Source organism: Oreochromis niloticus, linkage group LG3 (genome assembly GCF_001858045.2).
Source record: "Oreochromis niloticus isolate F11D_XX linkage group LG3, O_niloticus_UMD_NMBU, whole genome shotgun sequence".
NCBI lineage: Eukaryota > Metazoa > Chordata > Actinopteri > Cichliformes > Cichlidae > Oreochromis > Oreochromis niloticus.
In genome coordinates this window covers 28,652,936-28,797,114 of record NC_031967.2, presented here as the reverse complement: position 1 = coordinate 28,797,114, position 144,179 = coordinate 28,652,936, and the positions used below count along the sequence as shown (strand labels likewise).

General features: G+C 39.3%; 3 protein-coding genes and 3 long non-coding RNA genes across 6 annotated transcripts; 4 read left to right on the top strand and 2 right to left on the bottom strand.

Annotated features, from left to right (window-relative positions):
- The first annotated feature begins 19,765 nt into the window (after window positions 1–19,765).
- LOC109198672 (uncharacterized) lies at window positions 19,766–24,131 on the top strand. The gene is made up of 3 exons (XR_002059355.1): window positions 19,766–19,784; window positions 23,388–23,524; window positions 23,984–24,131. It is a non-coding gene; the product is annotated as an uncharacterized LOC109198672 (long non-coding RNA).
- Window positions 24,132–24,654: 523 nt separating this feature from the next.
- On the top strand, window positions 24,655–25,957 carry LOC109198657 (golgin subfamily A member 6-like protein 6). Its single transcript, XM_019354034.2, has 2 exons — window positions 24,655–25,332; window positions 25,385–25,957. Exons 1-2 carry the CDS (start codon window positions 24,655–24,657, stop codon window positions 25,748–25,750), a joined length of 1,044 nt encoding a protein of 347 aa, XP_019209579.1. The 3' UTR covers window positions 25,751–25,957.
- A 14,231-nt stretch (window positions 25,958–40,188) lies between these two features.
- LOC109198678 (sterile alpha motif domain-containing protein 9-like) lies at window positions 40,189–61,689 on the bottom strand. Its single transcript, XM_019354084.1, has 3 exons — window positions 61,611–61,689; window positions 40,836–43,343; window positions 40,189–40,300 (listed from the first exon to the last, which is right to left on the bottom strand). Exons 2-3 carry the CDS (start codon window positions 41,656–41,658, stop codon window positions 40,296–40,298), a joined length of 828 nt encoding a protein of 275 aa, XP_019209629.1. The 5' UTR covers window positions 41,659–43,343; window positions 61,611–61,689; the 3' UTR covers window positions 40,189–40,295.
- On the top strand, window positions 53,590–60,319 carry LOC109198679 (uncharacterized). Its single transcript, XR_003215002.1, has 4 exons — window positions 53,590–53,812; window positions 55,588–55,620; window positions 59,604–59,763; window positions 59,980–60,319. It is a non-coding gene; the product is annotated as an uncharacterized LOC109198679 (long non-coding RNA).
- Window positions 61,690–73,582: 11,893 nt separating the features above from the next.
- On the bottom strand, window positions 73,583–122,165 carry pea15 (proliferation and apoptosis adaptor protein 15). The gene is made up of 4 exons (XM_003454773.5): window positions 121,761–122,165; window positions 75,955–76,129; window positions 75,680–75,835; window positions 73,583–73,798 (listed from the first exon to the last, which is right to left on the bottom strand). Exons 2-4 carry the CDS (start codon window positions 76,124–76,126, stop codon window positions 73,734–73,736), a joined length of 393 nt encoding a protein of 130 aa, XP_003454821.1. The 5' UTR covers window positions 76,127–76,129; window positions 121,761–122,165; the 3' UTR covers window positions 73,583–73,733.
- A 2,256-nt stretch (window positions 122,166–124,421) lies between these two features.
- LOC112842943 (uncharacterized) lies at window positions 124,422–131,055 on the top strand. The gene is made up of 3 exons (XR_003215018.1): window positions 124,422–124,506; window positions 125,562–125,624; window positions 129,861–131,055. It is a non-coding gene; the product is annotated as an uncharacterized LOC112842943 (long non-coding RNA).
- Window positions 131,056–144,179: the final 13,124 nt, after the last annotated feature.

Below are 144,179 nucleotides of genomic sequence, written 5' to 3'. Positions count from 1 at the left end.
TCGTCTCGCAGCTTCTCCCCACACACACATAACTGAAAAATAAACACACCAACATTTATGGCTCACGAAATATACATCTATCAAAATTCAGTCATTTACTATACATCCACACTAATATATTCAAACTGTATTTACACTCTCGTGATAAGCAAAACCAGCCTCTTATATACAGGCATTTAGCAAAAAGCTCAATACTCTCGAAAACTGAAACCACCCTCTCTGCGCGTCTCCGCTGCTCATTTGCATTTACACACACCATCAGTGCACATCCGGCTGTGCATTACTGGCACAGAGACTGATCTTACTCATAGATCTCATATTTTATATTACAGACGTCTTTAACTACAACTGCACAGATTTTTTAGGCCTTTTCAACTCCTATGTAATTTCGATAATATAACATAACGGCTCCAACCGATCAGTCCCAGACTTTTTGTGCTCAATTCACCAGGGCGGTCCCAGACTGTCCTGTCCAGATTTCTAAACCTAACTTAATTTGCCAGCATACCCAATAAGCGCAAAAATAGGAGACTCTAACTCCTAGCAATTTTGAAGATTCCCCAGTCCTTCCCGGCTCGTCGTGCCGTACTAACCCTACTCTTCAGGGTAGGTCAAGGATAAACGTCTTTATCCAGGAGGGAGCGTTACCTCCGAGAAAATGCGCTTCTTAACAGACGCCGCTGTCGTCTGTTAAGGGTCCGAAATTGAGGATGAGAGTAAAACAATCATGGTCCAGAAAAGCCGTTCAAACAATTGATTTTAATGAATGCACGCAGCGTGGAGAGGTGCAAACTGCAGAACAGTTGTACATCTCTGCCCAAAATACACTCTAGATTGCTTTTATAACATCAGGGTATTGTAACGCCCCTTCTTGCGTTTACAAGCACATAATTTGCAGGTACAGAACATTCATGTATTTTAAGAATTAAATGCAAACACAGAGGTTCCTCTTTCTGGCATCCTCTTAAGAATATGGTGATGATCTAAGGCCTTTGAGGTCACCATGGACTGGACATCCTTACGTCACCTGTAACTAAGCAAACTCAAATGCAACAAGAAGCTGAATACATTCAGGCCTTCACTCAGCCACTATTTTTACTGTAACAATATACTCAGCATATGAGTTATGATATATATATATATGTTTAACTCAATCATTTTAAAGTAGTTATAACTGCACCTGTAATAAACATGTTAATATTTGATTATAATAACCCCTATAATATAAATTATAACATAATGCCAGCAACTTCAATAAACACTTTGATGAAATGATAATTAATGCAATGATAAGATGATGGTTATGTAAAATAATCCCTGTAATTCCACAATTCCCTCTCTTGACGTCTTCCAAAGACGTCACTACACCATTCCCAGGTCCACTACCTTCGCTCTGACCCTTTCTAGCCGCCCCCTGACTCAGCAAATCAGACAACCTCATGTCCTCTAGATGGTCCAGCAATAAAACACCAGCTCCCACTTGAAAACACTTCATGGTTAAGTGGTCTCTGCTCCTTTTCTGGGTCCCTCTCTAGTGGAAATCTTCTCCTGTAAGGGATAAAAACAAACAACCTCTCTCTGCAACACCTTACTAACCTACTGTGTTCATCTCAGGTTCCTGTCATTATTCAAAGTTGGTTCCCAATATCATATCAGGCAAAATCACAAACCCTACTGCCACGTCTGCTTTGTTAAGCTCTTCAGTTAGACTCTGTACCGGTTTGCCAATCTGTGTGTACATGCCTCTACCCTTTTAATGTCTAAATGCACATCTGGATGTATGTGCACTTGTATGTCTATCTGCATCTATGAGTCAGTGGTTTTTCAGAATGTTTCCTGACTATTAACTCCTGATATTGGCGGGACTTTCAGGGTTGGCCAACCTCTTAGGTTTGGCCTTTTACACTTTTACTAAAGAAATTTTAACAGAGCCCAAAGAGATTTTTATTTTGCTCCTGTGCTTGACAGGTTAAGCGAAGTTGTTTTTTGTTTTGTTTTGAAATTTTCCCTTCTGTGTGTGTGTGTGTGTACATAAGTAAGAATATAATAATCAACATAAGATCCCTGGTTTGCAAATGATTTTCTGCCCCCGCTGCAGGGCAACATCATGTGGTGGTGAGTCTATGTTAGCTAGTTTAATGCAAATATGTAACAGTTGCTTCATTGCATGGGCCACTCAGAGTTGCACCGTTTCAAAGTATGTGGAGATTTCAATATACATTTCTTGGCTAATTATTTATTTATTTTTCTATATTTTGAAACTATTGAAGTGCCATTTAGAATAACTATGAAAATCCCCATATGTACATATATATATCAATATCAAGGGCATATCTACACTTAAACACACACTCAACCATTTCTCCTTCACTTGTTTAAAATACTCGTCCAGTCTCAGCACACACCAACAGCAGATCTCTTCATGAGACGATCTTCAGGTGCATTTTCTAACTTGGTCCTCCTGACTTCAGTTCTTGTTTTTCTACATTTTTTCTATGGAAATCAACCCACTTTTTCACAGTTTAAACATAGTTTACTCACATTTCTAGCCTGATTGTTTCCCAATAAAAGTGAAATCAAACATTGCATTTGATTTTACTTATGTATTATCATATTCTGGGCTCTATCCAGTATATTAACTTTCTTCAATCTCAATACTCTCTATGTGTGTGAGCAACGCTTTTAGTCTTATTAAACACAACCCAAGTAAAATGCACACCATCCCCATGTCAGCCTAAATCTCCGCTAAAAAGCACACTTCAAAGTTTTCTATCTGGATTTATGCCTCCTTTGGCTTCAAGCATATACATAACATGCAAAGGTTACTGTTAATGCCAGTTAAACAAGTTTCCATTATCTACGACATTTTATTTCACCCGGCTCACCTTCACACATTTCCTATTCACTTATTGCATATTTATCTTTAACACCTTTTACCTCAGGAGTTGCTAAGCAGAAACAAAGCAACCTGTGGTCCACCTTTACCCTGTAAAATAAACCCCTGTCATGATTGTGTCTGTAAGCATGTTTTGCATTCATTCATTACACTCCACGCCATTCCTACAAGTTAGGAGCTGTAAAGTTGAAAGCTACATCAAGTCCAGGCCTTTGGCCTGGCCTATATTTAAATCATGTGTGTTTGTAAGCGTGCATGCAATTCACCTGCTATGTTCTCATCATCCCTCAACATGTATCACCTGGACACTCTCACCAGTGAAGCTTAAAACCTGTTTGGACGGAACATCAACTCTAAACAAGCACAGTTATGCATTGTGTATAAAATTAACTCAACCTCATGCTAACCTACATAAGTACCTGTCTTAAGAGAGACCTCTGCACAGCTCAGACGCCAATTGCAAGAGCTCTCTAACATTAGAATCATCAACTGTGACTTATATAGTGTTATTTCGGTACTTTACACTTCACACATTTTTGAACGTTGTTTATATGGGGAGTTCCTCTTTTTGTGTCTATATTTATTAATATGCCTTGTGCACTAAAGCTTCCTGTTTTTCAGTCTGGCTGAGCACTCGTTTGTGAGTATAAACTGGCCTCTACAAGCCTTCATTAGCAGATACACATTATAAATGCTTCATCTATACAGAGAAAAACCCAATAATCCACATTTCACTATTTTGTTCTTTGGTTCAGATTTGGATTCTGTATTGTTCTTTATTTATTATTATTTATCTTCAGATTGTTTTTTGCTAGTCTTGGTTTGTTGTTGTCTGTTTGGGAGCTGACATAGTCTCTATAAATGAACTTCTTTTGGTGGAGTAGCATCAGGAGAGAAGCTCCAGAGAGGCATCTTCCATGTTAAACACTAAAATATAACAAAAGAGATCTTCTCAACGTGTTGTATATTTTTAATATTTCCTTATTATTTTGTCATAAAATAAATCAACCAAATAACTTACGCTGTGTGACAGCACCTTGCGTTTACGCCGGGCTGTGAGCTGCCCTGAAGCTACACCCCCTTTTACCCCATTTAATTTCTCAATCTTAGTTTAACTATTCCTGACCTTCTCCTTCTCTCATCTGATCATCTCAAGCACGTCCTGTACCAAATTTGCTTCCTCTTTTCAAGCCCCACATTTAATTACAAGCTCAAACATATTTGCCCTATATTGCTGTCTCGACGTGTTTCCTGTCAACTTAACAGAGTTATTCTCAGAACTCAGAGCTGAGGTTCCCCTTTTCTAAATCTGTATGTTCTACAAGAGAGCAAGTCGGTAAACAAGTTTATCATCACAAAGGTTATTAGGTAAAGGTCACGTAGACATTTGCTTAGTAACCCTAAAAGAACACATTTCATGTAGCTAATCGCATATATTAACACCCCCCTTTTTGTGACACATCTCATGTGTTACAAACTCAAAATCCTTCACTCAGGTTAGGCAATTAAAAGAAAAGTTTAGTCCTATCCCATTATGTATAAATGCTCCGGAGCCTCAAACCTGTATTTAAGGAATGAAATCAAATTACTCATCATGTCAAATCCTTTCTTGGCTCCATCCACAGCCTGCATCCTTGAAACGTCCTAGAAACAAAAACCTGTGTGTTAACCAGAACATCACCTTTTATACTCAGTTTTCCACTTATGATCCAACCTGTGTTATAACAGAAAAGTTAAAACAGAACAATTATCAGTCATGTGTCCAACCTTAGTCCAGTCTTTTGTCAGTGTCCAGTCGGTCCAACCTATGGTCTGCCTGGTCCGTCCAGTCACCATCCATTTACACACATTCACTCACACGCATTCACACATGATATTTTTTGCTGATACTGCAGCCTTCTGCGCACGTCATCAGATGCTCCACATCAGCAAAATGAGCGCAATCATTTATTTTATCTCGTTTTCCTTTTTAGGAAAATAGTTCTCTATACTTTTGACTGGATTGACTCGCTGCAATCCTTACTTGGTAATTTGTCCGCGCCGTCAGTTCACTCTCTTCCAGGCCTGCTTAGAGCAAAAAATGAAAAAAGAGAGCTGATTATTAGCTCATCAAAGTACAAAACAAAATCACCTGACAGGTTTTTTCTAAGTGTACTGTTATATTAACTATGGGCCCTTTTAGACATGTCCATGTTTATCAAAACTCCCTCTATTAAAATGAAAACAACAGCCCCACAAAATTTCAAACAATCTTAAATTTCACCCATTCAACTCACTGAAAACCTTGTCCAAACTGCACCGTTTTACACACAACAATGGTCCCCTTTACAACAATGTATCTTCACCATACTTAGATTCAGCCTAAAATATAAACACGTTATAACAATGTGTCAACACTAAATTATAAATTTCCTGTCCAAATCTGCACCTCTGAACAGTCCACTTTGCTTCCTTTCCTCAAGGCCTCAATCACACACACACAGCAAGCTCCTCTGTCATCACTCACTCGAGCTAATTTGCATAGTGACTCACAGCTCAACAGCCAACTTGACAAGAGAAATACATGTTTAAACTTATCATATTATTCAATTATTTTCATTTTCTTTCTATACTAATCACTTACTTTGATCAATCAGTGCAAAAGCACTCCTAAGTCACCCTTTTAAAAACTGCTTTAATAGTTTTCTTGTGTTTTTCCATCTATTTTAAATCTTTCCATCAATTTTATTAACCATTCACACCATTCTCTCACTCATACAAGCAGCAAGCAGATCTTCATTGCATATGCTTATGTTCTTAGCCAGGTTTTAAATCAATATCTCTATGCATTAAGCTTTGATTAGACAAGCTTCATGAGCTTGTCTTTGTACGGTTAATACATTTTCTGTTTGTGTGTGGTATTTTGCATCTATGGCTTCGCAGTCTGTCAGACACCTTTCCAATTCTCCAGTTAAGCAGTCAGTTTTCTTTTTCCCCGAATTACTAACCCTCTGTTTTGATTTCCCACCTTAAATAAAGCACTCCTAGTCTTCAGCCAGGAGCTAGGGCCTGTTTTCCAGGTTCATGGACACATGATTCTGTGAACAATTCAACCAGAAACTTGCCTTAACTTATCCAGTGATGTTAACTTCTACCTTTCTTCCGACTGCTGCTGTGGAAAGTTGGTACGGTTCTGCTTTACCCCTGAAAATAACAAAACTAAGACATTTTCATTATTACCACAAGTACTTAAATGACCCATTTCTCTGTCTCTAGTCAGAAATACCAATTATGCCATGCATGTAAGCGTGTTCTTCCTTGCATTTTACATTAATTGAGTGTAAGCTGCTTCTTCATTAAATTAATTCATTGAGTTTCTCATTGCATTTCTATGTATTCATGTTAATGTACACTACGTGTAAGCTGTTTCTTCATTGCATCCTATATATTCATATTTAATTTATGCATTTCACCACTGAGCTTTAGATTCAAACTATCTCACTACTGATTCATTTCAAAAATAATCTCACATGTAACAATTTGTATGTGTGTTTTCTATTCATTAAGGTAATGACAATTATTTTCTTTCATTATTCTTACCTTTTCTAATGTTTACCTCTTTGTTATGCTGTAGTGGACATCCCTAAACAATTCATGAGTTCAGGTTTCAATTTTCAATCCAATTATATCCTATATTCTCACAGTCAAACTCGTCCAGCTTCATCTCTCACTGGTCCCTCTCTGCACAATGTCCTGTTCGGGCTCCAAAGCTCCAGCAAACACAGTCTCAACTCAGCTGCTGTCTTCTTCTCTGTTCCTTTACAGTCTTTCTTTCAAATTAAGTCCCAGCATGGCAAAATATCACTCAATGTCCAGTGCTCTTCCACAATTCTTTATCCCACTGTTCAACTGCCCAGCCTGTATTTTCACAGTACATCTTGCATTACTCTTACATGCTGCTGCTGGTCGTCAGTCGTCATCAGTGTTAATGGATCAGTGGCACTGTCGTTTGCCTGCTGTATTCAAGTCCACGATGTTCTATCGGTCTTCATCAGGCGATTGACTGTCCTTTGAACTTCTTCTCCGCTTCAGGGACAAAGTGAGAGATCAAGCCGCACAATTTCGAGCCAAAGCCTGGCTTATTTTCTCCCAATTCTATTAATCTGCTCTTCTGCTGCTGAACTCAAGGTTCCAAAGTTGAGAGACGCCCACCTGTATTGACACACTAGAGCATACAATTAGTATTATATTCATTTTTATCTTAAAACCTCGATTTGCTTCATCTTCTTAGAATTTAACTCTGTCTATTTCTCTGGGTGCTCCCCTGACATCATCAGTCACACACACACCTTCCTCTTACACACACAGCAGCACAGTATTTCCTGTTTCTCTTTCCTGTTTCTACAAATTAATCAAACACTTGTTTTTTCATATTTACAGTCTACAAACCCTCTTTTAGTTTTACTAAGTCTTGGTCTAAAAACAATACACCTTCCTTTCATACACACTTTTAAATAGAGCTCTTTCAAACATAAAAATAAACTCAACCTCTCATACCATCCCATACAAGAAAAAACTGAAACCTCTCATCGTCTCACACACAGCTTCTCACCACACACACATAACTGAAAAATAAAACACACCAGCCTTTATGGCTCAAAATATATACATCTATCAAAATTCAGTCACTTACTATACATCCACTACAGCAACTCAAAACTTTATTTATAACCCTCTAATAAACATAAATGGTGTCTTAAACACACGCATTCAACAATGTTTGCAGCAGTACTTGTGAAACCAACTGTGGTTTAAGCAGTTCACAGCTTCTTAATTTGCATTTTATTGCCTTCTAGGACATTCTAGTCTCTAATTCCTCTGTTTTCATGTTATCTCCGTTTTACACACACAAACACACACTCCCCCTAAAAACCCACAAAAAACTATCCCTAAAAACACACACAAGAGCCCTTAAGAAACTTCATTCATTTATTTATTATTATTTTAAACCCTTAAGATGTTGTACTGTGTTTCCTCTGTGCCCGTTGCAACCTATATTAACATAAAGCCAAAATGTAAACAAGTCTGTCAAATCTAACTACTTATATATCATCGGACTAAAGGAAAAACCACTTACAATCTTCTAAAGTTCTCCTTTGCCCAACAAACATCAAATGACTTACACCTATATGTATCACTCAAAGTCCACAATACATTAGGAACCCCAAATTTAACTGTGTATATTATCTCAAACTGAAACAAAACCCATCTAAAAATTCTAAAACATCTTACTTGAACACACCAAAAGAGACATCACTTACAGACATCTCTATTACTGAAATTATTTCAAAGTCAATTTCAGTTTTCAGACCCCAAATAACGGTCCTAAGTATCAACAGTTTATATATATCCCATCTTAAAACCCAGCAAACAGTGATACAGTCATGGCAAGAAATAAAAACTTTACTTACAATATTGTAATAAACAAAACCAGTGTCTTAAACACAGCCATTCAGCAAGGTGTCACAGTCTCTATCTAAACTTCCTAAAAGTCTAGAGACCTTGCAGCTGCCTTATTTGCATTTTCACACACACACACACAGTCTAAAAATAATACCAGCCTGACTCACAGACTCAGACAAGTCTCTTAATATATTCACACAGACGTCTTTATAATTACAACTGCAGTATTAGGCCTGACATTTTAAAACCTACACAATTTAGACAATTTTAAATTAACCCTCCAAGGGACAAACTCCCTGAGTTTTTTGTGATCAATTAACCAGTCTCGGCCCCGGACCGTGGTCACATATCTAATGCCCTAACACAATTTAAGAGCGTCAACCAACTCAACCCCTGCCGAAAAGCTCTATTTTGGGGCATTTCACATCCCAGGCTTCCCCGAAGTTTTAAGTTAAAGTTACACGCCCGAAACCCGGTTTCTACTGACCAAAAAAGTGCAAACCACCGTCCCGGACGGTAAACTGACCCAGTCAGTGGCTATTTTGGAGTGTCGTAGTTCTCCACACTTGCCAAGTGAACTATCCCTCCCCGAGGAAGATGTCGATCGTCACCGACAAATTGGAAGCGTCACCTTCCGACAAAAATGCACTTGTTAGACTCCCAGAGTCCCGCTCTATACAATTTAATTATTTTGAAGACACCCCAAAACTCACAAACCCACCATATCGGTGTCCAAGCCCGGCTTTATAATCAATTGAGACGTTAATGTCACAAACTTCACCAATTACCTGTCACACTACATTCTCTTTATTCTAAATCCTCTGGGACTTTAACCCGGTACCTTTAGTGAGACTCTAACTCACTTTTACTCTTTTTCTTATTCCTTTGGGACTTTAACCCGGTACCTTTAGTGAGACTCTAACTCACTTTTACTTATAACTTATCATTACTTCAACTTCAACTTCTCATGAGATTTTCACCAAAATCAAAAGAGACATTTACCAGTAATTTCAGTGAGTAGACTTTAATTTCTCATGTCCAATCTGGCACATTTTGGAAATAATTCAACAGGTAGTGCCTTACCTTTGAATAAGCCGGCTTATGTCCACTCACTTCGACCACTGACTCGTGTCTGCTCGTTCGAGCGCCTCGGACCCTCTCGGTCTCAATCTCCAAGTGTCTCTCCCCTCAACCCAGGCCAATGCACCAAATGTTAAGGGTCCGAAATTGAGGATGAGAGTAAAACAATCATGGTCCAGAAAAGCCGTTCAAACAATTGATTTTAATGAATGCACGCAGCGTGGAGAGGTGCAAACTGCAGAACAGTTGTACATCTCTGCCCAAAATACACTCTAGATTGCTTTTATAACATCAGGGTATTGTAACGCCCCTTCTTGCGTTTACAAGCACATAATTTGCAGGTACAGAACATTCATGTATTTTAAGAATTAAATGCAAACACAGAGGTTCCTCTTTCTGGCATCCTCTTAAGAATATGGTGATGATCTAAGGCCTTTGAGGTCACCATGGACTGGACATCCTTACGTCACCTGTAACTAAGCAAACTCAAATGCAACAAGAAGCTGAATACATTCAGGCCTTCACTCAGCCACTATTTTTACTGTAACAATATACTCAGCATATGAGTTATGATATATATATATATGTTTAACTCAATCATTTTAAAGTAGTTATAACTGCACCTGTAATAAACATGTTAATATTTGATTATAATAACCCCTATAATATAAATTATAACATAATGCCAGCAACTTCAATAAACACTTTGATGAAATGATAATTAATGCAATGATAAGATGATGGTTATGTAAAATAATCCCTGTAATTCCACACGTCCTAGAAAAATTTAGAATAATTTGAAACAACAATCTACACCCAACACAGGATTAAGATTGAGGCAGATCTCCCGTTGTGGACATAGGGGACTCTAACCCACAAAAATGACCATCACACGTAGACCAGATGACCAACGGGACTTGAACCCACACAATGACCAAATTCCCTATCTTTCTAAGAGTTCACTTAGCAGTCCAACTGCTTTAATTCTCTTTTCATTCCTTTATTCTCATTACTCAGTACTGTCACTTATACTTCCTTATCATTACTTCAACCAGTAAACTTTATGAAAACTTCACCAAAATTAAAAAAACAGACATTCACCAGTAATTTTCAGTGAGTAGACTTTAATTTGACATGTCCAATCTAGCACATTTTGGAAAATTCAACAGGTATGTGCCTTACCTTTGTTTTTAAGCCGGCTTGTCTCTCACTTCAGACCACTGACTCCTATCTGCCCATCCAATCACCACAGACCCTGGATCTCTCCATCTACACCAAAATTCCCCTCTCTCACCGGACCGAGCCCCCAAATGTTAGGGTTCAATGTTGAGAGAAGAATCCATAAATAACCACAGATCCAGTCCGGTGTGCAATTAGACAGTATTTTAATAAACACATGTGTGAGTTCAACAACCCAATCAGTGTTGAACTGTCATTATCATATTCAGACAACTGTTTTATGGGGTTAAGAATTGTACAGCCCCCTTTCCTGTTGGTAGGCAGATTTAAACAAAGCATACGTCAGCCTAAACCACAACGACTTTTAACATAGAACATCATCTTCGTGTCGACGGCTGATGCTTCCTGTCTCCATCCTCGCTGTCGCTCGTCTGGTGCACTTCCTCTAAGTACGTCGACACACTTCTGCATTTCTGCCCTACCAAAATAGATCTACCATGGTGTGTATGTGTGCGTGCGTACACGTGCGAGGGCGCGTGCATGCTGTGTACTGCGTACGTGTCATGACCTCTCACTATTTGTCTCTCTGTATGTGTGTCTCGTCTATCTGTGGGTGCACAGTTTCACTTCTGCAAAAGCATGGCTTGCAGACGCATTTCCTGTCTCATTTTGGCACAGAGTGTATTTTCCTGTCTCTGTCCTCTACACAGAGATCATAAAAGCATTAATAACATTTAAATTATAGATTCAACTCAACCATTTAAAATGGTTCTTCTTTGGACCTGTAATAAAGGCTAATATAATACCAATATATTTGAACATCTGAATGCATCTAGGAAAGCAACATCACTATTAACATGAAACGGTAATGAAATGGTAATGATGATTATAAAAATAGCAGCAAATAATAGCAGTAAAATATTTCCTGACAAAAGCAAAACCTAAAGGTGACCTAAACTGGGAATGACTAACCAAGGCCAAACCGAGGCCAAAACAGAGGCACAGGAGTCCAATGACATAATTCAGGGGGCCGACCGTGCGAACGGCAACGGCGGCGACGGGCAAACAGTTATGGGGGCCAACCATGCGGACGACAATGGCGTGGAAACAGTTCTGGGGGCCGACCGTGCGGACAGCAAAGGTGGCGACGCAGACGAAGCCAATCCGGAGGTCACCCACGACGGTGATGACGTCCGGCTGGTGGCCCAGAAAGTGGCCGGCAATGCTGGGGTATGGGATGTACCTTGGCCACCGGTGCAACGACCGCAGGGCCGGGCGAAGCCGAAGCAAAGGCTGGACCAGACGAAGGCGAAGCAGAGGCAGAGGCTGGACCAGGCGAAGCTGGACCAGGGGAAGCAGACGCTGAAGGCGGAGCTGGACCAGGCGAAGCAGAAGCTGAAGGCGAGGCTGGGCCAGACGAAGCTGATGAAGCTGATGCAGAGGCTGGGCCAGGCGACAGCGAAGCTGAAGCTGGGCCAGGCGACGGCGAGGGTGAAGCTGAAGCTGGACCAGGCGAAGGCGAGGGTGAAGCTGAAGCTGGACCAGGCGACGGCGAGGGTGAAGCTGAAGCTGGACCAGGCGACGCGGATGAAGCTGCGGCTGCTGCAGGCGGCGTGGATGAGGCTGCGGCTGCTGCAGGCGGCATGGATGAAGCTGGTGGTGGAGCAGCTGGTGGCTGGACGGGCCCCTCGGGCCCTCCGGCGAAGACAGACGAAGGCCGGACGGGCCCCACGGACCCTCCGGCTAAGACAGGCGAAGACTGGACAGGTCCCTCGGACCCTGCGGCTGAGGAGGCATTAGACTGGAGCGGTTCCCCTGAACCCCCAGGGCCCTGAACTGCTACAGGGGCCTGAACAGGAGACTCAACTGCTACTGCTGCTGCAGACTGAACTATAGGAGACACTGCAGACTGAACTATAGGAGACGCTGTGGCTGGCTGCTGGGCAGCTGACTGAGCTGAAGGTGGTACTGGTTGTAGCGAATGAGAGGTAAAAACACTGATCGGCGGAGGCGCAGGCTCAACTACAACAGTTTGTGTGACACTAGTAACGGGCATAGAGACTGCAGGTGACAAAGAGTTCACAGTTTTTAAGCTAACAGCTTCAGTCAATATAATTCCCGGCCCAGAAGTAGCAGAGAGGGGACAGTCATTGGGAAGCAGAGCACGGCCCCGGAATAAACAGTCTCAAAACCAGCGGGCACCGAGGCCCCTGGCACACACGGGGCTGAACCAGCAGGCACGCAGGTCTCTGGCAGGGATGAAACAAAACCAGTAGGTGCACAGGCCTCTGGCAGGGACGGAACAAAACCAGCAGGCGCACGGCTCTCTGGCAGGGACGGAACAAAACCAGCAGGCGCACGGCTCTCTGGCAGGGACGGAACAAAACCAGCAGGCGCACGGGCCTCTGGCAAACACAGAGCAGACTACAGCTGGGCAGAACACTTACTCTGCTCAGGCAGCGACAGCCGGGTGCAGTCCTTAGCTGGGTTCTTAGCCTCCAGGGGTCCAGAGTGGGCTGAGGGCTGTAACTCAGTCTCTGGGTAGGCCCTGGAGTGAGTAACTATCTCTAAAGCAGCTAAGGTGTCAGGAGATACAGTCTTATTAGCAACAGTTGTAGGTAGGTGAGCCAGGGAAAACACCATTATCCTCATCGGCTGCGCAGAAAACGGCCCCTGAATAAACTGTCGCTAAGTCTTTTCCACTCACCACAGCCGGCATATCTGAAGTCCCAACAACCAGCTGTGGGGTGACGCGCCGGGGGCGCAGTCGTTGCTTTCTGCTCGAAGTCAGCTCCGACGGGCCGGGTAACTCCACATCCGGTGGTGCGGGCCGCACATCCTCAGTTAAGCTGAGCACGCGAGCGGTAGCGGCTGGGTGAAGGTGGGGCTCGTTCGCAATGAACTTCTGAACGAGCCGGTGAAGTGAAGTGAGCAACCAGGGGAGACCGGAGACTAGATGCTATAGCTTGGCGCAGTTCTCTCCTCTCATAATTCAGCCAAAGGTTGATCAGTTTCTCCACGGAGTAAACAATATCACCGCGAAGCTCCTCGGAAGACTCCAGTGCCGCTGGATCCATGGTGGCTAGTCCGTACTGTCGTGTGATGGGTGTGAGACAGGATCCAGATGCAGGCACTGGCTTGGAAGTGAGTGAGTTTTATTTAACACAGGTGGCACAAACAGAAATACGGCAAGCAAAGCAAAACCTGAAGGTGACCTAAACTGGGAATGACTAACCAAACGAACCTGAAGGGAAGACTCCGGGAGAAAACGCAGGGAAGAAACACAGATGGATTAGCAACTAACATAAGTGAACACACACTATAAATACACAGAAGGGAACGAGGAAACTACACACAGGCGGGAGGCACAGCTGATTGTGACTGACAAGACGAGGCAGGGGAAACGCAAACTGAACACACTGGCATAAGACAGATCTTCACAATAAAACAGGAAACTCAAAACACACGCGAAGACACAGACTCAGAGACGCGGGCTTTACACAGAGGGGATACACAGGTAGGGATGACACAGAACAGGGGGAGCACGGACTTAGCACTGGGAGGTCAAATAACAAAACCTAAAAATCACAACTCAGGAAGTGCCACGAAACTAGGGAGCTAGAAACACTAGGACAGGAACCCAAAACACAAGCAGTCACAAACCATTATGAAATCAAAAGTACAAAGTACAAAAACCAAAAACACTGGGTCACCGACCCAGGACCATAACAAGGTGCATTGATAGATAGATAGATCACAGTTGCTACAGGTTTAAGATACAAACCGCTTAGTTGTTGCCATTTGATTGACTGATTATACATGTGTAGCACAGGACCCCCCCACACACTGTTTATGCTTAGACTGTCCTTTATTGAGCAATAATGCTTCCTTTCTGCAGTTTTTCGGCACCCACCTCAGATGCAGCCACTCCGACTCTCTCCCAGCATCATCTGCTCCTTTTCACTGCGAACACACATAAGACACATCTCCCTCATTAAAACAGTCCTGTACACCTGTTCCCTCCCCGCCTCCGTGCCGCTTAGAGAGCTCACTGTGTCACCCCTCCTCTGCAACAGGCCAGAAAACCATGCCACCATGAAAACTTGCTTTGAAAAGGTGTACTTAACAAAGTAGCCAGTAAGAGATCTTTAGTGTGCTTTAAAAGTAGTTACATGTTGGAAATGTCATAGGTTCATGTAAAAAAAAAAAGGTTAATTTTTACTTCCATTGACAGAGGACACTGAAAGTGACCAATTTGGTTTCCACAAGCCAAACTTTATGTGATATCAAATCAGAGGAGAGCCTTTCACGGACATGTGAAAAGCTCTCATCAAATGAAGCTGGCTGGTTCACAGTGCTAATCTTTTTTTAGCATTATAAATCATTTTGAAGAATATTTGGCCCAATGTCAAACTGACATAAGTTAGATTCACAGGATCATCAAACATTTTCACTGTCTCCTGCAATACTGAATATGTACCATGGCTTCCTTCTTACAGATTCTAAACAAAACTGCATTAAAAAATAAAGAAAAAACCCCCCGAAAAATGATAACTCATCCTACTGAAAACACAAACTTTTCCTTATTAAAACAAATTATCTATAAAGTTAAAAAAGACAGCAGCACAATACAGCAAGAGTGAAAATAAACCTTCTCTAATGTATCAAACAAATGCAAGACAAACATAAGTAGAGGGGAGAGCATCGTGGGGAAGTTGACAGAAAGAATGTTGTTAAAATAGCAGACAGAGAGCATGCTTCCACCATCCACCAGTCAGACAAGCCACAGTAACAGGAACAGTTAAATGATTAACTTAATTCATGACAGGAAACAAAACCAAAATGACTTATTGTAATCATTGATCTTCTTTTCTTACAGGGGCAGAAGAATGAGAGAGACAAGAACGAGAAAGACAAGAACGAAAGAGTCAACAGTCTTGTTCTCTCTGCTAGTCACTTGGGGGCAGGACAACTTCTTGCTCCAGTCTAATGGGTCCATTGGAAGAGAATTGTAATTGTTCTGCCTTTTGTTACATGCCGCTCATGTGATATACCAATCAGGTGAAACTGGATAATCTTCCACACCACACCTGGTGATGTCTCATGGCACACTTGTGTGGTTGGGAAACACTGATTTAAACTATCCCATTGGTGTCTTTAAATAATTGATATTCTCTATATAACAATCAATCAGGATTTTATTTACAAGATGCTTAATTCCACAGATCCTCCTTGTTACCGACCAATATGTTTTATGTAGCTATACACAACAAGAAAATATAACAAACTGCCATTTAGGGAATATTTGTTTTATATATTTTAATGGTGTTGGTAATGATAAAACAATAAAATATCTTTAAAATCTTAGTTTTCTTTTCTTTTTTAAATTGGAATAAATCCACACTGTAATGAAACCAGCTGTACATTGTCTCCTTTAGAACATTAGAACATAAATCATAATATAGAAAAAATACCAAAATACATCACAGCATCACAGTTGCTACAGATTTATGATACAAACCACGTAGTTGCTGCCATGTGATTGACTGATTATACTTGCTTTGAACAGGTGTACTTAACAAATTAGCCAGTAAGAGCTGTTTAGCGTGCTCTAAAAGTAGTTACATGTTTAAAATGTCATAGGTTCATGTAAAAAAAAAGAAAAAAAAGGTTAATGTTTTACTTCCATTGACAGAGGACACTGATTTGAATCTTCAGGTACCTGGACAATAAAAGACTCTGCAACATACCTCTGCAGTCCTTCATCATAAAGTAAGACGAGAAACATGTGGTGAGGATCTGTAATGGCTCTGGCAGGCATTTTTGAGAAAATCTATGCATCAGTACTTCACCCTTTCAAATGTATCATGTTAAAGTGAACGCAAGCAGCTGTAGAGTTATAAAAATTACAAGAAACACAAAAAATGTAAAAGTGGCTTGTGACAAAGTTCGAAATCAGTGTTGTGCTGTTTACTTTGAAAAATATGTGGGACGAAAGCCATCAAAGAAATGCTGTCATGGTTACGTTTTTTTTTCTTTTTTTACTTGCATAAAAAATCTTTTTGTGTGTTTTTGTTTTTTTTGCTACATTATATTTTATCATGTGTTATATTTCTTTGCTTATTTCACTCGATGCTTATAGCATTCAGTGAGAAAAGGAATAATATGACGATATTCCACATGTACAAGGAACAGTTATATTTCTTCTAAATGCATATTGAGCTGCAGTGTATTTGCAGAAAAAAATGCATGAAAACTCTTTATGATACCATCATAAATAAGACAATGTATTATATAAACAGTTTTCATGAAAATTGCAAGCTTTGTTGTGATGATCTCTGTTTTTATTTGTCTGTCTTTTGCATACTGTCCAGTAAATATTGTAGGCTATATGCGAAAATTAAAACTGTTACTCTCTTTAGAGGTCTACATAGTTTTTAGTCTCTTCATTTTATGGCAGCTATTGTGAATACATGAAAATAATTATTAGAATGTAATGTTTTAAATTTGCTTAGATGAGAGGGTCCAGCAGTAGATCAGATGAATAGGAAAGGATTTGTCTGTGTGTTTCAGTTTGGCTTAGCTGTAGGCCTGAGAGTGTGTGTAATTGTTTAGAGAGAAAGGAATTTATTGACACTGGGGGTCTGCTGTCATAAAAGGAGACAGGAAGCTACAGTTGGGGTTGCTGATGCTGATGCTTGTACCTTTAATAAAAGTTCATAATTGCCATAACTTGGACCAGTGGATGCAGAGTGGGGGTCTCAGTGTTTGTAACATGTTAACTCTGTTTTCTATGTTGTGTAGAGGAATTTGGTGTAGCTTGGGTGAGGAGATTACTTTTATGACCCCCAGGAAGTCACGTACACAGAGACACACACACATAGTGTTTTGACTGTTACGACACACCCACACCTACATGCACACTCACTCACGTGCACACACATAGACACACGGGTACGGGCACACACAGGCACTCACGTGCTCGTGCATACACACAGACACAGAGTTTGCAGCACACCATGGGGGTTTTATGATGGGGTCACTTCTACAAAACTGTGTTTCACAGACAAAGGGTGGAAGATCTGCAGAGGGACACCGGCCTGGCACGTCTCCCCTTCTAGAAGATGCATGCTTAAATGAAGATGAATAAAGATGAATAACGGTTTTGTGAAATGACTACTGAGTTCCGGTGCCATCTCTGGATGCCCGAGGAATAAAAAGAACTGGGGTAAAACTGATTTCTAACACTATACAGCTTGGTTCTGAGGTGTTTCTGCTCGCCCTGATTAATTGTAATTGTTCTGCCTTTTGTTACATGCCGCTCATGTGATATACCAATCAGGTGAAACTGGATAATCTTCCACACCACACCTGGTGATGTCTCATTTTTTTGGGGGGGGTTCTGAGGTGTTTCTGCTCGCCCTGATTAGCCAAAAAACTGTTAGCATCACTTTGGTTATCCTGCTTTTTTGTTATACAGTCTATTTTGGAATTTATTGGATTGTAGTTGGTTTCTTTAAGGATTTCTACATTTGTGCAAATTTGGATTCCAACATAAATAAAAGGTCAAATTTAGATGTATGTATTCTAGTCAAGAGTGCTCTTGCAGGCAGCGGTAAAGAAACACAACTTGTGCTTGGGAGCAAAGGTCTGTAAAAGAATAGATGGAAAATAGTTTTATTTGTACAAAAACATATGAACCGCAGACACATATCAGACATGTACTTGCACTCTCAATCATAGCTGGTGATCAGTTATTTGTTTTTCTTGTCATTTGAGTCAACCCCTTTGACTGAGAGCAATTATGTTTAGTTTTCAGAAAACTGATATTAGTTTTTAAAGAAAAATGTCCTTAAAGTTCCACTAAGATATTGTTACTCACCTCACCTTTCTAATCTTCTAGCTGTAAAACTCACTCTAAAGGTGAAACAGGAAATCCTGTTCTTGAAGAGGAATTATTAAAGAATCAAATATTATTACTAACTGTCATATACACACAATATTGACTGGCTACTAGTATTACTACTTCTTCCTCTCCTATCTAACATGTTACTCATGGGAAGAAAAAACTGCTTTCATTGTTGTCGTTGTTTTTGTTTCCTGTAAAGACAAATATTGAATGCTGATTGTCTGTTCTTGGTATCCTGTTTGGCGCGCACTGGATAGATGCTTTTAACAGTGTACAGTATATAGTATATAGCAATATATATATATATACATATATATATATATATATATATAACAGCAACAGCAGCTTCTTACATTTGACAGAGCATACAGCCACTGAAGATGGTAAAACATTCATTTTGACAAAGGTGCTTACATACACCGGATCCCCTCTCTGCTACAGGTGCACACCATTCACAAAGTTGTTGGCCAAATAAGGATTTGGCCAACAACACAATTAAGGATTATATCTCGTCATCTACATTATAAACCTCTCAGAGAATTGGAACTGGCAGAAGATCATTATAAATCCAGAAAGGTGTAGCCATATAGTTGCCCAGTGTGCATCTTAATGTCTACAGTGTTCTCAGTGACTATTTTTACACAGTGTCACACACGGCACACTTTTGCGTTCAATGTTTCATTGTACCAGAGAACGTGACCATCCTGTCATGCTCCAAAAATGAGGAGTGTCTGCACACCAAGCTTTACCTGTTTAACGACCTTCTCTCATGTGACAAAAAAGAATTTAGCTTCAGATTCCACAGAGTGACTCACTAAATGCGTCAGGTATGCTCAGTGGCCATTGAATAGCTTTGATTGATGTCATCTAATTTTCCCTTCTCATAAGTACCAGTAGAGTAAAAGTTAAAAACATATTAAGAGCGAATTCACAAGCAGCAAATACAATGAGTTTATTTCTGCTACATGCAGCTTGTGGTACAGGTTATGATGACTCTTATTTGCTGTTAGTCTTTAAATGTATACAATGTATGTAAATGCACAGCTGAATGGCTACTTTTTAAATGTGACTTTTTACATGTTTTCTGTATTGCGGCTTTTCTTTTAATGATGTTTCCAAAAGACACGAGTATTTTAGAGAAATTTACTGCAGCTCTACCTTTGAGAATTGAAAAGTTTCAGGTTTGACTGAAATGAAACTGAAACAACTGACGATACATTTAAAAAGATGCGAAGAAAGGTGTCAGGTCACAGTGGAGCATCGACATCAGGAGCAAAGGTAGGCTGCTGGGTTGTTGCTATCTTTAATTCATTTTTTTGCTGTTTAAATATATAAATATATTATAAAAATGTAATTATAAACAGTTCCTGACTTATTTTTTTCACTAGTAAAATATAGTGACTTAGAGGTTTAAATTTGGGCATTTTACAGGAGACTGAATAAAAATAGCAATGAATCTTAACATATTAAAACTTGGAGTTTCATTTAAGACAAGACTTTCTAGGATATTGACCATTGATTCATAAAACAGAACAAAGAAAGGTCGGATAAATCAGCAGCTTTTCAAACATCCCATTAATTGCTCGTTAACTCACTTTTATTTCTGAATAAACTAAATAATTGATAATAAATATATAGAAATTCATTTTAAACTGTGAGGTAAAGACTCTAGAGATAATCTCGAGAAAACCTCCAGTATCACAAAATCACTCATTTGTAAGCACTATTGCAATGGTGGGAAAGAAAAGCCCCCTTTTCACAGGAAGAAATCTCCAGCAGAACCAGTCCTCCAGCCGACTGCCTCAACCAGTTGGAGAGGTGAGGAGAAAAAGAAAAGAACATCGAAAGTGAGAATAGGACAGGACAAAACACAGGCTGCAAAAGAAAAGACAAGTGAATGACACGCTGCAGTGGTATATATGTGTTTAAGACTCAAACAAGGAAAAAAAATCCTTGTGTCTTGGGCTTTGATTAGATGTTATATAAAGTTGTGTAAATTGAAATATGTAACTTTAGATTGTATGTCTAGTCTTTCACAAGTTGTAGAACAACAAGTTGTTGTCATTGATCCTGACTCATCCAGGTTGTAGGGTGTGCACAGCCATGTATGAACTATGTGTAGGTGTGTAGAGATATAAACTTAATTTAAATAAAAGAAAATCTAAGAATATCCACAGTCAAACTCTGAAAATAGATCATGCAAATACTGTGAGTATAGTGTGTGTTGGGTCTGCGCTTCCACAGCCCCTGCTGGTTTAGACTTATTCCCATTAATGAAGCAAGGAAGGAAGGCGAACAGCTTTAACCGGTTTTTCACATGATAGCAAGGGAAGGATCTCAGAGCAGCCCTGCTACCCTCGGTCTCAGACTACTTCGAAGAAAGAGCTTCCCCTGCATTTTTTTATTCTGTGACTTAGTTTACACAAACACTTATTGTAATGAGTGTTTGTGTTTAATGACAAAATTTTACAATTTGACTCCAACAGTGTGTTTTAGAACTGTAATGATTCATTCAGTATCTAAAATAACTTAACTGAAAAACAAATTCGGCATATATGCTTTAATAAATATTATATACAGCTTGTGGGGCTGACAGAATGGGCTCACACGCAGACTCAGGAAATCTGTGTACAAAGTTTATTAGACACAAAAACACCAGGTGAGCTATAAACACAGGTATGTGGGTCAGGGGCCCATAATGAGCTCCCTTCTTCTCCTGCTCTCTGCGGGCAGGGGAAGAAGACAAGACACTCCACGTTCGCTAAACACAGGTTCCACAACGAACAATCCACACAAGGTCCACTCCGACAAACTCGCAACAATCCAAAAAACATGGGGGAAGGCTTCAGAAAGATCTAGTCACAGGGAAATGAGAGTTAGCAAAAGGCAAAAAACACAAGGAAAAGCTAGGCGACTCTGAGAACTACTAACAGCAGACTATAATGGTCCAGCAAAGAAGAACACTGAGACGCCATCTTAAATAGTCACTGGAAAGTCATCAGCCAACGAGCTTCGGGTGTGGAGGATCACAGGTGTGTGGGCCAAGGGTGGGACACCGTAATGAGCTCTGCGCAGGCAGGGAGGAGACAGGGAGAGAGCAAAGAAGGGAGTGAGTGAGAGTGAGAGAGCAGAGATATAAACAGCAAAACATGCAGCCACACAGAGTCAGCTGGGAGGACACAGAGACCATGACATAGCTAAATGTTGCTACTTCAAGTTAATTAGGATAACTATAAAATGACCAGTTATTTTACTAGTTATTGTTTTTACTTTTATTTTACTAGTTTTTTTTTGTTTGTTTATTACTGTAAACTTTATAAAAGTATATTCTTACTGACACAGAACTCTGCTTTTTAACTTCCTGTTTTCATCTGGCTCTGTGTGCAGGACTGTAGCATATAATCTGTACCACTAGAGAGTGCCTAATCATTGTCCAAAAACCAGCAGTACAACTAATTTAGAGATTTAAACTCTAACATTCCACCATAGTTCTAATTTTTTTAAAAAGAAAAAAAATAATTATTTCTGAAAACTCAAAATTCCCCAGAAGATTGTCAACTTGAATCTAAGCTTTATCAATAAAGTGGAACAAGAAAATAGCGAGTAAATGTTAGGGTTCAATGTTGAGAGAAGAATCCATAAATAACCACAGATCCGGTCCAGTGTGCAATTAGACGGCATTTTAATGAATACACATATGCGGAGCCAATACTGTTCAGATTCAGTATTGGACTGACTACAATCGTCAGCACAAAGACTTTTATAGGGTTGAAACAACAAAGCCCCCTCTTTTGCAAAACCAAACAAAGTACAGCTTACGTCACTTAAACCACAAAATGTTCCGTGAACTTTAACATAGTTTTAAAGAACATTGTCTTCAGGTCGGTGCTTCCCCTCAGCTCGTCTTCGCTGTCGCTTCCCTCTGTTGCACTTCCTCTAAGTACGTCGGCACAATTCTTCACTTCTGCCTTACCAAAATAGATCTACCATGGTGTGTATGTGTGTGTGCGTACACATGCGAGGGCGCGTGCGTGCTGTGTACTGTGTACGTGTCATGACCTCTCTCACTATTTGTCTGTCTGTACGTGCAGAGTTTGCATCTGCTTTCTGAACCTTAGTTGACCTCAACTTAAGCAACCAACCAGGCTAAGGCCATCCTGTGTGTAATGATCTTGACTTATATGTGAAATATATAAACAACTGTTTCAATCTACCACAACTGCTTAAGGCTTAATCCGCAATAAATGCATACTAAACACCCTTGCACTTAAACTCTGGCTTCAGTTTCACTTCTGCAAAAGTATGCTCTGCAGACGCGTTTCGTTTCCTGTCTCATTTTGGCACAGAGTGTATTTTCCTGTCTCTGCCCTTCTACACAGAAACCCTGAGATCATAGAAGCATTAAAAACATTTACAACTATTGATTCAACTCAACCGTTTAAAGTGGTTCTTTCTTGGACCTGTAATACAGGCTAATATAATACCAATATATTTGAACATCTGAATGCATCTAGGAAAGCAACATCCCTATTAACATGAAATGGTAATGATGATTATAAAAATAGCAGCAAATAATAGCAGGAAAATATTTCTCCCCTTCACAGGGTTAAAATGTTAAATGTTATGTTTTTTGTCTTATAGTATGATAAGGCCGGTGTGCAGACAATGTCTGTATGTTAATTTTTTTTTATTAAATTAGTTTTCAATCACCCTCATGGGTGGATAACAGATTACTTATTTTATTCTTTATCCACGAAGATCGAAAAAATAATGCAGAATGGAAAATAATATACTGTAAATCAAAATCTACTGATCACATTTTCTGGGTTGTGTATGTATTTTTACCACCAGTTGACTTCTTGCTTGTTTGCACCTTATCAGTTCCCTACAGATACTCAACCTATCCAATATGTTGCATTGTCCCGCTTGTGGCTGGTCAAAACAAACAAGTTACCAAGGCTTGAGAATTCACCAAGGAAAGAAGGGTTGTACACCAAAGGGAATGAGGATCCCTGAAAGTAAGCAATTCCGTTTTCATATGCTGAACTATATGGGATCGCTAATCAGAGGAGAGCCTTCCACAGACATGTGGAAAGCTCTCATCAAATAATGCTAGCTACAATAGTGATTATGTACCATGACTTTCTTCTTATAGTTTCAAAACAAAACTTTATATATAAAAAATGTGAAAACACACATTTTTCCTTATTAAAATAAATCAAACAGAAAAAGAGCAGCACAATAAAGCAAAAGTGAAAATAAATGTTATCTAATGTATCAAACAAAAGCAAGACAAATATGAAGATATACTTGTTAAAAGAGCAGACAGAGAGCATGCTTCCAACACCAGGCTTCACCCCACCATCAACCAGTCAGACAACCCACAGTAACAGGAACAGTTAGATGATTAACTTAATTCATGACAGGAAACAAAAACAACATGAAGTATTGTAATCATTGATCTTCTTTTCTTACAGGAGTATATTACGCAGTGACACACATGATGGAATTGGAACATGAACGAGAGATCCAACAAATGAGACAAGAACGAGAGAGAGAACGAGAGAGAGAACGAGAGAGAGAACGAGAGAGAGAACAAGAGAGACAAGAACGAGAGAGAGAACGAGAGAGAGAACGAGAGAGAGAAGAACGAGAGAGAGAACGAGAGAGAGAACGAGAGAGAGAACGAGAGAGAGAACGAGAGAGAGAACGAGAGAGAGAACGAGAGAGACAAGAACGAGAGAGAGAACGAGAGAGAGAACAAGAGAGAGAACGAGAGAGAGAACGAGAGAGACAAGAACGAGAGAGAGAACGAGAGAGACAAGAACGAGAGAGAGAACGAGAGAGAGAACGAGAGAGAGAACAAATGAGAGCAGAACAAGAGATTGAAGAAATGAAAAAAAAACTAAAGAGTCAAGAACAAGAGATGGAAGAAATGAGAGAAAAACAAGAGAGACAAACAGAAATGATAAAACAAATGAAACAAGAACAAGAGAGACAAAAACAAAAGAGACAACAAAGTGAGAGAGAAGAACCAGAGAGAGAAAAACAAGAGTTGGGACAAATGAGAGAAGAACCAGATAGAGAAAAAGAAGAGATGGAACAAATGGGAGATGAAACAGAGAGAGATGAACAAAATATGGGACGAATGGGAGAAGAACCAGAGAGAGAAAAGGAAGAGATGGAACACATGAGAGAAGAACCAGAGAGAGAAAAGCAAGAGATGGAACACATGAGAGAAGAACCAGAGAGAGAAAAAAAAGAGTTGGGACAGATGAGAGAAGAACCAGAGAGAGAAAAACAAGAGTTGGGACAGATGAGAGAAGAACCAGAGAGAGAAAAAGAAGAGATGGAACAAATGGGAGAAGAACCAGAGAGAGAAAAAGAAGAGATGGAACAAATGGGAGAAGAACCAGAGAGAGAAAAAGAAGAGATGGAACAAATGGGAGAAGAACCAGAGAGAGAAAAAGAAGAGATGGAACAAATGGGAGATGAAACAGAGAGAGATGAACAAAATATGGGACGAATGGGAGAAGAACCAGAGAGAGAAAAGGAAGAGATGGAACACATGAGAGAAGAACCAGAGAGAGAAAAACAAGAGTTGGGACAAATGAGAGAAGAACCAGATAGAGAAAAAGAAGAGATGGAACAAATGGGAGATGAAACAGAGAGAGATGAACAAAATATGGGACGAATGGGAGAAGAACCAGAGAGAGAAAAGGAAGAGATGGAACACATGAGAGAAGAACCAGAGAGAGAAAAAAAAGAGTTGGGACAGATGAGAGAAGAACCAGAGAGAGAAAAACAAGAGTTGGGACAGATGAGAGAAGAACCAGAGAGAGAAAAAGAAGAGATGGAACAAATGGGAGAAGAACCAGAGAGAGAAAAAGAAGAGATGGAACAAATGGGAGAAGAACCAGAGAGAGAAAAAGAAGAGATGGAACAAATGGGAGAAGAACCAGAGAGAGAAAAAGAAGAGATGGAACAAATGGGAGAAGAACCAGAGAGAGAAAAAGAAGAGATGGAACAAATGGGAGAAGAACCAGAGAGAGAAAAAGAAGAGATGGAACAAATGGGAGAAGAACCAGAGAGAGAAAAAGAAGAGATGGAACAAATGGGAGAAGAACCAGAGAGAGAAAAAGAAGAGATGGAACAAATGGGAGATGAAACAGAGAGAGATGAACAAAATATGGGACGAATGGGAGAAGAACCAGAGAGAGAAAAGCAAGAGATGGAACACATGAGAGAAGAACCAGAGAGAGAAAAGCAAGAGATGGAACACATGAGAGAAGAACCAGATAGAGAAAAACAAGAGTTGGGACAGATGAGAGAAGAACCAGAGAGAGAAAAAGAAGAGATGGAACAAATGGGAGAAGAACCAGAGAGAGAAAAAGAAGAGATGGAACAAATGGGAGAAGAACCAGAGAGAGAAAAAGAAGAGATGGAACAAATGGGAGAAGAACCAGAGAGAGAAAAAGAAGAGATGGAACAAATGGGAGAAGAACCAGAGAGAGAAAAAGAAGAGATGGAACAAATGGGAGAAGAACCAGATAGAGGAAAAACAAGAGTTGGGACAAATGGGAGAAGAACCAGATAGAGAAAAACAAGAGTTGGGACAAATGAGAGAAGAACCAGAGCGAGAAAAACAAGAGATGGAACACATGAGAGAAGAACCAGAGAGAGAAAAACAAGAGTTGGGACAAATGGGAGATGAAACAGAGAGAGAAGAATGAGAGAGTCAACCGTCTTGTTCTCTCTTCTAGTCACTTGGAGGTGTTGGGTCTGTGTTTCCACAAGCCCCGCTGGTTCTGAAACTTATTCTCGTTAATGACAAAAACAAGACGGATATCTTTTACTTGCTAGCAAGGGAGGCCCCAGCCGGTGTCTCAGACCGCAAAATGACCTCAACGACGGCCTCCGCTTGCTGCCTTTTATTGGGAAAACAGTTCACACAATACACATCACAGCAAAGCACCTCCCACGTAAACCCCCCCAAATGGTTCTAAGACAAGGCACTATGTGTGTGCATGTGTAAACATCCTACTGCTGACCAAAAGGGTCATAAAAGCAGGAAGCAACATCACAAGAAACAAATTTTCCAGAGAGGATGTTTCTGCAATAAAAGCTTCTCCAGCCAGTGGTCAGAGACAAAGGAATGTCTTGATCCTATAGATTAAACTCAGACCTTACAAATTTAAGAAGCATAATGACAACATTCAACAATTAGACTTAACAGGAGGCAGGACAACTTCTTGCTGGAATTAAGTGGGTTCATTGGAAGGTTTGATTGAAATTGTTTTGTCTTTCATTACACGCTGCCTATGTGAAATACCAATCAGGTAAAACTCGATAATCTTCCACGCCACACTTATGTGGTTGGGAAACACTGACTTAAACTATCTCACTGGTGCTTTTAAAGAATTGAAATTGTCTATATAGCAATCAATCAGGATTTGGCTTACAGGATGTTTAACTCCACAGATCCTTCTTGTTACTCCACACGTCTGTTAAAAAAATTGTCTTAATGGGTAGTTTAGATACTATAAACTGAGGCTGACTTCCTTCTATGTGTGCTATTTGTGGTTTCTACTCTTCTACATAAGTCACTTAAAGTATTGTAATTAGAGTCTATGACCAATATTTTTATGTAGATATACACAAAAGAAAATCTAAAAAACTACCATTTAGGGAATATTTGTTCCATATATTTTCACGGTGTTGGTAATGATAAAACAATAAAATATCTTTAAAATCTTATTTGTTTTGTTTTGTTTTTTAATTTTAATAAATCCACACCTTAATGAACGCAACTGTACATTGACTCCTTTTCTCTTCCTTCAGCCCTAGGAGCAACAAATCTAGCTTCATGCCTATTTTTTTAATGTACGACTAAACTACCTTTTTTTTTTTTTTGCCTGTCCCGTTTGGTTCTTTTGCCATCAGAATTATTGTCTAAAGGTGAAGAAAGATGCCCAATGGATTTACTTTACCAAATACAGCCTTGCCGTAATGGTCTATTTGATTCACCTTTTATTGTTTATTTTATCTTTATTTTCATTTGCTAGATACGGGACAGACTTGAATGAGGAAAAGAAAGGGAGAAAGAAAGAGGGAAAGAAAATGAACAGCGGAGAAGAGGGACGGGGATAAAGGGCAAAAAAACAAAAACCAACAAAATAAGCAGACAAAAAATACATATATCAATCACCTGGATCACCTGTTGAGAAAGAAAAAAGAAAACAAGCAGAAGAAGACGAGAGCAATAGAATAAACAACATCATGATGATCTATGGGAATATAACAGTAAATACTAAATGTTAAACATTATTGTGCAGCACGTAAGATCGACAGCGCACAGTGTGCTTTAAGGTAGGAGCCAAAAAGGGTGTAGTTTGTGTGTGTGATCACCCGTGTGTACACCTGTGAGCATGGACGCGCTTGTTTTTAAAAGGTTCCTTCATGTAATGATCTGCTAGAGGGTGTGGGGGGCCACTGCCCCGTCCTCCAGGGCATGAAGCAGGTATGGAGGAGATCAAAACTTCAGACATCCAGAGGCCCTCAGAACACAAGAGACCAAGGAAGACCAACAGAGGGGCAGCCGCGCCACTATCCCAGAAAGACCTGAGGAGAGTCCCAGATGAGGGGTCACTCAGCAGCCGCGGCGCATAAGCCAGGGGGGGTTGCAGTGACGTACCCGGGAGCTCCGCCGGCAGCCAGCTGCGCCAGAGTGACCGAGCCCCAGGCCGAGAGGCCGAGGGCACCCCACCCCCAAAGTGGCCTGAGCGAGCCCCAGGTTCCAGGCCCCGATAAGCAGCCACCAAGGAGTGAGCCGGTGTGTACCTGGACGCCCATCCCTGGACACAAAGACCCACCAACGCACCGATGCCTGAGAGCGTCTGCCACTGGCAGGGGAAGTGGTGGGGGGAGATAGGCCTCCATACTTTGGAGGGCCTGAGATGTCCCCAGAGAGGTGGTGTCTGATACCCAACCTGACATATGGACACAGACATACAGGTTCACACAGATACAAACATCCATTCCCACCCTCATGCTCTCATAAGCAATTACTCAACACTCACTCAACGTGGTGACAGACATAAAGAGACACTGTACACAGAATCACACTCCCCAAGCGTACTTTAAGCTAAGTACTAGGTACCCTTGCCCCTGGAGGGGGAAACTGCACCCAGACGATCGGTGATGGCCAAAAGAGGAAACCCAACACGATAACAGACTATAACCACATGAAGGTATGTGAATGTGTGTACAATTTTACACCAGTGCTACAATGTTTTCTGATGTGTGCTATACAGGCCTATAGAAAAAAACATATACTCATGACTCTCTCTCTGCTTTTACAGTGTGGTGTAGACGTGTTGGACCAAATGACACGGATGTATTCCGTAAGATCAGGTGGCCGGTAGCGGTTTTCTACAATATGCTGGACCTGGCGGCAGTGAATGCCTACATTTTGTACAAGGCATGTACAGGGTGGACAGGCAAAAGAAGATTGTTTCTGAGTCTTCTAGCTCAGCAACTTCGTTGCCGATTCATGCAGCACAAGGAAATATTAGCACAGAGGCAGGGATGATGGACACTGGGTCTGCAAACGCTGTAAAGTTTGAAACACTTTGAAATAAAACAGACTTGTGTACCCATATATTGTGAATGTGTGTCTTTTGTATGTAGGTTGTAACACAGAGGTTTGACCTGCCTTGGATCTGAGTAAACAAATGCCAATGTAGCACAAACACACACACACACACACACACACACACACACAGACACACACACACACACACAGACACACAGACACACACACACACACACACACACACACAGCAAATCTGCATTTATTTGTCCTACAAGTGGAAAATCTGCATTGTCATTGCAAAAAAGTGTATCAAATCTATGTGTGTGTGCATGTATATATCCATCCATATTCTTCCTTTAGTAGAATTAAAGAGGGTCTGTAGACTATAAATACAAAGAAAAAACAAAGAGTTCGATTAGTCTGCAGGAACGTCAATATGGCTCTGTGTGCTTGTGGTGTGTGGGACAGTAACTACATGCCCATAAAAGAAGCTGACTGTGTCAAGAAAGCACACAGAGAGACAAACAGACGAGTTAAACTCTAGGCAGATGAAGAGACTGAATGCCTTAAAAAAAGTAATAAAATGATATTAATTACATGTTTTAGTGTGTCAATACAGGTGGACTCTCCTCAACCTGAAAACATGAGAATAGTGGCAAAAGGATAGATTAACAGAATTGGGATGAAAACAGGCCAGTCTTTGGCTAAAATTTTATAGCTTGACCTCTCACTTTGTCCCCACCCTGAGAAGAAGCTCAAAGGACAGTTAATCTCATAATGAAGACCGACAGAACATAGTGGACTTGAAGAATTAACAGCAGGCAAAAGACTGACTGATGACTCCAGAAGCAGAATGAAAGAAACCACGTGATACAACATGCACGGGGAAACTGCAGGCTGGTAAGAACAGTGTGACATGACTGTTTGAAGGCACTGAATGTGATATTTTGCCAGGCTGGGACTTAACTTAAAAGAAAAATACTGAAAAGATCAAAACAGAGAAGAAACAGACTGTGTTTGCTGGAGCTTTGAAGGCCACACAAGGACACTGTGAAGAAAGGGACAAGGACCGGTGAGAGGTGAAGCCAGGACAAGTTCGAGTGTTAGAATACAGGATATGATTGGATTGAAATTGAAGCCGGAACTCATGATGGTTTAAGGATGTCCACGAGATCACAACAAAGAGGTAAACAAAAAGAAAAGGTAAAAATAACGAAAGAAAATAACTGACAATTATATTAATGAATAGACAACACCAGTGTTGGTCAAGTTACTTGAAAAAAGTAATCAGTTACTAATTACTGATTACTTCCCCGAAAAAGTAATCCCGTTACTTTACTGATTACTTATTTTCAAAAGTAATTAATTACTTAGTTACTTAGTTACTTAGTTACTTTTTAAAAAGACGATTTACAACCTGAATAGGTGATAAAGCGATAGATCTTTCAGCCCAATTCTACTTTTTCTGCATAATCCATCATACAAAATGTAATCAAATGGAAAAGTCTCTTTTTAAAACTTGTTTTATTAGTTTTAATCTTTTAACATTATGCATCAAGCAAAAACTTAATTATATGCAACATTCTCTGACTGGAAGAAATTTGTTTAACAATTAAACCTATTTTCTGCACATTCCAGCACATAAAATAAAATATTTTTTTGTGTTTACACTCACTCTTTCAAATAGATGAAAGTAAAACACAGCAGAAAATAAATAAAATCAAAGACTAGCGGTCCTGTTGCTCTGTTTTCACCTGTAAAGCAGGACTGGGGTAGGCGGAGGTTTACCCTGGTGCAGGTGTGCCGCAGCGGTCAGTGGAAGAATCCGCGAGTTTCTCTGTGAGTTTCATATTACGTCGTAGTACACTCGCTGCTTGCTTGGAAGTTTAGGGGGTTTTTTCGCTGTAAAAAGAAGTTTTCTTCCCACGCACAATGGACACTAATGTTTTTGTCACTTTTTATGGAATCAAACTCAAAGTAAGGTCAGTACTTCCACGCTTTGAACGCTGCATGCTCATACTCTCTCCCACACTCGATATATTATGATCTGCACACAGCTGTTGTCACGAACGTCGCACTCGCTTACGTCACTGTCATGAGACATTCTCGCAAAAAATCACGGTTTTAGTAACGCAGTAACGCAGCGTTCCTACGGGAAAGTAACGGTAATCTAATTACCGTTTTTGCAATAGTAATCCCTTACATTACTCGTTACTTGAAAAAAGTAATCAGATTACAGTAACGCGTTACGCGTTACTGCCCATCTCTGGACAACACACACACAGATTGTTACATGTGAAATTATTTTTGGAAAGAATCAGAAGTGAGATAGTTTGAATTTAGAACTCAGTGAAAAGATGCATGAATTAAACCTTATTGTAACAAACACTTGCAATGAAGAAAGCAGCTTACACTCAATTAACATGAACGCAAGGAAGAACACGCTTATATTTATACACTTGTACACATGACATAATGGGTATTTCTGAACAGAGAGAGAGAAACGGGTCGTTTAAGCACCAGCTAATAATGAAAATGTCTCAGTTGTGTTATTTTCAGAGGCAAAGTAGACCTGGATCAGTTTTCCACATGCAGCTGTTTGTGAGCTCAGTTTTTTCCTCACACTTCTGCTTTGTTTCTGGCAGCAGTTTTTCTTTTTCTGTCCTGACTCATGTGTATAAAGCCTTGATGCCATAGGCAATTTGTTTTTGTTGTTGGTTGTTTGTTTTGTTGGCTTGAAAAACAATTTTTTGATAGAGAGAGATATTATACCCCTTATGTCAAACTGAGTGATTTATGGCCCCCAATAAAATGTTATGACCCTAGGAAGTAATAAAGTAATAAAGGAAGTAATAAAAATATGATATTCATACAAATATGATATTCATAAAAGTATGATTTTCATAAAAATTATGATATTCATCCAAAATATGCTAGTTCATAGCTTATTGCTTTTTCTTCCCCCCAAAAATAAATTATTTGATTATTTAGAACATTTCTATATTAAATAGCATTCTTTTATTTTTAAGCTATTAAAAAAGTTTTTACTTTTTTATGCTTAAAAAATCTGGTGGTGGGTCAGCGCGTGACCTTCTAATACTCACTGCACTCTTAAGGTCAGTGTAACACTAGATCACTTCAATGTCTCAAATAGCAAGAGTAACACATAATCTTATCTATTAAAGAGCCGAAAGGTCTTGACAAACATAATAAAGTAGATTGACAATGAAACAACGACACCTGCCACTTGTAACATCAAGTAAGAACTATGCACTTTACAAAAATTAGAGACTAGCAGAATATGAGACAAAACATCCCACTGACAGACCGACTGACTCAAAAGGCAATAACACACAGGCAACTCACAGAGCCCAACAATTAACTGAGAAACACATCAATTTAAATGTTCACATTTCCCTCCATGTGGTAATGGATCCAAACTAGATAACTGGAGGTTCATATTTAATTTGGAGGTTAATAATAAGTTAAAGGTATGACACTACTTCAATGTGCAAATCCTTTCATGTGTAAATCCTTTCATGTCAGCTTGAACTGTTAGAAAGCCAAACCAAAACCATAGGAAGCTTTCTAAGCTGTAAGTTAGACCTTTACCCACAGTGAAGCAGGAAACCACTCGAATACAATTATATTAGAATTAAAATGCTTCAGTGCTTCTCCTCCATTGTCTGCTACTACAAAACACACATGCCTAGAGATAAGGATTGTTCAGGACGAACATCATGAAAGGTTGCTCAAAGTCACATCACAATTTCAAGTTCATTCACTCCAGCAGTTTGCAACTGAATCAAGTTGGCACTTTTACCTAAGATGGGAACATTTTTATGCAAGAAATGTAAACTTTATTTTTCTCAAGGAAAGCAAAAAACATGTTTTTGTTGTGCAGCTCTAGATAAATGCAGCACACGAGGTTAGAAAAACAAAACTTAAGCACAGTTTTCAGGAAAGCCCACTGCGTCGGGAACACGCGCTGGGCTGTTCAAATCACGGACAATCATTATCCCACAGTTGTTTAAGTTTTTAAACCCATTTTGCACAGAGAGGCATTTTTTAAAAAAATGTATTGATAGCAATGTTGAATATTATTACACATGAAAAAAAAAACAACTACAGGTAAAATAATTACACCGTGAGGCCTCTGCCTTTCTAAATGGAGGACCAGTAACTGCGTGTGTGTATGTAAGCGTGTAAAACTACATTGTAGCCACAGCCACCCTGGGGCGCACTGACAGAGGCGAGGCTGCCGAACACTGGCGCCACCGGGCCCTCTGACCACCACCAGTAGGCAACGGGTGAAGTGTCTTGCCCAAGGACACAACGACCGAGACTGTAGGAGCCGAGATCGAGATTAACAGTAACAGTATTTTGTCTCTATCTGCCATTCTGCAGTTCATCTCATGTAAACAATACCGTGGCGCACAGCGTGACGTGAAAAAAGGCAGATACCTTTGACATTGCGTGACGAACTCTGTATTCCTCGTCCACACGTAAACGCAAAAAAGGAGTTTTAAAAAAATCTCTGTTTTCGGCGATTCGAAACGCCGTTTACGTGTGGACGAAACAGCTGCGTTTTCAAAAATACCCGTGTAGGTGCGGACGTAGCGTACAAGAGTTAGTAGTTTATTTTATTGCTACCTGTAATTTATTGCAGTTTACTTGTATTTGCTTAATTGTTTACTAAATGTTTGAGGTGTGAAATAAACCGCGATGGAGCAAAATATGGGTGTGTGTGTTTGGAGGATGCGTTAGTACGTGTGCGTGCGTGCACGCTCGAGAATGGAGGGGGGCGACCATTTTTCTTGTAAAACAAAGGGGGGCCTAGCAAAAAAGTTTGGGAACCACTGGTTTAACCCTTCATTAAAACTTGACTTTAAACATAAAAAAGGAAATAAAACTCAGGAGCTTTCAGTCTACTTTAGTTTCCCCTTGTGCGAATTTTAAAGTTTAAAGCCATACAAGCAGTGAGTTTGTTTGTTAAATCTGAAACTGGTTAATTTTGTATAAAGTTACAAAACGTAGATGTCATTATTATAAGTTACTGTACTAACATGCTAACACATTTTAATTTGTGTTTAAGTCAAAGTACAACTGAGGTCATTGCTGTTTAGAGTCGAGTCCAACTCATCTTTCAAATATATGAAACATAAACATATTTCCCCAAAATTTGTCATGTGTAATTATTTTTTTTTTTTTACTAAGGTTCTACCTGACTCTGTTTGGATCAGCTGGTTGTGTTATTGGTGTTCCAAACTGGGAAAATTTGAAATGTTCATTTATCACCTTTTATAAATCTCACTATTGATATATTAACAAATTGCAGTGACCTTGAGAGGTCAAATGCACTGCAACTTAAAAACAGAAAAAAATCAAACTGAAAAAAGCCACAAAAGCACGTAAAACAGACAGAAAGTTGAATAACAGAAAGAGTGTAGTAGAAGTTATTTAAGTGGAGACAATAAAGTGATGGAACAACTATTTTTCAGATTTTTGGATCAATGTCAGACATAGAATATCTATAACTGTGTTAAAGTATTTAAAGATGGATTATTTCAGTACTATAAAAATCTTGATCTGGCCTTGATTAGCTGGATGCTTTATATATAAAAAATAAATGTCCACCGTTACTTAGTATAGTTGGTCTAACAAGGTATAATTCCCCAGTTTCAAACAATGAACATTGGAAAACAAACACTTTTCTTTCCAAACACTGCACAGTTCCTTAAAAGTGCCACTCCATCCAGTACATACATCATGCAATGTCAACACAAGAATATCAGGATCTTTGTCAAACACCCTGACTAGTCACAATTAAAGAGCTCAGTTCCTTAGATTAAGCGGTTTGTTGAGAGATTATGTTACAGTGCAGTTTTTCTACAGACAGAAATTCATAGGATACAAATTAGTCAATCATGACAATAAACATCAAGCAAAGCAAAAGACTGCTATAGGTTCTTATAGCTAAATAACTCTTGCTATAACTATAAGCTAAATGCAGATATTGGCTTGTCCTATGAAAATCAACTTCAAAGCTTCCTCTAAAAGACTCAGACTTTTTATTTGTTTGCTCATGAAACATGATACATAATGATGTATTTAACAGTATAGCTCCATCCACACAGGAGCCGATCGCTGATGGTTGGTCTCTAGCACCTAACATGTCAAACATCAAGTTCTTATTAAAAAGGACAGTGATTAAATATATCACGGCTCTATAACATGTCATAAATTGTGACAGGTTTATTAACTGCTTCATATGTGTGTGTGTGTGTGGGGGGGGGGGGGGTCATAAATCCCTTCTAATACCCCTCCTTGTCTACACGGTTTTGGGGTTACTATTTTCTTATTTTGATCCAGCAGTATCGCTTTACTGGAAAGGTTTGACACTTCTAGTAAAGGGTGGGTTGAGTTCATATAAACAGAAATATTCCTGGCAACAGGCCAAATACCAAAGGAATTTTCTTTACATGAAAGCAGACAATGCCATTAACATGTTAACTGCTTAAGGTTTTGGTTCTGTCTCCGAATGAAACCTATCACTGCTTTTCTTCACTATTAATGCTGACTGTCTCTACAGGCCTGTCTGACTGGTTTTATCATTATCTGTAGGACTGACAAGTGATGTATTCATGCTGACACTGGAGTGTGATAACAACACCTGTTGTGGACTTAAAAGCTGCTGAGCAGTTCTCAGCATGAGAAGAAAATAGTACATTTGGTACTAGTCCAGCCATTTTTTCACCTCTCCATCTTCAGGAGACATCCAGCAAACACAGAGTTGGTTAGCAAATCTATTTTAAAATATAATGATATATTTATTTTAGCACAATGACAAATAGCTTAATTTAAGTTCAGTTTTATTTAAATCATTTCACTAGCTGGGCCCACGTCCTCATTTTAGGTTTGACAGTGTTTTAGTAGGTAAAGGTGAATGCTTGGACATGAATTGAGCTGCGGTTTGGGGAAGGCCTGGAAGGGGACTGGCGACGGCTCCTGGGCCCTGGCAGATCCCCATGTACTCAATAGGAGTGAAGAAGTTAAAGAATTGAGAACAAGAAAGGAGGGTGGGGCACTTAAATGAGAATGAACAGCTTGCAGAACTGGAGGAACCTAAATAGATGACAGCCGGAAGGAGCGTGTTTGGAGGCGTGGTCCTGCTCCTGAAATTCCAATACATAATCTCCAAGACAAAAAGCCACACCTTTATATGTGAATACCTCATGATGTTTTGATGCAGTCATTCCAAAATAAATCATGAATCCTGAAGTACTCCTTGCCCCATGAGAGGAAATCCTTAGCAAAAGTGTCTAACAGCATTGAGCCCATGGGATCCAACAGGGTTACTTATGTGAGCTGAAATATTTTATTTTATAAAAATAAATATTTTATTTATATGTTTGTAATGATGCTCCTCACTGCACTCTTAAGGTCAGTGTCACACTAGATCACTCCAATGTCTTAAATAGCAGGAGTAACACACAATCTTATCTATTAAAGAGCCGACAGATCTTGACAAACATAATGAATAAGACTGACTATGAAACAACCACACCTGCCACTTGTAACTTAAAATAAGAACTATCCACTTCCAAAAATTAGACTCTAGCAGAATATGTCTGCAGTGTCAGACATCGGAGATGCACCTACAAATAAAGATTTGTTACTAGTGATGGTAAATTTGATTCTTTTTACTGAATCGAGTTTTAATGAGTCACTCACCAAAGTGAATCGGGTTTTTTGAGTCATTTGAGTCACTGAGTCAGTTGACCAGAGAGTGCAAAAAATGTACATTTTCACTCAAACTTAATTTGTTTCTCTTTTAATGTAAATCCTACTGCTAAGATGAGTGATTCTTAAAGAAAACAACTATTTTATATAGCAAAAAAGAGCAAAAGAATTTCTAAAGGGAATATTTCTTTTGTTTATTTTTATTTTATTAGTATTTTCCTTACATGTGTCAAATATATATTTTCTCATCTAAATGTCCACTGAGCTGTGAGCCAGGGGGCGGTAGTGCGCCTTAACATTGGTTGCCAACGAAGAAGAAGAAGAAGTAGCTGCGAGCCAGGAGGGAGGGGGTGAGTGAGTGAGTGATTCGTTCGCTCTATGATTCAGCACAGGAGGGAGGGGGTTAGCGAGTCATGAGTGATTCGCTCGCTCTATGATTCAGCACAGGAGGGAGGGGGTGAGCGACTCATGAGTGATTCGCGCGCTCTATGATTCAGCACAGGAGGGAGGGGGTTAGTGAGTCCTGAGTGATTTGCTTACACTACGATTCAGCACAGGAGGGAGGGGGTTAGTGAGTCCTGAGTGATTTGCTTACGCTACGATTCAGCACAGGAGGGAGGGGGTTAGTGAGTCATGAGTGATTTGCTTCCCCTACGATTCAGTGCAGGAATGGAGGGGGTGAGTAGCTCAAATGTGCTGTTAGCATGTTAGCAGAGCGTTGCTACTGTAAACCGAGGAGCTATTGTCTTGATGTGAGCTTCTACTCAGGGTTTTTTCTTCCAGTTCAGAGCAGAAATGTTTTTGTTAAGATACTGGATGTTGTGTTTTTCTTCACAATTTGAATTATAAGCTAGATATATTTCTACTAGTGAAATTAGTTTGCTAACAGCAACAGGGATGAGTCAGTGAGTCAGTTGCGCTTGTGAATCATGATTCACGAGTCAGTAAAGTGATTCTCGAGTATTGAACGATTCGTTCATGATTCGCGCATCACTATTTGTTACTTCAAACGTCCATTTGAAGTTTCTCAGTGTTAAACATACCATGAGACTTTCATCACTTTCATTCACTCCAGCAGTTTGCAGCTGAATGGAGTTGGGGCTTTTGGAAATATTTTTCTGCATGAGAATATTTGTCTCAATGAAAAGTCAAAAACCATTTTTGTTGTGCAAATGGAAACAAATAAAGTTAAAAACAAACAAATAAAAACACAAAAATCATTGTTGCACTTCTTCAGAATTTCTAACCTAACAACAGCCTCATCATCATGAGTGGCATCTCAATACTGTACACCACCAAGTGGGAAGCTAGTCATGTCGGATGAGTCAACCCTACAGGAGGCTGAACATGGCTGAACTCTCAGACAGACTCTTGGGCATCCAGGTTAGCAGATAGCAGCAAAATCACTGGCCAGGACAAAGTGGGCACCTACAAATGAGAAAAGTGAGCATCAAATCTCTCAATTAGTCTGTGAGAACTCCACATGTCCTGTTTGCCTGCTAACTTCATGATTCAAACATTTTGTTTAATGTGATGCAGTATGTTCGTTTTTCTTCTGTAATGAATACTCTATCTGCAACCAGAACAGTGACATCTAGTTTTGTTACAGAATTGGCCAATACTGAATTTTGGTACTTATGACCGACGTTAAAGTACAGTTACCTCAACTTTTTTATATCGTAAGATATAAAAAAGTTGAGAAAACTCCAACAATCAGATGACCCCTCATGAGCAAGTGCTTTGACAACAGTGTAGAGGAAATACCCCTGTAAAAGAAGAAACCTCTAGCAGAAACAGTCTCAGGGAGGGGCAGCCACCTGCCCCTCCTCATCTGCCCCTCCCAGCATTTTGTCATATCCATCCATCCGTCCATCCATCCATCCATCCATCCATCCATCCATCTTCTTCTGCTTATCCGGGGCCGGGTTGCACAGGGCAGCAGCCTAAGCAGCACGTCATCGTGGTGGAGGGGTTTGTGTGTCCCAGGGATCCCAGGGGCTATGTTGTCCGGGGGCTTCTGACCCCTGGTAGGGTCTCCCATGGCAAATTTGTCCTGGGTGAGGGACCAGACAAAGAGCGATTCAAAAGACCCTTATGACCCTTAAGAGAAAACCATCGAGGGAACAGTTCACCCTGCCCACGATAGGGTTACTGGGACCTCCCCCCCATGGATTAAAGCCCATCCACGGGGCCTGGCTGGGCACAGCCCGAAAAGGGGACATGGCCCCATCCTTCTGCAGGCCCACCAACCGCAGGAGGCACTGTAGGGGTCGGGTGCATTGTGTGCCAGGCGGCGGCCTGACGGACTGATCCCTGGCTACTAAGACTGGCAAGCATTTTGTCATATTTGAAATATAAATCTAATATATGATGTTTCCTAATGTAATTTTCTGCAAAATACAGAAAGATTTTTTAATGTTGTAAATAAAATAATCCATAATTATGTGGATATAAATATTTGATCGTGTACATAATAAGTTAATACTGCTTTGTACTATAAATTATAGTGTACACCCTACACTATAATTTTTTTCTTGCCTGCCTTCTGTTCTGTGTTTAAAATCTCAGTGCTTTTCTGTCTTTGTGCAACCCACCTCCTTCTCATCTTCATCTTCACTACAAACAGCATCAAATATAACAGATTGTAAAGGTATGCCAAGGCTATGAATACTTTAAAACTAATGCAAAACTATGAGTGTACACTTAAAACAAGTAATTGTTTCACCCTAACTAACACCCAGTAAATTTATGTAAACTGTTATGAGACAATGATTGCCATGTATTATAACTTTAATATTGATTCAGAACTCAAACGTACAGATTCAGCACTGCAAAAAACAACAACAACAAAAACAAATCAGTATTCATCCTAATTTAAGAAAGTTAAAACTACAGCCATAATTAAGAACTGATTACAAAAGTGAAAATAAAGCATTGTAACAAAATGAAAACTTAAAACCCTTCTGTATTAAATATAGAATAAATCTAAAACAAAACCATTTTCAAAATCAATCAAATCAAATCTTTCATAAATGTCACAAACCCATAAACAAAATATTAAGTAGATACTATGCAAACAAGTTTTGGGAACTAAATTTCCTCTAAGAGTCAGAAAGTCTGTTATTTAATCCGAGGTTTTAGCAGGGAGTACATATTCTAGTTTATTCAATGTAGTGTTTATGTAGAGTAAATATGTTCAAATTAAATGCAGAATATTTCTCTAAAACTAAAGTTATGATAACACATACATCTTCCGCACTGGTTTTCAAAGTTAGAGCACATATTTCCTTTTGTTTTTTCTATGTGAACACATAAATGCCAAAAAAAAAAGAGTCTGGGATTCTCCTTCCCATGGGGATATTGAACAAGATTAACAAACTTTAATGTCCCTTATTGTCTTTGGTATCTTTCACATCATTGGTCAGAGTGGTCCCACAGTGATCCACGCTACTCTAATCTGTGAAAATCAGTAAACATAAGATGAATTGAAAAACACAACAATGGATGTGCGGGGTACAAAAAAAAAAAGTTATTTCACAATATGCAATGGTGTATACGGGCTAGATATCATGTGTTAATAAACATATTTACATTACGTGTTAATATATAGCACTTGCTGCGACTTGATGTCCAATGTTTAATCTTTCTGCTTATATATAAAAAAGTCGTCTGTTTGGTATTTGTTTCCTTCCAATCATATTCTTTTCCCATTAAGCTCAGGATAAAAGTAATATGTAGAGGACAGGGCTTTTATTTTTAACCTGTGTACCAACATTCATTAGGAGAGCAATTTCCTGGACTTGCTGGTTGTTTTGGAAATGAAAACATGATGTTGGTGAAACTGGTAGTTTTACAAAATGTGTTTCGAAAAGAATCTTTCGACATGAAAAATTATCTCTTCATGACCATAATATGACCATGGCCACTATAGAACTATAAACTAATAACAAGCAGCCACAGTTTACTGTAGTTTCACTGTTATGCTTTCTTACCTGTGTCTGCAGTTTTACTCTGAATGCCAAAGGCCACAGGACCTCTGATGGTAAATCCAAGGTAAAAGGTAACTGAGCGTGGTTTCCAAATTTTGTTTCTCACATTGGCATCCATCTCAATCTCTTTGCCACCAACTCTTGTATACACTTTGTAGTTTCTTACTTCTCCATCAAGTCTGAGAAGGAGCTCTTGAACACCAGGATTTCTGAAGATCTTTTCATTCTTCCAGTTATCGCTCGAATCTGGTCTCACTTTCAGATGTTTCTCAATAACATCTCTGTGAACAATTCTCTTCAGACCTTCACCTTTCCCAATGAAAAACACAGGAAGGAGGTATCTGTTTCGAAAGTACTTCTTATATGCATTTTCATAAGACTTGTACATTTTCTGAGTTAACTCACTGAGGTCATAATCACATTGGCCTTGATTTTCAGGCCAGTTCCAGAGGAGGGCGAACATGTGCAGCTCAGGTGGGTCTGTGTCACTCGGGGGCATTTTAAGCTTAAATGATGTCAGGATGTTGTTGACCAGAGCTGTCTCTGAATCCGCATTTGGACACATTTCTTTACACTTTGTAGATATGTCTTCGAGCTGTGATTGAGTGTATTGTTTGACAAGAAATGACAGTACTTCCACAGACTTGTCATCTAGGTTTCCCTCATGAAACATCTGGATGAGTTGTTTTGCAGTTGTGTCTCCAACATACGTCTTGTAGCACTCTGAAGTGTCTTTAGATATATATTCAGGACCATCTTTCTCCGTGTTAGGCTTTGAGTAAGTCTGAAATTTTTCCAAAAACATGCATTTTTTTCTCAATGTCATCTCGCAGGCTTACTAGGAGTTCATTGAATCTTTGGAGTTTGTTGTCTCCAAGTAATTCGAGGACAGAGCCCAGCGATACTGTTTTGGTGAGAACTTCTTCCCAGGTTTCATTTTGACGAACAAGTTTGTAATACAGAGTTTTGCAGACCTGCAGGTAACCAAACTGCCCTCTGAAGTTATAAAAAGGTGAAACTTTTATATTGCCATGTTTTTTCATGTCTGGTCCATCCTCATCCTCAGCAAGTTTTTCTTCATCTTCAAAAGCTTTAATGGCTTTTTGGGCCAGTCTCAAAATGTCTACTGGTTCAGAAACCTCATTGTTCTTTAGGTGGTTCTTATGGACTTGGCCAAGTGTGTCAGCAACAAAAGAATTTTGAGGATCTCTTTCTATTGTTCTCTGTGCCCACATTTCTGCCTGATTGTAGTCTTTTAGTTCTATATAATAAAAACGAGCAAGAGTTTGTGAAAAAATTGGATTTTGATCAAATGTATTTGAGGCCATCTTTAAAACTGTTGCACACTGCTCTTTCCCCTCCATCTTTTCAATGTCTAGAATTAGTCCAGAAAACATTCCATGTTTAATGTCTGTGCTGTTGACTTGGTCCTCTTCTTTTTTGATTTCTCTTTTGGTTAACATGTCTTTGACAAAACCAAGCAACCACAGAGGAATCGGATCTCTGCAAAAATTGTTCACGAAGTTTCTTGTTTCATTTGATCCTCCAGTGAAAGGTCATCGTAGTTTTCATGTCTGAGGAAGTCCAGGCACTGAGACTCCAGGAGATATGACCCTGGCACATAGGCGTTCAGCAGTGATAGGAAGGCAGCAAGCTGTGTCTTCTGAGGTTTATTTGTTTTTTTTTCTGCTTTCTAATGCAGCACATGCCTTCCTGACGTAGTCCTTAGAGAAATTACTTTGCATTATGTTAAAGCCATGAAATTGTTCACATTTAGCTTTGTACCTTTTTTGAAGTTCTTCCTTTTTCTTATCAAATTTTTCCTTCTCACTGTCTGAGAGTGTGTTCTTTAGGACAACGTGGTCACTCTGTTGAGGTGCATTGTTTCTCACACAGCTGAGGAAAATGACTACAGGCATATGAGTAACTATCTTCTGCTCAGCAACTGACATCATAATGCTGCTCTGGAGATCTTCCAGGATTTTCTCATCATCCACTAACAACAGCACAGTGTTCTGGTTGTTTCGTCTGCCTGCTGTGAAAAGTTGGACAACCTCTTTTGCAACTTTTGCCATGTCTGAGGTGGAGCCAGTTAAAACAGCACACCTGAAGGTTTTTTTCAAGTCCCACATCACCTGCATGGCCATTGTACTTCCCCCACATCCTGGTTGGTGTGTCAGTTTTACAGTTGATATCCCTGGAAATTTTCTCTTTTTCTGAATTTGTTCCCTAAGTTTCTCATATCCATCTCTTTTGATAAAAGCAGTCCCAAGGGACTCTGCCTGTTCACTGATGTAGAAGTTTAACCACTGAGGTGGGGCCCCTCTGTAGAAATTCTCTTCTGTCTTCCCTGTGAGTGCTGGATCCAAAATTTCTCCTTCAAACTGATTTGCATGGAGAACATCCAACATTGTGCAGGAATCTCTGAATTCACTCCCTACATATACTTCCCCACCTTTAGCAGTAGACAGGGCTGGTGTGTTTGCCATCTTCAGCTTTAGCTGTCCTGTGCTGTAATAAGTGTTAGAAAATGAAAGTAATTTAGTTTGAACTGGTCTTTGAGCCTAAAGGAGTAGTCCAGATAGTAGCAGACACAACCTTAATAAGAGTTTTGTATGCTGGGGTTGCACACTGACCCTATGAAATGTGAATCACTTGTATATGAAGCCACAATATCAACCCCTAAATTTACCTTCATGCACAAAACATTCACTCACTGACTAGATTTTCAGGTACACCTGTTCAACTGCTTGTTAAAATGAACATCTTGTCAGCTAATCACATGGCAATATCTCAATACATTGTTGTATTTATAAAATCTTAAGGAATCTCCTAAACCCTGGAATTATTCCATGTGCAACTACAGAGTGACTGTACTATCTGCAGCACTCTTTATGTCAAGACATACATTTATAGCACCACCACTGCTGGACTGGCCATCGGGCATACCGGGCATTTGCCCGGTGGGCCGCTGGCGATTTTTTGTTTTTATGGGCCGATGGACTTTTTTTTTTTTTGGAAGGGTATATATATAATGAAAGGTGTTGGATTGGCCAATTGGTCATGATCGACTCTGGGCTGGACCAATTACAGCCTAGGAGGCCGGATGCACCCTCCCCCTTGTTTAGCAATCTTATAGACGAACTAAAGAAAATGGAGAACAAAAAAAGGAAAGGAGGTGTTTATGAAAATATCACTAAATCTGTCATTTATTAATTTTAATATTAATTAATGATCATGTCTCACCTCTAGTGTTCTTGGTCTTAATTTAAGGTTTTTCCTATAGCGATTGACAGATCACGTGACTTTCGTGCATTGCTTGCCGGGAACTCGAGGCAAAACAATCCAAGTACCGCATCAAATGCAAGCATTTGCAGCACCGCAAAACGTTCATTCTCCGGTTCCAATACCTTCCTGGTTTTTCTTTGCCGCACAAAAAAGGAATGTACAAAACTAAGGAGAATAATGCCGGTCCGTACAAAGACAGACGAAAAGGCAAAGAAAAGATACGAGGAAAAAATCAAAGGAGTGAAAGAGTCAGACCCTTACGAGCACACAGAGTGGACAAAAGATGTTAGCCTGCTGCCCAACTTTCACCACGCTCAGATTTATAATTGAGTCATTCCACGAAAATGGCACAATTTGAGTCCCTCTCACCTCTTATGGTGTATTTCATCTATTGGGTCACCAAACTTTCAATTTAAACAGCTTTACATATATATTAAAATGTACCCTTTAATACAGTGTAAAAAATTGAACTAATTTTTAATTTTTATCTTTTTATGCTAAATAATACAGTTTTTTCATTTGACACCACCTGTTTTGTCATGTCCCTCATGGCCTTGATGAAAGTTTACTTTGAAAATACCAAATAAAACTTTTTAAAAAGTCAATAAATTTTGATATCAACCTAAACATCTATTTGTGCTCTTTTGTTGTTAATATTTCTTTTTTTCAAATTTAATTGTTAATTATTCATTAAAATCACAATTATTCCTGTACCTGACTAACCCCTCAACCCCGTTACACAAATGATCCCACCCCCATAAATACAATGGTGTGATCCAGAATTCCATATACATCAGGAAGTGACATCACTGAAGTCTTTTGGACAACAGGACCACAGAGACAGGCAAGTTGCTCCCATCTTTTCCTTTATTTTAGTCATTTATCTTGTGATATTGTGGTCGTCAACCTCAATGACTCAACACCGTAACATGAAAAAAAGATAGAAAACTATTACTTATGAAAAAGTTTTTTGTTAGTTCATGAATATATGGTGATTTTGAATTTCATGGATGCCATGTGCTCTCTGTCTGGTATTCACTACATTAAGCAGCGGCCAGTTTGTGCAAAAATCTCAACCCCGTCACACTCAACCCTGTTATGTTTTTGATTGTAACGGGGTTGTGAGATTGTGATGGGGTTGAGATTTTAATACTTTGGTTGTTAAGTTATCCAATTATTTAAATTAATTATTATTATATTCAGTCAACATTCTTATACTGCATGCATGCTGAATGTGATTTATGTTCCATGTTAAGGATGCAAGTAAGATGGCACCAACAACAGCAGCAGAAAGGCAAAGGAAGTATCGTGAACGCCTTAAAGCTGATCCTGAAAGAAGGGAGAGATATCTGCAGACTGAGCGTGAGAGATGGAGAAAGAATGTAGAGGCAGGGAAGAAGAAAGCAATTAATGAACTGAGTAAAAGAGAACAGCGTAAGAAAAGAAAAATGTGGAGAGCAGCTTACCATAGGAGCAAGGAGAGGAAAGAAGTGCTCAAGAACTTGAGCACTCCTCCACAGAGTCCTGATCAGGGAGATCACCCAGAGCAGCCTTCACAGCCAAGATCTTCAAGGTTAGGGCAATGGGTAGTTAACAGTGTTATAGTGAAAATGTCATTTTATGTCACTTTCACAATGTCATTTTAGAAACAGGGAGGGCAGGAGGAAAAATGCATAATTTTCCAAACCCAAATCAACTTTTATTGCTTTATTTTATAGGCAACGTCTGGTGGCTCGGAAAAAGTACAGAACAGAAAAAAATAAGCTCAAGAGGCAAATAGCGGAACTCCAGGAAAAACTTGAAAAAGAAAGAAAAAGCAAAGAAAAATACAAAAAAAGGTGCCAACGTTCAAAGAAATTTTCGGATTCCCCACAGTCGAAAATAACACGACTCACTTCACATTGCCCCGTTAACCCCCAAATAAAAAAAACCTTACTTTTCCATGAATCACTCATTGAAGATATTAGGAATAAATACAAAAAAGCCACCAAGGACAGAGAAAGGCAGCTGATTGCCAAAGTCGCGACAGGGAGAATTATAAAAAAATACAGGTTGCAAAAGTTTGCAAGTGACTCCCTCGGATTTTCAAACAAGAATTTTAGACATCATGACAGTCTTCATTTTGAAAGAAAGAGGACCAGCAGGTTCACTGAAGACTTCAAAAAAAGAATCAAGGCATTCTATCTCATGGATGATGTGAGTAGAATGACCACAGGAACCAAACAAACACTCACAAAGAACAAATTAAAAATGCAGAAGAGGTTCCTGATGGACACAATGGAAAATATCCACAGAAGATTTTTGGCAGAAAACCCAGACCAGATGATATCCTATTCCCTTTTCTGTCATCTTCGCCCCTTTTGGGTTGTGAATCCAACACTCTCTGAACGTGACACATGCATGTGTAAGTTGCATGAAAATCTCAGCTTTCTGGCAGTGAAGCTCCGTCATTTGAAACTCATTGAGACTGCCAACATTGAAGAGTTGATAGAGAAGGTTTGCTGCAACTCATCCAGCAAGAGTTGCATGTATGGAGAGTGTGTCCATTGCAAGGACAAAACCGTCCACATCACAAGTGCATACAACAGCACCACAACCACATCATTTACCCAGTGGGTAACAGAGGAGAAGGAGATAGACATAAAGGGAGAAAAGGCAACTGTCAAGGTGACAGTCAAAAAACCTGTGGAGGGCACACAAGAGGACCTCATTGAGCTCTTCCAGAGCTTTGTAAAGAAATTTAAAATGCATCACTTTAATATCAAGCAGCAGTATGCCTTCTGCCGTGAGCTGAAGAACAACATGTCAGGGGAGGAGGCTTTGATACATGTTGACTTCTCAGAAAACTACAGTTGTAAATACAGTTCTCAAGTTCAGGCGGTCCACTTTGGGGCTTCACATCAGCAGGCCACCCTTCATACTGGTGTGTTGTATGTTGGTGGACTCTCAGAGCCTGTGTGCTTTAGCACCATCTCCCCCAGTAGACATAAAGGCCCTCCAGCAATATGGCAGCACCTAAATCCTGTGTTAGATTACCTTCAAGGCCAACATCCAGAAGTGTCTGTGCTGCACTTTTTAAGCGACGGACCCTGTACGCAATACAAACAACGAGGAAACTTCTACCTTTTCACTACAGAACTGGACAGAAGAGGATTCAAGGCTGGTTCTTGGAATTTTTTCGAGGCTAGTCATGGAAAAGGAGCACCAGATGGTGTCGGGGGAGCCTTAAAAAGAGCAGCTGACATGATGGTAGCAAAGGGGCATGACATCCCAGATGCAGAAGAGTTATTCAGGGCCTTGTCTGAAACAAACACAAGTGTGAAACTGTTCTTTGTGAAACGTGAAGATGTTGAGGAAGCTATGGAGAAAATGCCGAAGCAGATACCAGCTGTTCCTGGAACCATGAGAATTCACCAGGTCGTTACTGTAGCTCCAAGAGAACTGATGGTTCGTGATGTAAGCTGCATGTGCACAACACGGAAGCAGTTTAACTGCAAGTGCTTCAACACCCAGTGTTTCACTTTTGGCCAGACGAAATCTGTATCACAGACAGGCAGTGGGGGAAATCCAGAAAAAGAAATCCAGTGGGAAAGTCCAGAGCTGATTGGTAAATGGTGTATTCTCAGATATGATGATGATTTGTATCCAGGCATCATTCTAAACATACAAACAACACAAGTCCAGGTCAAATGCATGCATCGTGTTGGGTCAAACCGATTCTTCTGGCCGCATCAGGATGATATCCTCTGGTACCTGTTTGATGATGTCCTTGAACTCATTCCACCCCCACAGGCTGTGACAAGGCGCCATGTGGAAGTCTTGAAAGAGGTGTGGAACCGACTCACAAGATGAATTCATGAAACAACCAGCAGATTCATGCATATATACAGACACACAAACCTATGCAAGCACACACATGCAAAAACACTCTGACACAGACACAGGCACTGATACAGACAGACACATTGAAATCGTTAACTGATTATTATTGTTATTACTTCAACCAGTTCATCAAGTTCAATTGTATGTTATCGGAGCAAGGATGAGGTGACTTTTAGCACACCTCATGAGGCTCTCTTATGCATAGACACACACACACACACACACACACACACACACAAACACACTCACATACACAAACACACACACACACGCATTATGTTACATTTGAGCAATTCACTTTACAATGTTTGTTAGTTGTTAATATGCTGTTGTGGTTGTTTTTACTTGAGATTAATAAAACTTAATTCTACTGCAATTTGTATCTGGTGTCCTTCCTGTGGTTACATGGTGAGATATAATGCTAATGGAAAGCCCTATACATTGAATTTAAGAGTAAACAACTGTTTATATGTAAAGCTGTATTTGTCTCTTCAACCCTGTTACCATCTTCAACCCTGTTATGCTAGTCTCAACCCCGTCACACCTACATTTTTATATATAATTTTCTTAAAATGTTGAAAAAAATAATTTAATCTTTGCTGATTTCTGTCTAAAATATCGAGTGCTATCATATGATCATTGATTTAGATTATAATTCTTAGTTAAACTAAATTTTTGATGAAAAATGACAAGATTGCTTTCACTCATTAATACATTTCAGGATTTAAGAGAGTAAAAATGTGTGATTTTATGTCATTTTTCTATGTAAAATTATTGAATTAGTATGGGTGACATCTAACTAATGCAAACATATTGATTTCTTTAGAAATACATTTTATGATAATATTCAGAGAGCCTCCAAAGTGTCCATAACAGGGTTGAAGAATTACAGTCACTACATCTTAAAAATATGATCAATAATAAAAAAAAACTAATGCCTGAGATGGGAAAATGCATTTTTCTGATAGTTAAATATATCCTTAATGATGTGGGATATACATATAAATAATACATTTTGGTAAAAAATGTGAAAACACCCAAGTCCAATTTTAACCATTCTCGTGGAATGACTCAATTATACGGTTCTTGGAGTGAGTGCATACACTCATGAAGTTTTTAGTAACTTCAGGTCACTGCAACAAGCCCAGGTACAGTTTACCGACGGATGGGTCCAGGACCTTGAAATGCACCTGTAGAACGAAAGACCATCGTACAAACAAAGGTAAGTTTACCAGTCTCACAAATCGTCGTCATAAATACACAATCGTTAACCGTTTATTAATATAACCTTTGAGCTCAACGGTAATTAATTTGTAGTGGAAATAATTTCTGGTACGCATTACAGAAATGTAGCAGTGACAATAATATTGTATGCTGTAATCGCACTGGACAATTAGTGATACAAAACAACTGTTTTATCCTGTGAATAAAAGTATATGTTTTTGTCAATGTACCGTGGTAATAACAGAAGCGAAACGCAATATTGTGTCAGAACAATTCACTATTTATGCACAATAAATAAAGGAGCATACAGCAACAATTTCTGTTCAGCGCCAGACTTGCTTGTAACCTATATCACCAATTATGTTAAGAAAAGTGACGTATTAACTACTACAAAACACTGACCTTTGTGGGAATGCTTGGAGCAGACTAACATCCCAGCCAACATGTATATATGGGCCCCACCTGGTTTTTGCTCGGGCTGGATGGGTACCATGTGGGCATGGGCTCAAACTGGGCTTTTTGTATGGGGCCTACTTGGGTTCTTCACATTAAACCTGTATGGGCAATCCCAAGTGGGCAATTTTAGTAGGTCCTAGCTGGGTCAAACATGGGAAACACTTAACTTGGTCCAAAATGGGAAACACATGTAGGACCCACTTGGGTTTTCCACCTGGGATAGACATGGGCAAACACAGTCATTTAAGGATAGGCTTTTGTTGTGTGCCCCAGGTGGGGCAAAGTGAGGTAATCAATATATGTTTTAGTATCGATGACACAGGTGGGGCCCACCTGGTCAAACTATTCAATTCAATTCAATTCAATTTTATTTATATAGCGCCAAATCACAACAAAAGTCGCCTCAAGGCGCTTTATATTGTACAGTAGATAGCACAATAATAAATACAGAGAAAAACCCAACAATCATATGACCCCCTATGAGCAAGCACTTTGGCGACAGTGGGAAGGAAAAACTCCCTTTTAACAGGAAGAAACCTCCGGCAGAACCAGGCTCAGGGAGGGGCGGCCATCTGCTGCGACCGGTTGGGGTGAAAGAAGGAAAACAGGATGAAAGACATGCTGTGGAAGAGAGACAGAGATTAATAACAGATATGATTCGATGCAGAGAGGTCTATTAGCACATAGTGAGTGAGAAAGGTGACTGGAAGGGAAAAACTCAATGCATCATGGGAATCCCCGGCAGCCTACGTCTATTGCAGCATAACTAAGGGAGGATTCAGGGTCACCTGGTCCAGCCCTAACTATATGCTTTAGCAAAAAGGAAAGTTTTAAGCCTAATCTTGAAAGTAGAGATAGTGTCTGTCTCCCGAATCCAAACTGGAAGTTGGTTCCACAGAAGAGGGGCCTGAAAACTGAAGGCTCTGCCTCCCATTCTACTTTTAAATACTCTAGGAACAACAAGTAGGCCTGCAGTGCAAGAGCGAAGTGCTCTAATAGGGTGATATGGTACTACAAGGTCATTAAGATAAGATGGGGCCTGATTATTTAAGACCTTGTATGTGAGGAGCAGGATTTTGAATTCAATTCTGGATTTAACAGGAAGCCAATGAAGGGAAGCCAAAACAGGAGAAATATGCTCTCTCTTTCTAGTCCCTGTCAGTACTCTTGCTGCAGCATTTTGGATTAGCTGAAGGCTTCTCAGCGAGTTTTTAGGACTTCCTGATAATAGTGAATTACAGTAGTCCAGCCTGGAAGTAATAAATGCATGAACTAGTTTTTCAGCATCACTCTGAGACAGGATATTTCTAATTTTAGAAATATGGGTCACACATGGGCAAATGCAAGTCAGACCCTGAAAACATGTCTATGTGGGCCCCAGGTGGGGCAAAGTGAGGTAATCAATATATTTTTTTAGCACTGATGACATAGGTGGGGCCCACCTGGTCAAACTATATGGGTCGCACATGGGCAAATGCAAGTCAGACCCTGAAAGCATGTCTATGTGGGCCCCAGGTGGGTTATGTTAAGTTAATATGGGCATATATTTTATGTGGGCTCAAGATTGTTTAGTATATATGGGACCCACTTGGGTTTCTCACATTAAAGCCATATTGGCAAAACCAAGTGGAAACATATAGTAGGTCCTGGCTGGGTCAAACATGGGAAACACTTCACTTGGTCCAAAATGGGAAAGACATGTAGGACCCACTTGGGTTTTCCACATGGGTTAGACATGTGCTAACATAGTCTTTTAAAGAAAAGCTGCTGTTGTGTGCCCTATATGGGGAAAAGTGAGGTAATCAATATATTTTTTAGCACTGAAAACACAGGTGCGGCCCACCTGGTCAAACTATATGGGTCACACATGGGCAAATGCAAGTCAGACCCTGAAAACATGTCTATGTGGGCCCCAGGTGGGGCAAAGGTGAGGTAGTCAATATATTTTTTAGCACTGATGACACACGTGGGGCCCACCTGGTCAAACTATATGGGTCGCACATGGGCAAATGCAAGTCAGACCCTGAAAACATGTCTATGTGGGCCCCATATGGGTTATGTTAAGTTAATATGGGCATATATTTTACGTGGGCTCAAGATTGTTTAGTATATATGGGACCCACTTGGGTTTCTCACATGAAAGCCATATGGGCAAAACCAAGTGGAAACATATAGTAGGTCCTGGCTGGGTCAAACATGGGAAACACTTCATTTGGTTCAAAATGGGAAGCACACGTAGGACCCACTTGGGTTTTTCACTTGGGTTAGACATGGGCAAACACAGTCATTTAAAGAAAAGCATTTGCTGTGTGCCCCAGGTGGGGCAAAGTTAGGTAATCAGTATATATTTTTTAGTACTGATGACACAGGTGGGGCCTACCTGGTCAAACTATATGGGTTGCACATGGGCAAATGCAAGTCAGACCCTGAAAACATGTCTATGTGGGCCCCATATGGGTTATGTTAAGTTAATATAGGCATATATTTTACGTGGGCTCAAGATTGTTTAGTATATATGGGACCCACATGGGTTTCTAACATTAAATCCATATGGGTGGGCATCCAATGTAGGTCCTAGTTGGGTCAGTGATGGTAAATGTGTACATTGGTTCAAAATAGTAGCACATGCTTATGTGAGGATTCTTCTTCTGTGAAGAGCCTGAGAAAGTGTTATTTGAATAAAGGAGGATTTATTCCAAACAAGCCCATCACAGATTGCACACAACCCAGGGAGTTCTGAAAGTCAAATTGTAAAAAGAATCTCAAAAGAAAGTATGAACATAACTGTCTTTTATAACCTGCAGACGGCACCCATGGGGTACCATTCTCTAACGAATCACCCTAACTTTAACATATTTGGCACAACCTCAGTCTATCACTTTTGCTATCCTTACGGTCAGATGTTCTTTACCCTTCATTTTTGACCCTCTCAGTATTTAGCCTTGGCTAGTGAATGTACTTAAAGTCCACGTTGAGACCTCAAGATGTTATGTGTTATCAGACACTACAACCCAGCTGTCAAGTGAGACTATAGGAACTTTGATGTTTTTGAACATTCAATGTTACTCAAAACACTCTGCACACTATTCCAAAGAACTGGTTTGAAACTGGTTACTTTTTAATTTTAGATTTCATTTTAAGTACTTAATTTGAACTTTCAGCGCTCTGCATGGTGAGGCTCAGATAAGATAAAATAAGGACTTCATGATTCTTCTTAGGTAAATTCACTTGTCACAGCAGCAATAATAAGTGATTAAAACGGACACAAGAGTAGAAAAAAAGAAAAGCAAAAAATACAAATAAAAAACCCAAGATAAAAGTGAATTACACAGACAAAATCCAGATTTGGCATTTGCAAATTAAGGATTACTGGTTGTTCAAACAATTAAGACTATTTACTTGAGCAAACATGCAATTGAGGATTTTTAGTAGATCAGAGACACTCTACTGTATTAGAGAAAAGACAGTTAGCTACATGGAAGTTGGAAGTTTTGGTTAATCAGATCCAGTAAAGCTCCTGAAGTATATTACCGATCTGTTAAAATGTTACTCTTCAAACTTGTGACCTCAGATTATATAACCAGAAATTATTTATATTTTCTTTGAATTATTGGAAAGGAGAGGGAATGGGGTCTTTCAAGCAGTCACACTTCAACTGTGAAACTCCCTTGTCCTTATGGTGTATTGACACTATTGAAACTTTTCAAAAGCAGTCTAATGTTAGAAGAGCTTTTAGGTAAACTGTTATTCTTCTTCTTATCATTATTATATATTTTATTAATTATATTTTTATTATGATGTTGATTTGGGTGACAATTATTTGATAAATATTATGTATTAATTTTTCAAACAAATTAACCATCCCTATGCTTAAATAAATAAAATTGTTCTTTTAAACTTGTGCATTGTTTGACTTTTAAAATTTTTGTATCAGGTGTAAAATGACTTTTTAAATAAAGTTGTTTTTAATGTGAGCAGCTCCTATTGGCTCGTTTAAAAAGAGGGAGGAGCAGATTGCACGGCCTAGCGTCTAGTCTTCGCGGTCTTTCGTCAGTTGCGCCTTTTCTCTCCCTGGTGTTTGAGAACGTGGAGGACAAAAGGATACCAAAGAATCGAAAACTATGACAAAGGTAAATACTTAAAGTTTTCTAAGTTTTCATCAATGGTTATTTTAGTAACTTTCTACAGTCGTCCTAAACGGTAATAGGGGGAGAAGCATAACATCTTTAGCTAGCAGGTAGAACTGGGTTAATTTACTGCATTGTCTTTGGCAAACATAATTTAAAGTTAATTACAAAACTCTTACTGCCTATATTCTACTCGAAAAAATTCATCTTATCTTATTCTGTTTTTATTGCGCCATTCTCTCTGTTTTTGAATTTACATATTATAACGTACACGGCAGTTTTTTTTTCTGTGCTTCTGCAACTGTTTCTTAGGTTTTCCTAAAAGGTTTTTGTAATTAATTAAAAAAATATATATTATTTTTTGGGGCTTTAGTGGATTCCTGCTCAGCTAACTCGGCCATTATGCACTACCCAGTAAACAAAATGGCTGAACAGTATCTTAAATGTTTGAACATGAGCTAGTCATACCATGTCACGTAATATTCATGTGCAGTGTAGCAAGCCCACCTTATAGGGGTGTAAAAAATGAGGTGTATGAGGTTATTGTTTAAATTACAGGAGTAGATGCCTGCAGCTGAAACAGTTTTCTGATCTGAACGTGAACCTACTGGTCACGTTTACGGTAATGTTACCAGATATGCATTGTACTATAGGAAAACGGTGGTGGATCAGTGTGCAAAAAGCCCCCAAAAGAAACACACAGCTTCTTTAGCTCAAACACTGTCTGATCTCTTAGATACTGTGCTGTTCCATCTAGTTATTGGTTACTGAGAAATGTTAGGTTATTAATTAATTAAGAGAGTGCAGCTGTTCAGATCAGATGGTGAAGTAGGAAAATGCAGAACATGTTACTATAGCTGAATGCTGTGTAAAAATACTAGTAATAAATCTAACTCCCATTTATGGCTTTTACTACTGTGGGGCTAAATAAAAAATTACAGACATAATGAAATCTGCTACACTTTACAAAGCTTAAGTTTAAAACAATTATTATATATTAAGCATTTTTTTGCTCTTTTTTTAATTCTTTTTGCTAATAATGGACTCAATTTTATTATCAAGTTCAAAGACCTATTAAACTTTTAAACCATTAAATCCAGGAAATTAGATGCCCGTAAATGTACGAGACCCTCTTTATGGCTAGTATCCCCAAATATTTAATAATTCTTTCTAAAAGTACACAAATTTTGTTCTTTTCAATTAAATAGTGCATGTTTAATGTATTCTTGAGCAGGTAAAAATTCCACTAAATTAGTTTTTGCATATTTTTAAGTATAATCAAATTTTTAGAGTTTGCGAGTACTTTTAATTTGGAGATTTTGCCACTTGTTTTGAAGTTTGGATAGTGCTTTATAGTAATTTGTAAATGTTTTGAAGTCATCTGGCTTCTTAATAATTTAATAAAAAATTAACAAGCCATGTAATAATTTGTAAACCACTAGGGACCACTTATTACTATGTCACCAATTTTTACTTAAAGGAATTTAGGAATTATGTCTGTCAAGACATTTGTTCTGGCATAAGTCACCATTTTGATATATCTTCCTGTGACTTTAAAGTCTGTCAGCTAGTTAGATACATTTTTGCACTGCTAGTGTTTGCTGCTTGAATTAGTCAGTTTACCATATAAACACATGCAGTGCCTTTCAAACTTTTAATTACACTGTTCATTTTGTGCATTAGTAAGAGAATCTTTTATATTGAATTATCCTGGGAAAAAACGAAAATGTTTGTATTTTTTTCTCATGCACTTTCTTTCATTTCCTTATCACGTTTAGATTCTTCAAGATCACAAGCACCATCTTTAACATGTAAGTAACTTTCATATTATTTGTATTACTTATTATTATTATTATTATATTTGAAAAGTGATGGTCTTTGGGGCATCCTTGAAAGGAGGTGCATTACTTCATTTTTTTTTTTACTGGTATTCAGTAAAAAAGGGCACAGGAGGCAATGATCAATTTTAAAATTTAACATTTATTTAAATTTCCATCTTTTATGCTAACAATAATGCCAACAGTGTTCTCTTCACTTGTCCCACAACTCTGACAGTTTTGGTCCTCTGCTCTCCTCACAATTGGCTGATTTCCATCTGAGCTGCTACTGCAAACTGCATTAAATTGATTTTACATTGCCTTGTTATTCTAATCTTTATCTGCGTTTTGGACTACAAATATTCACACCTGCTGCTAGTAACCAGAGCTCACAAGAGTGCAAGGCGTGTAGTTCAATAAAGTGATCGATGTGTTCACTAGCTGATTTCAATAAACCGGTAACTTATCAAATCTATATTTTATAGGAAGTACATTACTGATAAAAGTGGTAATAAACACGGTAACCAAAAAAAATTTAAATTTCCTGTTATAAAAAAAAAATACTGCTGTGAGCTCGGTTTTCTAACACCAGGTGTGAACATCTACAGTCTTTAAGCTCTGGTAAAGATTTAAAAAATAAAAGCATTAAGTAACATAACATTAAACACTAAGTTAGTTTGATGGTGTTGACTGCAGCAGCTCAATGTTAATCAGCTGATTGTGATGGAAGCAGATGAGCGTTTTGTTGGTCGAAACGAAACGGCTCTTAGAGCCGACTCTTTGAAGTGAACAACGCGAGCGTGTTTTTTTTTTTCTCGCTTCACTCCGCACGCGAGCCTTGTGCTTTGTGCTGGGAAGAGGGGGGAGGGGCGGTAGTTACACTCGTAGTAGCACAGTAACAGAGCAGGAGGGAGAGAGAGAGAGAGAAAGAGAGCCAGGGACAACAACGTCACATTAGAAAGGTATAGTAATCATCCACAACTACTTTCAATTGCGGATGATAAAGGATTCAGAAAGTTTATTCATGCAGGCCCATATGACAGAGAATGTGCATCTTCTTTTTGTTTTCATATTTTAATTTGTATTTGTGTTGTGGTTTGCAGTGTTTTGTGTTGTTTCACTTTAAATTTGTTTAAAAGGAAAAAGCTGAAAATTTAAATAGTTAAAAGTTGAAATGTAAATAGTTGTTTTTTGTATTATATGATTTATTTATTACATTTTATGTGGAGTGAATAAATAAAAGTATATTTACGGTGCCTGCTAGAGACAAAGCACATACAAACCCCAAAACATGTAAAACAATTCCAAAACACGTAAAAACTCCATAGCATGTACAAACTCCGAAGCACTTACAAAACACAACAGAAGTGCTCCAGGATGCTAGGCACAGTGTTGAGCTTTTGTTACCTAGTGGCTACACAAGCCAGGAAGTACCAACGACCGGATTTGGTGTGTGGTAGTAACAGGTAAATGAACAGTTTTTGGAATTATTTGAATATATATGAGTGCTTGTGTATAAATACACAAACAATACACATATGCTTTCAATTGTGTAATTTAAGTGATCTAGGATCTAGGTAGCTCTGTTTTGGAAGTTCAGTTAATGCTAGAAATGTGTTTTAGGGTTTGTACGTGTTTTGTCTCTAGGGGCCACCGTATATATTTATATATAAACATATATAAATACAACCACGTTTCTTTTTTACATTAGTAATTCTTTTTGTGCATAATTTATATTGTTGTTAATAATAAATTAATTAAAGCAACAAAACAACCTGAAGAGCCGGTTGGGAGCCCAAAGAGCCGGCTCTTTTTAGTGAGCCGAGCTGAAAGAGCCGGTTCTCTAAAAAGAGCCGGAAATCCCATCGCTAGTTGTGTAATATGCTGGTATTGATATGATCAAAAATGAACTGAGTTGTTTCGTATTCTATAGAAATTGTACATCTAATTAATAACAAGGCTTTCTGCTGATGTTATTAATTAAAAATGTATTGTTTTATTTTAAGCAACAACTTTTAGCATGCAATCAGTCCATGCTGTACAGGACAGATTTGTAAACTGTGCATACAAAAATAGACTATTTTACAAAATTGCTCATTCAACAAATGTAAATCACAGCAGATTTTTTTGTTGTAGTGCACTGTCACAACTAGAAATGTGGGGGGAAGTCCTCAAAATTGAAGGCAGAACAGGAAAATACATGGAAATAACAATTTTCCTTTAAGCACATCAGTAAAGGTCGATCCAGATACTTGATAACTGTTGGTATAGGTATGACATGAATTTGAATCTCCATTATCACAGGTTTTAGTTGGGAGGGAACATGCAGATATACAGGAGGACTATAAACAGCAATTCCTATTGCATACAACTGTTTTAGAAAATACCAACAACACTGTTAATTTATCACTTGCTGGTCTATAGACTTTACAGTGTGGATGGATGGAAAATCCATCTGGCTCCACTCTGGCTGAATTGGTGCTACAAACAACTCTGCGCTCGGCTTTCCTGGCTGTGTGTGGATTTATACTTACACATCCAAATTTTGACCCTATTTTTCTTCCTTTCAGCTGATTGGTCAATTTCATGTCAATCACCAATTAAACAATCCAATCAGAGAACATCTCCAGAAGTTGATTCTGTTCATCTGGACGTAGCGTTTTCAGTGGGAGAAAATGCTGAAAGCACTACATCCAGATGAACAGAATCAACTTTTGGAGATTTACTTACCTGGATGATTGAGCATGCATCAAGACAATCAGACAACAGATAGGTTTGGCTGTTGGAGGGCTGCATTACGGAGCTTCAGGTCCTGGAAGAATAAATTCCCTTTTACATACCAGACCAGCATTTTTCTTCATTACCAAGAAGGAAAACAGTTTGTGCGTGTCAGAGTTCAGTGGTTTTTGTGTCACAGGGCTTATAATATGTGTATAAATCTGGCCAGGGACCATCACGTCACACTGCTATCATATTTTTCTGTTGCTATCATGTTTCTTTTCTGAGATGTTGTTACTTTTATGACAGATGTAACAAGAAATCTTCCAGAAAGTTAAATTTTTTATTCTAATCAAATATTTGATTCTGATAACAGATAAAGTTTTTTTTTTTAACTTTTGTTCTGCTATGATAGTTTATACAAATTTTGGCCAGTTCCTATTTATTTTAACCCTCAGACCCCAAAAAGTCACCAGCGACAGGTTTTTCCAAACCTGCCTCGTCAAACCTGAGCTCTACCAGGGGCCCAACACGCCTGGACTTTTAGAAGAAAAGAGATCTCCAAAAATAAACCACAGGGTCAAATACTTGATTTTGTTCAGTGTTTTAGAGTTATTAATTTGAATTGACTAATTTAAATATTTTATTCATGTACATTTTGATTGCCTTCAGTAAAAATGGCAAAATTTCAATTTCTTTTTTTTTTCTGTTATTAATCCTTGATTACATTCATATAGTATACAGTAGAGGAAAAAACCTACCAGATGTGTAAAGTAGTAGTAATACTGAAAAAAGGGACAAAAGCACACACAGTCACAGCTGATTTTATGACACTTTTACAGCTAAAACAATATATAATTCCGGTTATCCTGCGTAACATTATTGGGGATAAAGGGTTAAGGAACCGCAATTAATTTTTTTAGTTTAGCTTGTGTTTACTACCATATTTTTTTTATCACCACACAGTAAACATTAAGTAATATGTAAAGCGTCCATTTATCCTCCATTCCGGTCCATTATCTTAAGCTTAGGCTGCTGCCCCTCAACCCAATCCGGTACTAAGTAGAGAGGCCCAGACTTCGCTCTCTCCAGGCACTTGGGCCAAGGCAGTCCCAGGCCAGCCGAAAAACATTGTCCCTCCAGCATGTCCTGGGTGTTCTGGGTCTCTTCCTGGTGGGACATGCCCAAAACACCTCACCAGGGAGGCATCCTAACCAGATGCCATTATCTAATCTGTCCTTTTTGTATGTTCCCCTCAGGTTGCCATGGTAGCAGATACAGGGGGAACAAGTGTAGACGATGCCACAAGAAGGATGATGAAATTCCTCATATGACCTGAGCTGGCTGTGGAGTACAACATGCTTGGCCGACATGGGAAAAAAAAGTTCAGAGATTTACGTCTTTTTAATGTTGTGTATGGTAAGTTAGTTTCACTTGAGACATTTGAACTTTAGAAAACTAAACTTTTTTAATAAAGTGTTTGAAAGTGTAACTGAGATTGGTTATCATGCAATTTATATATATTTTTTGAGGCAATAAAGTGAAATAAACATTGTTCTTTGCAAATCATCACCAAATTAAGTAAGCTAAGATTAACTTTACTTTGGCTTGCCCATTTTTCTTCTTCATTTGCAGAGGCACTGAAGAAGAATTATTTAACATCAAAAGTCAACTTGCAAGAAGCAGAGAAGGCTCTCTCCAAGTGGTTCACTGGAGCTAAAGACAGAGGAGGACCGAGGGCTGCAAGGGTACAAAATAGACTTACGGCTCTGTAAAAAAACAAAAAAAGAAACCCTGCTGATTCAAGATAAGCTTTTGAGTTTTCCATCTGACTTTTTCTCACTGTTGCAACAGTTCCGAATATATAAGGAATTTTGATGTAGTTTGACATTTCTAGTTTTTTAAAAGTTTACGCACTTTGGAATACAGTTACGTAAAATCACAGTTGTTGGACAAAATAAATGTGAAAAATGTTGTTTTGTGTACCCTTGTGATTTTTGAAATGGTTTTATTTACAAACTAGTTTTTGTTTGTGGTCAGCTTTAATATATTTGGTGTCTTTGTGTCACAGAACCCGTATTAGCTGTCTGAAAAATTGATTTTGTGACTGTTTTACTACATGGGGCCCACTCAGTGCCAGAAATTAGCCAATTCAAACTAGAAGTAAGATGCAACTACAGAACCCACTGATAATGCCATTCCAACTTTTTAGCTCGTGTTTTCCTCATGTTGTACCCACTAAGAACTTGAAAGGTGGGGCCCGGGTGGGTTTCTGTGTACTTTGCCTAGTTGGGGCCCATTTAGTTCCCAGATTTTACCAATATAACACCGAGATGGGCTTTTAAAATGGGGCCATTATGGAACCCGCGGACAATCCCACTTAAAACCCACTTTTTAGCCTATGTGGTAACCACATGGTACCCACAAAAACTTGAAAGATGGGGCCCAGGTGGGTTTCTGTGTACTTTGCCTAGTTGGGGCCCATTTAGTTCCCAGATTCTACCAATATAACACCGAGATGGGCTTTTAAAATGGGGCCATTATGGAACCCGCGGACAATCCCACTTAAAACCCACTTTTTAGCCTTTGTGGTACCCACATGGTACCCACAAAAACTTGAAAGATGGGGCCCAGGTGGGTTTCTGTGTACTTTGCCCAGTTGGGGCCCATTTAGTTCCCAGATTTTACCAATATAACACCTATATGGGCATTTAATATGGGGCCATTACGGAACCCGCGGACAATCCTATATGGGGCCCATTTTTCAGCCCATTTCCAAACCATATGGGCCCCACATATAAATGTTGGCTGGGATGTGAGCTGGAGTGTTCTGAGACGTTATATTTGGTATATCCAGACCATCCGTCTGCTCTTACTTCGGAAACATGGCTTAAAAAATTTCTCTTCAACGACGTAATCCGATAAAAAAAACGATCTCTTTACCCGTCGGCTTCTCGTGGCTGTCATGCGACCGGCTATTGCAGTTAATAATACAACAGCTTCTTGCCATTTTTTGGGTTTCTTTTTATCGCTGTGTAACTGAGTTCAATTGAAAGCCTGCGTGCGCTAGTACCTCTTGCCTCAAGTTCCCATAATCCTTTGCGGTTTTACCCCTGAATGACGTCACATTTTCAATCTCTATCCTGGTGGGCCGGTCTCTAGCCAAAATGCCCGGGCCGATTTTTTGTCCCAGTCCAGCCCTGAGCACCACATTCATAAAAACCTTAGCATTGTTGCAGATGAACATTCATACAGATTTTTCTTACCTTGTCTTCCAGTTCTTGCAAATGTATCTGAGCTCCTCTCAAATGTTCTGCTCATCTGTGACTGGTAACTATGTTCTATAACCTGGGTACCAGGTAGCTGCTATATATAGTACAAAGCCACATGCCACACCCAGGGAGGATTTGTGGGTATATGTATACACCCACCAAAAGACCTGTAGGATGAGAAAATCAAAGTGAGTAGTATGCTATGATCAAAATGTGAGAAGGAATCATTATGGGTAATATATACTGTCACATAAAAAGGTAAATGGGAATTGGGTATATTTAAGATGTTTAGATGGAAGAAAATTAAGAATGAAGCTAATAAAGAAAAAATAGGGACTATGTTAAGAGTATATTATTGTATATTTGATGTCCCTGGAACTTCATGAGGAAGAATGTCTACAATGACTTAGGTTATTGTTTTCTAACTTTCTTGCAGCAGTATCTTTTTACTGCAAAGGTTGGACATTTCTGGTAAAGGGTGGGGTGAGTTCATATGAACAGAAATGTTACTGGCAACAGGCCAGTTACTTTCTTTACCCATAACTTTGTAACACAGTAAGTACAGTGTAAAAAATGAAGGTCAACTAGTAAATTTATTTAAAACTACGACTCAATTGAAAAAAAGTTCTATTAACATGTCATGTAAGGAATTTAATATTTTTGTTCTGTCTCATAATGAAACCTATCACTGCATTTCTTCAACATTGACTCTGACTGTCTCTGTAGGCCTGTCTGTCTGGTTTTATCAGTTACAACAAATCTCGTGTACTGACAAGGTTGGTGATTTCCCGTAAAAGGTTGAAGTGAATTCATTTGAACAGAAATGTTACTGACAAGAGGCCATGGAAATGTTAATATTTGTAACACTAACTGTAAAAAAAAGAAAAAAAAAGGGAAAAAAATACTCATTGAAGTAAAGTTTCATTTTTCCATGTTATTAAAACATGTTTTTTTTTCTACTTTTATTTAATTTCTTTCTTTCATTCTCATAACAAAACCTATAACTGCATTTCTTCACTTTCAGTTCTTACTGTTAACCTGTAAACCTGCCTGCTGGGTTTTCTTGTACTGACAGAGGTTTTTGTTTAGGTCCTGGAGGCAAACTGGAGGATGATTTTAGGATTGTTTAGTTACCAGAAGAACCAAACAATACTATTGCAAGAATAAATTTAATGCTGAAAATGTCTCCAAAATGTATTTAAATATAACTGCTGCAATGGGTTTAGGCTACCTTTTTGGAAGCCACTGGACCAAGCAGGAGAGTGTATCAAAAAATGGCCAAGTACTTCAGTTATTTAGGTTATTGTTCGAGTGGCTCAGTCACAAATCCTTCTTTCTCATTTCTTCCTCTGATGGCTCCATCGGCAAGTTTTCTTCCTTGTAAAAATTGCACTTAATAACTTTACTTTTGTAATTTTGAAGTTTACAAACAGGGAGAATGTGAGGAATGTATTTATTTTTAGTGTAAAGTTCATCAGCGAAATTTGACAGCAGGATGTTCACTCACGCCAATGACAATGGTGACGACGTCGACCAAGAAGAAGTGAGACCTTCTTTCTGATTGTGATTTTTTTATATTAAACATACACAAATAAAATGAAATACAGATTTTCACTAAGTATAGTTGACAAGTATATCACACTCTCACTTAATTATAATTAACATATTAACAACACACACACATATATATATAAGTTCTAATAAACTCCAAAAAACATTAATGATTTATCCAATTTCTGAACAAAATATTACATAACTCAAATATAATATTACATTTATATCTATTTAGTTATTAAATGGCTATCGTTTGAATTATAATCCAAAACTCTAATTAGTTTTAATTAGTTATTAATTAATTATTACAGCTGTATGACATGCCATACATTTTAACAGTTTTATTACTCACGTGACATGTGGGGGTCGTAAACCCCTTCTAATATCCCTTGTTGTCTACAATATTATTGGGTCAGTTTTTTCTTATTTTGATCCAGCAGTATCATTTTACTGGAAAGGTTGGACATTCACACCCCATATGAACTCACCCCACCTTGGGGTGGGGAAATGTTTCAGCCAAAAGGCCAAATACCAAAGGAATTTCCTTTATGTGAAAGAAGAAAGTGCTATTATCATAGTTACTGTAAGGTATTTAAGCTCTCCTTCATTCTCATAATGAAACCTGCCTGTCAGGGCGCTGCGCCTGAGACCCAGCCTTTTGAGTTACTTTGCATTTTTGATTTCTTATGATGTATTGTGGATAATGTTCAGTTCTAGTGTTATTATTAGTTAGGGTTTAGTCTAGTTAACATTGTCATTCATGCTCTCTGGTTTATGTGTCATTTTCTGTCTTGTCCTCTATGTATAACTTTTACGTATAACTGTGTCTTGCCCCCCTTAACTGTAACCATGTTGCTCTCCTTGTATTCCTTTCCGTTTCCCCAGTCTGTCATGTATTTCATGTCTGTGTGTTCCAAATCCTAAAGTCAAATTTGTGCTGTTATGCCGACGTCTCACCATGTTTCCTGTTTTATTTTGAAAGTCTTGTGTTGCCATGTTCAGTGTGTTTAGTTGTACTTCTCCTGTGGTTCATTTGTGTCAGCTGTGTTTCCCCAGTTGTTTCCACTTCCCTCATTATCCTTGTGTGTATTCAAGTTCTTAGTCTTCCTTGGGTCAGTGTCAGGTCATCTGTCTATCTAGCTTCATGTCCATGGATTCTCATGTCACTTAGAGTCTCAGGTTTAGATATGCTCATGTTATGGTTTCATAATGTTCTGGTTTTTGCAAGCCCCTGTTCAGGTTCATGTTCATGTCATGGTTTCCATGTTTTGTTCTAGTTATTCCCAGTTTAGGTTCTCTACTCATTTAGTCGTTGCCTTTGTTTTGTTTTTGGGTCTGCTCTTCAAACACACCGGGTGCCCAGCCGTAACACTAACACTGCTGCTGACTGTCTCTACAGTCAGTATCTACAGACAAAAGTCTACAGGTTTTATCATTAAAAATCTCTAGGATGGACAAATGATGTATTCATCCTGAAATTGGAGTGTGGTAACAGCAATTACAAGTTGCTGTGGATTATTTGTACTGAGCATGTGGACAAATGAAGCATTTGATACTAGTCCAGTGACATTTTCACCTCTCCATCTTCAGATTTTATAACTTCTTAGTCGTCTTTGAAGGAGACGTCCAGGCAACACAGTGTTGGTTAGCAAATATATTTTAATATATAATAGTATATTTATTTTAGCACAATGACAAAATGGCATAATTTCAGTTCAGTCTCATTTAAATCATGACAAAAAGCCACACCTTTATATGTGTTTGAATACCTCATGATGTTTTGCTGCAGTCATTGCAAAATAAATCCTGAATCCTGAAGTACTCCTTGCCCCATGAGAGGAAATCCTTAGCAAAAGTGTCTAACAGCATTGAGCCCATAAGATCCAACAGGGTTACTTATGTGAGCTGAAATATTTAATGGTTGTAATGATGCTCCTCACTGCACTCTTAAGGTCAGTCTCACACTAGATCACTTCAATGTCTCACATAACAGGCAGAACTCTTAATCATATCTATTAAAGAGCAACAGTTCTTGACAAATGTAATGAATTAGATCAACTATGAAACAGCCACACCTGCCACTTGTAACATCAAGTAAGAACTATGCACTTTACAAAAATGAGAGACTAGCAGAATATGAGACAAAACATCCCACTGACAGACCGACTGACTCAAAAGGCAGTAACACACAGGCAACTCACAGAGCCCAACAATTAACTGAGAAACACAATCAATTTAAATGTTCACATTTTCTTCCTCTGGTAATGGATCCAAACTAGATACTTGGAGAAATTAATATTTATTATGGAGGTTAATAATAAGTTAACACAACATAATAAGTATGACACTACTGATATAACTTTTAAAACAAACAAACAAAAAAAAACAAAAAAAAAAAACTGAACATATCTGGAATTTTTAGGTGCTGAATGCTAAAACCTTTCATGTCAGCTTGAACTGTTAGAAGCCTACGAAAGCCAAACCAAAACCATAGGAAGCTTTCTAAGCTGTAAGTTAGACCTTTACCCACAGTGAAGCAGGAAATTAGTCCATTACAATAATATCAGAATTAAAATGCTTCAGTGCTTCACCTCCACTGTCTGCTACTACAAAACACACATGCCTAGAGATAAGGATTGTTCAGGATGAACATCATGGAAAATTACTCAAAGTCACATCACAATTTCAGGTTCATTCACTCCAGCAGTTTGCAACGGAATCAAGTTGGCACTTTTACCTAAGATGGGAACATTTTTATGCATGAAATGTAAACTTTATTTGTCTCAAGGAAAGCAAAAACATGTTTTTGTTGTGCAGCTCTAGAGAAATGCAGCACACAAGGTTAAAAGAAAACAAAACTTAACCACAGTTTTCAGGAAAGCCAAACTTAATGCGACTCATTCTTCTAGTGAAAGTTCAAAGGTACAATGGAAAACAATAACAAAGAAAACATTGCTGCACAACTTCATTACATCACTCACCGTACATTCAGCATTCCTACAGTAACAACAGCCTCATTGTCATTAATGGCATCTCACCTCTGTACAGCATTCTTGTGCAACACGTGCCACATTCAGAGTGATCTGCTATAACTAGATGTGGACATAAGTTGCACACCCTCCCTCCCGAGATGCTTCATCAAATATGAACCTACATATTTAGATCTGCTCACACTTCTGCATTTTATCTTTAACAGCTTCAAACCACCAAGCTACTCCTCACTACTTACACTAACTACAGTGCACCTTCTCCATCTATCACCCCACAGAAGCACCTTTTAACCTTTCATTAAAACTTGACTTTAAACATAAAAAAGGAAATAAAACTCAGGAGCCTCACATGGTGAACATTGAATAGGTTACCAGCACATTATTTGATATAAATGAAAAACTACATTGTATAAAATATGAATGCGACATACATTATCACCTCATCATGATATAATGTTATTCATAACTTTTGACTTATTATATTTATAGAAATCTTTACTTAAAATTCCCTTGCAGCCAATCATATGTCACCAGGTTGTTACACAGAGCTGTTAAATTTAGTCAGTTTTCATTGGCTATGGCAGAAACAGGAATTCAGATTGAGCCAACTGCATAAAAAACTACAGTAGCTGCTGTTTGTTCTGATGACAGTTTTCAGCTGTTTTTCACACCAAGTTTTTTTTTGTTTGTGAGTAGAATTAAATAATATCACAAAGAACAATTTGATTGGTTAAACCAAATAGTAGATCTAGGTAAGTTGTTGGGCTAACTAGCTTCATTTTACTTTCCTCATAAGAGGATAACAAACAAAACTCGGGTCTACATTTGTAAAATTTGTATATAAACCTACATTTACATTTGTCCGCACCTTTTATATGTCCTGCTCGTGTTGCAACTTTGAAGTGACAACATACCTCACGTGAACAAAATGGCAGAATGTGACCTTTGACCTTTGTCTTTTGTCATGATTTGGAAACTCTCTGAATCAAATTATTTTACAAGCAGTGACCACAACACATCTGATCAATTACAACACAGTAAAACATAATGTTACATATCAGTAAATACAATTAAATGAATATCACTTTTTTTAATATATAAAAACATCACCCAAAGCTGTAACAGCAAAACATAAATGAAGAGAATAACATGAATTAGAAAAAACGTTGATGCGTGATCTCCTTAACTAAGCACAATGTGTTCATCCCCTTGGTTTGTTTCCAGTTAGTAAAACAAAATCAGGATATGTAAAAACAACAATATATAGGCATTGAATAAATTAATCAATTTAAATCCCAACACAGTGATATATATTCAAAATACATATTTACAGCCTATTAAAATAAAAGAAAGAGAGACAAAAAAATAAGTCCTAAAGGGAAAACATTTCTTGAATGAATTTTAATTGACTGTTAGCACTTCATGCTGAATACTTTCACAATGTCCACCTCTTTACCGAGCTCACTCATACTCACGTATATAATTGTGAATTTACCATAAATAGACAAGTATTTTAGTAGGCTAAAACTTTTGCAGCATTTAGTAAGTTGATATGCACTTGGTACATGGAAATCCAAATCTGACATCATTTGTGACTGATATGTTAAAATACTATGTGCCGGTGGCTACAAAGGAAAAAGCTAAGTTATGCCTAACATAGACACCGCCTCTTATGGAGTCTGAGGTGTTGTGCCATGTGGTGAGACTCATGGAAGGTAAAGAAAAAAACAAAACAAAGCACAAAAACAACAAAAGGGTGCAGCACAGCAACATTTCAGTTGCTGACTATGAATAACCTCAATTAAAACATTTAAATTAAGCTATAATCAGGAGCTAGAACATCAGACAGTTTGATTTTTTTTATTTCAAACTACTAACAAACTACCACATAGTTTTATGTTCATTGCTTACTTAAATTCTGAGAGAGCGAGGAAAAAAATAAAAGTCACTTAGTCACATACATCTAAATCCACAAACTGCTGTTCAAAAAGCAGTTGAAAAATAAATAAAAAGAAAAAAAAAACTTCTAATCTTCCTTTGTTGACTTTTTCTGAACAACAGTGGAAACACATGCCAAAAAAAAAAAAAAAAAGATCTCTTCACAGGAATTGGTAAGTGGCGATCAAACATTCATGGCCGATAATTTCACTCATTTTAACACTGAAAGACCATTACCCACAGGTCATAGCAGTGAGTACAACTGCCTCCCCTTGCCTGACAAAATGCTCATGGTTCAGGTCTGACAGATGCAGTGGTCCCACTTTGTGTTCAACAGGCTAAATAAGGAAGGCAGCCACCGCTTCACTTGGGGTCTGGCCTAGTCTGGACTCTGAGGGGAAAATCCACCCAGAAATACTTTGACACTGTTCAACAAAAATCCATCTGGTGATACTATTCATCTAAGAAAAAGTTTACTGAAAATACGTCCTGTAGCTGAAGTTAAATTTCAGTCTACTTTAGTTTCTCCTTGTGTGAATGTTTGAGTTTAAAGCAACACAACCAGTGAGGGTTTATTGTTAACTCAGAAACTGGTTGATGTTGTCAAAAAGTCAAAAATGTAGATGTCGCTATCCAAGGTTACTGTACTAACATGGTAATCCAACAGATATCTGATGTTTAAAGAGTGATAATATTTGGTGATTTAAAATTTAATGTAGTACTGGCTGATGTTTTTCTTCTTTCAAACATATGAAACAGATACAGATCTTCCAAACATTTGTTGTGTATAGTTGTTTTTTACTCATGTTGTACCTGATTCTGCTTGGATCAGCTGATTGTGTTTATGGCATTCCAAAAATCACTCCCATTGTGTTTTGTGAGCTTTTTTTCTACTTCAGTTGGTTTGTGTGCCTTTGGAGTTTTTTTTCTGTTTCCTGGTGTCTTCTTAAGTTCCAGTGCATTTGACCTCTCAGGGCCACCATACAAATAACCATTACTGTCAATATTGGTTGACTGATATATTACAGCACTGCACACACACAATGAAAACTAAGCTGAATCAATGATTGAGACCTGATTACAAGTTTTAAACAATGTTCACGGCCATCCACTGTTGAAAAATTGTAACCCCCCCAATAATAATGTCAGTGTCATCAGTTTTATGGTGGAATGGGGCCACAATCCTCTGGTGACCATGAGTGTGTGAACCAGATTTCCTATCAATCAGGTCAGTAAGTATTGATATACTTTACTATAGACCCAACTGGTGAAGAATGCATAAAAGCTAAACCTCAGATCGATTTAAGACGTAGCGTATCTATAACAGTGTTAAAGTATTTAAAGGTGGATTATTCCAGTACTATAAAAAGCTTGATCTGGCCTTGATTAGCTGGATGCTTTATATATAAAAAATAAATGTCCAGCGTTGGTGGTTAACCTCAGCATATGATTGCATTCATTAAAGGACTTTTGACTAAGACTTGGCTTGCTAAAGAGCAGAATGTGAGCTTTACAGTATAGTTGGTCTAACAAGGTATAATTCCCCAGTTTCAAACAATGAACATTGGAAAACAAACACTTTTCTTTCCAAACACTGCACAGTTCCTTAAAAGTGCCACTCCATCCAGTACATACATCATGCAATGTCAACACAAGAATATCAGGATCTTTGTCAAACACCCTGACTAGTCACAATTAAAGAGCTCAGTTCCTTAGATTAAGCGGTTTGTTGGGAGGTTATGTTACAGTGCAGTTTTCCTACAGACATAAATGCATAGGATACAAATCAGTTAAACACTACAATAAACGTCAAGCAATACAAAAAAGAAAAGGAGAAAAAGAACAGAAGCAGATCACAAAAACTGTGATCGAAATAAAAGTCTTGGTCATTGGCACTGGGGGTCGGAGTGGAAGGGAAGCGGGGAGGTAGCGGGGCTGGAATAAATAACTAGTCATACACTGATAAGATTTATATGTGGTTGCCTCGTTTTTGGATCCTACAGCTGTGAGGACAACAAAGACAGGTGCAGAAACAGACCACAAACATTCTGTACACACTAACACTGAAGTCCTTAGCAAATTTCAGAATAAAAGTAGCGTCACTCTCTAAAAAAAGTGAGAGCCGTTTGGTGATCGACTTGACGTGCGCGCCCGGCGCCTGACTCCGCCTCGCACACAAACTCTCACAGTTCTGGAAAATTTTGGGGGTAAACACAAAGTGTGCTAAGGCTTCATCGTGGGGATAAGAGATACACAGTGTTCAAAAGAGCAGTTATTATAGTTTAGTTTCAACAGTCTTGCTAGCGATTGTGTTTGGTGCATGGCAGGAATGGCATAGTCAGCTTAGGTTAGGTTATGAGCCGCTGTGTGCATTAGAGATCCTTGTCACAATTATGTACACTTTAATAAATGTATGTGTTACTGTCACATGCCATGTTTTTTTGTCTTTCTTTCTGATGCTGTCTGCCATTCTGCACCTCGACTTGAACCTTTATTTTTCCCACAGGCCTTAACTTGTCTACCAGTCAGAGAGAAATCACATGCGGGTCAGTTATTTCCTGTGCAACAAATGAAACAAAAAAAATTACTTTATGTATAAATACCGCATGGGAATCTTTTTACATAGTATATATGATATCTTATATATTCTGTCAAAATATACTTTTCAGTTTTCTAGAGTAGTCCAAAGTTTGTTTTTCATCTCACTTTCAACTCATGATACTGATTAGTTAAAATTAGGGTGAAAGTCGGCACACACAGTGGAAATTTGCTGCTAGAGTCGAGCTCTCAATATATTATTTCTTCTATGTTATCTTGTAATATATTATTTGTATATCAGCGTCTCTAATCAGCTCATACAAAAGATTTTCATGCTAACAGGTGATGGAAACAAAACTTCAATAATATAAAAATGACTGCTATAGGGTTTATATCTAAATAACTCTTGCTATAACTGTGAGCTAAAGGCAGATATTGGCTTTTCCTATGTAAATCAACTTCATACAGCTTCCTCTAAAATACTAAGACTTCATGAAAAATGATAAATAATGATTTATTTAACAGTATAGCTCCATCCACACAGGAGGCGATTTACTGATGGTTGGTCGCTCGCAGTCAGCATGTCAAACAGTGATATCTTGTGCTTGAGTTAAACTGAGACAAGTTTAACTTAAGACCTGCACACTTTGTGCAGCCAGCACTTTTTTTCCATGTCGTCACTTTGAGTCTCTGAATGTGACTTTCTATGGTTGTTTCCTGTGTGGACGGGGCTGAAAGGGAATGCATATAAAACCGTTAGCTGAATAATAGTCAATTAAGTACTTTTTTTCTGGATTTGTTTCTAAAATGGCAACAATGTGGTAACTTGATAACTGTTGTTTTTAATAAACTGTGATAGATTCAACGGAAATAGTTACGCATCTGTGGAAATACGGTGTTTCGTTTTTCACTGTTACTCTCCAAATTTTTGAAGCCATACACAAATCCGGGTTGCAGTGGAGCGTCCCTACGAAATGCTTACCAGAAGTGAATTGAGAATTATAATAATAAGATTTTCATTAGTCAGTCTCACAGTAATTAGTATGCAAACGTCTACCTTGATTCCTTGCTTCTTTGAAGCAGCACCAGTGCTGCTTATCTACCTAATGTTATTAGGCTGAGATATTGTCTATGGGTTGCCATGGTTGCACAGAATAAATTCTATCATCTTATTATGACATTAGATGACACAATGTTAGCTGCTCTAAATAGAGGCCAACAGTGACAACATACCCAACTTCTGGAAGTGAATTTCTCATTCATTTTCTCCATATTGATATTTTGTGAATTATAAGCAGAGGTTTAAACCTTGAAGCAACCAGCAACTAACCAACTTTGAGGTGGATTGTGACCATAAAATATTAAATTTGGATTTTTTTAAAATTAATGAATAATTTTTAAAAATGTGGAAAAATGGTCAAGGCAGAAGTTCATTCATAGTTGCAGCTACTCCAACATATTGCAAATCTCAGATTTCACTGAGAAAAACTTCTAGTCTTCTCAAATGTATTCTTATTCATCTTTGTCGGTTAGCACAGGTTGGCACAGTACTTTGTTCCTGATTGCAATAACTGTCCTGGTGCTTTCTTACACACCATTGTTCCATACTTGTAGCTCAAGGTAAGCCTCCTTTGGTTGGTTCCATCTTTATGGCTCATAGTCAAACTCACTATGGAGAATATGAATGGGATTTTTACTCCATGGCCTCACTGTTGTGCTTTATAGAGCAACATAACAACCACAAAGGTAATGCCACAAACAGAATATGTGCAATAAGATCACCCTCTCTATGAGGTACCTTCAGTAGTACCTGGGAACCACTGCTACTATGACTTCTCTAAGGTTGACTTCTCTTGAGCATGGGTTAAAAAAGTCTGCAAATAAAACAAAATAAAACCTGGTATGCACATGCCAAATGTTAAATAACTGGTGCTGCTGATTCATTTGTGTAACATGGAGGCGTTTGTAGCAGTGACCTAGCTAGCTGGCAGAACATACAAATCGGCTGCCGGATTCATGTATAGCTAGCACTGGGTTTGATTAGCTTAGCTTATCTTAAAGATCTGAAAGAGAGTGAACCATCCAGTCTGACTCTGTCAAAAAGATAACTTCTTCAAAGGATTTTAAATTTAATTTGTTAGGCTATAGGCAGGCTGCCCACTTATGTATTCCCAGTCTTTATGCTAATGCTAATCTTCTTTTAAACGATAATGCAGTTGCACATTAAATTAACCCTGTCACAGAAATGAACCAGAGGAATATGTCTGATTACTTTTAACATTTAATTGCTTTAATCGCTGCAGTTTTGATTTTAAAATGACTTCTGATAATGCAGACTACTGTTTACATGCTTTACATGGTAGTTCAGTAGTTTTTACACAATTGGTTGTGACATTTTGGCTATTTTGCACATTCGAGGCAAAAAAACAAAAAAAACAGTAGAAGAAACATTTAACTAGTGGTTAATTCTGTTAGTCTAAGTATATTGCATTATACCTATATTCCATATACACCTTTAGTATTTCTCTTTCTTCTTTTTTAAAATTACATTTTGGAAAAAATAAATGAGCCATTTCATGTTGTTGTTTAGTTTAGAGGCAGGGGGTTGTAATTTCTGCTTCCTCTTTGAAGGATGTAGTCTTTGTTTTAAATTTGACAACCTTGACTGTCATGCACACACAGATGGTTGCAATAAACACAGTATCAAAGATCACACTCATTCTGAACTGACCCACTCAGTGCCTGAATCGGGGGCAGACTTTGGCTCTCTCTCTCTCTCTCTCTCTCTCTCTCTCCTCACACACATACTCTGTTGGTCCGTCTCCAGATTTCTTCATGTAATGTCTTTTTTCTGCAGCTTCCAGTCTCTCCACAGCTTGGGAAGAGTCTGCGTCACTATGATCGGATTGGTTGCTTGTGTTGGTGGCGGCCTGCGTGGTTCTGGCATGTGGTAATGCAGGGAAAGGGGGTGGGGGTACGTGGCTGGATGTGCGAAGGGGTGAAGAAGGAAGGGCTGGCCAAAGACGGTTGATTGGATAACTGGAGTGCCAGGAGTGAAGAAATCAAGGTGCCAAGATCAGGGCTGGACTTCGTGACCTCATGCTTTTTTAGGGGGTGGGGCCAACTTGATGATCTCATCTTCAGATGGCTGGCGGATGATGTCTTTATTTCACAGCGGAGGGGTGGGGTGATGGAAAAGAGAGGTGAGAGAAAGAAAGGGTAATCATTAGAAACCTGGTCTTTTAAAAGGTGCAAGAGAACAAGTATAAGACAGCACATTAAAAACAAATACTTTAAGTCTTTTCTCACATAAAGTAAATGCTTCTACAGATATCTGACTCACACAGCTCGAGTTATAGCTGTTTATAGCTATTGTTAAGACTAGACTCAGATTTAGGCATAAGGAACTTTTTCTGCTGCTTCACATTAACACGATACACAGCATCAGAACAAACTTTGATTTCTCATCAAAAATAAAATGTGCCAGCAACGCTAGAAATATTAAGTCCAGTGTGCCCGCTCAAATTTGGGCATAAAAATGTGAATTCAGTTTGTTTTTGCCTAATTCATAACAGTACAATTTTTAGTTTTAAACTAATTTTTAAAAAGATTTCTAAAATATTTGTGTTTTCTTGTGTTTGTGACAGTGCACCCTCATAAAAACAAGCACTGTACATATTCCTCACATCTGTCTCCTCTGTGGGATTGCTCCTCCCTCTGATTCCTTCTGTCTCTATTCTCTAGTAATAACATAAGTTAGTAACCAGCTGTTAAAAGTTACCAACCAAAAGTTGTTGTTTTTTAAAAAAAAAATTGTAATGTGATTTTTTTGCAAAGTGGTAAAATTGAAAACTCCCAAATAAAAATGTTAATTATGTTTTATCTTTAAAAATTTAATTTTGTACTTAGTAAATGAGTACTGCCAATTAAGGGCAGCTGTGTCTTAATCCTTGCATTATGTGGCAGTTTAATGAATTTGTTAATCACTGTACAAACAGGAGGACTAACAACATTCATGACATTTTTGGTGCCTTTTATTTTTACCAAGTAACATCCAGAAAAGAGAAAAATATTGAATTCAAGCACCTATTTGAAGGCAATTGGAAACAACTGACAGCTTTAAATATTTTTTTAATTTAATTTTTTAACTTTTATTTTAATTTCAAAGATGTATTCATTATAGCAACAATCTGAAAAGATTAAACTCTGTTATCTGCAATGTTTCTTCTTTGTTTGCCTGATAAAATCATTAGTTATGTCAGTATCACATTTTTTGTTTTATTAGTAATAAAACAAGATGAACGAACTCTTTGTTGGAAAGATAAAGAATGATAATGATGACGAGGAAACAACAAGACTTATCTGACCATTGTCCTCACATTTTTATGTTGTAATAACCTCACTCTATTACAAGACAAAAATCCTACGTGACTTAAACTAACCAAAAAACTAAATAAAAAATGAATAGGTAGAGAATAGAAAGGAACATTTTCAGTTCAACATGATGCCTCTGAATTAATTTAACCTCTTAAAGCTTACAGGTTACTGCAGTCTATTGGAAATTGCAGTCTGCTCAATACCAGCAGTATATTTCAACCTCATAATTAAATCAGTGTCTAAAATGTTGAAAGTAAAACATGAGATTTAATTTTAAAATAAAAAAGTGGAAACGGAAGAAAAGGAAATGCGGCTGATACAACATTACTTTATTTCTCACATATTGGCCTTCCAGTAATGCTGAAGCTTTTGTTGTGACTTCACATTTTACTGGTTAATGATTACAACATCAATCCAGCTTGACTGATGATGTAAGTATAACCATGTAAAACATGATTTCTTTTTAATCTACTTTATGAGCAGATCAGCCCATTTCATACATTTACTGAGAATGAAGATCACTGAAGAGGCTGTTCAGGCAGTTATTCGATTGAGCCACTAGAGAGCAGAACTACATCAGATTTGGGAGAACATTAAACCAAACAGGGAACAATCTTTCAAATAAACAAATTCAACTTTCTCTATTTTTAAGACACAGCGTGCTACCTTTGTATTTCTTGGCCGAAGGGATGCGTGTGAGCTTGGTGTCGATCTCATCATCCTCAGAAATCTTGAGCACTTTGGTGCGATACTCGATCACCCTTGTCAGCAGGTCCGGTCGCCGTGAGATCTCAAAGATGTGTTCGATGTACGACAGGTTATCTGCATTAGGAAGCATTATTAGAGGAGATTTTTGGGGTCATAAAGGTGTTTCTGACATCAATTTAAGCCACATATGAAAAGAACCATAACAAGAAGTGGATCTAATTTATGTCTCTCACCCTGGGCCAGCTTGTCATTCTTCTCCAGGTAGCTGAACCACTCTTTGGAGGAGGTGATGTTGTTGCTCTGGTCCTCAGGGATGTCCTCCTTGCAGGCAGATTTGAGCTGCTCCAAGTCCTCGTTGGTGATGTTTTCAGACAGGTCGCTGAGCAGAGAGCTGTACTCCGCCATGGTCTGGTCACAGGAAGAGGGAAGAGAAAGAAGAAAGGTTGGAATCGAAATTATGTTTTTAAAGTTGCAACGATGGCAGCGCGAAAGAACAAAATCTACGGCGATGAGAGAATGAGCTTCCTAAATTATCTCAATCTAATATTGCTGTGTGCAGCAGCAGCAAGCAGCCCACCTACTTCCCAGACTCCACAATGGAAAACAGCGAGGAAAACTTAGCTGATGACAATAGCATACCGTCAGGGTGGGATGGAAAAGCACAAAGACACAGAGTCATCTCCTTTTTTAAGGTCATTTGCTGCCAGGGTTTGGTTTTTAGCAGAGAGTTGGAAGAGGAGACTGACTGAAGAGAAAGAACAGGACCAATCTGGACAAAACACAGACTTTTAACCATAACAAGAAGGCCCCAAAGGGAAGATCTTTTAACCCAGAGGAGGATTTTATTTAACATTCAGTCTATTTTTCTCCACCACAAGTCTATGGATTTATTTTGATAATCTTTTTATTTCATATAGGTTTCACAGATCTCCCATTTGTCCAGAAAACGATTAAAAATACATCAGAGAATATCACAAATGAAGATATCTGACATGCAATATCACAGTGAACATGGGCACTGCATTTTATTCAGGGTCAACACCAGCTTCTTCTTGCAGGGTGCAATATATGGATGCGTCAAATATGTATTACTCAGCAGTAAAAAATATTTCCCCGTATAAAAAGCACTTCTTTCTCCTGCTTGTGCTTATGCAAACCTTTGTGACTGTCTCCCCCTAGTGAAACGACTGAAGACGACAGTTTCTTTGTTTGTTGGCTTTCCTGTGTTTCAATTCAATTCAATCTTATTCATACATCACCAAACCACGACAACAGTCGCCTCAAGGCACTTTATATTGTAAGATAAAGACCCTGCAATTATACAAGGAGGAGACCACAGCATTAGGTACACCTTGCAAATACCACCTTGGTCCTCCTTTTGCCTTCAGAACTGTCCTAACTTTTCATGGCAAAGACTCAACAAGATGCTGCAAATATATTTGCTGTGCAATCATGATCCACAAGGGGACGACAGCACACACTTTGGGAACAGCTGACATACATTATTATGTAATCCACTGGAGCTACAATGTAATAAACATTCATTCTGGGGTGATAACGTGAATTCTATAAACATAGTCGAGATAGTAATTTTGTACATCTCTATTTATCGCAGCTTTGCTTTGTTATTTTTTACTTCAATACCAGTTTGAATAACAGATTTTAAGCCTAACAGTTTTGACTCCTTCTTCAAACATCTGCTTCTTTTCAGCTTTGACATGAAATGTAAGCAGTGGTCAGAAGATTCAGTACACAGGCATGCTGTGGTCAGAGATCACTGCAGCGGTAAAGGAGCGCGTGCTTTAAGGATTTTAGGGTTAAGGTTGTTCTTACAAAGACGTGGTATGAAAGTCTTTGTCTTTGTGTGTCGTGTGTAGGAGTGTGTGTTGGCGTTTACTAAGCAGCCAGTGAAGAAAAAAAGAGAAACCCCCTCACAGTGAAACAGAGACATAAACAGACAGTGTGTCAGACATGTTGTGCAGCCTCTTTGCTCCATTCAGTGCCGTTGGTTTAGAGGGAGCAAAGAAAATGCACCATGAGGTAAAATGCAAGCTTTTATAGTGAGACTGTAAAACATATCTCGGGTTTATCATATTTGGGTCGAGCGATTTGCACGCACTTTCATATTCAGACGACTGTGTAGCGCCGATCTGCATGACGTAAAGAGAGAGGGAGGAACAAACAGACACATTTTTGCAGGTGCTGTGTTAAATCATTTATATTTATATTCATGATCAACCTATTGTGATTCATGTTTTTGGGAGCACAGTGGTGAAGCGGTTAGCACTTCACCAAGAAGGTCCTCTTATCTGGAGCTCGCCTGTTTCCTCCAGGTAATCCTCCTGCCTCCCACAGGCAGGTGTGTCTGTAGGTGTCAATGCAAATGTGAACAGCTGTTTGTCTTTAAGTGTTATCCCCACAACAGTTTAGCAGCCTGTACAGGGTGCAACACGCCTCTCGGCCTTTGAAGCTCCAGACCCTAAACTGGATAAACATACGTTTTACATTATATATATTATAACATACATAAATTATTTTTGTCCTAATTGATCAAATAATGATTGTATCATCTCAGTTCTTAGGTAAACTAAAGTTGTCACAAGTAAGCTCACTCTTAATTGTTGCAGCTTACTTATGACATGGTTTGACATTTTTAAATGCCACACACACACACACACACACACACACACACACACACACACACACACACACACACACTTAATTCTCCCTGGTTTGCACTGTGAAGTCTGGTGACAAAGATAGAGGGGCTGAGACATAGTGGGGCTGCCAATGCAAATTTTTCCAACATTTTCCAACCAATCACATGGCTGCCTCAGGATTTCCAAAGTCCTGGAGAGATTTCTTCGTCCCTGAGAGAGTTTAGTGAGGCTGCAGATTAGCTTTGTTGAAATGATTAAGGTCACCTAAAAAACAAACCAAAAAAAAAAAAAGTCTCTTTGGGAACTCGAGAGGATCTGGTGTTTTGCTCTGGGACACTTTGGGCAACTTTGGGGAGTTAGACAAGTTGTAGCAGGACCTTCTATAAATCCTGCAAGTGCAACATAATTATACATAAAATTAAACACGAACTGTTCATTTGATATCTTTCTGTCCCATCCCCCCGGTCGCTTGTCGCTGGCATACACGCAGCTGGCGAGAAGCAGCCGCTCTGTGCAGTGCATCATGGGCACTGGCACGCAGGTCTGTCTGCCTCTGATCCCCTCAGTCTCGTCACAGATATACACGGCATACAGAGAGCCCAGAAGAGCTCCATGATCAGCGGCGTGACCTATATAACGGTGCAGCTGTTGCCTACTGCTGCCACCAGAGGCCCCCCACTCGCTATGGAGCGTTACACAGTGTAGAGGCAGCTTTGCTTGCTCAAGCAATAGCATCTCACTGCACAGCAATATCATCCCAGCCTCATCAAAGGGGGCATTATATTTGTGCCTGAAACTACAACACCACATGCACTACTTTCTAAGCTCGATCATTCAGAAAGTAACCCGTTACCTTTTATGCACACTAGAAGAAAAAAAAGCATTTAGAGTCAACAGCTGGTGAGTGATGAACAGATACTGACAGAGAGGACAAAGTCTTCAAATCAGCACTCGATGTGTGGGCCACGCAAAGCTTCAGAGCAGATATGATGGCTAATGAAATTGTCCCAGAGGCTGATTTAAGGTCACATTTGTTTGTCTGTTCTCTAATGGCTAATGGTTGCATTTGGATTGGTTTTTCTGAACCCTGATCTCAGCCTCAGGGTGAGAGCACAATGATGACAGAGCATTTTTACAGTGCGTGCATGCTTGTGTGTGTGTGTTATTTCAGTCTTAAATGTCACATTCATCTCCTCTCTAACCAGAGCAACTTGCTCAATCAACACAAAGCTCTGCGTGGGAGAGAGCAGGAATATGCACCTTAACTCCACTGAATACAATGAGAGTCTCAATACTCTGTGTGTGTGTGTATGTGTGTGTGTGTGCACATGTGCTCAAGTGAATGCATGCTTGTATGCTTCAGCTCATGAGCTTGTGAATTGTGCCCATGACAGAGGGAAGCTGATTGAAAGAATGAAGGTTGTGTGTGTGTGTGTGTGTGTGTGTGTGTGTGTGTGTGTGCGTGTGTGTGCGTGTGTGTGTGTGTGTGAGCCTCCTCTCTCGACCCAGGTCGCCCTGCCTGCTCCCTGTTTTGCACCACAATGGACTGGCGCTGCTTTTGTGTACTTTTATATGAGAATGGCAAAACAAAACAAGAATGGATGAAGTGGCTACATTTAGTGTTTCTATCCCACCACCCTGTTTACATTCCTCTGACTCCCTGCTGCCTTTAACTCTTATTCCTCTATGAATTTAAGAGGAGTCTACTGAAAATGGGCAGTCTTGGCCTTGCTACAGACAAATAAAGAAATAATGAATATTGTTGTTTTATTGATGTGGGCCTTTCTTACTTTCCCTAATTTCTTTTCTTTCGCTTTTTAGCTCGCTCATTGCTCTCAGTGATCACCACCTTATGTTCGTTCAACTATGGAAGCTCATTTCTTTTAATTTATGCAAGATAGTTAACTTTGCTAAGAGCCAAAATGTTAAACTTTGTGCCAAATTTATTACCTTTTTGCTGCTAATTATAATAGTATAGTATATGTGGCCTATTTTGTACTTTAAAATTACTGTAATTGTTGTACAGATAGCGCCAGAACTCATGTGGACAGTCGCACATTTTGTTAGTTTTTCGAATTATTTTGGAGCGTCTGAAAATGAGGGACTGTATATAAAATAAGACTGCTGCAATGCATATGCAAATAATGCAAAATTGTAATATAAAACTGCTTAAATTGAAACTGAAAGTCTGCAGATGTCAGATGGTCTCGATTGCATATTTTTCAATGCGGGATAAATAAAAAATAAAAAGTCTCAATGAACACCTTACATTGTTTTATTAACTAAGGATGACACTGCTTTCTTGGTTGGAGCGTCGAGGCTTGTGGTTGCCTGACAACTGATACAGAAACCATGACGATGAATGAAACCACCTTCATCACGTTACTGACTACTGAGCTGAACGCCACAAAAGATACGTTTTCTGCCACTGACGAGTCCTTGATTTCCCTGTAAAAGAGTAAAAGACTCTTTTTTTATTTATATTTGTGTAGTATTGCAACCACGCTCCAACCACAAGAGTCTGTTAAAGCCTCCCTGACTGCAACCCCTCCCCTTTTTGCTTGGTCTCTCTGGGACGAGCCTGACACTGCTTCCATACATAGAGACCCACTGTGCTTCACATTCTCATGAACACAAACATGCTTTTGTCTGCTCGTTCCTCTGTCTCTGCTGCCTCTCGCTCTGCCCGAGTGTTTGCATGTGAAAGCGCGAGCAGGAGGAAGAGCTGTCACTGAAATTATAATTACAAAGTCCAATAGCTCTGTCAGCTTATTTGCCGTGTGCACTGTCACTACACTTAATTGTTAAAGAGGCCTGCAGGCGATCTTGAACAAGAAAAACTGATTTCTGTAACAGAAAGCTAGACATAGGTTGTCTGACATGGTATTTTTGTAATTAAAACTCAAGTTATATTGCGAATATATGGAAAGTAATTAGTGGCAAAACATTTGAATGAGCAGCAAATCTAATTTAGCTGTAATCAATTATGCAAGGGGAAGTTTTGGACTTGCAAAAGGCGGTTTGGAGCTTATGTTATTAAAAGTTACGTTGCATTAATATTGTTTGTTATGACATGAATAGCTGAACATGTTGAGAAAGCGTTGGATCAGTATCACTGCCAAGAAATCTGCCTGCCTTCACTTTTATACTTACTAAGTCACTGCATTCAATTCCCCCGTTTCCAGTCTGAGTTGAGCTAACCTAACTGCCTCCTGGCTCTGTTTTTCTGTGGACAGCAAAACAAGCCTGTCACAGGAAATGCAAAACAATCATTTGAGGCATATAAACAAATTACAGGAGCAGTCTGAGATTATTCAGTAGACAGAGCGGATTATTTTACCCTATGGCCGTTCATGTGTGCAATCATCCAAACTAGGCAACTTTGAAAACACTGTGCAAAGGAGGCCCGGGAGCTTAGTCGTATCTAGTGACACAGGCTCTCTTATCCTGTATGCAGACGTGTAGCCAAAAGTCCAGAGCGTTCAGCTGTCACTGAATTTTGCATGAATTTCAAAACGCTGCACCTCATTTTGTTTCCAAGTGTCTGGGGCGTGCCGATGCACGCTGCAGCGTCCTAGAGCTATAGAGAAGAAAGACACTTCTATTTTGAGAGTTGAGGCAGGCCGTGAAGTGAAGCTCATCTACAATACCAGCAGATCAGCTGATCTCTGTGCCGATGACTCAGCTGATACCCTTCTACGCATCCATTTGGCAGATCTCATGGACGCCACCAGATGTAAGTTCCTGTCCTGGGCCTGATGTGTGTTCTTTACTTATTTTATAGCCACAATTAAGTTTAATTAAGCACCAAATCCCAATAATTTTCTTTATATGGTAAGGTAAGGTAAGGTAAGTCCCTACAGTCCCTCCTATGAGTAAGCGCTTTGGCAACAGTGGGAAGGAAAAACACTTAAAAAACTTTACAGGAAGAAGCCTCCAGCAGAACTAGGCTCAGAGAGGGGAGGAAGGCAGGATAAGAGACACATTTTGGACGAGAACCAAAGATCAATAATGATTAAATTCAATCACAGTGCACAATATAAATGACCTCATATGGAAGGATTCTTCTTTTAGCTATAGCAATGTTAGGTAAAGTGCAGCGACTGGATAAACTTGCAGTCAAGGATGCATTTTGGTAACTGATGTCCCTTCTCAGTGTTTACTGAATCTATACAAAAACAATTCAAGCCGTAGTTTGGTCCTGACTGCTCTCCCACAGCTCTCAGTGTGAATAGAAGCCAAGCAGCAAGGCTTCTTCCACTTCATTACGGTTAACTGTTAACCCCCTCTCCCTGCCCACCTCCCATAGTCTGCTGTGCAATCAGGTCATTATCCATTCAGACACAACACACTCCTCACCCACTACTACTGTTTCTCTTTCTCCCCCCATAAATGTTCGACAACATGCGTGCGCACGATTTGTCCTGGAGTAGACACAGCAGCAGCTGATCAGTATCTAGCACCAAAACACGAGGCAGCATGTGAGAAGACAAAGATAACGACTGATACAAACGTAGAAGACCTTGGACTGAAAGCTGCTGCTTTGATTTCCATTACAGGCCTCATTTTCTTCCTCTCCCTCATTTTTCCATTTGCTCCCTTTGTTTAGGACACACACACACACACACACACACACACACACACAAACGTATACTGTATATGTATACCACAACCACCCAAACTCCATTCACCAATGACATCACCATGGAAACCAAGCCTGGCTTTGCCTTTAGGCCTGGAGACTGTTACCTAGCGACAGGGCCGAGACCCCCTCTCCCCCTCCTCTACTTCACCTCACTTCGTACATTGAATTAATTTTTATTTTTTTATAGTACCAATTCATAACGATGTCATTTATCCCACGGCACTTTATATTGGAAGGTAAAGACCTTAAAATATTACAGAGAGACAAAGTCTCTTTCAGAATAAAAGCCCACAAAAACACAGGGGTGATCGACTTGTTAAGAAAAAAAAAACCTTCAAAAGTTCATCTATTAAAAGTTTCTTTTTTTAGTCGATTTGAAATACAGAAACAGCGACCGATAAAATAAAGGGAGAAAAAGTGAGCACTATGCATTCAGACACATACAAGTGAGCACAAAGAGACATCGTGAGGATGCTCATCTCTTGACTGTGACCTTGTGACAGTCATACGATCAATGGACATGCTGACACACACGTCTCCTGTGTGGCTCCTTGTATCAAAGGCAATTAAACACACACACACACACTGTCCGTCTCTCCTTCAAATACACACACAGGCACAAACACAGCGCACACACAACTGTGCTGGACTTCAGCTTGGAGACAAGCCTTTAGATTTTACCATAGCAACCGAACCACAAGGATTGCAGCTCAAAATCTTTCTGACAGAGATCTGGAACAAGAAACAGACTCCACTCTATGCAATTTATTCAAACTGTGCAACTGGTTTATCTTTGCCAGCACTCCATTTCCTCCCCCACCCCTGCTCTCCTGCTCCCTCACACAGATATTGCCTTTTGTCTTTATTGCTGTTAGTCCCCCTACATCTTCATCAGGTGTATGAATTGCTTACCCCTGTACAGAGTGTAATAATATTAAAAGACTTCTCGTTCTTTCGTTTGTTTTTTTCTACTGAATGTTTTTTAGTAACACTAATGAAATCGCGATGACTGCTGGTGTGGAAATGCTGCAATAAACTCACTGTTAGCTTGTGAGTTTGCCAGATGGTAAAAAGTTTATGATACATCTCAAACCTTTGGGTTGCAACTAATTAATATTTTCATTATCAAATAACATGTCCGTTAGTTTCACAAGTCATTTGATCAAATATTTAAATTAAATTTTAACATGAATATTTAAATCTATTGAATAAACCACAATGCCAGTGATATATTAGCTCAACCGACTCACGGTCCATCGGTTTCCAGGTTTATTGCAGCTTAAAATAACAAATGTGACCTCAGCTTTGAGCACAATTTGGGTAAAGACCCTGACTCCCGTGGCATAAGCTCATTGGTCTTTTAGAAAGATGAGCTCAAAGAAAATTATCGACACTTGCACATCAAAATCTCACAGATCCCAAACAGACATCCTGAACTAGTTGTTTACTAGTATGAGTCATATGAGTCAAGGCACTCTCAGGGCACTACGTGATACAGTCATGGCCTCTTTTCTATTGATTTGTATCTCAGAAGTCCGTTTTTCAGTTCATAAATGCTAAATCGTGTCCATAAAATTACAAAAAAAATCTATTTTACAGTTTTGAAAGGAAAAAACATTCACATTTGGAGGTTGGAGAGGTTGGTGGTGGACTGAATCATTTTAGTGTTCACGCCAAGTTGAACGAGTCATACACATCACAGATTTTTACACATCATTTGTATTATTTTCAATCTGTTATTAATTTAAAACATCTTACATGCCTGTGATTAGAAAAAGATCGTGGTTTGGTTAAAATTCTTTTAAAGCTGTTTTCTTGTTTGCCGTGATCGTGCATCTCTTTTTGTCTGAGTATAAGTGCTGCAGACAATAAATATACGTCCCGTTAAAGTAGTTTACTCATGGTCATGGAGACTGCACAAAAAAAGCAACAATACTTGAACACAACACAACAACCAGCAAACTCACCCACCCCTCAGAAACCTCTGGTCCCCTGCTAGAAACCAGAGGTTGGCAGGGACACAAATATAATAAAAATACTGTAAATACTAATTGCTATCACTCATCTTATCATCTTGTTTTACTCAGGGAGGCAGAGGAGCTGGTTTCAGTCTTGCTCATTAAATATACCCTGACCTTTCAGGACCTCCCCTCATCTCTTTCTCTCTCTCAGGATATTTTTCTGTTTCACTCAGATGCACTGAGAGGCAGAGAGTAGGAGTCCCGCCCACTCTCCATCTTTAAATCTCTCATAAACGACTTCACAAAAATCTCTTCTGCGCTCCACGTAGAGCAGCGCCTATTCTGACAGAGCAACGGCTCTTATTCCAAAAATTATATAATTACGTGATGTAATCTCGGTCTAATTTGAGCAATGCTACTTTAAAGCATACCAAGGTTTAAGTGGTCTTAAATGCATTTCTTTCATATTGTCTTTCCCTCTCTGTATATCTTGTTTTGTTTTGTTTTCTTGAATCTCTCAGTACAGTAAAGCATCTTCGGTCTCATATGAGCAGGAGGAGGTAAGAGATCAGGGAGTGGGAGGCAGAAGAGCTCACAGTTGCAGGTCACAGCAAATGTCCGCCTCCAAAATCTACATCTCAGGTCAGAAATCTCCCTCCCACCCAAAACAGATATAAATTAGCATCTCTGAGCACATAGCTAATTGCCTTGTCTTTCAAGCATTTCACTTCAACCCACCTGCTTTGGTGTTGTTGTGTTTTTATTCCTATATATCTGCACTCACTAACTATGAATTAAAATGTAAAAACATTAATAAAGAAATATGCAGAGGAATGTGGCCACAATGATTTAATCTGTTGTTTCTGGTGTGTACAAATTTGCCCTCATTCTTATGTTGCCATTGGCTGATTTCCCAGTGCAAATCAACCCTTTTTTACTGAAGTGACGACATGCGTTACCAACAATAAGTAGGTGCTAAAGCATGGGCTCATTATTAGGCCTCACACACTGTTTACAATCAGTTTTGATTCTTGTGTTGCATTTATCAAGACGAGTGCTGTGGGACTGTACAAGTTTAACATTATGTTCAAATATAACAGATACAGTCATATGAAAAAAACAAGTTGGTTTTTGATCAGGCCACTGATTCTTTTCTGTTTCAGTCATTCTGTTGTAGATTTGCTGCTGTGCTTGGGATCATTGTCCTGGTCACTGGGTCAATGTCAACCAGACAGATGGCCTCACATTTGCTTCTTGGATACTTTAATCTACAGAGACATTTATGGTCAACTGAGTGACTGCAAGGTGTCCAGGTCCAGTGGCTGCAAAACAAGCCAAAATCATCACTCTTCCATCATCATGCTCTACAGTTTGTGTGATATGCTTTGTTTGGCTTTCTCCAAAGATGATGCTGTGCATTATGGCCAAATCTCCACTTTGGTCTCATCCTTCCAAAGGGCATTCTTCCAGAAGTCTTGTGGCTTGTTAACATGCGTTTTTGCAAACCTAAGCAGAGCTGCCAATGATGATCAGTTAGTTAAGTGCATTTGATTAGCAGCTACTTACGCTCTAATTTCTTGTGAAAGCAGGTTTTACATATGTATGAAAGATGTTTTCTCAGTTGAGTGATGAAGTCATTTTGAATGGAGACAGAAACAAAGTAGCTTTTCTGTTTGTTTTAATAGCAGTACTTTACTGGATGTGGTTTCTGGCATTTGCAGTCTTAATAAAAACAAAAAGGAAGTTAAGCATAATACCTTTTTAGTAGGGACGGCACGAAACACACCCCAAAAACTCCGCCGTTCTCCCATGTTGTAATAGTGAATCCAATTGAAAACTATAGATTCTTGTTTTATAATTAACATTAATATCTTATGTACAAGATATACTAAGCCTACTTTATTCTCCTTTTTTGACTTTAATCGAGACTATTATTAACAAAATTTAACATCATTTAAACATAAAGCAATTTGAGAAATGTTTAGTGAGTGAGCAGATTTACAATTTGAATTCTTTTAGCAACCGCAGGAGACACGCCCTGCTGTCCATGAGAGGGAATGCAAGATTAAGATCAGATGTGGTAACTACATCCATCTTTTAGATTCAGTCTTACATTCATGGATAAACTATTCTCTGCCTGCAAGAAAGTATTACAGTGAGAGACAGGACTAAACACAACAAGAAAGAAAAGAGCTCCAGAAATCAGCCAAAATGACTTTAAAGAAAACCAAGGTTGAAAAACTGGGCAGAGAGTTCATGTCAGTGTTTCTAACTCCTTTTACTGCATTCATGGCCATGCCAACAAAACTTTGTGGCATGGAGAGCTCCAGAACAGGCCTTTTTCTCTTTATAAAAACATATATACATATAAACATCCCAAAACATAAAGAAATCAGAGACAAAATACTAAGTATACAAAAAAAAACTGTCATTATACAGCTTCATGATTGGAAAGGAAGGAATGCTGTCACTTTATAGCCAACACCACTGTTATGAATCACATAAATACAAACTTAATGACCGGTCTTAAACTTGCTCAAAAAGTTACTCAGGAACTGACTACAAAGAATGTGCAGCACACAATAATTGTCTCACGCTGTAAAGCCTCTATGACCCACTGCAGAATCTCTATGGTGAGTAAGAAGTCAGAAATTGATCAGTGTTCGATGCCGCAGGCATTAAACTGAGCCAGTCTGCTTCGCTGCATGTTTCTTATCCAATATTAAACAGCAAACAGCCGTCCCCGGCAGATGGCAATCAAATAAGGAGGAAAAGCTGTCCGGTCACTGCAGGGATCAACCAGCGTTCGCTTCGCATCGCCATGCAACAGCTTGATCCACCGCTGCTACACGGCGGCATCCTGTTGAGCTACAGAATGATACCGTACTGTTAACATGCGGCTGTTCCTCCCTTTTTTCCATTTATACTGAGGTAGTTGTGGGCAACTTTAGTAGTAATTCTCCATCTGTGCTTATTTTGGTTCCTGTTTGATCAAACAGTTGTTGCAAATCCACTGTTTCCAGTGTTTCCCAATCAGTAATGAACAAATGAGCCACATGTTGCAACATGGAGATAATAAAAAAGGCTAAATGATCAGATGGGTGAGACACTGGTAATTCTTTTGTATAGATATCCAATTTCATCGCCTTCTTCATAATCCCAGCTACTGTCTAAACGATAGCTAAGTATTTACTGCAGCAGAAACAGATTTACCTTTGAAGTTAAAGTGCTCATAAAGGGCCTCAGAACTTTAATCCCACAACCTGACAACATGTATTTTGTGGTTAATACATGTGTGCTAAAGTCTGCTGTCACAGCGTAACCATTCAGCCATTTTCAAAAAGTGGCCATCACCAATCCCAAGCAATCAGTTAAGGAATACACATTTTTTCCTAGCAACAACAGGTTGCCAGGAAGTCGCTGACTGGTCTTCTGTTCTGTGTGACTGAGGATATATAAGCCATGTCGATTCATGACTTTTGCATATGTCAACGTACATTAGCACACAATGTAAGGTTAACTTGCCAGGTGTCAAATGGCTGATATTATTTCTATGTAAGTATCCACTGACAGGCCTGTGCAGACTGGTCGCTCCAGTTAACTGAAGCTACGCTTACTATAGCATGGCCCATGTGTATGTACCACAGTTAAACTGCAATGATGTTGCGAGATATTCTCCAACCCACTTTAAAAAAAAATCACAACAGAGATATGAGTATCATTTTAAACCTAATACCAGCTATATGTACTCAACTGTATGTATAGATAACTAAATTAATATTAATTATTAATTATTACTATTAGAGTACTAAGAGTACAATAATATATGTACAAAGTTCAATATTTAATCAGGTTAAAGTACATCTCTTGAGTAAATAGTCTGTAGGTAATGTGCCTTTAAAGTCAGCAAATATTATTAATTTTGCTGACATGGATTCTGATCACATTTCGAATATGAAATGGATTCAGTAATGGACATATGTTTTATTCATAGCAGACACTGTAAGATAACAGTCTAATGGTGAAGCACCCTGTGTCTCTTAATCCTATTAAAAACAGATTTTTCCTCTTTTAGAAAAGGGAAGCAGATTTTAAACCAAGATGACATTTATGTGGCTTCTACAGAGATTATGTTTTTTAAGGCCAAGAGTGGCACTGTCAACTGATACACACACACACACACACACACACACACACACACACACACACACACACACACACACACACACACACCTTAAATTAAAATACAATCCTTCCACTGAAAGGTCAAACACAATGCTCCAAGGTTGTACCATCCATCCCCTTTCTACACCCACATCGTTCTCACCCATCTCTGATTCTTTGTCTGTCCTTGTCTCAGTTTCCCTGTCCTTCGTTGCCACTCTTACTTTTCACTTAGTGACTCCATACTTTTTTTAGGCCTCCTAGTGCACTTTATGGCACAGACACATGATAGTCTTTGACGTCGTCACCATCACAGGAGCGTCTTGCTGCCGGGAAACATTAGAATTGATTTCTGACCATTAATCTTACTTTGATGTCTCTTTTGCTGGGAACATTGCCCATGTACCTCACCAAATAAAACACCTCGTGCAACGCCATCACTCATGTCTGATGCCTCCTTCAAACGCTTGGCTCGTTTGTTTTTTCTCATCTTGTGCGAGTCCAACTGTTTCTCTCTCAGATGTCCTGTTTGTTTTTGCGTGCTTTGGAGCAAATCCCACCACTTCAACACAAGATTAAGCATTCTCTGGTCAGTCATATTCCCTCATTGCACTCTCACCATTCACAACACAGGCTTGGACAGTGAAAAGAGGGATGCAGAACTGAAAACGAAGAATGCAAAGACTGATAATGTGAATGGAATTATTGGATGAGAGCGGTAAAAATAAAGAAGGATAGAGAAAAAAGAAGAACGCTCGCTTCTCTTCCTCACAGACGGCCTCATGTCCAATGAGGCAGCGGGCACTGCCAGCACTTATCAGTTCAAAAGCCCAGAGCAAGAGAGATGGAGAAAGAAGGGGAGAGAAATGGAGGAAAGGAGGAAGCACTAATCTGGAGAGAAGCAGTGAAGCGCCAGAGAATATAGGCCACTGGCCCATTTTCATTGAGGAGAAAAGAAGATTTGCTGTGTGTAAAAATAGCACAGCTGATTTCAATATCTTTTTTTAAACAGTCTGTCAGTTTGTCTTAATGTTTTAACTACCCTTTTCTCACTGATATAAGTTGGTGAATCCACCTGCATTGAGTATTTCTTCTTCAGTCACCTTTCTCACTCACTGTGCGTTAGTAGACCTCTCTGCACTGAATCAAACCTGTTATTAATCTGTCTCTCTTCCACAGCATGTCTTCATCCTGTTTTCCTTCTCTCACTCCAACCGGTCGCAGCAGATGGCCCCGCCCCTCCCTGAGCCTGGTTCTGCCGAGGTTTCTTCCTGTTAAAAGGGAGTTTTTCCTTCCCACTGTCGCCAAAGTGCTTGCTCAAAAGGGGTCCTATGATTGTTGGGTTTCTCTCTTTATGTATTCTTGCACGGTCTACCTTACAATATGAAGGGCCTTGGGATGACTGTTGTTGTGATTTGGCGCTGTATAAATAAAATTGAACTGAACTGAGACCTGAAGATGTTTTTGAACACGGTGCCTTAATTTCAACAAAAATTCTCAGCATTTTCAGGTGGCATTTTGAGGCAGGTTGGTCTCAAAATCTTAGGCATTTCCCAGATGCTAGGTTTTTTTCTACATTTCATACAACATAGTTGATGGATTAGAATGAGTGTCAATAACTTCTCTGCTGATGTGGTTGGTAAAATGTTGCAAATAGGTAACAAAAAGTTTAACACGAGAAGCATTGAGCTGTTTTGTAGATCTTGGCTTTTAGGCATAAGGTAGACAATATAACTGATGGACGTAGCTCCCATGTCTGAAAAGTAAGGCTAATGCCAAAATATATAGCATATATTCTGGCAAAGTCTGTGGAAAAAAGGCCCTCAAGTCTCTCACTCAGTGACCCCAGAAAACAATTTCTTGGTCTCAATTGAAAGTTTTTTATTATATAGAATTAAACATGAAGTTTTGTAAACAAAGGTCATTAATAAGAGTCAGAAAGAAGGACAAAACAGGGAATGATCACTGGCTACCAGCTGAAGTGTCTCAGTCAGACCTGCCCCCCTTCCTTTATCACATACTACAAATGAGTGACGTCCTGGTGGCCATGCACATCTTTTATTCTGTCTTGTTAAGTCAACATAGACAAAAAATACTCGGAAAAGGACATGAATGGAAGCTGACTCACAAACTCTTGAGTGGTGAGATTGTTACTGTCAAGAAAAATAAAGCCTATTCTCAGCCTTGCATTAAATCAGCTGTTAAGGTTACCATGCAACTGGTCTGTATGTGTTAAAGCCAACAGATTTGACGAAAAATGAGGAAATTGAATCTACAGTGCGCCTCAGAGAACACATTCTCTGATTAAACTGTCTTGCAAAATCAAACCTTCGAACAACAACATGTCCAACCTGAATGAGACTTCATGACGAGAAGAATATGAAGCTGATTAAAGCTTTTTGCTTCCTGGCCTGACAGTTAAATCTGCTGGACTGTTATTAAACCTGCTAAATCTAACAAAGGAGATTTTACACCCGTTTCCTGGAAGATCTCCTTCAATCTAGCATTTCACCTTTAATAACGGTAACAGGATTAAGAAAGAAGGAGTTTTATTGGTAGTCTTGTGCTGGATTGTGATGAAGTCTAACGAGTCAGTTCCCCGAAAATGCAAAGGAAAAAGTATTTAAACTAAATATAGTTTTGGTTTTTCTTTGCCCAGATCAACCGACTTTTTGTTCGTGTTCTCCACAACCCTCAAAAATTTCATCTAATACTCCTTAAATAATCCTCTGTTTACTCTGGATAATCCAAAGGGATCACTCCAAACCGTTATTTTGATTTCCCCTCCTCTCTCTCTCTCTCTCTCTCTCACACACACACACACACACACACACACACACACACACACACACTTTTTTTCATAAAATCTGCACAAACTGATTAAGCTTCACAGAAAATCTAATTTTGCTTCCAGTATTATGATTTACTTCTTAATGACACAAAATTTGCACTTTAGCACACGTGCATCCACACAAAAATCCTTGAAGTTCAACTTTTTTTTATCAATGTGCAACACGACATTGTATTTTTTGAATCTACACAAATTTACATTTGTATCTACACATCTGCATTTATATATTCGTGTGTATGTTGGTGTTTTAATTTCCTATTCTTCTACAGAAGAACAGCACTAGAGAGAGTTTGAGTGGGCAGAACCAACAATCAATCCTCCCAAGTGACACACAAACACACACACTCTGTGGGCACGGTGTGGATGTGTCCTGCATACAGATACTCCTTTTTTTTGGCTCACGATTGCGTAAAGCCACAGGGTGAAGGTCACCAAACCGAAAAGCGCAGGAGACAAATAAACCGCTGAGTTTTTGGTGAGTGAATACTGGGAGAAATTCAGAATGTGAAAATGTGAGAATTGCTGCATGCAGCTGCATTTGTTGTTCACTGTAAAAGAGACTGACCAGATGCTGTTTTCTCAAACATACACACTGGTAAGTGTATGCAAAATGCATATATGCAGACATACACAGCACTGTCACAGCACCATATCTGTGAGTGAGGAAATAATTACAGTATATTAGAGCAGACTGAAAGGAATCTATTACCACTTTTCAAGAAGTGTCAGAGATGCAAGAGTTAAAGCGGTCTGAGGCTTTCAGATGAATGCGAAAACAAGGCATCTTAAAAAGAGTTCAAGACAGTGTGTTGTGTGCCGCAGAGACCTGGCTTGGACTGACCAGTCTAAGCTTTACTTCCTGCCGTCACCATGGACACACTTCCTGGCCCTGGGTTTGGTGCAATGGAAAAAGAAAACAACTGCCGCCAAGGGAGAGTGCAGACAGAAAAATAAAGAAGGAAAGAATGATGAAGAGAGTGAATATAGGAGAGTAGAAAAGACATAGGGAGGACAAAAAGAAGAAAACGCAGCTGCTGGACTTCTCGTCGGATTTAAAACTGGAGTTAATCCCATCTGTTTGTTCAGGTTCTCCTATTTCCCACCGGCTTGTTTTTTTATGAGGACATATTATGAAGAAGGCAGATCTCTGACCACGCTTGTCACACTGCACTGATGAAGATGCTTCAAAAACATCCAAAGGCACAAGTTTAGGCAGAACATAAGACTTTGAGTGGTAGCAGATTATTTTTAGATAAAGACTGGAAATGAACCTTTATCCGGCATTAATTCTGTGCAGAGGAAACCATCTATCACATTACATGATATACAGTCTTTTAAAGCCCCCTTTTTACTGCAGGCAATGCTGTATTTCAACAGCTTCCATAAAGTGATCGACACTGCTGTAAAACAGTTGGATGATATATAATATAGACCAGCTTCTATTCATCAGGCCTCTGGTACATGTGCTACAGACAGTGTGCAGACTGTTTGTGAAGAATGGAGTTGTATAGACTCTGCTAGACACACACTGTGAGGTTTCTAAATTGCTGCATGCATCTTTTTCTGTGTCTTGTTTTAAAAAAAGTAGAAAAGGATGTGTATTGGACATCACATAGACCAATAATGGACTTCAGTACCAAGTTGAAGTGCATCAACAATCAAATGGTAATAAAACTTAAATCCCGACAGTCTAGTGAAATGAGAAACAGAGGTCTATTCTTAATCTTTCCCTCATCTGAGATTGTTAGTCGTCACACTGGAACAACAACATATGACAGACATACAAGTTACAACTATACCAGCAAGACTGTAAAAATCCAGATATTGTCTACAGTTGTCCATCCATACATTTTTGTTGCTTCTCCAGTTCATGACTTCGGGGGGAGATCTGGAAACCATCCCTGGACAGGTTGCTAGTCTTTTGCAGGGCAAAGACAGACAACTATTCACGTTCACATCCACACACACACAATTTTGAATTGCCAATGAACCAAAGATGCATGTCTTTGGACTGTGGGAAGAAGCAGATTACTGGGAAGTAACCCAAGTGGGCTAACCTTTATCACAACATGCAAACTCCACACAGAACGGCCCCAGCCAACTATTATTTTCCCTGCTGTGTTAAAATTCACAAAATTAACCAAAGGGTTAAGTGCTAGATGTGCCAAAGAAAGTCAGATTATAAATCCACAATGAGTCTGACAAACTGTGAGTAAGAGCTTTTCCATCCATCAACTACAACCTGAATGCTAACAGCGTCTTATTGTACGTGCATCACCATCCAACCCCTCCAGGGTGGTCAGGAGTCACAGAAAGAAAAAACAGAGTGAGAGAGAGAAAGAGGGAGTGCTCCTTCCCGTCAAGGGAGCTGCCTTCCACTTAATCTAAATTCTAAATGGCAAACGTTTCATTGTGGCTGCAGGGAAAGACCAGATGGCCATGACTAAAACCAGAAAGAGAGAGACCGAGGGAAAGAGAGTGTCCAGATGTGGTGTGAAGACATGCAAAAAGAGATACAGCCAGTAGGAGTCAACAAGAAATGAAGATGGATGAGATGAGTTAAAGGTAAATAATCAGGGCATCTCCAGAAATACCAGGAGTGAATTATCAAGTCCCCACGATGACACAAAGACCCAGCTGTGCTACTTAGAACCAAAGTCAAGACGTACCTCATGACCCGGTGACTCTGCTGCAGGCAGCAGTCATCCAAACACGGCGACAAAAGCACGATCTCACACGACGCACCGCCACAATGCTGAGCCGCCGTCAGCTCTAATTCTCTAATCCATTAAAACCCTGCTTCCATGTGGCTGAGCTACCTTAAGCAAGTCAGTTACATTCAGCACCCCATAAGTCTGCACAGTCAACAGTCATTACAAGCCCTTTATGCTTTAGTGTGGTTCTAAGCTGCCGGTAGAGCTGTTAGTAATGTCATTTTCTTTTGTTGGGTGTGTTGTTAACTGGAGCTGTCAGAAGCATTATTCTAAACAGGGCTCCTCTGCTTCTGAATATAAATTCTTGTGCTAGCTTTTATTAAAAAAATAAAATAAAATAATGATAATTCAAGTTAGCTTGCTTTAGTTTAGCATAAAAATAGGGACAATCAATTAACTGTTATATGTTACCTGTTTTTCTTATTCATTTGTGTATGAATAACGAAAAACACAACAACAAAAAACACCTACTGGTTTCATAGTTAGCCATCTGGCAGCTAGCAAAAGGGTATATCAGTGGGATCTTCTCTTAAAGAAGAAAGAAAACAGATAAATGATAAATCAAACTGTAAAAAAAGGGAAAACAATCAGGTTTGAGGTTAAAAATACATTTTTATGTCCATTTTGTCACAGGTTTGATAAAAAAAAAAAAGCTACTTACGCCTGACAGCGAGAAAGCTCAGCATCTACTAAAACAATCGAGGAGGTGCTAAATATTGGCAAAACAAACCACTGTAGATGTAATTTGGCTCTTCTGTTACATGCGATCAGTGGACTTGACAGACATTATCATTTGAAAATTATTAACATATTTGCGCACATAATGACCTGCATAATGTCATTGGGCTGAGACTCTGTTAGCTGCAGCCAAAGTATGCTAATGGTTTATCATCATCATCTGTTCAGCGAAGCTGGTTTGGAGATGAAGGGGCATTTTGTTTTGCTAATTTCCCGTTCTGTTGACGGTACCAGACAAATCGTCTCTGGTGGAATATTTATTCAAATGGGACCATTAATGGAGCCATTCTCCATATGCAAGATTCAAACTGCATTCACAGGTTTGCTTACATAAAAATACTGAATCTGTCATATGATTATTATGTTTTCTTTATAAAAGCAAACACAGTGACGAGTCTGTTGACAGAGTTTGAAAATTTGTGTATAATTTGGTGTAGTTTTATGGATCTTTTCATTAATGCAAAGATGTGCCACGCCAAAGCACATTTTTTTAGAAGTATATAATCAAAGTTGCACTATGTGAACAAAAGTACTGGGCAACACCTCTTAATTTATTCAACTGCATGTATTTTATTTTATTTTATTAATATAGCACCAAATCACAACAACAGTTCCTTCAGAATGCTTTATATTGTAATGTAAAGACAAAACAGTAATACATAGAAGATGTAAAGAATCAAACAACGCTCCCATTGAGCAAGCAGTTGGCAACAGTGGTAAGGAAAAAATTCCCTTTTAACAAGAGGAAACCTCCGGCAGAACCAGGCAGCCATCTGCCGTGACCAGTTGGGGGGGGGGGGGGGAGGAAGACGGGTGTTTTCAGTCCCATTGCTACAGGTGTATAAAATCAAGCAACCTAGTCATGCAGGTCTGCCTTTACAAACACTTGTGAAAGAATGAGCTCCACTAAGATCAGCACAAGAACTGTGCACTGGGAGCTTCATGACGTGAGTTTCAATTAGCCTGTAGGGCTAATGTGTAGGTGGTCCAGTACTGCTATCCAAATAGTGTAGTAAACAAGACTATGGCATATGTTCAATGCCAGCTAATTTTTTGACATTTCCGACAGTTTTCAGCATTTATTAGTACATTATGGTATATTAAGACAGCTCTTTATAGGTTATAAAAACATCATACCTACAACCTTTCGAGTGCCGATGACTTACAAAAAAACGAATCAATGAACAAATTTGAGTCATATAAGACAGAAAATCAGAACAGCTTCACTTCTGAGAAGCTTGAACTAATACATCTTTGTTCAAATGACTAATAATCACCACTTTGATGTCAGTTTACTTACTTTACTGTTACTGACTGCATAACAATAGAAGCCTTTGTCTATGGCCGATTCTGTCTTGTCTGTCTGTATTAAGCTCTAACAGTCCATCATCTGCAGTCATGTCATCTTGTGTATATCTGAAACTGTCAGCTGTCGAACAAAATAAAAATTCAAGAAAAACAATCTAAGCAAAAGTAATTTAACACTCTTAGTAAGTATAATACTACAGTTAATTACATTCTACCTTGGAAAATTGTACAGCATTAGGATTAGAAACCTCCACACGGCTTATTAATTCTTACTTTGTAGGAATTAACTGATTCACACAGCTTGAGCAGAGTGAGTAGAAGACTGTCTGGATCCACTGCTTTTAGGTTATCCATGACCCACTGCACCATACCGTATGTTTGCAGGAGGGGATTATGATGTTAGATAACCATGTATACCATATCACTGAAGGCGGCATGTGCTGCCAGGATGCCTTAGGTAGGATGAAGCTGTGTGGTCCGGCTACGAGGCCGACGACTTAAACTGCCTCCAAACGTCAGGCTTGATGACAGCCTCTTGCATCATGCAGACCGAGAGCACATCCCTCGATAGCAATAACATGATACAGCTCTGAGTTTGTGAGTCTGGGCTTGCGCGTCAGGTGACAGATTTAGAATTTGAGGGCATTTTCAATCTTATGACACAGCAAATAAAGTCAATATCTCCAGATTATATTGTATATTGTATATTGCAGAAAATTTTTCCCCTTAACCTTTTAAAACAAGAGCAAATCAGGCACTTGTGTTGGTTACATCCAATTGTCACAATGTGTCGGAAGAACTGTGGGTCTTATTTTCTGACACTGTGAAGTGTTTTATAAAAAAGCTCCAAACGAGTAAATGGACTGGAAATAAGTGGAATAATCTCGCTTCGCTGCCTCTCTCACCTAATGAGGTTTTAGGTCTGAATACATGATTAAATGGCGATTTTTAAATGTACAATTATCACTGAAATGCAGCAGAACAATCTGGTACGTCACACGCTGTGACAAGTTCACAGACAGAAATCCTCCGCTGTGTCACGACAGCGGCGGCAGAAGCCAGATATGAAAAATCATGGAAATGTATTTGTGTCGTCGATGCTTCATTAGCGTTAGGGCTTTATGGGAGATAAAAATATCTCTGTGCCTCTGGGAGGAGAGAGGACGAGGAAGGGAGGGGCAGAGTGTGTGCATGAATGTGTGTGCGTGAGAAGACGAAATCAGGATGCATAGGGTTTTTTTTTTTCCTCCCCTCCTGCAAATGTCGGTCTGTGTGTTTGTGCACGGCCGGGGTTGTAACAGCCACGTCGTTCAGAGCAAAACTTCCAGGCAAAAAAAAAAAAAAAAATGTGACAAAAGGTGCAAAACCACGAGCTGACGTCAGCCACTTCAGACACTCGACTGTGAAGTCAAGTCAGAAATATCTCCTCACCTCATCGCCGCCACCTTCACACACACTATCCTCCTCACTTCTTCCTCCTGCTCCTTCATCAAAACAACACTGCAGGCTTTTGTGAGAATGTACGCAGCAGTGCATGAAAACATGCTGGTGAGGATGAAACAGGGAAAAAAAGCGACTCTGTAGCTAGAATTTCAAGACAAAAGGTGATTCGGTCTAATCATATACATATACATCACAATTTTAATTAAACCATTTAGCTTAAACACAAATATCCCAGATTTTCAAACCTGTGCAAAAACCTCGTAACCACAAATACAGGAAAACGGTATCACACATGCACCTTTTAGACCTGTTCTGACTAAATGAAAGGACTAAACTGAGCATCATTATACCAAATTGAACCGATTTCAACCGATTCATTTCACTGTGACCTGCAGGAAAATTATGGGGTAGAAACCACTTTTTTTAAACCACCAGCTTTAATGTCTAAAATTGTTGCTTGAGCTGAAAAGGCTCCAAAATGATGGACTATTTCAGTCCTGGATACCCAAAGAAGAGCAAAATCCTGTTACATGGCGAGCGATGGGGTGAACAAAACCTCAATCGCATTAAAGGTAAAAATACACAGGTGTGTCAGCAGCAGTCACCTTGCAGTTGTACGCCTTTCACTTCATTTGTTCAGACTCTTTTTATATATGTAGTGAAAACTCTGAAGGTATGCACTAAAAGGCTAACTGTAGTACTGAGCAAAAGTCTTGAGCCCCCTGATTTCCTTATATTTTATTTCCAAGCAGTTTTTCTACATTCTTGTTAATATTTTACAATGGTTTTAACCAATAGTTCTAGAGTTTTTCCTTTGATACTGGCTGCTTTTTTCACTAATCTTTAGTACAGTTCTTGTACTTGACAATTTTCAGAAGAATGATTTTGTTTGGTAAAGCATTGCACACGGACCTACAAATCATTCTGGCATAAAAAGGCACCTAACTCAACGGATGAACCAGAGTTGTGTCTAAACATAACAGACAATTCAGTACAGAACCAATTTTGAATTGTATTTTTAGGCAGTTTGTTCCTAGCAGCCTGTTACAAAAGCAATGTGTGCCCAGTGTCCAATATGTGTTTCACTGAATCTATGAAAGATGCCAAAGTTAACAGAGTTTGACAGCATAAAATAGTATTTTTTGGACCAACAAAGTGATTGTCAAAGAGCTGCTAGCTAAACACCTGGACAAGTGGAGGACAAAGATGAAGTGGAAGGTATAAAAACTACAGCAGAGGAACAGTATCTGAAAGTCACGTCCTTAAGAAGTGAGATAAAAATCGAGCAAAGACCTGACACAGGACCTCAGAGCTAGAGGATACCAAATTACACAAGATTTGGACTCAAAATCACTGGCAACACTTCTGACTGAGTGTCTACAGCCATCTGTAAAACACAGTAGAACGTCCCTCCATGAATGTGCTACGTTTATCATGTGACCAGCAGAGTAAATCAACCAATGTTTTATCAAGCTTTGGTTCATGTAGTTTAAGAATGATGGAAATATTTGGATCGTATGCTAAGATAAGACATGCAGAAACCACCAGAGGGGTTTCTTGAGGTCCACATCAAAACCAGAAAAATGACAAATGAACAGGATTGTGAATTTTGCCCCAAAAGGTGCAGTTCTTCCTCTGAGAAAGCTAGAGAAACAGGTGGCTGGGTACTCAAGCAGGAAATTTAATTAAGAGCCAGAACTGTTCAGACACAGTGAGCCTGCAGGGAAACACTGTCAGATGTTTTGATTGGTTGTCCAATAATCAAGAAAATCAGACAGAAGTCTGGCTGCTTTCTTACATTCAGCTGCTGATGTGTCTGGCTGTGCATGTGTGTGTGTGTACTGAGTCGTGAGCACAGAATTAAAAAGACAAGCGGAGTAAGACCTGAGGGACAAGAGGATGAAGAGGAAGAGGAAGAGAGGAGGGGATAAAAGAGGGACCAGGCAGTGCTGAGATGCTGTGACTTATGTGTAGGACACGTTTATTGACCAAAGAGGACAGCAGAACGGCTACTTTATTGGTGCCTCATTTCCTCGAGAGGTTAAAGGTCACACAGCATGGACTCATCATTGGAAGAGTTAAGAGGTGAGCAAGAACTAGAAGCCTGTAATAAAGTTTAAAGTCTCCTTTAATCTTGAAATCCCCACCGAGGCGCCCAGATTTCCCAGTAAGTGCAGTTTATAAATTCCTATTGCTTATATGAAACACATTATGAACCATCTTGATGTAACAGCTGCGCTCCTGAACCTTTCTTTCTTCTCGGTTATTGAGAAAAGCAGTTGGTGATAATCTCTTCACACCGCACCTCATCTCCAAACTGCTGCTCAAGCTCAGCGTCAGACAAACACCTCATCGTATTATCTTTGGACTAAAAAAAGTCGACTCATGCCAAGTCCTAACAACACCTATTTGAGGTGGTACTCGACTTTAGTAGGAGTCCATCAAGGCAGCGTGACAGTTGCACATACAGGCGTTGTATGAATAATACGGAAACTAACAAAAACACCTCAAACGCCTCACCTTGCTGTATGAAGCTGGTGCTAACTGCTGCCAGCCCAACTTTAGCTCAGTGACACGTCGTTGTAATATATTACTGTTCTGTTGTCGTCTCTGTTTCTCCTGAACTTAAGTTGACCCTAACCATGTGTTGATCTTACCTAACTAATATGTATGTTTCAACCCCAAACCATCTTGAACAGTAGGCTAAATGGTCAAAGCACTCCAAGGTACTCGCTTTTCAATTAAAATTGAAAATGCCTTTACAGCAAGGTCATGTTTCACCTAAAAAACCCTAGATCCACATTTTAGCGAGTTAAACAGAGTTCATGAAAACACTGGCTCTTGTTAAGAGGTATTCCATCAACGTTAACTTTCCACTTGTGGTGGATGGTAGGTTTCCCCCTGGGGTGAGAGTGGAATATTCCATCAATAGCAGGGATCTTCAAAACCTGGACAAAAGCCCAAAAGGACATCAGGACAAACAGTAGCATCAACCAAAGATAAAATGAAGCATCTACAAAGTCAGATGCAGTTGTTCTTTTTAAAAGAAATAAAAACTGTAGTTTATAAAAAATTTTATAAAAAAAAGCTCCCCTTTGTTTAAGTCTCCTTTGACTGAAACCTCTTTGTGTGGAAAAAAGAAATTTGGTCAACTCCAATAAAATAACACAAGTGATTTTTTTTCCCATTTTTTAAATTTTTTTTTACAAATTCAAGTTCTAATATTTGCTTGTATGGTCCTATTTTTTTAATTCTATTTCATTTTTTGAATGAAAACATCTCCATTCACATCATGAACCCCGCATAAAGGCTGAAAAAATGAGGATAAAAACAGCTTGGCTCAGACCTGATAATGGACTCACTGTTCTCACATTTTTGTTGCCATCTCTTCTTATTTCTTTACTTTACCCATTTACACCCTCTCATTCACTCCACCATCACTTTCCTTTTGTTAATGTTGTGCTGCTCATGTATTTTCACCAATTATACTTTTATTTCCTCCTCCAACGTTTTCAAAAACACAATCTTTGCTTTATTTTTACATCTTTCAGAGATAACAAATCCTTAGGATAGAAATTTGAATACGGACAAACTTTTATATGCTTCAGATTATGTGTACGTCTTTTGTTTGTATGGTGATGAACAAATTGTTTGACCGTTATATTTATAAATGTCTGTCCACCAACATAGTGGCTTTTCTAATAGCTCTACAGTGTAGTGGTTTATACATTTACCTAACAAGCAAAAGCTCCTCAGTTTGATCCTGGTGGAAGACATAAATCTGCAATAGTAATCCTGCAAATCAAACATGTGGAGCTACCTGCTGTGGTGGAGAAGTTAAAACTAGCTTTTTCTATTACTTGAATTTCCTGTAGGTCTTTATGTGACTGGTAGTTTTCAAAAACTTTCATTAATCTTGACTCTGAAGGTAAAATTCCTTTCTCGCTTACAGTTCATTCAACTTTATGCAAGCATTTTCAGGCATTGGTCTAAACTGAACATGTTACTGAAAATGTAATGTGATTACTTTAACAAGTTACACCCGACACTGTTTAGGATCTTGCCAAATCACTTAACAACCTTTGGAGTAGAAGACAACCTGCTCGAACTCCTGAGCCGTGGCCTGAATTCAGTGAAAAAACAAGTAGAATTATTTCTACTTTGTTCACACTTCCTACTTGTTGTTTTGAATGCAGGCTGGTGATCGAAGCTACAAACTGAAGCCCAACACTTGTGTCTGCATAATGGGCCGGAGAGTTGAACTGCCCACAACTTCATTATCACTGCAACAGTGCAGTGAAGTATCAACCAATTGTGCACACATAAAGAAGGCCAGGCAACACTTCAGGTACACTGTAGCTATGAAACACACAGCATTCGGTGCAGGCAGTCAGTGTGCTTCTACTTTAGCATAGCATAAAATATGCACAGACTGACCTTTGCTCGTTGTTTTCTTGATTTGCACGAAGACCAAAATGTAAAAATGTTTTGGTTTTATAGGAAGTAGTGGGCACATTTTTGTCTGAGAGCACCGACTAGTCAGTTCATCATTTTGTCAGTTATGTGGCAGTAAAATGTCAACAATGCTGCTACGATGGCTTTGAGCTCTTTATGTTTTTCAAACTTAAGAAGCAGAAGCACCCATCTCTGACTGCTGGTGAAAACACTTCAAAGGCTGCATCCCACATAATTTACAACAAAGTGGGATGAGATTCTTGCCCTGATTTTTCTGTTGTGGAGGCCTTTTAGAACAACAGAAGGCATCTGGAGGCGAGCGCAGCTTTGGACACGATTCTACCTTTAAAAAGCAACACCAGGCCCTCCGCCACACATACGGTGCACTTCCTCTCTCTCCCTTCTTTGTGTCTCTCTCAGCAATATGCAAACAGAGGCAGTGAAACAAGCACGGGGGCCAAGCGACACACACGCTGGGTCAGAATCACTTATGCAGACATGCAAAGCAATGCTGATAAAAGGCCCACTCTGACTTTGATGATGCAGGCTAAGTTCCCCACTCACTTTGCACACTGCACCTTTGCATAAATAACTCCAAGCTGCAGACTGAAAAAGAAAAAAAGATCAGTTCCTGTTTGGCTCCTGTCTGATCCCAAATGGAGAAACTACATGGAAATATGCTGCTGGACCATTTGGGCAAGGTAGTAAAGAAAGACAGGAGAGAGAAGCTTGTTGCTCATGTCTTTGCATATAACGAGCTGGCAAATTGCAAGGTTTTTTCTGCTTGGGACTCACCAAAATACATACTGGTTTTCTCCAGCTAGCATCCTACACTTCATCTGCTGCACACTGTCCCACTGTGTGGGTGTATTTGCATGTTTTCGTGTGTGTATTTGACAAACACCCGCACATACCCACAGTCTCACCTTTATCAGCCCGGTATGAACGTGTGAACATTGCACCTTTGTAAAAAAAAATTAAAAAAAAATGTTGGCTTTCCTGTTGTTGGCCTGTTGTATTTATGACTGTGAAGCATATGTTGTGTTTAGACATAAGCGTTAGCGTGAGACTCCCGGCATGTTCAGTGGGCTTCAGTGGGCTTTCCACTATATTCCATAATATAATATAATATAGTGGAATAATATATAATGTTCCACTATATGGAATATAAGTTATAATAACTCATATCATAACTTATATTCATCCATCCATTTTCTTCAAAACGTATCCAGTTTTAGGCTGGAACCTATCCCACCTGTCATACATCGAGAGGCAGACAAAACTCAGCTGAACTGATTTCAAATCCTTCCTGCTGTGATATGCAAGTGCTAACCACTGTACTACTAGTCCTTCTTGAATAACATGTTAATCGTATTTATCTTATTACAATTATTACAACCGTTTGAGCCAAGAGCTCCGGCTGCTTTAAACACTAGTCTTGGTTTGGTATGATGATGTCATAGACAGCTCTGGTTGTGAGCATAGAAGCCCCACCCACTCACCGTTCAAACCTTCTGTTTATGAGGTGCAGAAAATGGAAAAAAAGCTAATTAACAAAGTTGGACATAAAGTAGGAAGAGCTCATTTCAGGCAGTGGATGAAGCTAAAGGTCCATCCATCCATCCATCTTCTTCCACTTATCCAGTTCAGGGTACTTAGGAGACTGGTGCCTATCCCAGCTGTTAAGGGTGAGAGGCGGAGTCACCCTGGCAATTCCAATATAACCCAGGGAAATATGGCTGTGGCTCAGGTGGTAGAGCAGATCAGCTATTGACTGGAAGGTTGGTGGTTCGATCCTTGGATTCCCCAGTCTGCATGCCAAATATCCTTAATATTCCTGAGCAGAAGATACCCAAACTCTATGCATCAACCACCTTAATGTTTAAAGGCTTTACTGGTAGCTCTAAAACATGTGTGTTTCCTCATTATGAGGAGCTGTGGCTGCTTCATTTGGTTGCTATGATGTTTGCAAAGTCCTACGAATCAAAACATGAACCACGCACGATCCGATGCCAGTTCCAGCAGAACAACGACATTTTATTTGTGTTTTTGAAACAGAGAAGGATCGCAGATGCCAATTAATTATTTTAATAACTCAAATACAAGATTTGAAGAGTGGCTAACAGATTTTTGAAATTTTTGGTTGTTGCAGATATAAAACTACAGGAGTGAAAACAACACGCTAACACATTGGCAGGCATTTAACTGAAAAGTCTGTCCTCTACACATGAGTTTGCACCCACAAACACAGATGCACAGTTGAACAGCCAGCCTTGGTCCGGATGCCGGCATTCTCCACAGCAATAATGGGGCTGTATCCCACTGTAATGCACAGTTCACTGAGGCTGGCCCTCCTCCAGATGGAGAAGCAGCAAGGAAAAGGAACAGGATGCCATAACCTCGGCTCACACAGTGGACAAGAGCCACAGCTGCAGACGCTCACACACATACACACACACACCGAGACACACAGGCCAGAGCACCATCAACCCACATGGATGCTTGCATGTATGAAACACAGAAACAGACAGCCACATGCAGGGGCATGCAATTAAAGACACGACAGAAGTGGTGCAAGAGCACGTCAACATCATGTTCATACGCACTCTCACATGGAGCGCACTTCACGAAGAGTGTCGGCTGCAATGGTGCAGCTTCACTGTGTGACAGGAGGAGAAAGCAGGGGTGGTGGAGGAGCTGGAATCGGCGGAGAAGTGGGAGGAGGAGAAGCTGCCTTTTGTTATATTTTCAGCATGACAAGAAAGGCAGAGGAGCCGCGATGTGTGAGAGGATTTGTCGCTGAGAAGTAAGAATGTTATTCCGCCCCGTTCTGACCCATTTAGGCGAGGAAGCCAAAAAGCCTCTTTTTATAGTTCTGTACCAGAGCTGGCTCAATCCTTCAACGCAGCAGGGGAGAAACTGAGGTCCTAATGAGATATTTTTTAAATTTACATTCAGTTATTAGGATTTATTTTGGTGTTTACCTTCAACCTTCAGCTTTTTTACTGATGCAAGAGCATATTTCCAGAAAATGTTCATAATCCTCGTGCATTTTTGTTTCTTCTCACAAACACATCTCGCAAGCACAAAAACCAAACACCGATCTGAGAACTTGCGTTACATAATAACAACTGCCTCCTTGATTTCCTGCAGGAGCCTTAAGTTTACTGGCTGCGGCATAAATCACATTTTTCATCTGTCTTTTATCTGTTGTAAGAACGCTCTACTTTTAGAGGATACAACAGTGCTGCAAAGCCAAAATAATAGGCTTTTCAATTTCAAGGTTTTATTTATGACAGGTTAGATTTTGTTTTTTAAACTGTGTTTTAATTCAGCGAAGAAGGCTGGGCATGAGTTTCACAAGGCCTCACTGACACAGGCCTGCAGACTGGTTGGTGAGCTCCTGGCAACCTCTGGTTGCTAGAGAAATATATCATTTCCCTGGTGAGTGACTGTTGATAGTTGTTTGGTGAAACTGATTGCAAAGAGGTAGCAACAGTTGCACTTGGCAGCAGTTTACCGTGGCCCACTCAGGTTACATGGAAGACAATGGCTTGTCTGCGAACACTTGAGGCATTAAAACTGAAAAAAAAAAAAAAAATCTCAGATTGAAAGTTGTTCCTTGCCACTGCAACACATTTCAAAAGGTGAAACTTTTACTTTCTCCAACATTCTCCGTTTCATGGTTTGCAGAGCACTTTTTCAAGTTTCACTATCACCCAGTGAGTGTTTGTGGACAAGTCGGCCTCTTCCATTCAATTATGAGCAAGTGCAGCAATTTTATAGTGACCAAAACAAGCACAAGGACGTTTTTGGTCCTCTGCAACTGATTTCACCCGGCAACAGCCAGCAAACTCCAATACCAGTTGGTGATTACACATTTTTCCCTAGCAACTGGAGGTTGCTGTGGGGGTAGGTGCACACCTGTGTGACTGTGGTGTCACTGAAGAAATACAGATTACTCTTGATCTCGGACACAATTTACAATTTAACAGTTACTGTGACTAAAAACACGAAAGCTGCTGCTGCCCTGAATGTCATAGCAAAAAGGATGTGAACATTAGAGAGGAGGTAAAAAGAAAAGAGAGGATGGGAACTAAAAAGGGCAGGATGAGGGACAGGTGGAGGAAGGGGAGGAGGTGGGGGACAGTCTGAGTCATAGGCACTTACAACCACAAGCCAAATGGTGGCGAAGAGACAAAGACACGCGCGCACACTCAGACACACACTGAAGTAGAGGAGAGGAAATCTTTAATGGCAGCGTCCCTGTCTCTTTCACTAACAGGGACATGGAGTCAAATGGTCAGGGACTGTGGGGAATGGCTGTCTATATTGGAGTCACTGACCCCTCACACACACACACACACACACACACACACACACACACACACACACACACACACAAAAAAAAATGGGCTAGAGTCCCCAAGCAGTCCATTAGAGATTAAACAAGTTGTTCAGTCTATGTTTCAGACTCCAGGCGTGACTCAAAATTTCAAATTACTTTGCCGGCTCGTCTGCCTCCTCTCCTCTTCCCCGCCTCTTTCAGGCTTTCTTTCTATCACTCAGTTCGCTGTATTGTTCCATTAGTGGATTAAGCGTGCTGGTTCTGGGGAGGAAGATGGGTGCAATTCAGAGAAAATGAAACTCAGTCCATCAACCTGCATCGGGGGAGACGCAAGACTGGGGTACTTTACCTGCCGGCCCTCATCACCCCTTCACATTACTGCTCTATTATAGATTTCTCTAATAAAACAACACAATATATGAATTCACTGCAGAACTCCTGAGTGCAATTCCAGGATTTTAGGATTTCTCATCCGCGTTATTGAGGGAATAACTAACATTTAAATGAGTTGGCAAAGCCAGACTACAGCAACTACAGAAATATTTAAAATCATGTTGCGACCTGGTAGTTATTGTTGAACACATCATGCTAGCAGCTCTGTGAGGTTGGCGATAGATAGGAAATCAGTGAAAATCCCCCTTATTGGGTTTCTACTAAAAAGCCTTTACGTTAATAAGCCATTATGATTACCATGCATATCACGAGTACACACCCTCCTCTAACTTGTAGCCAAATTAGCAGGCTGTTAACGTCCACTGTAATCAGGCAGGAGACCTCTAGTGGTTGTATAAGGAAGTGCATACAATAGCTATTGTGGTAAGCTTGTGACATGTGCTAAATGTTGTGATCTAGCAAATTCAACCCAAACCAACTGAACATCACATAAACAAACAAAGAAAAAGTAATTTCATCAAACTCGTGCTGACTGTTGCAAGGGGAAGGGGAAAACTCGTCACCCAATTGCAGAATTTTAGTGCTAACACAAACCTAATGTTTTCACTCAGCACATTCTCACAACTTTCACTGAAAACTGTGAAAAGTTTTTTATCCTGTCTTCCTCTCCTCACTTCTAATCTCCCAGTGCAGACAGCAGCACCTTCCTGAGCCTGGTTGTGCCAGAGGTTTCTTCCTGTTAAACGTGGATTTTTCCTTCCCGCCAAGTGCTTGCTTAAAGACAGTCATTTGATTATTGGGCTTTTTTGTATTATTGTAGGGTCTTATAGTAAAAAGTGCCTTGATGTGGCTGCTGTTTTTTGATTTGCTGTTATATAAGTAAAATTGAATCAGATGAAAGTTTCTGACACCAGTGGAGTTATCTATAGGGCTTAGAAAAAAAGCAACATCGGAAAGGGTTATTTGAATTCATCATCTGATAAAGAATTTCATGAAAAAAGGTGAAGCGCTTGTGGAGCTATCTCAATCTGCACCGACTTATTTAACTGATATTTAAAGTAAAATTCTTACTTTAGATGGGAACTTTTTTACAAGCACGATTTTTAAGAAAACTTCTGAATAAAGTAGGTAATTATTTCTTCACTGTGTTAAAAAGCTTCATCTTCCTTGGCTGTGCCCTTTAGTCTTTGGACATAAAGAGCAGCTACGCAGCCATCAAAGCATCCAGAATTACAGTGAAGCAGCTGCTTCAACCCCTTTGATTAAAAAACACATGTTAACTACGATAAGTAGCAGTATTATTATGAAACATTGATAAATAGTCCCTCGGATACCAAACCGCCTGCTTTAAAGCTCTCAGCTCTTGCTGTAATTATCAGCATCATTGAAATACAACTTTCATCATGGAGACTGCTCGGATTCAATTACTGCTTATGTAATACAACCATTAAAGTTCCATTTGCTCTCCTGCACATGCTTGTTGTCCTCCTAATGTGAGACTAGATGCTGTGTAGGGTCTTTAAAAAGGAACATAGGAGGGTTATTAATCGCCTGTCTCTCATTGTCTAATTGTGTTGATGCTTTCATTCACAGAAACCCAGCAGCAGCGACGTGTCTGTGCTTTGCCTTTCCTGCTAATGGTTTAGTAAGATCGACTTTACCGCTCAATAGTTCAACTTCTTTCCAAACGCTGTCTGCCAAGAGACTGCGCACAACATGAGCAGCAGTGCATGGCGCTGACGACTAAAAGGGTTGTTTGTAATAATGGAGTGCACAAAGAGTGGAGTGTGAGACAAATATTGAACTGCATGTTGTAGGCCAGCTATAAGGTCACTATGGCTGTGAACTACAAACAGCGAGAGTCCATTTACACGCCAGTTCTGTTTGAAAACTGAATCGTGGAAAATTTTATTGCAGCCAACACATATCAGATGAGTTAGGGGGCAAACTCACCCACTCCTCATTCCTTACATATCGATGCTTGCAAAAAGACCCCTTGGCGTTGTATTTGAACACACTGGTTCGGCATCAGTTTTCAACATGCAAGGTTAATGTTGCAAAAGAGCACGCTGTAGCACAAGCCACCATCTTTTCATGAAATTGAGCAAGTAGTTTAAGTACCAAAACCTTCGCTGCCAGCACCGCAGTCTCCTCACCGACAGAGTTCTGACTAACTTGCTAAACACCCATCCACAATTCCCCCTTACTGCGAAGTTTATTGGGCTTTATAAAAAGGGCCGCCATGTCTTGGCTCATGTCAGGCTCACATCTTGGCTCAGTGCATTGAACCGCCAACGCTAAAGGACATCTTGTGCACATCTCTGTGACAACATCTGAAGGCATGGCAATATTTGATGCCCTGGGCTGTCATCCAAGGGCCTCAAAGTGAAAAGTAAAAAATTACTCTAAACCATTTCACATCCTTTAGTGGCACGATCAAAGCAGAATCAGATTTTTCCGCAATCAAGAGCATATACAACTAGCAGGATTGCTCAGTTAGTACGTATAAGTCCTCTGTGAGAAAGAACGTGTAATTGCTTCATTAAATTATATTGCAGCAATTATATTACAAGCAAATACCTGCAGATTTTCTCTACAGTATTACACAAGGGCAAATATAATATTTACTGTTAGTTGTATTTAAATAAACAGTTCACGCAGCATGTAAGGATATCAACACATTACATTCACTGGACACTTCATTACAAACACCTTGCTAGTACTGGGTTGAACCGTCTTTTGCCTTCAGAAGTGCCTCAAGCCTTCATGGCATAGATTTAACAAGGTGCTGCAAACATTCCTCAGAGAATTTGGTCCATGTTGACATGATGGCATCTCACACTTGCATATTTGTCGGCTGCACATCCATGATGAGAATCTCCCGTTCAACCACATACCAAAGGTGCTTTGTTGAGTACAGGGAACTGTGACATGGTGTGTTATCCTGCTGGAAGCAGCCTTTATCACCACAGTGTACTTGTCTTCTAAAGGGATGGAAAAGGCCATCAACAACTCAGGTAGGCTGCGGTGTTTAAATTATGCTAAGTTGGTAATAAGGAGTTCAAAGAGACAGGAAAATATCCCGTACACCATTACACCACCAGCAGGCTGACCTGTTGACACAAGGCCAGATGGATCCATCCTTTCATGTTGTTTCCTTTTTCCTGGTCTGCTCATCAGACCAGGAAACATTTTTTCTAATCATCTATTGACCAGTTTTTTTAATTGTAGGCTCAGTTTTCTCTTCTTAGCTGACAGGAGTGGCACCCAGTGTGGTCTTCTGCTTCAAGGTTTGACACCTTGTGCATTCAGAGATGCTCTTGAGGTACTGTTACAGGGCATTCTCCTCTAACCTCTGACATCAACAAAGCATTTTATCACAGAGAACTGCCGCTAACCGGATATTTTCACTTTTTCAGGTCATTCTCTGAAAACCGCAGAGACAGTTGTGTGGGAAAATCCCAGCAGATCAGCAGTTTCTCAAATATTCAGGCCAGCTCATGTGCCACTAACAAACAAACCACGTTCAATTACTTCAAGTTAAATCACCTTTCTTCCTTATTCTGATGTTTGAACTTCAGCAGGTCGATTTGACCATCTTTAATTATGTGCAGGAGGTGGACAGGTGTACCTAATGATGTGGCCAGTAAGCAACTATAACAGCCCTGGGATTAAACTTATTTTCCAGCGGAAGAATGGCAGTAAGTTTTGCAAGGTTGTGCATATAACTGAAAATAACAAGCCACAGAGGTTAATTCAGTTTTCATTCTTTTAAATGTGAACTTTTCTGTTTCTATGAAAATATGCTTCCAACTAATAAATAAAATGTCATGTAACTCAACGATTTGAAGAGGTTGTTAAATTTTGAATAAGTGCTGGGATCAGACCAAAACTAAACAACAAGGGCAGATGTGGCTTGCAGGCAGCACGTTGCTCACCTTGTGTTTATGGGCTCCAAAAAGTCGTGAAAAGGTATTACATAAAAGCTTCTAGCCGGGTCTTTGTGTAATGGTACAATGCATTAGTGCAGGCTGCAATACCTCGAGCACTAGGTGGATTCACGGGTCCCCAGAGGGTTACATAAACAACGTACCCGGAACAAGTTTGACGCCTGCATCGCATTTTATCGGTCTCATTTGAAGCGGAGAGAAGCTACATCCATATGTACGCGCGTGTGTGCATGTACTCTGAATTTTTTATCTCTGCAGCAAGGAGGTTAACCTGATTCCCGAGGCCTTTTCAACCGCACGTAAAGTATGTGCGCGCACAATGCCGAACACATGCATAACAGCTGACAACGAGACCGAAGAAACAGCAGTAAGGCATTCAAAGACACGTTCAGGGGGCTCTAACTGATTCATTCAGGAGGCGAACATCCTTTTTGAGACGTGGATGGATGATCAGAGTTGAGACAGCTGTGAGCAGGGGAAACAAGTATGTGAAAAATCACGGCATTTAAAAGTAAAGCAGTATTTCAAAAGCTTGCGAAAGCATGGAGGCACATAAAGGTTCAGTTTATGCCCAGCTCAGGGCAGGATAAAAGGCGGCTGCAGCTCTGAATCACCTCAATAACACAAAGTGTCTCATCAAGCCGCTCATTGCTCATCAGAGCAACTGTTATACACCCGTGCTTTCCACCCACGCCACAAGCTTCTTCATCATACAGTTAGACACACACACACAAAGATCCATCATCATCCATCGAGCAGATGAAGAAGCACAAACACAACAGACCCCCCGACGGGCACTGCCAGCTTCTCTACGGCGCCACAGGCTGACTCCTCGTCTGTTGCGAGACAAAAACAAAAACTGTCCATAAAAAAGTTAGCTGCTTGTGACACACATAAACAGATGAGCTCATTCAGCTAGGTTACCGTGGTTTAGGGGTTGATTTTTTGATTTTTATTACTTTCACTTTTACCTTAGATGATGAAATAACAGCAGGTGGGATAAAACAGTGAACCTCTTATTTCCTTTTATTGTCGGTAATATTGTAACTGGCCTGGTCTAAAATCTCCTACTTCAGGGGAGTCGTTTGCCATTTTGAGAAATCCATTTATTCACTTTCTTGCCAAGGGAGAGTCAAGAAGACTGATATCAGTTATAAGTAAACTATATGAGGTGAATGTGAAGCTACAGCCACAACAACGTTAGCTCAGCACAAAGGCAAGTCTGTTGCCCGACCAAAATTAATATAACAGAGCTCTCATCACGTCTTATGAAAACAAGCAACATATTCTTGTTAAATACAGTACTGTGCAAAAGTCTTGAGCCAGCCCACATTTCTTTATATTTTAGGAAAATGGTGAATAAAGTACAAACATGTACATACGACATATGAGGCAAAAACACAGTTTGTACAAATTTAACGATCTTGGAAGTCAATATTTGTTAGGTCCACCTTTATTCTCCAACACAGTCTGAACTCTGTTCAGCAACTTTCTTGTCATTTCTTTAAGTAGCCTTCAGGAGTAGTTCTCCAGGCTTCATCGAGGACATGAAAAGCTCTTCTTTGGATGCTGGCTGCCTTTAGATGATCCGACACTGCTTCGGTAATGTCGAGGTTTGGGCTGTGGTGAGGCCAATCCATGACTGATCCACTGTGTGTTTTTCCTATCTAGGTATATTTTTCCTGCATTGGAAGTGTGTTTGGGATCACTGTCACACTGAAAAATGAAGCCAATGTCAGTCTGATGGTTTCCAGATGATACTGTATGGTGGATGAAATTCTTATGGTACTTTTCTGTGTTCAAAATTTCATCAATTTTGACAAGATCCCCAGCACTATTAACATCCCAACGATGACTAAGATGCCATCGTGCTTTATAAGTGGTTGTAGACACAGTTTCAAAATTGGAGTCATCACTCTATCAGACCTGTTGCCACAGATGTTCAGTCCAGTTCTTGTGTAATTTGACATTTTTCTCATTCTCAAGTACATGACTTTAGATACTAATCATGTTCTCTTCGTCTGCCTGTCACTTCTCCACTTGTCCAGTTTCTTAGTTTTTTTGTTAGTTTTTTAAGGACACAAGGAACAAATTATGCTTTTGTGACATGCTGTTTGTAACAAAGTGCCTGAATATATAATTTAAAAATAACTCTTTGTTAAGTTTTCTGTTATGTGTAGACACAACACTGGTTCAACCTTGAGTTGGGTGCCTTTTTTATGCTTAGATGGTTCATAGCGGAGTGTTAGGTGACTTAACAAATAAACACACATTTGCCCAAAAATGGTCAGGTGCAAGGACTGGACTGAAAATTAGTGAAAAAGCAGCCAAAGAGAAACTTTGGAAGACCTTCAGAAAGCCTGGACAGCTATTGGTCAAGAGCACTTTAAAGAATTTACAAGACAGTCTGGCTGCTTCAAAGCTAAAACTAAAGAAACGAGGGATGGCTCAAGACTTTTGCACAACACTATTAAAATGCATTCGATCAACAGCAGCAATCAGTCAGAAGGTTTAGAACAAGCATCTGCATGTGAGAGAGAGAAAGGCGGAAACGGGTACAACAATACAAGCTGACCTTTGACATAATATCCTTTAACACCTGAAACACACACACACAAACACAGGAGAGTTGTTTTCCCCTCTCTTCCTCTCCTGCTTCAATCGAATCAAGTCTTATCAAATCCAATCAGACCCACTGAGGCGTTTCATTCGGAGTCAAGCAGCAGAGAAGATTATGTACACGGATGAAGAGGAATGGCTTTAATCAGTGTGTGTTTGTGCATACATGCAAAACAGAGGGATAGAGAGCGTTTGTGTTCGCGCATGTGTCAGTCTGTGCTGTTGCTGTCTGTGTGACTCTGGCCCATCTGTGTAGGCTTAGGTGTACTGTGTGTGTGTGTGTGTGTGTGTGTGTGTGTGTGTGTGTGTGTGTGTGTGTGCAGATCATTTTATCCATTACTGTGGCCACTGTGAAACACTGCCAGTCACACAGATTGGGCTTATGAAACACTTCCACAGCTGTGTTAAAGCAGAAAAACACCCCTGCTGTGTTTCTCCCTCTGTCCTTTAACAAATAAATAAAGCGATTAACAGAATCACTCTAGTTTAACCAACAATCACGCTGAAATCACACCATCCTGCTACCAAGCCAGCAGGTTTCTGCTCCGCCCTAAAAGAGGAAAACTGTGGTGTGTTTTATTTGCATAGCTTCACTTACACAGAGGAGTGCAGAAGAACATTTTCAAAAGTAGCAGCAAGCATTACAAAGTAGCTGTGTAGGCGTCACTTGTAGCACAGCAACCAAACGACCACGCAACCAAGCAGTTGCCAGAGGGATTAAATCTGTGGGGTTTTTTTCTTTAAATTTTTGATGCGTGATGACTGCGGCGAGAGAGCTTAACATGTGTGACTTTAAAACACATCACAGCACATACACAGATACACAAGGTAAATCTGTCTTTTAGCTTGAATGCATGATTAATGATGACCATCTGCTCACTTCCTCTCTCACTTTCCCTATTAACATATATACAGGATATCATGCAAAATTTTAAGGTAAACATCAAAATGATGATCTGTCGAGTGCATTAACCTGCAAACACGACAGAACATTAGGATATACTGAAGGCGTGTGGGTGGCTTTGAATGACGAAACCCGCGAGTGATCTGCAATGTATCGAGAATTCAAGAGAAGCAGGGCAAGGGAGTAAAAACAGATTACATCTGGTGATGTAATTGGAAATGCGGACTTCCCCTTCAAGGCATCGCATCCTGTTTGCCAAAGAGTGGAGCGGACGGTGCTCGGGGTAAATTTTAAACAGTAAACAGTGTTTGACATTTTTTAAAATCAGCGGGGGTGGTAAACTTGGCTGTGGGTTCCGGTTTCACTCATGACCACTGCTCGGCCATGCTGGCGGTATCACTTTCTGTGACCCCAATGACTGAAACAGAGACATCTGACCAAGGTTTCCTATACTGTTTCAGATGATGTGCAGTTATGAGTAATCTTGAGCTCAAGCATTCATGTTAATACGTCAACAACCACCATCTAAAAATTGATGCACAGCAATCACCCCCAGAACGGGAATGACTCTCTCCATCTGCAGCAGCCTCGCCCAGCAGGCCAATACACCTTACCACACAACAAACTGGAAGAGCAGCATGACAAGTACCTTGGGGTGCTGACCCGGCCTTCAACCTCTCCAGATCCGAATCTGACCCAAGCATCTGTGTTATGCACCAGAACAACACTGACGCATAGAGGCCCCACCCCATCCAAAGAATGGGGTGCTGCTGCAAAACAACACAATCTGATGTCCATGCCTTGACTTGGCAGAGCTGTCATGTCAAGGCATGGACTTGACTATTTGAGCACTCAACGCTCTTTCTTCTACAAGCCTCATACATTCACATAACGAGGCTTGTGCCTAACCTAACATTCACACCCTCTGCTCCGTGCATATAGCATAAACTCTGGGTTCAGTATCTTAGTATTTTGCCCAAGGAAACTTTAACATGAAGCCTAGACGAGTTGGGAATTGATCCACCAATTTTCCAACTGGTAGATGACCTGCTCTGCCTTGAGAGCCACAGCTGCCATCCATCCAACCATCTGTTTTCTTATGCACTTATTTAGGGTTGAAGGGAGGCTGGAGCCTAACCAAGCAGTTGTAGAGAGAAAACCTACCGGATTTGAAACAGTATTAGGTTTTAATTTTTATTACTGGATTTTAATGTTGTGTCTGCTTTGTATGAAGATAACACGGCTAACTGTAAGTTTCTCCAATACAGCTGAAAAGAGAATATGAGATTATTACAAATTAAAAGTTTTACCTGCAAGACTTTTGCAAAATGAAACATGGTGCTTCTACAAACTTGACCTAAAAATTCAACCACATTGAAAAATACAGGAGTTTGCTAGCAGAGTGCAGAATAACTCATTGGTGTTTAGGTGGTAGTCTTCATAAATCCAACCAGGATAAATGAAAAGAAATAGTATTTAAGAGAATTAGCCACTTAAACACTAGTGACATAGATTCAACCTTCATTTGCCGTTGAATTTTGATAATTTACTCGTTAAAAGAAAGTAAAACGGAAAATATCCTCTAAATTTCCTGGATGCGTTTATTTGTCACAGAAGATTAGTTTGGTTTGGTTTAAGAGCTTCTAGTGCAAATTTTGTTGCATTTTTAAAAAGAAAAAGATCATATTATTTGCTCATCGTATGGACAGAAATGTTTCACTGTGGATAGAAAGTGGAATCTGCTCCTACGGTTTAATCTGTCAGCGGACACCTAAACACAGCTGAGAAAAGTAGGCTGCAGGACGTTGCAAGCTGTAGTGCAGATTACAGGCAGTGATGTAACATGCCATAATACCACTGACCTTCTGTAACTCATAGCTTCCTGGGGAGCCCTGTGTACACATGGTGAAAATAAATAAATCTGCAGCCGAAAGGGGGGAGGCCATGGGAAACAAAAGGCAGGGATAGTCTGACAGTGAAATATCTGTTCCCCTCTGTGAACCGGGAGGCATGTCAGAGGATCTCCTGCTGCAGGAAATGATCCCTCCAGAGTGACGGCGAGGCATCTTTGCTGCGAAACACAGGTTGCTTTTCATGATACCCGAATCTGTACTTTAAGACCACACACGTCTGTATTTGTTTTCAGCACGATGTGAGCTTAATTACCCAGCGTAATGAGCTGACATGCACTGCTGTCACATCAAGCTGATACAAGGTTTTTATTAAATAATGGATGTCACCGCTGTCAGTGTCATCTGCCACTGAGGAACTGAAGGTTAGCCGAGGTTTTCATCTGCTTTGTCAGAGACTTTTAATCAATTAAAAATACAGTTCTAAGCAATAATAAAATGATATAAAATAAAAACATTTGATCGTCGTAACTTTGGTAACTAGTTCTTATAGCAGACAAAGCTACAATGGGATTTGCATAAAATAAATGAAATATACTAAAGTGTACTCACATACATAAATGAAAATGTTTGACTTAAAACAAACAGAAACTCTTACAAGGCCAGTAATGCTAAAATTGGTGCGTAAGGTCTGAAATTCCTGAAATTCAAAATGGGCTAAAATATGCATTAAAATAGTTGTAAATTTTTCTCAATTTATACATTTTCTGTGTTTTCTACGGGTTCTTTTTCTGCACTCAGTGACACCAACAAACTTCTGAACAAAAATCGGAAGTTTGGCAAACTTAAGGAAACAACTGATGACAAATTACCGATTGTTGTTTAGCAGCTGAAAACACACGACTCGAGTGTGATGAACCACAGAGCTGAAATAAACCTGCTCTAAAGGGACTACAGGTAGACATCTAATTAAATCAGTGCACTCTGTTTTTATTTACATATTATAGCATCTCCCAACTTTTTCAGAATTGGCGGTTAACATTTCTTCGCTCTCACACTGCAGGCTTACTTGTTGTTCCTAAAGCATAAACAAGTAGAATGGGAGGCAGAGCCTTCAGTTTTCAGGCCCCTTTTCTGTGGAACCAGCTTCCAGTTTGGATTCAGGAGACAGACACTATCTCTACTTTTAAGATTAGGCTTCAAACTTTCCTTTTTGCTAAAGCATATAGTTAGGGCTGGACCAGGTGACCCTGAATCCTCCCTTAGTTATGCTGCAATAGGTGTAGGCTGCCGGGGATTCCCATGATGCATTGAGTATTTCTTCTTCAGTCACTTTTCTTACTCACCATGTGTTAATAGACCTCTCTGCACTGAATCATATCTGTTATTAATCTCTGTCTCTCTTCCACAGCATGTCTTTATCCTGTCTTCCTTCTCTCTCTCCAACTGGTCATGCCAGATGACCCCTCCCTGAGCCTGGTTCTGCCGGAGGTTTCTTCCTGTTAAAAGGGAGTTTTTCCTTCCCACTGTCGCCAAAGTGCTTGCTCATAGGGGGGTCATGTGATTGTTGGGTTTTTCGCTGTATGCATTATTGTAGGGTCTACCTTACAATATAAATTGCCTTGAGGTGACTGTTGTTGTGATTTGGCGCTATATAAATAAAATTGAATTGAATTGTTTTCCATTGTTTTAATGATGTTTGTTGCTATGAGATAAAGCCATGTTTACTTCTGCAAGAGAATGTGAGGAGGAAATGCACTGCACTTTGTGGTGTCTCATACCAAATGAAACTAAAAGCGGGGAGAGAGGAAATGGATCGGATGTTAGTGAGTCCAGATTTGTCTCAGCAAAGTTTCAATTCCTCATTTCCTGTGGTTTGAGACATAACCATACTCAACACTGGGCTTTCATATAGCCTAAAATGGAGTGCACATTTGGCTTTCAACTTGTGGTGAAGCAATGTTCTACCAAAAATAACAGGTCCTTTTAACACTTTGGCTGTTAGGCTGCGAGCTGTTGCACAAATGCGTTTGTTAGATTTCTATTGTCTGGTTTTTGTTGTCTGTAATGTGCGACAACCAACAGCTTGTTGAAAAGGAAATCGCGAAAGTGCATGGAAAAAATAAACAAAATCAAAGAGCATATTGTGCCTTTGGTGTTGATTATTTCAAGCGCCAGTTTAACACCACTTTTCCCAAATACTGTATTTGACTCGGTGCCTGCAAACAATCGACCACAAACATTCCCCTGGCGACGGCGGGAGGACATCCGAAACCACACACAGACGCACACACACACACATATATAGGAAGTGAACCTGAGAGAGGAAGCACATTTCTGCTGTCCCACTCGTGTTTTTCCTCTGTGTGCACAACGACAGATCGATGTATATATGTATCAAAAAGGAGAGGAGACCGGCTCCCAAAAAGCTGAGTCAAGGCTCACACACACAAGCCTCTATTTGTATAACTGTGAGGACCCTTTAGCTCTGTTCATAACCTAAAATTAAGCTTTACCCTCAGGCAAAGTAAAAAAAAAGAAAAAAAAAGTCCTCACAAAGATGTATTATCAGTCCACAGGAATGTTTGACAGCTTGCAAAGAGCGCACACTGTTCAGGGATAAAAATGAGTGGAATGTGGCCTAACAGGAAATGGACTGACAGCTGTCACACTGTGCATCTGTTACACGCTAAAGTGCAATGTGCTGTATGAGTGTGGCAGATGGGGTCAGAATGAATGGGAATATGCAGTAATTAATGACAAATAGCTAAAATTAGAGCAGAAGCTACATGTCAACAAAGTTAATCAGGATCTACTTGGCTAATTGTTCATGTCATGTTTTTTAGCAAATATGCTAAACGCTGTGCCAGCATCTTCACTGTGGTGTTTTTGTAACGTAGAAAAATGACTGAGTTTATGCTAGCAAGCAACGCAACATCCTAACGTCTGGCTTAAGAAGTGGCAAAGGCAAACATAAAATGGGTTTAATTTACATACAGCAATGAATGTTTTAGCTTAAAACAGACTTAAAAGTAAACTGGGAGAACAACTGATGGTAAAATGGCATTAAACCACAAAAACTGCCTTGTTCTTTTTTTTTTTACTTTTTTGGTATCTCTTTATAGTTCTAATTAATCATTTTGCTGTTTTGCTGTTAGCTGTATTTTTTTTTTGTTTGTTTGTTTGTTTTTCTTTTTTCTTTTTTTTTTTTACATGTGTCAAACCTCTATCGAGAACAAAATACATTAGTTATGGACTGTAGCTCATAATGGTCCCATTATCCCTGCTGTAAAGGTTTTATCTGAGTGGAGACAACTTGATAGTTTTATCCCATCGTTCAGAAGAATATTGAAAACAGCCCTCGCTTCCTCAGCACTAAACAGTACGGAGCTGTGCAGACGTCACTTTTGACACAACAAAAACACAATCACTACATCGGTAAAATGGGCCAACTATAGATTTAAGAACATATTAGAAAGTATACATTATGTATTATAAATGTATTAAAAACATTATGAATTTAAGAACAGTAGTTAAAATTGCGTCACTGGAGCTTTTCACTTGTGTGAAGTCTTTTACAGTTAAGCAGAATCTGTTGCAAACATTCAAAGAAAAATGCTGGTGTGACATGAGCAAGCCACCCATAGAAAACACAAAGGATTTAATGTGATTGTCTTGCTGTCAGCATTACCAGATTCACTATTTTCACTGACAAATGCAGAAAGCTTTGTGCATCCCTTTTAAAAACACTAACAAAGAGATGCTAGTAAGCTTGACTCAAACACAGAACTTCAAAGTTACTCCTTTAGTTTCTTTAGTCCTTTTATGCCTTTTGTAGGTTTGAGCTTATCAGATCCTTGGACAAGGCTAAAACTAACACTACTCTTAAATTTTGAAAAGCCTATAGGCCCAAACCAGATTGTGTAATAGTATCAAAATGATTAAAAACAGGCAATATCGTGTAGTGGTTTAGGTGTGTGTGTGTGTGTGTGTGTGTGTGTGTGTGTGTGTGTGTGTGGGGTGGGGGGTGGGGGGTTCATGAAAGGCATCCGGCTAAAAATCTGCCAAATCAAACATGATTTCATCACAAGTTCACAACTGCATAAGGAGAGTAGCTTAGTTGAGATAAGTCTGTTAGTGTTCAGGAAGAACACTTCTGCTCACCCCCACCCATATGCACACACAAAGTGTTGGCCATCCACCCAAATTCATTCATAAAAGACCCACCCCTTCCCCATCCGCTCACACACACTCTCAGCCATCCGGGACAGTCACAGGTGGTCACCAGTGCTTTATCATCTGCTCCTCTGGTTTAGAGCCAGAATATTCCAGATCATGTGATCCTCATAAATGCAGATCTACTAAAACAACACCACAGACTTTTATCACACATTATAGCTGGGATTCAGTGGGAGAGTGCACTGTAATCCCACTGAGTCCAGCCTCTATACGGAAAACTGTTGGGATATTCAGCAGGGGTGTAATGAAAAGGACACTAGATACATGAATAGCCACACTACACTCAATCCAATTAGTTTAATCAATGGTGTATTCAGTGCACTCTTGAGAATGAAACATCCATCCATTTGCCATTTGAAAGTCCATGAATGAGTTAAGGACATACGCTTAAAGGTTTACAGTCAGTTATTTCAGCTTAATGTTTAAGTGTTTCTTTTACTGTTAAGAAACAACCTGCTTAACGCCCAGTGGAATCACTTAATTGACCAATATTGTATGTCCGCTATCCTCACAGGAGTCTCAGTTTTAATTCATAGTTCACAAAAAAACAACTCTCATTGACAGCAGGCTGTGAAGTAGGCGAGTCTCCGACACAGCCTCCATGTAGCGGTATGCAACGACAGAAATGAGCCGTATCCATGAATGGAGAGCGGAATGACGGTCAAATGAATGAAGTACACTCTGGGGAAATGGGTCTTAAAGCAACAATCCCCCACAGGCGTGTGAGAAAAAGCATGATTTAAAAAACAGAAAAAAGATGGAGACAGGAAGGGAGAGTTAGAAAGAGATGTACTCACCCCGAGCAGCAAAAATGAGTCAGCTACAGGCAGGGAAAGAGACACGGAGATGGAAGGGATGCGTGAGTCTGCGGGACGATTTCCTCTACAAAGCTCAAACGCGTAGAAAGCAGCCCAAGAGAGACGGCAGACGTGATGCAAGGAGGGAGAAAAAAAAAGTCCACCTGGTCAGTCCCGCTTGGTTTCGGTTCACTTTTGTGGTTTCAAGTCGCTCAGTGATGAACTTGAGTGTGATTCATCAGCGTGGCAAAACGCGGCCGTGGTGCCTGGGTTAGACGAACTGTCAGCGCGAGTTTGGGGGTGTATGATGCTCGTGAGGTCTCCCTATGTCCGCGTGCTTCGCTATCCGCCGCTCTGAAGCTGGCTGCTCTAACGTGGAAACGCCTTTTGTCTCTCTCTCCCCCTCCTCTCGCTCTCTCTCTCTCTCGGTCACGGTTAAGCGCGCTGTCTGATTCGCCCTGAGATCGTCTGTTGAATACAACGCCTCACTCTGTCAATAACACGCCGCGAAACTATATTTGGCAATAATAATAATAATAATAATAATAATAATAATAATAATAATGATTTTTAAAGGGGACTTGAGGAGGCTGTGAAGCCTGAGGATAATCAAAAATTAGATTTAAAAGTGTTTGCATTCTCTGCAGCACACTGTCATCTTATCTTCTTAATTTGCCTTCGTGTCTATCCACAGGAGATTTCAAACACTTTCAAATCACATCCCCAGTTAATGGTTTTGGGGATAAGTAAGGCACATCTTTAGCTTGCATTTTTTCAGAGCTTCTTTTTTCAAAGTAAAATAGTAATATTACCCGTTGGATAGCACTGTTTCAGGTATTCACTCGATTTGAATTTGTTCCGATGTGTGAATGCTGCTTTATCCTTGGCTCAGCACTCTCGTTCAAGGCGCGTATCCAGGACCCTGGCTGAGATGTGATGGCTATCCACTGAAGTCCCATTAACACCACTTTAGATTTACCAGCTAACCTGACAAGCGTCTTTGGACACCTTCAAACCTGGAAGCTTCTTGTTGTGAGGTGAGTGTTGCGCCAAGATGTTTTATTGGTTTAGCTTTCTTTTATTGGCTTAGTCATGTAACCAATCTAAAAACACCATTAATGAACCTCAAGCTGAGTTTCACAGCAGTGATCACTAGTGTCTAATCTTCTTTCCATCCAAATATTCTATGTGTTTTACCTTCTCCTACTTTTAGTTTAACCCATGGTAATATGGACTGTTATATGCTTAGCACTCACTTAGTCCTCAAAGCACTTTGACACTGCAGGATGAATCCACAGACACATGCTCAAACCCACACAGATGCATCAGTGGGTAACTTGGGGGATTTCTTTAATTGATCTCTTGTTTTACTTTGTATAATAAAATAAGGCCGTTTTGGAGTATAACCCAAACATAACAAATAAAAATATTTGTTATGCATCTGGGGTTAATTTAGAGTTAAAGATAGAAACAACCAGCAGGAATAACACGCTGAGCACACGTTCGTGTTCTCTTTAGTTCTCGGTAAAAGGAGCAGAGTGGGAGCTCTTTCCCATTCCCTATTTTTCCTCTGATTCCACACATACACTCTCAGTTCCACACACACATTTTTCGAAGCTGATGTCACTGAGCCGCTATCCGGTCTGCAAATCCCTCCTCCTGTTCCTTTCTCTCTGTCACAAACATCAGCCCCCCAGCTTCAACTCCATTCTTTTAAAAGTGACAGCGAGCCAACAGAAGTTGTGCTGCTGGGTGCTGATCTCTCAAATGAAGTTAAATCATTCATTAGTTTCTCCCCTCTGGCCTCCCCTTAGCACAGTGAAAATGGACACAAGTGGGAAAACAGCTGCAATTATAGAGTTTAAATCTATATTTCAGATTTTTCTGTCACAAAATTGCTTTAGAAATGACAGATGTCTGTTCTTTCAATGGGAATAAAATATTATTTCATTGGTTTCACATTTCACATTCTGCAACACAAAGCAACTATGTTAGCAAGATGCATCCATAGATTATAACGAGGCTATTATTTGTCATAGTATTGGAATGATAATTGAATTCAAAGTCAGTCAGAAGTCAACAACATCAGGAACATGGAGATATGTTTAGACTGGTAAACAGTAGTAGATAGTAGCGTCCATGGCTAACACACAGTTACTGTACAGTTGGAACTATCTAACTGCAAACTCTTTTGTAACTCTAAGCTGTAATTTTCATGGCTAATAATTTTCAAGAGAAACTCTAATGCTCACTAGTGTTTTGACAGCAAAACGGTCCAGCAGTGGAAGCACCTGTAGGCTAAGTTATAGGCTCTGCGGTGCAGAACTAAAAATTAAGCTGTCAAAGCAAAGTTGGCATGCACTACCATTTTTTCCCTTGCTTCCCCACAAAACCTTTTTGGAGATTAAACTTTTGTTGATGCATATACAGTTGAAGTAGCCCGTTAACTCCAGCTAGTCCTACATATTTTATTTTGAAAAGAACACAAACCCCTTTTTAAGTGTAAAGTAAGGTAAAGTTAGTTTTCTGAGCAGTCTTTGCGACCATCAGGAACTCTGAGTAAAACGTCCAGACAACTAAAAATAATAACTATGTGTAGTGGAAATACCTTCGTATGTGATGTCACATTTCCTGTTTTCTTTAACCATCTTCAGGTTACACCAAGAAAACAAGAATTGCTTCCTGTTAAAAGCTGCTTGAGCCATTCTACACTTCTCTTTTCAAAGGTCTTCAGAAGTGCGCGTAGGTGGGTGTGAAGCGCAGAGCTGTGTTCATTCTTGCAAAGTGTAACTTGAATCCAAAAATGCACAGGTGTTGTACATCAGATGTCCCACGACTAAACTTTACATCACTGAAAGAAATAACTCTGCTGGAATAAACTGCTAATGGTTTCACACACCTCAGAAGTGCGTATGTGTGTTTTGACATAATTTTGGAATATGTTATGACGGACATGAAAAAAAAATGCCCCAAAATTTAAAATAAAACACATTTATTAATATAAAATATAAAAATAACCTTTAACTTACAAAATTTTATAGTGCATCTCATGATTTTGTGTTGTCATGACTTTGTTGTTGCTCTGTAACTCATGGCGATACAAATCTGGAGGTTATGAATAACACTTTTCTTCTCCGGTCTTTGACCTCGGGCATTGGAAAAAGTCCCCTTTTTTACTAATACACAAGCATGTACACATGATCACTCACAAGGGTGCAAAAGAACTGGAGTAAGGACACCGATTTTGGGAAAGTTTCCATTTGCTTTTACTTAAAAAAAACTGAAAAAGTGCTGCAATTCAAAGCACCAAAGCACCACATTTACAGGGGTTAAATGCATTTATATTCTTTGTGTTACTGAGTGATGACAGACTGTGCTACTACAGACTTACTAAACACAGCTGTAGTTCCATTAAGGCAACATCGGCTTTTATTTGAGTATTTTTTAAGACCACTAGGGTGTAATCATCACCATGTTTACATCTTTATTTATTAATAAAAGTGACTATTTAATGCCTGTAAAAAAAATCATGATGTTCATAATGCCTGACTTAAAAGTTTGGACTGATGAGGAGACAAATGAAAAAGATATATATATTTTATTCTGTTTTGAGCACTTTTTCCATTATTTGAGCTGTAAATGGTGTTCAGTGACTTCATCGGCTTGTTGGCCTTATTGAATGGAAAACACTGGTTTGTCTTTTCTTTTGCAAAGTTTTCTGGAATGAAAGATGAAGTGTAAACTTCATTTTGCTGAAAACCTCTCATGTGACACATAGTAATGAATGCCTTCTTATTTCAGATTGCTAAAGATTGTCTTCACTATCAACAACACCCTAAATTGGCATCGATTCAGGGGAAGCATGTGAGTTAGCCCATTACTGTTTTAGTGCACTTCTTTGCTGTCTTTTAAACCCAATGGATGCTTCTTTTTTTTTTTAACACACATCAGCTGTACATTGTTGAAAGTGCATGTAGCCTCGGCATAACCACTTAATTTAGTGCTGTAAATTCGCCATGATGCCAACAGCATTAAATTACTTACACATCAGCAGAATCTTGCTTTCTCACTTAAGTATCAGTGACCACAGTGGTTAGCACTGTTGCCTGTGTTCAATTCCACCATTAGGTTGGGGTTTTTCTGTGTGGAATTTGTGTGGGTTTTCTCTGGATACTGTGGCTTCCTCCCACATTCCAAAGACGTAGTTATTGGGGATAGGTTAATTAGTAAGTCTAAATTGCCATAGGTGTGAATGTGAGTGTGACTGGTTGTCTGCCTCTATGTGTTAGCCCTGCGACAGACTGCCAACCTGTCCAGGGTGTACCCTCCCTCTTGGCCTAAGTCAGCTGGGATAGGCTCCAGCCCCCCCACGACCCTGACAAGAATAAACGGAAGAGAATGGATGGATGGGATGGAATAACTGCTGTTTGCCACCATGGCAATTACTTGGATATTACATTGTTATTACTTTGGTAATTGAGTGGTAATAACAGAAATTTTCAATTATTACCTTATTATTTCTACTTTGTTACACTACTTTTAACCCTCTGTTACCGAGCTACAATCAGAAGTGCTACCAAGTTAATGCACAGATAACATAAAATTCAGCTTTGGTTTGATGTTAATATTGATTCAATGAACAAAGGGGCAGTTCATGCAAAAACCTGCTAAAGAAAGAAACACCAACAACATACTCGGACATAAAAACTGAGTGTATATTTAAGCAAAACCACAAAACCATAAAAGCATGAAATGTTTTGCAAAGATCCTATACACATTTCTGTATTTATATTGTACCGCCTGCTGGTGAGTAAATGCATCAATATTTTGCTCTGATGTTCACTAACTGATATGTGTTCTGAATTACAATAAAGTGGCTACTTTATTCTATTCTATTTTATTCTATTCTAGTCTATTTTTCATAGTTCTACTTTCTACCAAACATTTTTTTTCCGAAAGGTTTGACCCTATGGTAAACATTTTGTATTTAATAAAATATTATTATCGTCATCATTATGTTGCAAACAGCAGTGAATACAGTGACACCAGATTTCCTGTACCTGTCACCACCTAAATGAGTTGTCTCAGGATCTGCTTTCACTGTAACAATGGGCATACTGTTGTTAATGCAAATACGGACAGAGTCATCTGAAATGGAGAATGAGGCAGCGCTCTTTGGACTCACAGTGAAACAGAAAACATCAGCACGACAAAACATCTTTTTTATGGGTTTAATCTAAGGTATTTTCTACTTGAAAGAGCTGAGGTTCAACTTCAGCCATTTTTCATGAACAAAAACTGAACACGTCAATGCTTACAAATACAAAAGGAGTGGAAAACAACAGCTTATGTTTCTAACTCATGCATCACATGTCAGATATTCAAATAGATCTCAGTGGGTGATGGATGAGTCAGTTGACGATCTTTGGTTGCCTGGGAGGCCATATGTTGATTAGCGCACTGGGAGTTATGGAAGGATTCTCAACATGACACACAGCTCCCCAACTTTCTCTAGCGGAACAATAAAGAGTTAACCTTTCAGTCATTGCCATGTCAAGAATTCTAAACTAGATCATCTCCTTTATTCTTAGAAATATCTCTAAAGGATGCGTCGACTCTGTAGCATATAGTAGGAGATTTTTTTTTCTCTAAGTGTGCACCAAGTATATGAAAAACATTAGTGTTAGCATAAACTCACTTGTTTGGGCCTGCCATGGCAACAAAATCCTTTCACAGAGAGTTTGAAATAAAGAAAAAAAAACTGAAGTAGTAAAATAAAAGTGCTATTACAGTGAAAAAAGGAAAACCCTCTGACAAAGGAGAATTGATGCATTAGCCTGTCCTTTACCCCTGAAATATCTGGTAGAAATCTCTCTGTGTTCATTAAAAGCACAGAAAATAAAACTCTGGTTCAACCTGATATCCCTAAAGCACGAGTTCTCACTTACAACACAGCTGAAGAAAAGAAGATGTGGGTGTAAAAATAAGCTGGTTGGATATCAGTGAAGAATATTTAGAAAACTAGTTTTAAGATACATGTATCGACTACGGAGCTCAGAATGAAATAAAATAGAATTAAAATGCAAATTATATTTATGCAAGGAAATAAAAAGAGGCAAGCTTTTAACTTATCTGCCCATTACTCCAGGCTGCAGGTGCACAGTGAGTAAAACTAGATTTTAACAAGATTGGTGAAAACAGTCTGCAGAGTAATTCAGTCATTCTCGGTAGAGATGATAAGATTATCGTAATCACTGTTTCTGGATTCATAAAAAGCATACACTCACCAGCCAACTATTAGGATCCCCTTCCTAGTTTTGCATTGGATCTCATTTATATTTAATTCTCCATAGATTCAACAAAGTGCTGGAATCATTTCTCATAGATTCTAGTCCACATTGACATGATGGCATAGCACAGTTGCTGCAGATGTGGCGGCTGCACATCCATGATGAGAATCTCGTCTTCCAGTACACCCCAAAGGGTCTCTTTTCTTAGATTAAGAATTAATTACTGTGGAGGCCACTTGAGTATAGAGAACTCATTGTAATGTTCAAGAAACCAGTGTGAGATGATTTGATCTTTGTGACATGGTGTGTTATCCTGCAGGAAGCAGGAAGAAGATGGTACGCTGAAGTCTTAAAGGGATGGACAAACTCAGGTGGACTGTGGTGTTCAAATGATGCTCAGTGGGCTCAAAGCCTGCTAATATCCCCCCACCTTATTACACTACCTGGACTATTGATACAAAGGAGGATGGATCTATGCTTTCATGTAGATTACACTCAATACCCTATAGATGAAATGCTGCAGCAGATTTCGAGACTCGTCAGGCCACACACCATTTTTCCAGTCTTCTGTTGATTCATTTTAGCGACCCTCAGTTTCTTGTTCTTAGCTGATATAAATAGCACCCAGAGCAGGTTGTATATTGAGAGATGCTCTTCTGCATACTTTGGTAAATGCCTGCTCATTTGAGTTACTGTTGGCTTCCTATCAGCTTGTAGCAGTTAGGCCATTTTGCTCTGACCTCTGACATCAACAAGGTATTTTCACCCTGCTGCTAACTGAATATTTTCTCTTTGTAAACCACAGAGACGATTGCGTGTGAAAATCCCAGCAGATCAGCAGTTTTTTAAATACTACCAGAAGCCCATCGGCCATGTTCAGAGTTACTGTAAATTAACTGTCTTCCTCATTTTGATGCTCAGTTTAAATTTCAGCAGGATGTCTTTACCATGTCGACATGCCTGGATGGACTCAGTTGCTAAATAAGTAGTTTAATTAACAAGCATTTTTTTGTTTAAAAAGTGTCTATTCACTTTTATCTGCATTGAGAAATAATTTCTGGTTATTAGATTCTAACTCAGAGTTGTACTGTTGAGTTTAACAGCAGACTGAACATAATAATATCATCAGCATAAAAATGTATGGCAGTTTCAGGGCAGAGCCTTGTGGGAGATGTTTTTACAGTGTGCACATATTCAGATTTAATCTTTCCAGTACATGCTTGTACATATGGAACTTTTTTAATGTGATCTATACTGTAACACAAAGCAAAATCAAGTCTGCTGAATGCCTGCTCAGTCTTTCTTTGGCCCCACAGCCACTATGACATCACCAGTAGGTATTATAATAATAACAATGATAATGATAATGATAACTGTTTTTTGTCATGGATGACTAGTCCACAGTTTGTGGGTTTGTGTGTGTTTGACTGAAATGAAATGAAAACGAAGTCTGAATTTACTTGTGTATTTGAAACAGTTTCCTGTTCTAGACGTGACTTATGGACTTAAAATGGACAAACAGCATGGGTGTATTCAATGTGTTTGCACCCCGGGGATGTGGAAGTGGCCGCCCTATCAGACAAGCAGGACCAGATCAAATACAAAAGGCTCACACACAAGAACACTAATCTGAGGTTCGGGTTAAGCCGCAATTTAACAGAAAAAAATGCATGCAATGTACAGCATGTGTGTGAAACTGGGCGTTTTTGTGCCCATAAAGTATGTAGTGTATGAACTTTATGAGCATGTACAGATCTCTGTGTGTGTGTGTGTGTGTTTCTGATTTTGTTTGCATGTGTGTTTTTCCCAGAACAACTAAAATGGGGAAGTTCTTGCTTCCCATCACAAGACTGGCTCGTTTATTTGAGGAGAGACCAAAGCCCGGAAAGGAAGCTTCTCCAAATAAAACAACCGAGGGTTCAGCTGCTGTGAAAGGAAGGAAAGAAGAAAGGAAGGAGGAGAAAGACACAAGAAATATAAACGAATAAACCTGAACTGGTTGATAAACAGGGGGAGAAAGAGCAAAACTCAGATGGAGAAAGGATGGAAAGAAGAGACAACAGACAGAGAGAGACACAGAGACACAGAGAGAGACACAGAGACACAGAGAGAGGGGATATCGAGGGACTTTTGTGTCACTGTGTGTGAATGTGCTTATTGAGAGGGATGAGTCAGTAGAAAGGGAAACAATGAAAATGCAGAGTCACAGCACCCCTTTTATTCAGATCTTATATTCTGTTGCTTTCACCCTCCCCAACTTTCTTTTCTGCTGTTTTAAAAGCTTTACTCACCACAGTTTAAAGTGTGCTTTTTTAAATTTTAATTGCAGTATGTTCAGTCTTGTCTGATCTTTGTTAATCAGTGAGAGCAAGCTGCACAGCTTGTTTGGATCCCTTCCAGGTTATATCTTCTTTTTTTGTCACTAAATTGGAATTTATGTCAAGTTTAACCCTGTAAAACCTGAACCATAAATTCATATTTTTTTAAACCAGTCTTTACTGTACCATATAATAGATTTACTACATTAGATTGTACATTTATTTTCACAATTTGTTTCATTTATGCTACTGAGGATGAGGATCACACTGCTGATTTAGAGGTTTCAACAACTCACGTATCAGATATGATACATTTGGCGTTACAGGGTCAATTACAAATCCTTTGGCATAAATATCCTGGTTCCATGTGTAACTTTCCAATCTGCTTTTAAATCATTGGTAAAAATGAGTCGGCTGTTTTCAGATTTAGATTAGCCAGATTATATTCTCTATGTGGGATTAAACAGGAGTTTTTATGGAAAGCAAATACTTAAAACATTTGATTATTAAAGTAATCAATACCTTATATGATGCAGTTTATCATTACTTTTGTTCAACACAACCCAGTTATTCATTTTTTGTAGATGGAAAGGGAAAGTGTTTGAGGCAGCAATGCACTCAGTGAAAGGGACAATAACAGTGGGTGCTTTGTTCATGGAGGTAACATCTACTGTCACCAGTATCACGAAAGGGGAAAAGATTGACCATTGAGCAGTGTGTCACATGGGCCTAACGTTCTAATGAGGAAAATTGCTATATCCATCTTGGCCCCAATGAGACTATTAACTCTTGCAGCACCTGGTGTTCGGAATTTTGGTTCAAGTGAATTGCTAAACTTTTTGAAGGTAACTGACTGACATAGTTGTGTAGATATCCCAGTCTCAACAAAAATATTCACCAACGCTTCCTCTCGCTTGTGATGTTCCTGCGAATTGACCAACCAGTAGCCATCGGGTCGCCGTTGAAAGCACTGCATTAATGTTTTTTGTGGAGTTGTCTCCAGAAGCTAACCCCTTGCCTGGGGTTAGCTTCTGTTTCTGGGGATGAGGGTTGAATGTGCTCCCTTAACTTCTCAAGTTAAGCTAGGTTAGCCTTCTTGTGAGAGCTTTTCAAGTGCAATTTAAGGTTTGTGGGATTTTTTCCCTTTAGAAATGCCCTGCATAATTTGTCTCTTTCCACTACAAGACACATTACTTTATCTAACATACAGTCATATTCAAAGGAATCCCAGATTGGACTCGCTTTCTCCCGACTTTTGCTGACATGACTCTGCGTACTTGCCACCTGCTGGCATAATAAGACACAGCAAGAACCCTCCCCCCCCCTCCCCGGAAACTACACTTCATTTTCACCCTAGACTATTGTATGACACACACACATCAATGAAAACTAAACACATTTTCGCTATAAATTCAGTTAATTTTAGTTAGTTTTGTGAACAGTTTTAGTTAGTTTTCCTTTTTTCGCAAAGTCTCGTTTTTATTTTTATTTCCGTTTCACTTCAAGTTTTCATTATTTCGTTAGTTTTCGTTAACAATAATAACCTTGCTCTGAAGCAACATTTTCAGAAATACTCTCAAGATCTGTTAAAAGATTTTTAACATATGAAATTGCCGGAGTTCCTTTTTAACAAAAAGAACAGTCGTAATATGAGGTAAGCGTGTTAATGGACTACAACATGTAACACAGATTCTGTCTGTTTCTTTCAGTCTGCTTTGTCCTCCAGCTTATATCTTTTCCCATTTGTCATTTTGCCAGCTCACCTGCCTTCTCTCATCACTCACTGCCTACCTGCACTTCCTCCCCCTTGTAAACACAGCTTTAAAAAAGCGTCTCCTCCACATTGTCATTATCGTCCTGGTTTAGCATCTGTCCTGTTGTCATCCCTGCCCTCTGTTTTTCACTTCCTCACCCTTCCCCATGATGACACTGCCTCTGTAGCAGAAATTAAAGGCTGAGCTCTAATCGCCAACCGCACTAAGTGCAGGCCGACAGCTCGGGGCATCCAACCCTATTATAAACACATAGGCATCCAGATCAGAGCGGTAATGACAAATGCCACAAAGCAGCCAGCAGACAGACAACTCTGCCCTCCCTTGTTAAACCATGACCGTTTAATGCTTTCTGCTGGGCTCTTTCCTGTGATTAAATAATAACACTAAAAGCGCAGCTACTGCTACAACAGAAAATCCATCAATAATAGTAATTATTATGCTCTTTTAAATAGTTTCAATTAAGGCTCACACAGATGGACAAGACATAAGAATGTGTTGCTTTTTCAAGGTTTTAGGTGTAAAAGTCGCTCAGATAGATGATGATTTATAATCTTGTTGATGCAACTGGTTCATTTTAATGCTTTTTCCTTTTAGCTTTCAATCATGGAGGTAATAATAATACTTCATGATTGCAATGCTACATGATTGCAATGCTACTTGGTCAGAGTGGCATTTTAAACCAGGTAAGAAACAGGAGCAGGCTGGAAATTAAAGGCTACAGTAACCAAACAAAGCCACAGATCAGTCAAACTTATTTAGCAGGGAAAGAGTTTATTTAACTTATCGAATTGTGGTTCAACTTTGAACTAATGCATCTACCATAGTTATTTTCCTGTACACGCAGGTGTTACTACAGATAATAGAGGTGTGCAGCAAAAGGCCCACAGACAATAACCACAACGTCTGCTGTTCTCCTGATCTGTAATCATTATTATTTCCACCATATGTCAGTTCACTGTTTTGGATTTACACTTAAGAATTTAACTCCTTTTTATACCCATTCATAGGTATAGCTTAGGTCCCCCCATATATGGCAACTGCAGTGGACATCAAAACTGGCCTCACCATGCATCTCTGTCAGGTTGTTAAACCAACTGTAAATTTTTCCCAACCAATCAGCAAAGATCACAGAGAGACATCATTGCATCTGACCAATCAGCAGTGGCTTGGAGCATTTTGAACTTCAGTGTTTTTCTGGAGTTTGGGAGATTTGTTTTTATGGTCCTATCTATCTATTGTTATAGTTCACAACATAGAAAATGAAAGTGCTAAGTTGCTGAATTGTTGTTTTAAATGCTTATATAGGAGTTGTTCATTTCTTGACATAAATCAAATGGATCTAGAAAGCTGTACTGTTTGTGTTTATTTTTGCTAAAATTGATTAAATAACTCAGTATTTGACATTTATTTAGTTTTAAATGATTCCACATAAGAAAAAAAATGTCACAACCGGTACTTAGTATGTTTTTTTTCTTCACTTGATAATATACATTTACAATTTATACATAAATATTTTTGGTTTTTAGTTGATCTACACTTCACTTTTACTGTTTATCTTTGAAATGGGCTCAATATTGACCTAAAATATCCGCTTGTATCTTTGCTGCTGTCTGCTCAACTGCTTCATGGAGAGAGAGAGACAGTTGTGATGCCATGCCATCAAATACCATGCCACAGAATAGCAAGGCCTATACTTGGCTGCTCTGTTTAGCCTTATTTCAGTGTTTATGAAAGAGCTTAAATATTTGAAGAAAAATATTAACTGCAGCAGATCGTTCAGCTGTGTCACCAAGTGGTGTCACCGACTCTGAAGCAGCTGCCTAACTGACTGGACAGGACAGCACTTTGATATTTTTGTTATAATTATGAGAAGCATCAAGAAAAATGTAAATAAATAATTTTTTTTAAAGATTATATGTGTTTTCCTTATATTTTTTAATTACCTAATGGCTCTGTTCCTACTGTGCCTGTGATTCACTCCTTGTGAGTAAACCAACCAGTTAACATTCCTCATGAGTCAAGCATCAACCTATTCCCCTAAACACCACTCCACCACAGGGACTGTAGGGTGGGCACAGCGTTGTAGAATTTCCATAGATTCTTGTCAAAGTAAAAGCCTTCTAGAGTGTCACACACTGGTTGGTGTCACCTTGTACTCTCTTATTTTGAAAAGAAATTGAGACTATGTTGCATAGTAACCACCTACCGATGGGCTAAAATTCCTAATTTTTCACATTTATGTGAAAGCCTCACATCCACCTAATCTGAATATTATGTTACTCAATATTTATGATATATTACGACATTGTCATGTTGCCTGGCCAACACTTGACAAAAGACTCAAATGATATTTGTATTGCATAGCAGGACCTATTGCAGAAAACCTACAAAAATGCCCAGATTTTTATCCAAACAGTCTCCAATTTACTTCTATAAACACCATCTTACTATCCCTATTTTCTTGTCTGTGTGTGATTAAGTATAAGTTTACCAACAGAATGACGAGACCGAGTAATACAGTATAATTATTGAGAGTGAGATTTGTACTTGGATTACATTTAGCAAAGAAATAAAGACAAGTAGCAAGAAGTGTGCTTCCCCCTCTCGCCTAACAACAACAACCCACACCCAGCTATCTCCCACTGAATGTTAGGCACATGTGACAAAAACACAACATCAAATTGATCTTGACGTTCTGTATCAGGTGTGTGTGGAAATCTTTCTTTTCTAAATATTCTCTCTATAATTTTCTGACAGCTTATTGATGTATTAAATGCCTTTGAACCATTCAAGGGTCATTAATTCAGCTTTAATTGAGGTATGACAGACAAGCTCTCCAACATTTGTCATCTACCACTAAAAAACCCACAGAAAAATATAGCAGGCATCAAACCTAAGCAGAAAGGTAGACATTTTACAATGCAGTTGACATAAAATACAATGAATTTTTAAAGTTTCAAAATGAAAAAAAGCAAAGTCTTACAATTAATTCCAGCCACACTTTCCAATTTTAGCCGATGAGTAAATTTCTAGAGTTTCAAATAATGAGTCAAAAACCTGATCTCCTCAGGGTGACTTGAGTCATTCGGGTCTTTGTTCGCCGCTCTCCTGAAATACTCCAGCCCCATCTAAATGTGTCCCGATGTTGCAGATGGTCGTGACACCTCGGTGCAGTCTGTTAATTACATCTCACATTGACTGGTGCGATGATGAGTAATGACAGAACAAACCAAAGGCTTTTTTATTTTTGTACCATGTCACAAAATGGGCTCTTTACACAGGACATTATACAATTGGAAATGGCACATAATTTTAACCCTTAACCCTAGAAACGCTCTAGGGTTTCTCTTTCATTACATACAATAGGCAAACGTAAACTCCTGGGATCTTTTCCTTTTTGTATTTGAGACTTTTTTTTAAATTTTATCTATTTAGTTAATGTATCAGATAAGTCCCAAAATATCCATAAAGAGCATTTTAAGACAACAAGGGAATGTAAAAATGGTTTTTCATGTCCTTCTTTTTGTGCTTCTGCTCTTTGTAACTATTCTGCCTCCATGTCTCTTCTCAGGAACATTAGGCTAGGTCTGGGTTAGACAACCATGCACTGAAAGCTGGTCTCCATTACCCACCGTTTCTTAATTATACCATCCTCCCAAGGCCCGTTAGTTGAGGGAAAATTACAGCCTAAAGGGGTTGTTACATTAGGTGTTGCTCAGAAACCTGCAGAGGGATTGATTACAGCTCATTAATCACAACACAAAATGCCTGCTGCGCTTTATGGTCTTGTTAGAAAGAGAGCGAGAAATGCTGCAGTGAATGAAATGATGAACATAAATGTATTGTTCATCATGAAATTCGTGACTTTTCGCAGCGCCTTGGCAGATCGACTGTGTGCCAGGAGAAAGAGTATCGATGTTAACTTTTAAAAATCAAAGCAAAGGCATTCTTTGTTTGTAAAATGGAATAAAAAAAATTATCCCAGACAAACAAATAAAAGTATCTTTGAAAATAGATTCATTTTTTCAAACATTTTTTCCTACTAAAGCAACAGCACAAACAACATAAAACCACTACCAGAAGAATAACTGATTGACGCTGAACGTTATGCTATGTTACTAACTAAACAGTGGAAATCTTATCTGCATTATCTTCTGATAGAAAAAAAGAAAATGCTTCTTTTACATAATTGAAATGATCTCAGTCTCTGTCAGCATGTGGGTAACAATTCTTCTTTTACAAATCTACTTTAGTATTATTGTGCGAATTGGTGAGAAACTTTCTGCAATGTGCAAACTGTTCCTAAACCAGACACAACTACCCATTGCTGTGAACAACTGACTTAAAGTGTCTCCAAGCAACTGGGAAAGACACATGCTAACACAAGATAACAACTGCATAATGTATTTGAAAGATGTGCAAAGTTTTCTTTCCAATAACCAGCAGGTGGCGACTCTGCAAGAAGTTCAGTCGAACTCCGTAAACACTTTTCAAGTGAAGTCACAAGTCTTTTTGAAAAAAATGTACCTATTTTTTTTTTGTAAATATGAGCCTGACTAGAGTTAAAAAATTAGGATAAAACAAGACTGACATGTTGCTACTGTACATCCAGTGTTTCTCATTTTCTCAGTCAGATCCAGGCCTGGCTCGTCACATCTGGTTTCGAAACACTAAGACAGCAACAGTGAAAGTGCTTAATTGGATGCATCCCAAAACAAAAGCACTCTATTAATCTTCTTTGGTGCTGGTCATTCTTTACAAACAGTCTACTGGGAACAAAATATCTTCAGACCCAGAGATGCTAAAGCTTCCTACATGCCATTACCAAACATACAGTCAGACCTAGTTTTTCATCATCTTTCAGGATTACTGCATCATACATGTGTGCTGAAATCTGTTTCTTTAGTAGCTTAGTTTCTTTACTATCATTGCATTGTCTTTCTGTGAAATGCTATTAGGGCTGATTTTCATCCTATTAGCAACATGGCAACATACAAATACTAAACAAAACATCTCTTGTATGTATTAGTATGGAGTTGTTTTTCCACTTCTTTGTACATTCCCTCATGCTTCTGGAATAGTTTCCGCAATCTAGGAATCTAGTGATAGTTGTGTATCCTTGTATTAATGCTGTGATTATTATTCTTTATACCGAGGAACTTATTAAGGCTATATGTTGAGGCTAAGTCGTAGATTTCCCACTGAAGCATAACTCAGGCTTTAGACAGCAGCTGTTTAGTGACTTAGAAACAACAGGAAGTCTAGTTTGAGTAGAAGGGCTGACTAAAAAATAAGACAAAGGAACACTAAGTGCCTGGCTGGTGAACAAAATGGAACATTTAGCTGGAGTCAAACATCCCTCTGGAGATGATGTAGGCTAAAAAGATAGCTTGAAGACATTGAATATTGGACATCATTTTGCCAGGTGGCTGCAAACACGCATGCAAGTGAGTCATGATGTTGTTGCTTGATGTGTAAACAAGAAGCCCTAGACAGTTAGTGGATTATTCTTCATATTTTTATATGTGTATGTTTTGTTTTTGTTTTTGTAAAGATATTTGCATCATCTTCTGGGTGCATATTATTTTTATACAGCATCTTTTTTCATATTGTGCTTTATACTGTCATGTCTAAAAAGTAGTGGCAGACTTAATATTAAAAATATTAAGAAAAAAACCATCTGCTTCAGTTTGCTTTCACTCTCTAAACAGGATGAACCCAGCGACCCTGCCTCAGACATTTTAATTCTCCCTTGCAGATTTACATACACGCACACACACAGAGATCACAACATGCACACTTACTACAGCATGTATACCCATCCTACACACTCCAACTGCTCGGTCTGATGCTTGATCTCTTAGTCTGTCAGGTTTTTGGTTACTTAGCAACATCTCATCCTCCAGTCATCAGTCAGCTGTCAAAGAGTCTCTTCATATTGACATTTCTTGACAGAGACTAAATGGTCTCACAGTGCATACACACTGGAGTCAGAAATTAACTTCTGCTCTACTGTCAAATATTCATAAAAATGAGCAGCAGTGGCTCCAAAGCACCTCTAATTAGAAGTCTGTGTGCTTTCTCTGTATTTGACTATGTCGACATTTTATTCGCTGGCTTAAAAAGATTCATGGTGAATATGAATGTGCTTCATTGTGAGCCAACATGACTGATGCTGAAACTGGAGAATTCTGTCTGTTGCTTTTATGGGTGAGAAAAAAAATTAGTAGAAAACTAAGAGCTCGAAGGAGCAGGACATTATGGCAGCACCCTGCCTATATTTCTTTCTGCTTGGAGTTTTTAGTGCTGTGGTACAACTACTGCATCAATAAAGCAAAACAACAAGATGGCTGGAGGTCTAGGACCTGTTATGCCAATTTGCTTTTAAATTCAAACACAATGCAGGAAAAGGTTAAATGGAGCTGCTGTGGTCACCTGTAGTGAATAAGGAGGCAGCTGAAAAAGCTTCTTTTTCTTCTGTTTTAATAATGAAGGAAACTGGGTGAGCCACGAAAGGTGTTTTGTTTATTTTCTCTGAACAGGAGTGATGACCCAAGAGCATTAGCTTATCAGCCTGTGTAACAATCTTTACCTACCAATCTACAGCATGTAGCAGAAACTAGAGTATGCCAGTGATGTGGATTTTGGTGGATGGTGGAAAGCCATGTGCACGGATGAATTCTGTTAAAAAGAATCAGGTCGGGATAGTGCCTCAAGTTTTCGTTTCTCACATGTAGCACACTGCAGGAAGTAATCCACTTCAAAGGCGTCACTTTCTGGAAATAATTTAGGTGGTTTAAGCGAGGTCTGACAAAGCATGCCACACAAGACAACCATGCAGTGACTGCACTGAGCTATCTGTGCAGGAACTTTCAAAGACAACCTTTATTATTGAACAATGTAATGGAAAACTTTCCTGAGCATTTTTTCCTGTGTGCTTGGACTCAACATCTATTGCCTTTGGGAAGCTAGTTTTCTTCATTGGAATCATGCATTGTGATCTGCTGCACAGTGTTTAGCTGTGTGAAGCTAACAAGTAGTTAAGCAGTCATCTGATTAAAATATGAGCTACACTACCAATCAATTTATTGGCCATTTTTCATAGTTAAAAAATTGCATTTCACTAATAACTGTCGTAAAATGTATAATTAAAGATGTGTTAATAATAACAATTTAATAATTAAGGTCATTAAGGTTGTTTTTAGACTTTTGTTGTTCTATTTATGGAACATGGACAAGATAAAACACTGTATTGTTAGTCATATGAATGCATAATGCTCCTTTTGCTCCTTCTCAACCATGTAGAAGGATACACAAGGGTTTTAAAGATTTTTTGCTCAAAACAGCCTGTTGTGCATTTTAGTGCACTCTTTTTCTTAAAGCCTTTTGGGAACATAATGACCTGATTATCTTCTGTTTGGCGCATTCTGTTTTGCCTCTCTGAAGGCTGCAAGGACAGCCTGCAGCCTGTTGTCTAACATGGGAGATTGAGAGTGCAGAATTTCATTGTGTCCCCATAACCGGAGGAAAGACTAGACGTAAAAGGGGTTATAAATAAGAGCGTACTCAAACTAGGCACAGTTGCTTTGTATCGTACCTGAGCATGATTGTCCCTGCTCTCCACTCCACCGCTGGCCTGCACTCACAATGTACTTAATGATCTGGGCTGAGTATGCTTCAGCTTGTCTTAGCATCTCAAATCCTCGCTCCACCTCAGGTTCTCTCTCGCTCTTTCATGAAAGGGCACTTTAGAAAACCGTTCTTATGGAGAACAAAAAAGATTTTATGCATTTTGTGGTTTAATTAGAGCAACTTCTGGAAACAGTGTCTTCTGTATGCTCACATAACTTATATTTACTTAACACAATGATTTTCATGGAGGCAGCTGTCATAGAAGGAAGCATTGGAGTTCCATGGTTAGTGCTCATAATACATGTGCAACATGTCAGAAGAACCTGAAACATGCCTGCGTCCATCATGGCAGGATGCCATCCTCAATAGCACTCACTGATGACACCAGTCAAATGAGGAGTTTCAGACTTTATTTCTATCTGACCTCCAGTTTCAGACTTGGCTGTAGTTTAACTAGTTGATTTGTATCATTTGGCTCCATAGACAGAGGTATCAGGTATCATCTGTGTAGCAATGAAAAATTATGCTCTCTTTTGATAATATTGCCCAAGGAAGCAAATAGCAAATAATATAAATAGTACTGGTTCAAGCACAGAATCCCGAAAGGCTCTGTGACCAACATCCGTGTGTGAAGAATACTCTGTTTAAATGCACAAATTAAGGTTTAGCAGGTAGACCCAATTCAAACCATTGCACCATATTTCCTTTAATAGCAACAGCACATTCTAGTCTCTGTTGAAATGTTACTCAGCATTATCAAGTATTAGAGACTAAGTCAAATTTTAATGTAATTTTTCTAATAACATATATAGTTTTTAGTTGGTGGTGTTTTTGTTAACTCTGGTTATGGTACCACCCTGTTACCCCTGCTGCCTTTATTTTACTGATAAGATACATTTTAATGATAAAAGTATCTCCATAAAGTGGAAGTAAGTGGGTAAAATTGTGGCTGTTCAGCTCAGAAACCTCACATCCTTCAGATTCATGAGAGCTACACACGGAGGTGATATTTCTTTGTCGGTTCCTTACTTCAAGCAGCTCCTCTGACAATGTCCCATTATTTTTGGAATTTGAAAATGAAATGTTAATTTCAGTTACTTCTTCCCCTGCAGCATGCCATCACTCTTTCTGTCAGCCTCGTTCTGTTTATGAACTACACTTAGCTTTGAATCTAAAGTCAAACTGCATGAGCTTTTCTTTCACAGCTGACTACGATCCTGGAAGTCAGGTGAAATCTGTCAACCACTCAAAGTGCCTCACCTGAAAGACTGTGATTTCTGAAGTATAAAAAAAATAAATGTGGCTCATTCAAGGCCATGTGGCAAACACAGTTTCCCTTTTCTTCTGGAAATGTCAAGGCCGTAACTCCTAATAATTTAAACTGCACATCGCAGAATCTCTCCTCCTATCTGTCGTTGTTCTGTGTGTGTGTGTGTGTGTGTGTGTGTGTGTGTGTGTGTGTGTGTGTGTGTTTCTGCCCCCCTCTAGTTGCTTGGACACCAGAACACAAAGGCTGGCCAGTGTTTCACGCAGAGAGCCAACCCACTACTTTACCAAAAGAAATGTGTTTGTGTGTCTGTGTAATCTCTGGGTGTATAGTTGTTTCATTTTGAGTATTTGTGTTGTACATACATGTCTTGTTAAACTTCTGTTGTGCAATCTGCTTTCATACATCTTGTTGTGTGCATTTCTTAAACTTTGGTCATGTGTGTGCGTGTGTGAGAGCTGGAGAGAGCACCGGCTTTGTGAGGAGACGCTTAGCAACATTTAAACCAGCATACGGACCGTGGGTGTGGGACAGAGAGGGAGTGAGTACCAGGGCCAGACTGGTCCTGGTAGGAGGTGTGCGGAGGGTTGCGACTTGGGTCTGATTTGGAACATTATTTCGATCTGATAGCATATTAGCCAAAACATGTCTCAGGTCGGCTCTGCTGCTGCATGTTGATGTGACTCACAAATGAATAAATATGACCGCAATCATGCAACAGGTGGATGTCATGAGTTTACGCCCACTTACAATCTCTAAATATCTTCCCCCTGTGGCTGGAAGGCAACACTGAAATACCTTAAAGACAAAATATTTTGTGCTATCATTTTAAATTTTCTATTATTATAAACCATCTATAACAGAAATAGGGAGGGAAAAAAGCCCCAAAGACATCATTTTCCAGTCCTTCTACCATTCCCCAGATTTATGATACCATTACGAATTTTCAGGTATTTTACTACTTTGGGCTTTTTTGTGTTACTATCAGACATAAAGGGGAATAAATATGTCCTCATTTTTCAAAACACTACTCCCTCCTGGTTGTTTGGGAAAATCCCAGCACCTTTGGCGCCAATAACCATACCACATTCAGAGTCACTTAAATCACCTTTCTTGCCCATCCTGCTGCTCAGTTTGAACCATTTCTACATGCCTGATTGCACTGACATGCTACCACATGATTGGCTGATTCGATATTTTTGTTAATGAGCAGCTGGCCAGGCTTAACGTTTTACTGAGGTGCATCCCAACAGGAACTTATGAGGCAGACATAACTTGGGATAACACGTATTCATAAAACAACTTTCCACTCATCCGTCTCTTGGACGGTGAACCCATTTAATTTTTTGTCTTCACAGAGTGCTTTATTGCTTGATTATTATATATTTTTCCTGTTATACTGCAAAATTATCCTATAGCAACATAATCCTCACAGCATTAAAGATGTGCACTTGTAGACCTTGATATACAGACATGCAAAGCCTTCCTTATTTGGTTCCAAGATCATTCAAGGTCACCAGACAAGTATATGAACTCACAAGGTTTTTATATTTTGGTCTTTTCCTTCTGTCTTTGGCTGTAGGAGCAGTCCTACGTTTATAATGTTAAATTCCTCATATTTGTATAGGAGTAGAGTTTGCTCTGCTTGTTTGTGATTGCTCACCTGGTGCCAACGCTTCACGTTTTATTTTTTACTATTATAACACAAATTCCTACAATCAAAGTTTGTTAATCCTGACTGTTTTCTAATAATCCTGAGTTAAAGTTTGCAGTAGACTGAGCTTCATTTGGCAGTACCTCCCACTGCTGTTCATTTTCACAGCGTTCATCGTGACATATTTTGACAGAAAAACATAAAACAAAATCAGCATTTCCCACTCAGAGGTTTTGACATGTGTCGAGTGTGAGGATTTGGTATTCTGCACAAAAGCATTACCTGCATCTGAAATAACCTGCTCTGGTGGACATATGGCATCAGAATAGTGCAGAATGTGCTTACATTGACACACTATAATACTGCCATACAATAAGAAAAAGCCATCTTTGCTTTATGCTTCATTAAGTTTTCACATTCTGTCTTTATTAAACTTTTGGCTATTTTTCACCTTCTGCATTTAAAATTCTGACGCAATCATGCATGATTAATAACAGTGCTGTTTCTGCCCTCTTAATTCATCTCTACTTGGCTAATTTTCTTTAAATATCAATTCAGACCTTACCATCATTTTCTAACTCTGATCTTCATATAAATCTATGCTTAATGGAGATGTTTTACAAACATGGGGTCTAATGAGTTCGGCTTCCATCATCTTTTATTGCATTTCTAATTGAGCCAGGCTTTTTGGGCTCCTTCCTATGATTTATGTTACTTGACTGATTGTACACAGCATGCCGCAAAAACATGTAATTTATTTATTATTTATAGATTCCTCTGAATCTACAAAAAATGCCAAAGATGATGATAATGATAAATATTATTTTTGCATCAACAAGGTGATTCCCAAAGAGCTGTTATCTGAAAACGTGGCATATCTCAGCAGGTTGTATAGTATATACTTAAAATATAGCGGAAACTCGATAAGTGGAGGACATAAATAGAATGGGCACACCTAAAAAGCTATCGACAGTAGATGAATAGTGTTTGAAAGTCATGTCCAACAAAGACCTGATGCAGGTGGTTGACTTACAGAAGGGCAGTGTGGCTGCACACTAGGCAGTGATCACTTAGACAGTGATTTGGGCATCTGACTTGGATGTTCTTATGGATGACTATGCCTCAGAGGAGTTTGAGCATATTTATTCCATTGTGGTAACTCTTTACACATTAAATTCTCCCCTGTTATTAGTCACAAAAGCTAATTTTCCTGCTTTCTATATGACTCAGTGTCTTTATTTTCCTCCATGTGTCATTCATTTCCTCCTCTTTTTGTTACTTACCTTTTTTTCCATCCTTCGATCTCTCACCTAAAATTACCCATCACACCTTTTCACCTGCCTTGTTTCTTCCATTTTCTCTCCTTGTGATCAAGCCTTTAGATCTCATTAGCACCCCAACTCGGATGTGTCATACTTTTCACCCTTTGCCACGGTGGAGGAGGTGACGCACAATATGGAGTTGAAAGTACAAGTACAGCGAA

Coding starts and splice junctions, on each gene's coding strand:
- LOC109198678 (XM_019354084.1), bottom strand. CDS start 41,658: ATGACATTGAGAAAAAAATGCATGTTTTTGGAAAAATTTCAGACTTAC.
- pea15 (XM_003454773.5), bottom strand. CDS start 76,126: ATGGCGGAGTACAGCTCTCTGCTCAGCGACCTGTCTGAAAACATCACC. Junction 75,836..75,954: donor GAATGACAAGCTGGCCCAGG/GTGAGAGACATA, acceptor TTCCTAATGCAG/ATAACCTGTCGTACATCGAA. Junction 73,799..75,679: donor TTCGGCCAAGAAATACAAAG/GTAGCACGCTGT, acceptor TGTGAAATAAAG/ACATCATCCGCCAGCCATCT.
- LOC109198657 (XM_019354034.2), top strand. CDS start 24,655: ATGGGAGAAGAACCAGAGAGAGAAAAGGAAGAGATGGAACACATGAGA. Junction 25,333..25,384: donor AAGAGTTGGGACAGATGAGA/GAAGAACCAGAG, acceptor GAGAAGAACCAG/AGAGAGAAAAAGAAGAGATG.